This window comes from Aegilops tauschii, chromosome 6 (assembly GCF_002575655.3).
Source record: "Aegilops tauschii subsp. strangulata cultivar AL8/78 chromosome 6, Aet v6.0, whole genome shotgun sequence".
Lineage (NCBI taxonomy): Eukaryota > Viridiplantae > Streptophyta > Magnoliopsida > Poales > Poaceae > Aegilops > Aegilops tauschii.
The window spans coordinates 123022548-123166726 of NC_053040.3; the positions used below are offsets into that span (position 1 = coordinate 123022548).

Below are 144179 nucleotides of genomic sequence, written 5' to 3' on the forward strand. Positions count from 1 at the left end.
AGTCCTTCCTCCCGGGGAATGCACTTCAATTTCACACCGTTTGGTCTTTTTCTGTACAGAATGTCGTCGACGAACTGATACATGGCAGACCGACGGGCTACTTTCTCCGCTTCTTCCTGCTCCTCAGGGAGTTCCCCTGTTTGGAGGAATCGGACAGTATGCCGTGCCCATGTCGGAGCCTGAGGCTGGACGGCAAGGACCAAAGGCATTTCCTCTGCCATGGGAGAGGCTGTCTCTACGGCCAGGGCTTGACGCCCTGCCGGAGTCTGTTGCCCCATGGCAGGCTCGGTGTCCACGGCAACATCCTTGCCGGCGGCTCCTGGGAGCTCGGCGGGAAAGTACTTGTCGGGGCCTGATTTCCTCCTCTTGTTCTGCTCTGTCGATGGTTCATGCTACCTCTTGAGCACTGCGTTGGTTTTCCCTTGAAGAGGAAAGGGTGATGTAGCAAAGTAGCGTAAGTATTTCCCTCAGTTTTTGAGAACCAAGGTATCAATCCAGTAGGAGGCTACGCGCGAGTCCCTCGTACCTACACAAAACAAATAAATCCTCGCAACCAACGCGATAAGGGGTTGTCAATCCCTACACGGTCACTTAGGAGAGTGAGATCTGATAGATATGATAGGATAATATTTTTGGTATTTTTATGATAAAGATGCAAAGTAAAATAAAAGCAAAGTAAAAAGCAACGGAAATAACTAAGTGTTGGAAGATTAATATGATGAAGATAGGCTGTGACAGCCTGGTTTTTGCCCTCTCTCATTTGCTTGATTTTTATTTGGATTAAATTTTAAACTTGGAGTTTTTGAATCTTTTCATATGGACTTAAACACTTGGGTACTCTTGGCTTTCACCCAAGTGCTCCATTTCCCTCTCTAATCATCATTCCCCTTCTGATCCACTCCAAAATAATCTTTGGAATATTTTTCTTAAATGAAAAATATTCATTTTCTCTCAAAAACCCTAGCCAGATTAGTATGCTCCAAAGCAACCCTAATTTTTATGGCCCAGAAAAATCTGAGATAATTCACAAATATTCTTGGAACCCTAGGGCACCTTCCTGAGCAAAAAATTTCGTTATTAAGTGATGCATGTGTAGTTTTGCATTTCATGGCATGCTATGACACCGGTCATTTTCATTTTAAGTTGAACCTGAATATAACTCAACTTGAATATACCGTTGACTGGGTCATGGTGCCGCTGAATCGAGTTTTTCCCAGTGCAACCACATTTGCCTTTGTGGGAAGGCCTTGATTCGGTCCATTGACATTGCCTCTGGTCGGTGCCTCCAACTAGGGAAGGTTATGTCATGCTTACCCTGGCCCGTTAAGCAGGCATAACCTTGTGTGCCCGTTGTTGAGATTATGGTACCGGGTCCCCGAGTAGGATCGTTTGGGCCACGACGGTGGTCGGTGTGTCTTTGGTAGACATGGGGCCACCCAGGACTAGCCCGTTGGGGATTGGGTCGGAGTGGCCGGGAGAGTGTCATGACAATGGAAGGGTTTCGTCGGAATGCCGTTGGTCCACCCAAATGGGAGTGCGAGGCCATGGGTTCCGTGGTGTGGGTACAATGTGCTACCTCTACAGAGTGTATAATCTATCGATAGCCGAGTCCACGGTCACGGACACCTCGTAGTAGGTCCAACCATGAGTCAACGTTTAATAAAATTTGCACACTAAGGTATGAACTTTGCATTGTTGAGGATGGCAGAAAGGCCATCGAGATATTCGGGACCAGATATTGGTCGTGGTTGTGATCGCCGTAAGGATCACGAGTTACTCTTGTTAAGACCATGTTGGTGGCTTGTTTGTGATCCGAGAATGATCGCGGTTGGTAAGTTGTCCCGAGGGACGTTCGAGCATGATCACAACATGTTTGACATATAGTGTTGCATTATTGTTAATTGGTTAAGTATCATGATATTGTTTGCCATTATGATTATGCTTGTTGTGAGCTTGCAAGTACATTCAATGTAGTGACCTGGCGTGTCATGCCAGATTTCAGGAAAGTCTCGTTGGAGAGGAGCGCTGCTCGAGTCTAGATCGTGTCCACATCGGTGTCCCTGTGATATGGAGCTTCCGCTACGACATTATTCCGCTGCCACGTAGTTGATCGAGGCCCCTTTATGTTCACTAAATAATGTACATAATGTTCAGCCGCACCGGGTGTGCCGCTTGGCCTCGACAGCTATTGTAATATAAACTCTGTTCTGCTAGCATCAATAAAGTGGTTGTTTTCTGTACCAAGATGTTGTGTGTTGCCAGAAGACATGGTCTCTGGGCTGGCAACGCATGGTAAACTGGTCGCTCTGAGCTGGGGTGCCACAACGCTTAGTATCAGAGCCGCGCTGACTGTAGGCCACGCTAGACTACGACGTGTTAACTGGACGTTAGATACGAGTTTAAGTTGAGTGCCGGTAGTAATTTTTTTTGCTGGTTGTTGCATTGCATGCATTTGGTTTATAAATTTTTATGCTAACCTCCTAATGGTTGTGGGTGTAGATGGCTCCGGTGCCATATCCGTGCCAGTTGCAGCTGATGCCGTACACGTCACCGCACCTCCTTCACAACGTGTGGCATCGGATGTACCCTCTCGGAGACGACCCAGTCTATCGTGTGTACCGGGAGCATCTAGCTGATTCAGTGTATGAGTATCACGCAGTGGTCACTCTGCGCACTAGTTCCGATTCCAGCTCTTACACTCGTACTTCTCGGAGCGGTTACGCCTCCACCGCTTCTCAGGCTGTCCAGTTTGCTGCATTCGAGGTCCTTGTCGAGCTTCGCTACAACGAGGTCCGAATGCAGAACCACCCAGGTTTCTATTACTACCCATCTCTGCACGACAATGGTCGTGTCCATTTCCCTATCATTGATCCGAAGTCTGATAGTGTTGCTAGCCACCTTGCTCGTTATGTCACTGCTAGCTATCTTATGATCCACGAGCTGGCTCGAGAGCTGACTCATGCCTGTACTGCTTTAGCCGCTGCTTTAGTCACTACTAGATCTACCACTACTCCATCTTCTCTGGGGTTTACCCCCTTATATTCCAGTCAGTTCTAGTTCCCCTATTTCACCGGTTACTCCTCCGAGTAGCACGGGCGTCTCGGCCGTGAATCCTCTCAGTACTCCTGCCGAGTGGGTTTCACTTCTCGCTACTCCTATAGCCCCGATGCTTCATCCTACCCCTGCCCCTGAGGGAGAGCCCTCGAGGCAGCACCGTCGTGTTACCTTTAACCCGGTCGTTTCTGTTAACCACGTCAGTTCAGGATCCGAGACCGCTTCAGGGGAGGACACCACAGCACCAGCAGAGCAGTAGTATCTTTGAGTATTCGCAGTCGTACGGATGATGTACGGATGTAGTCGTACGAGTCATGATGTTTCGTTGCATGTATGAGAGTAGTTGAACCTGGCATGTTATTTATCTTTCATGTATAAGTCTATGTATAATTATGTTGGGTCTTTATTCGCCGTATTTTCTTCGCTCTTTTGTTTTCTTCCGGGATTTGTTGCTGGCTTTTCCCCAAATTTTATTCTTGGATGTTTCTCATCTCGATTGCGTTGTCTTGGGAAAAATCCACAATAGGATGACGCGGGGAGGCAGCAGTAGCAACGTTCGTGAGGCAACTCCTGTTCGTCGTTCCGCACGACAGGCAGGACATTCTCCCGAGCCGTACGTTCCGCCACCAACTCCACCGCCTAATCCGCCCGCCATCGAGAAAATTCTGCGTATGTTTGAGGAAAGAAGGAACAATGATCTGATCAAAATATTAAGGAGTGTGCAAGCTATGGTTGGACAGAATGGAAATCAGAACGGTCATCACTCAAAGCTGTCGGATTTTCAAAGGACCAAGCCACCCAGCTTCAGTCAGATTGTTGACCCATTGGATGCAAACGATTTGTTGCGCACCATTGAGAAAAAGCTTGAGATTGCTCGTACTGAAGAAAATGATAAAGTTCCATTTGCAACTCATTACCTTGAAGGCGCAGCTGCCATATGGTGGGAAAATACAAAAGCCATGTGGCCGGTTGATGAGGAAATCACCTGGGAAAAGTTTAAGGATCAGTTCCGAAAATATCATATCCCTACTGGAGTTATGAAGACCAAGCAGCGTGAATTTCTCGCACTCGTCCAAGGAAATCAGTCTGTGGCTGAATATTTGCAAAAATTCAATCATCTGGCCCGTTACTCTCTTTATGACGTGGCCACCGAAGAAAGGAAGATTGACAGATTTATTGGAGGCCTAAATCCGCAACTCCGGTGTACTCTCAGTATGCTTGATTTCCTAGATTTCCAAACCCTGGTGAACAAGGCTTTCATTGCTGAACGGGAGCACAAGCTTATAGCAGATAATAGGCCTGTTAACAACGACAACAAGCGTAAGTTTGAGCCAAAGAAGGATGGGCAACCAGTGCAAAAGGCTCGTACCTGGCAGCAGACTCAGGTGGAATACAAGCCAAATTGGCAGCAGAATGTTAACAAGACCACCACTCAAGTCAAGAATGTCGTGACCAACCCAATACATGAGGAGCGTCAGCGCAATAATTCTTGCTTCAATTGTGGGCAGAACGGACATTATGCCAGACAGTGCCCCAAGAACAGCAAGGCGAATGCCGTAATCAGGCCACAAGTCAACTTTATGGAGTCATGTCCAAACCCAGCAAAACTTCACTGGGCACGTGCATCATATCTCCGCCGATGAAGCCCAAGAGAAGCCAGAAGTCGTCATTGGTATGTTTTCTGTTAATGACATACCTGCCGTAATTTTATTTGACTCTGGGGCTTCCCATTCTTTTATTTCTCGGAGTTTTGCTGCCCAAAACAACTTTCCTTGCACGCTTTTGGGCAAAAATATGCTGGTACAAACCCCGGGATCTATAATCAAGAGCAATCTGGTCTGCCGTGATCTGGAAATCAATATCAACGGAGTCTACTTTCCAACCTCTCTGATCATCATTGAGTCTGAAAAGTTGGATATTATATTGGGTATGAATTGGTTGACCAAATATCAAGTTTGCATAAACTGCGCAACCCGAGAAGTCACTTTGACTAGTCTGAATGGTCAGCCTACCAAATTCTACGCTCGCAAGAATATACCCAAGCAAGAATTGGTTTGCACCGCTGTGGCTGAATTGGAATTTATTCCTGTGGTCAGCGAGTACCCTGATGTATTTCCGGAAGAACTGCCAGGCATGCCACCAGATCGGGAACTGGAATTTGCAATAGATCTTGGGCCCAGAACTGCACCGTTATACAAGAAGTATTACCGGATGCCCTCATCAGAATTAGTGGAGCTAAAGAAACAGCTTGATGAATTGCTCCAGAAAGGATATATTCGTCCCAGCTCTTCACCATGGGGATCACCTGCTATTTTCGTGGATAAAAAGGATGGCAGTCTCCGTATGTGCGTAGATTACCGCCAGCTGAATGAGGTCACTATCAAAAATAAATATCCGCTGCCAAGGATTGATGATCTGTTTGACCAGCTCAGTGGGGCTAAAGTATTCTCTAAGATCGATTTACGGACCGGATATCATCAGCTCAAGATTAAAAAGGAGGATATTCCTAAGACCGCATTCACTACTCGGTACGGTCTTTACGAATATATCGTGATGTCCTTTGGTCTCACCAATGCCCCTGCTTTCTTCGTGCATATGATGAACAAAGTATTCATGGACTTCCTCGACAAATTCGTGGTAGTCTTCATCGATGACATCCTCATTTACTCCAAGGGTGAAGAAGAGCACAAGGATCACCTCCGAGCAGTGCTACAACGACTCCGCGACCATCAGCTATATGCCAAATTCAGTAAATGAGAATTTTGGCTCAAGCAAGTTGTGTTTCTCGGACATGTACTATCCGCCGACGGAATAGTCGTGGACCCGTGAAAAGTAAAGGATGTGCTCGATTGGGTGCCGCCCATGACTGTGACGCAGATCTGTAGTTTTCTCGGATTGGCTGGATATTACCGTCGTTTTATTGAAGGGTTTTCCAAGATTGCTAAACCCATGACGGAGCTACTAAAAAAGGATAAGAAGTTTGAATGGACGGAGGACTGTGAGAAAAGTTTTAATGAGTTAAAGATACGTCTGACAACCGCACCTGTATTGACTCTTCCAGACATTTATCGCAGTTTTGATGTGTATTGTGACGCTTCCAGGCAAGGTATTGGTTGCCTACTTATGCAAGACAGCAAGGTAGTAGCATATGCATCGCGACATCTATGACCCCATGAGGGAAATTATCCTACTCATGATTTGGAATTGGCTATGGTGGTTCATGCATTAAAAATTTGGAGACACTGCCTCATTGGAAAACGGTGCCAAATTTTTACCGACCACAAAAGTCTCAAATACATCTTCACTCAGCCAGATTTAAACCTCCGTCAGCGAAGATGGCTAGAGTTGGTCAAGGATTATGAGCTTGGAATAAATTACCACCCGGGCAAGGCCAACGTAGTTGCCGATGCACTCAGTCAAAAGCCCGTCAGCTTAAATGTCATATTGAGATCCTTGCCGCCCGAACTCCAAGAGGAGATCGCTCAGCTCAACTTGGTCGTAGTGGATGCTGGCCTCGCTAATATTTTAGAAGTTACACCCACACTTGAGATAGATATCCGCAAGGCCCAGCCAGCTAACGCCGAGCTGCAAAGACGTGCCGAGGGCCAGATGGAAGAACAGACCCCAGATTTCTTCAAGGACAAATTCGGTACCCTCCGATTCCGTGGACAGATTTGTGTACCCAATCAACCGGATTTAAGGAAGAAAATTCTATCAGAAGCACACGAATCCTCATATTCCATTCACCCGGGAGGTATGAAAATGTATGAGGACCTTAGACAAATATTCTGGTGGGATGGAATGAAGAAAGACATTGCCTATTGTGTAGCCTGTTGCGACATATGCAACAAGGTGAAGGCAGAGCATCAGAAGCCAGCCGGACTCCTCCAACCGCTGCCGGTTTCACAATGGAAATGGGATGAGGTTTGCATGGATTTCATTACAGGATTGCCTAAGACTCAGCGAGGCAATGATGCAATCTGGGTCATAGTGGACACCCTAACCAAGGTCGCTCACTCCATTCCAATCAGCACCAGATACAGGGCAGATCAACTTGCACAGCTGTATGTATCCAGAATAGTCAGTCTGCATGGAGTACCCTGAACTATCACTTCTGACCGAGGTTCCCTGTTTACCTCCGCTTTTTGGTCACGCCTCCATCAAGCATTGGGGACAGCACTGAAATATAGTACTGCTTATCATCCTCAGACGGACGGACAGACAGAAAGGGTAAATCAAATACTCGAAGATATGTTGCGAGCCTATGCTTTAGCCCAAGGACCCAAATGGGAAGACTGTTTGCCATATGCCGAGTTTTCCTATAACAACAGCTTCCAGACCAGTCTGAAAATGTCACCATATGAAGCTCTGTATGGCCGTAAGTGTCGCACTTCTTTAAATTGGTCTCAAACTGGAGATAGCCGTATCTTCGGAACAGATCTCATGATGGAAGCTGAGAAACAAGTTAAGGAAATCAGAGACAGATTGCAATTGGCCAAATCTCGACAGAAAAGTTATTATGATGCAAAGCACCGACAGATAAGTTTTGAACCCGGAGAGCACGTATACCTCCGAGTCACTCCTATGAAAGGAGTCAAGAGATTTCAGACTCGTGGAAAGTTGGCCCCCAGATTTATTGGTCCATTCCCGGTTATGTCTCGAGTAGGTACTGTTGCATATCAATTAGAACTACCCGTTGAGTTGGCAGACGTGCACAACGTGTTTCATGTTTCACAATTGAGACGATGCATATCCCCGCCTGAGAAAAGGACTGCTATGGCTGAGGTAGAATTGGCAAATGATTTAACTTATGAAGAGAGACCGTTTAGAATTTTGGATCAGATGGAAAGGGTCACTCGCAGTAAAGTAAGGAAATTTTACAAAGTTCAGTGGGAGCATCACACAGAGTCAGAATCAACTTGGGAGCGGGAAGAATTTCTACAGTCACATTATCCATAGTGGTTTTCCCAAGCAACCAAATCTCGAGGACGAGATTCATTCTAAGTGGGGGAGGTTTGTGACAGCCTAGTTTTTGCCCTCTCTCATTTGCTTGATTTTTATTTGGATTAAATTTGAAACTTGGAGTTTTTGAATCTTTTCATATGGACTTAAACACTTGGGTACTCTTGGCTTTCACCCAAGTGCTCCATTTCCCTCTCTAATCATCATTCCCCTTCTGATCCGCTCCAAAATAATCTTTGGAATATTTTTCTTAAATGAAAAATATTCATTTTCTCTCAAAAACCCTATCTAGATCAGTATGCTCCAAAGCAACCCTAATTTTTATGGCCCAGAAAAATCTGAGATAATTCACAAATATTCTTTGAACCCTAGGGCACCTTCCTGAGCAAAAATATTTCATCACTTTTTGGAATATTTTTGCTACAGAAAATATTTTCTGTTCTGGACAGAAATTGTGGTTTCTACAGCAACTACCATTTTACTTGCTCCATTGTGCCTGGGTTTTCTTGTGCATTTTCACCTTAGTAACTCTTGGCTAACCTCCAAAGCACAGCCTCTAACTCCCAGCCATTTGACCTCAGTAACCTCTCAAAGTTACTGACCAGCAACTTACCTGGCGTGTAAAAACTTCTCTACTGCACCTAGATCCAAACCAAAGCGTGGTAACATCTCAAACTACCACGAACAACACGCCAGACATGCAGTTTAGGCTTAGCTCGGCCTGATGTCATAGTCCACGCGGTGACCGCGTTTGTCCAGGGGTGCTGGCATGCGTGTCGACGCGCTCTGAGTGCCGCCGAGCGCTCTGTTTCGCGCGTGCTCGCTTCCTCGACTGCCGTAGCGCGCCAAACTTCGCCACCATCTTCGTCTCAACTCCCTTAACTCCCCTCTACGCCGGAGCTCGCCGCAGTGAGCACGGGCACGGTCCGGCCAACCCAACAGTGCAGTGCGCACTGTGCTCGTCACCTTCTCCTCGTTCTTGTGCTCGTCTCCGTCCGCCAACAGTTGCCGCGTGAGCTGCGTCGCCTTCTTCCCCTCTCACTGACGACGCTCGTCGCCGGGCGTCGTGGACAGGTGTCCACTGGCGGAGCCCGAAACCCCCTCGCCGCTCACCTATAAATGGAGCCGTCCCCAGCCTCCTCGAGCACCATCCAACACTCCCACACACCCCACAAGCGAGTAGGAAGCCGTAGCCCGGCCGGGCAGGCCTCGGGCCGCCGTCCCTGAGCTCGAGCTCGCCGGTGATCCCCTCTGGTCGCCGCGGTAGCTCCAGCTCCTCCCAGGCCAGGGCGACCCTTCCAGGGCCTCCGCCCCTCTGGAGCCCCTGGAGTTGCCTCTGCTCGCCGTCTTCTTCATCTCCGGCGACCACCGTGTTCTGCCTCCGCTTGCGAGGTTGATTCCGACGCCGTCCGACCGCCCCTAGCTATGCTATGGGTACGGGCAGGTGCGCCTCAACCCCCTCTTGCCATCCCTCCCTCTCAATTTGGCCAAGGAGTCCTCGTCGCCGGCGAGAGCTCCGGCGGAGCTGCGACTCCCTCTATTTCCTTCTCCCCCTCCTCCTAACCTGACTAGTGGGGCCCGCCAGTCAGCCACTCTGTACGGGCGCGAAGCAGTACGAGTGGTGGTGCCCCTGGGCTTTACGCCTTCGACGTCACCCCCCAGCCTGTTTATTTTTATTCAAATTCATTTGAATTTACAGAACACTTCAAACAACCATAACTCCTCAACCATAAGTCCAAATGAATTGATTCTTTTTGCATTTTGTTCTTTGCAAAGAAATCTAGCAGCTAACCAAAGATGAGATTTTTCTGAGCTGTTTAGAATTTCTGGTGATTTTCAGAAGTATTCTTGATATTTTCTTTTTGTGTTTAAAATTATTTTCAGAGGGTCAGGCTTGTCTTGAGGATCACCAGAAGGCTTGTGAACCTCATCTGCACTAAGGCAAGCCACATCAACATTTTCATGGTGTCATTTCAATATTTATGATTTTTCTACTTGAATGAAATGATTAATCCATGCATTTAAATAACTATTGTGTTATTTATATTCTGTTAAGTGTTTGTTAGTTAATATGCTTGATGTACAGAATGTGGAAACTAGCTTAGTTGGTGAAGCAAAGCTAGGATCTATTTGTGGTGATGATAGAAATACTTTTTGTTATGCATGTTAGTAATTATTTAAAGTTATGTTCTTGCATAAATAAAATGATAAAAATTTGCTAGAAAGTATTCTGTTAAGTACTTGTTTAGTCATTTTACTTGACTTACAGAATGTTTGAACCTCACTTGGTTGGTAAAGAAATTAGGATTTGTTTGTGGTAAAATCTTTGTTATTCATGTGAGAAATTAATCGGAGTTACGTTCTTGCATGAGAAAATAATAAAACTTGCTGCAAAATATTTTCGTTAATATGTGAGTTATCTTGATCAGCAAAGTAATATGAGTTGTTGATGTTTATGCTTAGGGTGAATATGGATGACATCGGTCATTTTCGTTATTAAGTGATGCATGTGTAGTTTTGCATTTCATGGCATGCTATGACACCGGTCATTTTCATTTTAAGTTGAACCTGAATATAACTCAACTTGAATATACCGTTGACTGGGTCATGGTGCCGCTGAATCGAGTTTTTCCCAGTGCAACCACATTTGCCTTTGTGGGAAGGCCTTGATTCGGTCCATTGACATTGCCTCTGGTCGGTGCCTCCAACTAGGGAAGGTTATGTCGTGCTTACCCTGGCCCGGTAAGCAGGCATAACCTTGTGTGCCCGTTGTTGAGATTATGGTACCGGGTCCCCGAGTAGGATCGTTTTGGCCACGACGGTGGTCGGTGTGTCTTTGGTAGACATGGGGCCACCCAGGACTAGCCCGTTGGGGATTGGGTCGGAGTGGCTGGGAGAGTGTCATGACAATGGAAGGGTTTCGTCGGAATGCCGTTGGTCCACCCGAATGGGAGTGCGAGGCCATGGGTTCCGGGGTGTGGGTACAGTGTGCTACCTCTACAGAGTGTATATCTATCGATAGCCGACTCCATGGTCATGGACACCTCGTAGTAGGTCCCACCATGAGTCAACGTTTAATAAAATTTGCACACTAAGCTATGAACTTTGCATTGTTGAGGATGGCAGAAAGGCCATCGAGATATTCGGGACCAGATATTGGTCGTGGTTGTGATCGCCGTAAGGATCACGAGTTACTCTTGTTAAGACCACGTTGGTGGCTTGTTTGTGATTCGAGAATGATCGTGGTTGGTAAGTTGTCTCGAGGGACATTCGAGCATGATCACAGCATGTTTGACATATAGTGTTGCATTATTGTTAATTGGTTAGGTATCATGATATTGTTTGCCATTATGATTATGCCTGTTGTGAGCTTGCAAGTACATTCAATGTACTGACCTGGCGTGTCATGCCAGATTTCAGGAAAGTCTCGTTGGAGAGGAGCGCCGCTCGAGTCTAGATCGTGTCCACATCGGTGTCCCTGTGATATGGAGCTTCCGCTACGACGTTATTCCGCTGCCAGGTAGTTGTTCTGATCGAGGCCCCTTTATGTTCACTAAATAATGTACATATTGTTCAGCCGCACCGGGTGTGCCGCTTGGCCTCGACAGCTGTTGTAATATAAGCTCTGTTCCGCTAGCATCAATAAAGCGGTTCTTTTCTGTACCAAGATGTTGTGTGTTGCCAGAAGACATGGTCTCTGGGCTAGCAACGCATGGTAAACCGGTCGCTCTGAGCCGGGGTGCCACATAGGCCCGGGGGACATAGGTTTCACTTGTGGCTTCTCTCGAGAGCATAAGTATTCTACGGTGGGTGAACAAATTACGGTTGAGCAATTGACAGAATTGAGCATAGTTATGAGAATATCTAGGTATGATCATGTATATAGGCATCACGTCCGAGACAAGTAGACCGACTCCTGCCTGCATCTACTACTATTACTCCACACATCGACCGCTATCCAGCATGCATCTAGAGTATTAAGTTCATAAGAACAGAGTAACGCCTTAAGCAAGATGACATGATGTAGAGGGATAAATTCATGCAATATGATAAAAAAACCCATCTTGTTATCCTCGATGGCAACAATACTATACGTGCCTTGTTGCCCCTACTGTCACTGGGAAAGGACACCGCAAGATTGAACCCAAAGCTAAGCACTTTTCCCATTGCTAGAAAGATCAATCTAGTAGGCCAAACCAAACTGATAATTCGAAGAGACTTGCAAAGATAATCAATCATACATAAAAGAATTCAGAAGATTCAAATATTGTTCATAGATAAACTTGATCATAAACCCACAATTCATCGGTCTCAACAAACACGCCGCAAAAGAAGATTACATCGAATAGATCTCCACGAGAGAGGGGGAGAACATTGTATTGAGATCCAAAAAGAGAGAGAAAGCCAGCTAGCTACTAACTATGGACCCGAAGGTCTAAGGTAAACTACTCACACTTCATCGGAGAGGCCATGGTGTTGATGTAGAAGCCCTCCGTGATGGATGCCTCCTCCGGAGGAGCTCCGGAACAGGCCCCAAGATGGGATCTCATGGGTACAGAAGGTTGCGGCGGTGGAATTAGGGTTTTGGCTCCGTATCTGATCGTTTGGGGGTACGTAGGTATATATAGGAGGAAGAAGTACGTCGATGGAGCAACAGGGGGCCCACGAGGGTGGAGGGCGCGCCCTGGGGGGTAGGCGCGCCCCCCTACCTCGTGGCTTCCCTGTTGGTTGCTTGACGTAGGATCCAAGTCTCCTGGATCATGTTCGTTCCGAAAATCACATTCCCGAAGGTTTCATTCTGTTTGGACTCCGTTTGATATTCTTTTGCTGCGAAACTCTGAAATAGGCAAAAAACAACAATTATGGGCTGGGCCTCTAGTTAATAGGTTAGTCCCAAAAATAATATAAAAGTGAATAATAAAGCCCAATAATGTCCAAAACAGAAGATAATATAGCATGGAGCAATCAAAAATTATAGATACGTTGGAGACATATCAGTTCAACGGATGGTTGAGTTAACCGAAGCACAAAAGTACCTGGTTCCATAGGTAGTTTGAGGGCAGCGCGTCTCGACAGGTAGTCGGCGATGTCGTTCTCCACTTGGGGAACATGCTCCGCTTGTATACCGTCAAAACGGTCCTCTAGCTTCCTCACCTCATCTACGTAGGCCTCCATCAACGGGCTTTGATAATCTTTGTTATCTTGCTTGACGACAAGCTGTGAATCACCCCTGACGATGAGCTTCTTGATTCCGAGGTCTGCCGCGATCCTGAGTCCGGCAAGCAACCCCTCGTATTCAGTAGTGTTGTTCATTGACATCTCCCTGGGAAAGTGCATCTGGACTACATACTTGAGGTGCTCTCCGGTGGGTGCAACGAGTAGCACACCAGCACCGGCGCCTTGCAGCGAGAAAGCCTCGTCAAAGTACATAATCCAGTTGCGACTTGTTTCCTTGCCGGGAAGAGTGGTGTCCTGGATCTCTTCGTCGGGCGTTGAGGTCCATTCTCCAATGAACTCTCCCAAGACTCTACTCTGGATTGTCGAAGTACTTTCAAACTTCAAACCAAAGCTCGACAGTTCCAAGGCCCATTCCACAATCCTCCTGGCTGTGTCTGCGTTATGCAATATCCGTTGCAACGGGAGGCGGGTGACGACGGTGATTTTGTGTGCTTGGAAGTAATGGCGCGGCTTCCTTGAGGCCATAAGGAGGCCGAAGAGCAATTTCTGCACGCCGGAGTACCTTGATCTAGCCCCCTGCAAGAGGGAGCTGACATAGTAAACCAGGTGCTGCATCATCTTCTTCTTCTGCACCACTCCATTTGGTTGCACAGGCCCTGTCCCGCCGGCGTCAGACTCTGCCGAGGGCCTTGCCTTGCCGGCACCAGGCCCTGCCGGGGGGAGCTCTGGCTCGTCATCCGCCAGTCCTGCCGTTGCCACTGCCTCTTCGTCGACCTCCCTCTGCGCCACTAGCGCGGCGCTGACCACTTGGTTTGTTGCCGCTAGATACAGCAGCAACGGCTCTTGTGGTTTAGGCGCAACCAGTATCGGTGTAGAGGAGAGGTATTTCTTCAAATTCTGCAGTGCTGCTTCGGCCTCTGGGATCCATTCCATTGGGCCCGCTTTCTACAAGATTTTGAAAAAGGGAAGGGCACGCTCGGCGGACTTGGAGATGAACCTGCTCATGGCGGCAACGCAGCCAGTGAGCCGGCGCACATCCTTGATCCGCCTAGGCGCCTCAATTTGCTCAATGGCCTTGATCTTATCTGGATTCGCCTCGATCCCGCGCTATGACACAACGAACCCGAGAAGTTTGCCGGACGGAACACCGAAGACACACTTCTCAGGGTTCATCTTGAGGTTGATCTTGCGCAAATTTGCAAACGTCTCTTCTAAATCTTGTACGAGTGTCGCCTTGTCCTTGGTTTTGACCACTATGTCATCCATATAAGCTTCCATATTTCTATGTAGCCGGGGCTCAAAACCAATTTGGACTGCTCTTGCAAACGTTGAGCCAGCACTCTTCAACCCGAAAGGCATTCGTGAGAAACAATATGTACCACATGGGGTGATGAATGTTGTTCTCTTCATCTTCTCTCGTCATGAAGATCTGGTGGTATCCTGAGTAGGCGTCAAGGAACGATAACAAGTCTCACCCGGCCGTGGAGTCAACAATTTGGTCAATGCGCGACAACGGGAAAGGGTCCTTTGGACAAGCCCTATTGATATTTGTGTAATCAATACACAGCCTCCACTTCCCATTTGCCTTGCGCACCACCACCGGATTGGCCAACCACGTCGGATGAAGTACTCCCCTCACCAAGCCTGCCGCTTCTAACTTCCTGATCTCCTCCGTGATGAACTCCTGCCGTTCCAAAGCTTGCTTCCTGACCTTCTGCTTGACGGGTCGCGCATGAGGACAGACAGCAAGATGGTGCTCAATCACCTCCCTGGAACGCCGGGGATGTCGGATGCTTGCCATGCAAACACATCGACATTCGCCCGCAGGAAGGTGACGAGCGCGCCTTCCTATTTGCTGTCAAGGGAGGAGCTTATGGTGAAAGCCCCTCCCGTGCCATCCTCCTTGACAGACACCTTTTTGGTCTCTGGTGGTGCAGCTCTAGATTTCTTGCTCTTGTCGGTGGAGCTCTCTGGCACGTCCTCGATGGGAGCACAGCACTCCGAAGAGGCACGCTTGCCGGAGTGGGTGCGAGAGGTCTTGCCGGTCTTCTTCCCTCCCGGGGCTTCGGCCGCAGGAGCAAGTGCCTCGGCGGCAGGAGCAAGTGCCTCGGCGGCAGTTGCTACAACTGCCTCCCGATAGAGTTGGTCAGCGCAGATTAGCGCATCCTTCTTGTCGGAGGGGACGGTGATGATGGTCATCGGCCCAGTCATCTTCAGCGTGTTGTAGGCGTAATGGGACGCCGCCATGAACTTGGCTAGTGTCGGGCGGCCGAGGATCCCGTTGTAGGGCAAGGGGATCTCAGCTACATCGAAAACAATCCTCTCTGTCATGTAGTTCAACTCGCCTCCAAACGTCGCGGGCTGCGTGACCTTACCCTTTGGCTGACTCCTTCCCAGGTTGACCCCTCGAAATGTGCCCGTCTCTTCGAGGTCTCGATCAGGAATCTGCAGCCTTTTGATCACAACAGGCGAGATCAAGTTCAGACAGACCCCGCCATCAACTAGCATTTTTGTCACCTTGAGGTTGCGTAGGCGAAACCAACAATGGCAAACACCCGACCGGAGTTGTGCGATCAGGGTGGTCCTCGGTGTAAAAAATGATAGGCGTGCTGGACCACTTCAATGGCTTTTGAGCATCGAATGATGGTTCCGTTGCTGTGATCTCACGCGCCCACTGCTTGAGCTGGCAGTGAGAAGTGTGCAGCGAGGCGCCACCGTCGACGCACATGGCCTCCGTAGCTTTCTGGAACTCATGCTCGCCGGACTCGTCGTCCTCATCATGACCGTCATCTTCCTGCTTCTTGTCGCGGCCCCGAGCGGGCCCCGCGGCGACCTCCTTGGCTGCCACGCTTCTTGCCGGATCCTTCGGCACCATCCTGACCCTTCTCCTGTCCCGCCTCTCATACTCAGCTTTTTGCTTCTCAGCAAACAGCTCAACTTGTCGGCAGTTCTGGAGGTCGTGGCCCTTGGTGCGGTGGATCTTGCAATACTGCTTGTCGGAGCCTCCTGGCTTGTCGGTAGCCGCCAAGGCCCGGCAAGCGGCGGACCCAGCAATTTCCGTGCCGGGGTCGTCTGCCTTGGCCTTCTTGGCAGCGCCGGTGTCCTCGGATCCCTCGACGGCAAGCACGGTGTTGCCCTTGCGCTTCCTGTTGCAGCGTCGGCCCTTCTTCGTCGGGGCGGCTGTGTCTTCATCTATGGAGTCGGTTTCTGCACCGGCGTCCTCGCCGGGGTACTTCCTCCCCTCTTCAGCCTGAGCGCACCTACCGGCCAGAACATAAAGTTCGGCCACATCTTTGACCTTGTTCATCACCAGCTCTTCATGCATCTTGCGGTTGCGCACATTCTGATGGAATGCGCTGATCATGGTGGCGAGATGAACATCTGGTATGTTGTACTGCACTCGGCTGAACCTCTGTATGTACTTGCGCAGGTTTTCACCTTCCTTCTGGGGGATGATATGCAAATCGCTCGCCTGGCCATGAGCTTGGTGGCCTCCAGTGAAGGCGCCAACGAAATCATGACACAAATCCGACCAAGAAGAAATGGAATCCGCCGGCAAGTGCATCAACCATGACATGACATTGGGTTTAAGTGCCAACGGGAAGTAATTGGCAAGCACCTTGTCGTCGCGAGCTCCAGCAGCTTGCATGGCGATGGTGTAGATGCTGAGGAACTCCGACGGGTGGGTCTTGCCGTTGTACTTCTCGCCGACGTCGGGCTTGAACGTGCGGTGGGAGAGCCACTAGAACTACCACAGCTCATGGGTAAAGGCTGGGCAACCCACCTCGCAGGGTAGGCCGCCAGAGCCTCCTGGTGCTGGGTGGTCCATAGTGGGCCCCGCCCGCCTATCTGACTGGTGACGTGCTTCGCGCCGGTGCTCGATGGTGGTTCGAGCGTCTTCATGGGCTCGCTCCCGAAGAACTTGGCACTGATCGCGGTGGGTCCGTGGGTCGGACGACGCTACGGAAATGTTATCACAAGCGTCATCATGATGGACCGACACCTGCGGTGGCTGGCATGGGGGAGGAGAGTGCACCGTGCCCGCAGCACCTCCGGTCCTTCCACCACTGGCATGCAGTGGCTCGATGGAGCGTCGGCCTGAGGGCCCCGCTAGTCGTGGCTCATCTTTGTTGGCAACACCGACGAGGCTCCGGATGGTGGCTCTCCATTCGTCGAGCTTTCCCGCAGCAGGAGGAAAGTCGAGGAGCAACTGCGCGCGCGCCAAAACTTCTGCTGGCGTGGGTGGCGGCGAAAGCTGCGTGGACCGTGACGCGCTCCGACTTCTAACCACGTTAGAAGGAGCCCTATCACGGCCTTGCGGCTGTGCGTCATTTTCGCCAGCGCCTCGGCGTGCATGCTGGCCTTCTACGTCCTGCGAATGATCCACATGACTCTTCCCACGGCGGCGCCCAGGGTCACCAGCGTGGTGACGCTGCTCGTCGCGCACAACCTGGGAAGAGCGCGTCGTGGGCGCCGGCGTAGGCGTCTTGGAAGTCGCCGCGCCGCCCATGGGTGGCACGACACCGCCCCTGGGTGGCACGACACCGCCCCTGGAGGGCCCCGCGCCGCCTGCGGGGGGCCCGGCTCCGTCTTTGGATTTGGCGGCGTGCAGCCCGTCGTCTCACGCACGAATGACGCCGCTCGCCAGGCTTTGACTGCCAGAGCGATGTGGGTGTTTGCGGGCCGCGCCTCGGCTTCTGTCCGCGACCGCCCCGCCACTCGCCCGCACTGGTACGGGCCGTTCGGCTCCCGATGAACCGATCGCCGTGATCGTCTTCTTCTTGGGAGCCATGACGATGAAGAACTGCTAAACTAACTGGTAGACCGGATTTTCACAACTGCGCCCCCTGCCTGGCGCGCCAAAGATGTCAGTGGAAAATGACACCTATGGGATCACTGGAATACCTTCTGCGGTTGGCGGGCGCGAGGTTGTGCAAAGAGCGGGTCTAGGAGTCAGCACAAAGGTCGTTTACCCAGGTTCGGGCCACGAGGATGCGTAATACCCTAGTCCTGCTTTGGTGTATATTTGAGTGTTCTTGAGGTCTTGAACTAGCTACGGCGTGTGTTTTGTTCAAAAGATCCGAATCCCCCTCCCGTACGCCTCGGGCCTCCTTTTATAGACAAAAGGGGTTGCCATAGTGGCACACGGGAGGTGGAAAGGTACACAGTGGTTAAGTCTATCCTCTGGCACCGTTGGACAAACGCATTTAATGCACTGCCAACGTGCCCTTCTTGTTTTATCGGGGAAGGCAAGGAAGCTCGTCTCAGCTGTCGCCGCCTCGCCTGGCTCCGACGCGCGTCCGAGCTGATGAGGCGTTGTAGTGCCACGCTGGCTGGCTGCTGGGCTGGCGCGGTGGCAGAGTCTTCACGAAGATCTGCATGCCACCACGTAGGTGTTTGCTGAGTTGGCCTGGAGGCCGCACGTCGCCACGCAGGTGCCTACCCAGCTAGTTGGGCTGGCAGCTGTATGGGAACGGCGGTGGAGTCTTGGCAGACGTGGGCCTGGCTGTGACCCCGCAGGTGTCCTCGGCAAGGGTCTTGCCGTGGCATCGCGGTCGTCCCCGGCAAGGATCTTTGCCGAGGGTCTCGTGGATTTCCTCGGCAAGGATCTTGCCGAGGATCGTCGTCTTCTGGTCCTCATCTGATCTTGTGTGTTTATGATCTTCACAAAGATCTGCATGCCACCATGGAGGTGCCTCCCGAGCCTTGGTTCCAATGTGGTTGATGGTGTTGGAACCCTTGGGCTCAAGGGTGGCGCGCCCTGTTGGTGTTGGGCAAGTTGCCCTGGCAAGGCTCTTGACAGGGCTGCGGAGGCCGCCCCGGCAAGGGTCTTGCCGGGGGAGTTCACCTCGCCCTCTTGCCCTTTGTGTCTCTGGTCTTGGCGTTGCTTTGTCCGTCTTGTGCCTTCCTCTGCCTTACTTAGTGCGGCCGCGGGCGCGGCTCTGACTGCGCGTGCACAAGTAAAGGGGTACAAAAAAAGGCCCCCACTTTTGTACACCGACAGCGGTAAATCAATAGGTGCAGTAAAAAAATCTTTGTATCTTGTCTTGAGTGTATGTGTTGTGTGTGGTGGTGCCATCTGTTTGTATCGGTCAGCTCGGATGTAATGCGGTGATGGTTACTTTATAATATAAAGCAGGGAAAATTCTTTTTATGAGCAGTAAAAAGTTAAAAATAAAAGAAAAGTACAGAGAAACACATGTCAGCACACGGAGAGCCGTCGCCTAGAATGGCAAACGCAGAGGAGCAAGCCTGACTTAGCCAGTTTAATATAGTAGTATATATTGCTCTTGTGAAGCCTAACAACCGGATAAGAAGAGCCTGTGAGTGGGATGCAACGTTTCTGCACCCAAGCTCAGTGAAACAAAATAAAAAATAATTTAGAAAATTCTAATTTTTTAGAGAAACATTGACAAAAGTTTTAAGTGTTCGTAAAAATTCGTCTTGAAATCACATTCCTATAAGGCGTGGCAAAAAAAAGTCGGTACTCTGAAAATGCTATTTTCAAAAGCATTTTGGAGCACTGAATTTGTTATTTTTTGCCACGTCTCGCAGGAATGTGATTTCATGACGAATTTTGCAACCACTTGGAACTTTCGTCAATGTTTCTTCAAAAAAAATGTTTTTTACTGTTCACCGAGCTCATTTGAGCTCGGGAGTAGAAATGTACTTTCGCTGTGAATGGCCCAGTTCCTTTGAGTTATTTCCCCAAAGTAAAGTTTATTTTGCTGGTGTAATTAGCAGATGGATGGTGGAAGCAGTGGGATAGGAAGTGCTGTGATGGTAGAATTAACCAGCTTGCTAGTCTGGGTGCCATCTGTTTCTTTTAATCCTGGCCTGTCACTGTCAGCAAGATGCATTTCAGTTACTGTCTTCCTGATGCAGTGTACTAGTAGTGCTTTGCGACATAGAAAGACCTGGCACCTCTCGAGTACTTGGACGTGACAAAAGTTTCTGGGCACGAGGAAGCTACTTTGAGGCAGCACAGTAGCACTGCCGTCTGAGGAGAAAACTCAAGCGGACACCTCCAAAAATTCGGGCAGGTCGACATGATCGCATGAGCTTTCGGCACCGACTTGCAGCTAAAATGGCGGATACTTTTGACATTGCGAAAGATATAAAGCCCCTTGCACTTGCACCCAGGTCAGGTCAGCAGGGAGGAGACGTTTCCATTGCAGCGGGCAGGGAATCTCATCTTGCTTTTGTTGCATCACGAGAACAAAATCCTGTGGTCGTGTGATGCACGGATGCAACCGTCCAAGGTCAAAAGGGATGATGACACGACAGGCAACCAAACCAATTCCACTGGGAAAGAAGACGCCAGCCTTCTCATCCCACCAATAAAATGGGAAATGCATAAGCAACATCTAATCTAGTTTCCCACACAAAAAAACATCTAATCTAGTTAAGTGCAAAAAAAACCATCTAATATATTTCGGGACAAAAGGAAGTAGTTTTCTTTCATTTTTTTTTCGGTTCCACCCAGATCCGGCCAGATTGAGCGCATCCCCGTCCCGGTCTTGAGCGTGGCGGTGCGGGACTGCTATCTTGGTGCGTTCCTGCCCAGTTCCGACAAGCGGTGGCGTGGGCCGGTCAGATTTCGGTGCGGTCCCGGCTAGATCCAGCGTGCGGCGGTGTAGACGTTTTTTGCCCGGCGCCTGCATGTGGCGTAGCAGGTCGATCGGATCCGACAAGGTCCGAGCTAGTTCTTGCGCGCGGTGGTGCGGGCGACCAATTACAGAGCATCTGCCCGGCTCCTGCATTCAGATTGGTCTCTGTGATCCATGTTCGACCTCCTTTTGGCTCGGTGACGTTTCGGTGACGTCGGAGGTTGAGATGGTTTGGTGGAAGACTCGGCTCCGATGAAAGACTTGCATTCAATATTGTCGATGCCAGCGGCAACGGCATCTATGGATGTCATTATCCTTCTTGAAGGGCTGTTGTGGATGTTGATGTACCTCGACATGTCATGTCTAGTAGTCTTCAGGTGAAAACCTAAGATTTGGCTATGCCGGATCGGATGACGGTAGTGTCTGCGACATTGTTTCCTCCTTGGAGGCGTCACTTTGGAGATCTCGACGACGGCCTTCGAGGGTCTGCGTGGATGTAGGTGGAGCTTGAGTTTGTGTGTTTGTCAGGGGAGTTGCTTGTAGCTGGCCGTTGGCCGGTGGCTGCGACTTGCGGTGCTGTTAACCTAGTTTAGCTAGTGTTTTGCCCTTTTGTTAGGGTTTTAGCCTGGTTTCCCTTCAATAATCTGAGCGGTCTCTTGTACCCTTTTCTTTTGATCAATGAATATAACAGCTCTCCTTCTATCGTTTGAAAAGGTCTAAAAGAAAACTAGACCGAAAGCCATAACAATAAGCAAAAGAAGAAAAGAGAAAACCATCTACCGACAACAACCAAAACAGCGTGCCTGCACTTAACATGACCTCTTTCCGGAGTGATTAAAGCAAGATCTTCAAAAACGCCTTCAAAAAGGGAATCGTCCATCGACCACAAGCTCGCGCCCAGACCTGCACAGAACCACTCCACGGAACCATGGGAATGGTCCAGCCTAGCCAACAGCCTCTAACACAACTCCCAACACCGAATAACCACAACCAAGTGGTGAGAAAGAGATCTTTGACAATGCCTCCGAGAAGGAGAAGGGCACCCACAAACGCCGGCATTGATCCCCGTCAAAGAATCAAGCTTTTGCCCCTCACCATCTCTACAAACGTGGGGAGGGTGCCAAGCCACAACGAACCCGCGAAAACAAGCTGCGACTAATCTCGTATTCATAAGAGGCGGAACTGAACCAAATGGATCAAGAGCAGGGGCGGATCCACAGTTGGTCATGGGTATGCATATGTGCATCCAAATTTTTTGGCTAGAATTTTTATATATCGTGTATACTTTGTTACTTTTGGTTCCCAAATAACCTTTCTCGCCGGTGCCTTCTTTCACAACAAAAAAAGGCTCGCCAAAGCGGACAACAGCAATGTCACCGTCGCCCGAAAGGAAGCATAGCATCACGGCCGTTACCTACAACACGAGTTGCACATCAATCTACACCTACGCTGTCACCTGCACCACGTATTTAGCATTCTTCGTGACCATTGTTTTGGAAATATGCCCTAGAGGCAATAATATTGTATTATTTATTTCAACATTTATAATTAAGAGTTTATATTCTATGATATAACTAGTATAATTCTGGAAAATGCGATTTAGTGGAATACTCATAAGCCCGTGTGGAATGATAAACGGTCCTGATTCCTAGTCTCGCCTCTAGGACTAGCTCAAGTGTTGTATGTGATCATGTTTTCCGGATCTTGGGATATCGTTAAGTATAACGATAATCCCAAAACAACATTGAAAATATGATGTTAGAAGAACGATCATATTAAATTCATAGAACTTTTTTGTTATACTTTGAGAAATTATCATCACAAATCAATCGATATAACGCAAAGAGTTAATGTATGTTTTAGTTCCTTATAGCATGAGAGTATCGTAGTCACTTCTTACTGTATGATGGAATTTGGGGTTTCTCAAACGTGATTTATAACACGGTGATCATAATGACAACCTACAGGTTCATCGAAAAGTTTGACAAGGGGCTAGATAGCTCAAGATTGGGATTTGCTCCTCCGACGATGGAGAGCTATTCGTAGGGGCCTCTCGGTGTGACGACATCCATCATCGTCTGGCTAGACACAGGTGACTAGTTTACAGGGATGCCAGAACATGTCTACGAGAGAGAAGTACAAAACTGGTAATGAGGAGACCGGTATAGTGAGTATGAGAATGACTCAAGAGGATACCGATATATGTCACCTTAGGTTTTGTTAAGTATCGCGAAGTAAAGGGAATAGCACATGAGAACCGAAGGTTCACTCGAATATCATTCGTGTATTCATAGGCATCAATGTGGATGTCCACAGTTCCTCTATTGGTCATTGAACGAAAGGGGTTTTGTTCATGTCTATGTTTTACCGAACCTACATGGTCACAAGTTTAAGGGAATCATGATCTATTGAGTGTTAGTAGAGTAAGAATTATGAGCAAATATTCTCGATTGTTCCGGGAACACGAGAAATAGTTTCGAGAAAAATAGGAAGCGTTTCGGGGTTACCAGAAGAGTTTCAGGGTTTACCAGGTAATACCAAGAAATGATATATAGGGGGAAATGTTTCCATAGACTTTAAATAAATGACAAAAGATTCTAATATTTATTAGGAGGCTTTTAGAATTTATTTAATATCAATGGGCTAAAGAAAAATACTAAAAGGCCGATTAGGGGAGAGCTAATGGGCCCCAAGGCCCATTAGTGGAGGCACCCCAAGGGGAGGCCGAATTGGGAGGTGGAGTTGGACTCTACCACCCGCTAGGTCGACGCAAGGGGAGGGGAAACCCTTCCACAGGTCGGACACCCCTCCCTCTCCCCTCAACCTATATATACTAGAGGATTTTGTGCTTGATATGAAAGTGGTAAACAATTGTTCGATATGAAATGTGAATTTGCTTAATACTGGGAGTATTAAGAGTAAACTAATAAACCTGCTAAATGGGTCATGGCACTTTACAAACTTTTCTAGCAGTAAAAGCGTGTGTGATGGATAGCCCAATGTCATACGGTTTTCTTCACCAAATTGTGTGTCTGATGTACTTGAATAACACAAACGCTTAACTGAGGCAGAGCATGTGTGATCGCTCCACCTATTACTGACGAGGCTATACAGAAAGATGTGTGTGATGATGTCTGCCAACACGAACGTTTGTTTCATAATTACTGCGTGGGATGCAAGGCGATCTCACACGGCTTGTCCAACGAAATCGTTTGTGTTAGCTCCCCCAATTGCACACGAGCATACTCGCTAAAGCGTGTGTAACCGGAGGAGCTATCGCAGGCGTTTTCAGGTCGTGTGGGGTGGATCCCCCCTATCGCACATATAGACAAGACAATAGTTTAAAACTCCGACGTGGGTTTTTTGACTTTTCTGGATGTATTAGAATGGTCTGTCAACTCCAAAACCAACAACTCTTACTCCATCAACTTTTCAAACCGGATAACTCTAGTCCCTCGTCCTGCTTTGGATAGTGGTTTTGGCCAATATTTATTGAGTTTGACTGTCACGGTCCTTGCGCCTCTACGCTTGCATAAAGGGGGTAAAAACCCTTTGTATAGGACGTCGCTGCACCAGTGGGGGTGATGAGGAGCATTCGACGGACATCACCATGTGAAGAGCCATTTTTAAGTGACATGTGCAACATCTACTTCAAACATATAAAGGTGAATCTTGTCCTTTAAGTGTGTTTTCTTGTCCCCTTCAAGAATGGTATACTACTTTACCCTCCATCATGCATCCATAGGTTTGAGCAGGGTTTCATACATGGCGAGGAGGAGTGCAAGCACAAGAGAACATCTGCACCATCTGCGTAGGACGCCTGGAAGCGGCGATGAAAGAAGCATCAAGTGAAGCTGTTATAGGGTTACACCCATCGGACATCCGGTACCACATGCAGGAGATCAACCATGAGTAGACAAAGTCCAAACGTGCTCCAACAAGAGGACATCTGGTGCATACTATGAAGGGAATATGCCCTAGAGGCAATAATAAAGTTGTTATTTATATTTCCTTATATCATGGTAAATGTTTATTATTCATGCTAGAATTGTATTAACCGGAAACTTAGTACATGTGTGAATACATAGACAAACAGAGTGTCACTAGTATGCCTCTACTTGACTAGCTTCAACCTGATAAGCTCGAACTGTTGGGTACACCTTCTATCACAGATCCGAAGGCAAGACATTCGTTGCTAAGAATGGATCCTTTCTAGAGAAGGAGTTTCTCTCGAAAGAAGTGAGTGGGAGGAAAGTAGAACTTGATGAGGTAACGATACCTGCTCCCTTATTGGAAAGTAGTTCATCACAGAAATCAGTTCCAGTGATAACTACACCAGTAAGTGAGGAAGCTAATGATGATGATCATGAAACTTCTGATCAAGTTACTGCCGAACCTCGAAGGTCAACCAGATTAAGATCCGCACCAGAGTGGTACGGTAATCCTGTTCTGGAAGTCATGTTACTTGACCATGACGAACCTACGAACTATGAGGAAACGATGATGAGCCCAGATTCCGCAAAATGGCTTGAGGCCATGAAATCTGAGATGGGATCCATGTATGAGAACAAAGTGTGGACTTTGGTTGACTTGCCTGATGATCGGCAAGCCATTGAGAATAAATGGATCTTCAAGAAGAAGACTGACGCTGACGGTAATGTTACTGTCTACAAAGCTCGACTTGTTGCGAAAGGTTTTCGACAAGTTCAAGGAGTTGACTACGATGAGACCTTCTCACCCGTAGCGATGCTTAAGTCTGTCCGAATCATGTTAGCAATTGCCGCATTTTATGATTATGAAATTTGGCAAATGGATGTCAAAACTGCATTCCTTAATGGATATCTTAAATAAGAGTTGTATATGATGCAACCAGAAGGTTTTGTCGGTCCAAAAGGTCCTAACAAAGTGTGCAAGCTCCAGCGATCCATTTATGGACTGGTGCAAGCCTCTCGGAGTTGGAATATATACTTTGATAGTGTGATCAAAGCATATGGATTTATACAGACTTTTGGAGAAGCCTGTATTTACAAGAAAGTGAGTGGGAGCTCTGTAGCATTTCTGATATTATATGTGGATGACATATTGTTGATCGGAAATGATACTGAATTTCTGAATAGCATAAAAGGATACTTGAATAAGAATTTTTCAATGAAAGACCTAGGTGAAGCTGCTTATATATTAGGCATTAAGATCTATAGAGATAGATCAAGACGCTTAATTGGACTTTCACAGAGCTCATACCTTGACAAAGTTTTGAAGAAGTTCAAAATGGATCAAGCAAAGAAAGGGTTCTTGCCTGTGTTACAAGGTGTGAAGTTGAGTCAGACTCAATGCCCGACCACTGCAGAAGATAGAGAGAAAATGAAAGATGTTTCCTATGCTCCAGCCATAGGCTCTATCATGTATGCAATGCTGTGTACCAGACCTGATGTGTGCCTTGCTATCAGTTTAGCAGGGATGTACCAAAGTAATCCAGGAGTGGATCACTGGACAACGGTCAAGAGCATCCTGAATTACCTGAAAAGGACTAAGGATATGTTTCTCGTTTATGGAGGTGACAAAGAGCTCGTTGTAAATGGTTACATCGATGCAAGCTTTGACACTGATCCGGATGACTCTGAGTCACAAACCGGATACATATTTATATTGAACGGTGGAGCTGTCAGTTGGTGTAGTTCTAAGCAAAGCGTTGTGGCGGGATCTACGTGTGAAGCGGAGTACATAGCTGCTTCGGAAGCAACAAATGAAGGAGTCTGGATGAAGGAGTTCATATCCGATCTAGGTGTCATACCTAGTGCATCGGGTCCAGTAAAAATCTTTTGTGACAATACTGGTGCAATTGCCTTGGCAAAGGAATCTAGATTCCACAAGAGAACCAAGCACATCAAGAGACGCTTCAATTCCATCCGTGATCAAGTCAAGGAGGGAGACATAGAGATTTACAAGATACATACGGATCTGAATGTTGCAGATCCGTTGACTAAGCCTCCCTCACGAGCAAAACATGATCAACACCAAGACTCCATTTGTCACTCCGATTGTCGGAGAGGTATCTCTGGGCCCTCTTGGTAATGCACATCACTATAAGACTTACAAGCAATGTGACTAACGAGTTAGTTGCGGGATGATGCATTATGGAACGAGTAAAGAGACTTGCCGGTAACGAGATTGAACTAGGTATTGAGATATTGACGATCGAATCTCGGGCAAGTAACATACCGATGACAAAGGGAACAATGTATGTTGTTATGCGGTTTGACCGATAAAGATCTTTGTAGAATATGTAGGAGACAATATGAGCATCTAGGTTCCGCTAATGGTTATTGACCGGAGATGAGTCTCGGTCATGTCTACATAGTTCTCGAACCCGTAGGGTCCGCACGCTTAACGTTCGGTGACGATCGATATTATGAATTTATTTGTTTTGATGTACCGAAGGTTGTTCGGAGTCCCGGATATGATCACGGATATGACGAGGAGTCTCGAAATGGTCGAGACATAAAGATAAATATATTGGATGACTATGTTTGGACATCGGAAGTGTTTCGAGTGAGTTCGGGCACATACCGGAGTACCGGGGGGTTACCGGAACCCCCCGGGGAGTTTAATGGGCCATATGGGCCTTAGTGGAGAGAGAGAGGGGCGGCCAGGGCTGTTGGAAATATGCCCTAGAGGAAATAATAAATAGGTTATTATTATATTTCCTTGTTCATGATAATCGTTTATTATCCATGCTAGAATTGTATTGATAGGAAACTCAGATACATGTGTGGATACATAGACAACACCATGTCCCTAGTAAGCCTCTAGTTGACTAGCTCGTTGATCAATAGATGGTTACGGTTTCCTAACCATGGACATTGGATGTCGTTGATAACGGGATCACATCATTAGGAGAATGATGTGATGGACAAGACCCAATCCTAAGCCTAGCACAAGATCGTGTAGTTCGTTTGCTCAGAGCTTTTCTAATGTCAAGTATCATTTCCTTAGACCATGAGATTTTGCAACTCCCGGATACCGTAGGAATGCTTTGGGTGTACCAAACGTCACAACGTAACTGGGTGGCTATAAAGGTGCACTACAGGTATCTCCGAAAGTGTCTGTTGGGTTGGCACGAATCGAGACTGGGATTTGTCACTCCGCGTAAACGGAGAGGTATCTCTGGGCCCACTCGGTAGGACATCATCATAATGTGCACAATGTGACCAAGGAGTTGATCACGGGATGAAGTGAGTTACGGAACGAGTAAAGAGACTTGCCGGTAACGAGATTGAACAAGGTATTGGGATACCGACGATCGAATCTCGGGCAAGTAACATACCGCTAGACAAAGGGAATTGTATACGGGATTGATTGAATCCTCGACATCGTGGTTCATCCGATGAGATCATCGTGGAACATGTGGGAGCCAACATGGGTATCCAGATCCCGCTGTTGGTTATTGACCGGAGAGTCGTCTCGGTCATGTCTGCGTGTCTCCCGAACCCGTAGGGTCTACACACTTAAGGTTCGGTGACGCTAGGGTTGTAGAGATATTAGTATGCGGTAACCCGAAAGTTGTTCGGAGTCCCGGATGAGATCCCGAATGTCACGAGGAGTTCCGGAATGGTCCGGAGGTAAAGATTTATATATGGGAAGTCTTATTTTGGTCACCGGAAAAGTTTCGCACTTTATCGGTATTGTACCGGGAGTGCCGAAAGGGGTCCGGGGGTCCACCAGCCCCGGTGGGCCACATGGGCTGTAGGGGGTGCGCTTGGCCTATATGGGCCAAGGGAACCAGCCCCAAGAGGCCCATGCGCCAAGAGATAAGATAAACGGAGAGTCCTAAAGGGGGAAGGCACCTCCGAGGTGCCTTGGGGAGGAAGGACTCCTCCCTGGCCGCACCCTTCCTTGGAGGAAGGGCCAAGGCTGCGCCCCCCCTCTCCCTTGGCCCTATATATAGTGGGGGAAGGGAGGGCAGCAGCAATCCAAGCCCCTGGCGCCTCCCTTTCCCTCCCGTGACACCTCTCCCTCCCGTTAGTGCTTGGCGAAGCCCTACCGGGATCCCCGCTACTTCCACCACCACGCCGTCGTGCTGCTGGATCTCCATCAACCTCTCCTCCCCCCTTGCTGGATCAAGAAGGAGGAGACGTCGCTGCTCCGTACGTGTGTTGAACGCGGAGGTGCCGTCCGTTCGGCGCTAGGATCATCGGTGATTTGGATCACGACGAGTACGTCTCCATCAACCCCTTTCTCTTGAACGCTTCCGCTCGCGATCTACAAGGGTATGTAGATGCACTCCCCTTCCCCTCGTTGCTAGATTACTCCATAGATTGATCTTGGTGATGCGTAGAAAATTTTGAATTTCTGCTACGTTCCCCAACAAGGGCAGGCCGCGCGCCCCCTCCCCCTTTGGTCCGAATTGGACTAGGAAGGGGGGGCGCCCCCCTTTCCTTCTTCCTCTCTCCTCCGTCCTTCTCTCCTACTCTACTACATGGAAAGGGGGGAATCCTACTCCCGATGGGAGTAGGACTCCCCACGGCGCGCCATAGTAGAGGGCCGGCCCTCCCCCTCCTCTACTCCTTTATATACGGGGGAGGGGGCACCCCATAGACACACAAGTTGATCATTGATCTCTTAGCCTTGTGCGGTGGCCCCCTCCACCATAATCCACCTCGGTCATATCGTCGTAGTGCTTAGACGAAGCCCTGCGCCGGTAGCTTCATCATCACCGTCATCACGCCGTCGTGCTGACGAAGCTCTCCCTCGACACTCTACTAGATCGTGAGTTCGCGGGACGTCACCGAGCTGAACGTGTGCAGATCGCGGAGGTGCCGTATGTGAAGGAAATATGCCCTAGAGGCAATAATAAAGTTATTATTTATTTCCTTATATCATGATAAATGTTTATTATTCATGCTAGAATTGTATTAACTCGAAACATAATACATGTGTGAATACATACACAAACAGAGTGTCACTAGTATGCCTCTACCTGACTAGCTCGTTGATCAAAGATGGTTAAGTTTCCTAGCCATTGACATGGGTTGTCATTTGATTAACGGGATCACATCATTAGGAGAATGATGTGATTGACTTGACCCATTCCGTTAGCTTAGCACTCGATCGTTTAGTATATTGCTATTGCTTTCTTCATGACTTATACATGTTCCTATGACTATGAGATTATGCAACTCCCGTTTACCGGAGGAACACTTTGTGTGCTACCAAACGTCACAACGTAACTGGGTGATTATAAAGGTGCTCTACAGGTGTCTCCGAAGGTACTTGTTGGGTTGGTGTATTTCGATATTAGGATTTGTCACTCCGATTGTCGGAGAGGTATCTCTGGGCCCACTCGGTAATGCACATCACTTAAGCCTTGCAAGCATTGCAACTAATGAGTTAGTTGCAGGATGATGTATTACGGAACGAGTAAAGAGACTTGCCGGTAACGAGATTGAACTAGGTATTGAGATACCGACGATCGGATCTCGGGCAAGTAACATACCGATGACAAAGGGAACAACGTATGTTGTTATGCGGTCTGACCGATAAACATCTTCGTAGAATATGTGGGAGCCAATATGAGCATCCAGATTCCGCTATTGGTTATTGACCGGAGACGTGTCTCGGTCATGTCTACATTGACCGGAGAACTTTTGGAACCACTTGATAATGAATCACTTGGTACTTGCGAACCGTGCCTCATGGGCAAGATGACTAAAACGCCGTTCTCCGGTACTATGGAGAGAGCAACAGATTTGTTGGAAATCATACATACAGATGTATGTGGTCCGATGAATGTTGAGGCTCGTGGCAGATATCGTTATTTTCTCACCTTCACAGATGATTTAAGCAGATATGGGTATATCTACTTAATGAAACATAAGTCTGAAACGTTTGAAAAGTTCAAAGAATTTCAGAGTGAAGTTGAAAATCATCGTAACAAGAAAATAAAGTTTCTACGATCTGATCGTGGAGGAGAATATTTGAGTTACGAGTTTGGTCTACATTTGAAACAATGCGGAATAGTTTCGCAACTCACGCCACCCGGAACACCACAGCGTAATGGTGTGCCCGAACGTCGTAATCGTACTTTACTAGATATGGTGCGATCTATGATGTCTCTTACTGATTTACCGCTATCGTTTTGGGGTTATGCTTTAGAGACGGCTGCATTCACGTTAAATAGGGCACCATCGAAATCCGTTGAGACGACGCCTTATGAACTGTGGTTTGACAAGAAACCAAAGTTGTCGTTTCTTAAAGTTTGGGGCTGTGATGCTTATGTGAAAAAGCTTCAACCCGATAAGCTCGAACCCAAATCGGAGAAATGTGTCTTCATAGGATACCCAAAGGAGACTGTTGGGTACACCTTCTATCACAGATCCGAAGGCAAGACATTCGTTGCTAAGAATGGATCCTTTCTAGAGAAGGAGTTTCTCTCGAAAGAAGTGAGTGGGAGGAAAGTAGAACTTGATGAGGTAACTGTACCTGCTCCCTTATTGGAAAGTAGCTCATCACAGAAATCTGTTCCTGTGACGCCTACACCAATTAGTGAGGAAGTTAATGATGATGATCATGGAACTTTAGATCAAGTTTTTACTGAACCTCGTAGGTCAACCAGGGTAAGACCGCACCAGAGTGGTATGGTAATCCTGTTCTGGAGGTTATGTTACTAGACCATGACGAACCTACGAACTATGAAGAAGCGATGGTGAGCCCAGATTCCGCAAAATGGCTTGAGGCCATGAAATCTGAGATGGGATCCATGTATGAGAACAAAGTGTGGACTTTGGTTGACTTGCCCAATGATCGGCAAGCCATTGAAAATAAATGGATCTTCAAGAAGAAGACTGACGCTGACGGTAATGTTACTGTCTATAAAGCTCGACTTGTTGCGAAAGGTTTTCGACAAGTTCAAGGGATTGACTACGACGAGACCTTCTCACCCGTAGCGATGCTTAAGTCTGTCCAAATCATGTTAGCAATTGCCGCATTTTATGATTATGAAATTTGGCAAATGGATGTCAAAACTGCATTCCTGAATGGATTTCTGGAAGAAGAGTTGTATATGATGCAACCGGAAGGTTTTGTCGATCCAAAGGGAGCTAACAAAGTGTGCAAGCTCCAGCGATCCATTTATGGGCTGGTGCAAGCCTCTCGGAGTTGGAATAAATGCTTTGATAGTGTGATCAAAGCATTTGGTTTTATACAGACTTTTGGAGAAGCCTGTATTTACAAGAAAGTGAGTGGGAGCTCAGTAGCATTTCTGATATTATATGTGGATGACATATTACTGATTGGAAATGATATAGAATTTCTGGATAGCATAAAGGGATACTTGAATAAGAGTTTTTCAATGAAAGACCTCGGTGAAGCTGCATATATATTAGGCATTAAGATCTATAGAGATAGATCAAGACGCTTAATAGGACTTTCACAAAGCACATACCTTGACAAAGTTTTGAAGAAGTTCAAAATGGATCAAGCAAAGAAGGGGTTCTTGCCTGTGTTACAAGGTGTGAAGTTGAGTAAGACTCAATGCCCGACCACTGCAGAAGATAGAGAGAAAATGAAAGATGTTTCCTATGCTTCAGCCATAGGCTCTATCATGTATGCAATGCTGTGTACCAGACCTGATGTGTGCCTTGCTATAAGTCTAGCAGGGAGGTACCAAAGTAATCCAGGAGTGGATCACTGGACAGCGATCAAGAACATCCTGAAATACCTGAAAAGGACTAAGGATATGTTTCTCGTTTATGGAAGTGACAAAGAGCTCATCGTAAATGGTTACGTTGATGCAAGCTTTGACACTGATCCGGACGATTCTAAATCGCAAACCGGATACGTGTTTACATTGAACGGTGGAGCTGTCAGTTGGTGCAGTTCTAAACAAAGCGTCGTGGCGGGATCTACGTGTGAAGCGGAGTACATAGCTGCTTCGGAAGCAGCAAATGAAGGAGTCTGGATGAAGGAGTTCATATCCGACCTAGGTGTCATACCTAGTGCATCGGGTCCAATTAAAATCTTTTGTGACAATACTGGTACAATTGCCTTGGCGAAGGAATCCAGATTTCACAAGAGAACCAAGCACATCAACAGACGCTTCAATTCCATCCGGGATTTAGTCCAGGTGGGAGACATAGAAATTTGCAAGATACATACGGATGTGAATGTTGCAGACCCGTTGACTAAGCCTCTTCCACGAGCAAAACATGATCAGCACCAATGCTCCATGGCTGTTAGAATCATTACTGTGTAATCTAGATTATTGACTCTAGTGCAAGTGGGAGACTGAAGGAGATATGCCCTAGAGGCAATAATAAAGTTATTATTTATTTCCTTATATCATGATAAATGTTTATTATTCATGCTAGAATTGTATTAACCAGAAACATAATACATGTGTGAATACATAGACAAACAGAGTGTCACTAGTATGCCTCTACCTGACTAGCTCGTTGATCAAAGATGGTTAGTTTCCTAGCCATTGACATGGGTTGTCATTTGTTAACGGGATCACATCATTAGGAGAATGATGTGATTGACTTGACCCATTCCGTTAGCTTAGCACTCGATCGTTTAGTATATTGCTATTGCTTTCTTCATGACTTATACATGTTCCTATGACTATGAGATTATGCAACTCCCGTTTACCGGAGGAACACTTTGTGTGCTACCAAACGTCACAACGTAACTGGGTGATTATAAAGGTGCTCTACAGGTGTCTCCGAAGGTACTTGTTGGGTTGGCGTATTTCGAGATTAGGATTTGTCACTCCGATTGTTGGAGAGGTATCTCTGGGCCCACTCGGTAATGCACATCACTTAAGCCTTGCAAGCATTGCAACTAATGAGTTAGTTGCAGGATGATGTATTACGGAACGAGTAAAGAGACTTGCCGGTAACGAAATTGAACTAGGTATTGAGATACCGACGATCGGATCTCGGGCAAGTAACATACCGATGACAAAGGGAACAACGTATGTTTTTATGCGGTCTGACCGATAAACATCTTCGTAGAATATGTGGGAGCCAATATGAGCATCCAGGTTCCGCTATTGGTTATTGACCGGAGACGTTTCTCGGTCATGTCTACATAGTTCTCGAACCCGTAGGGTCCGCACGCTTAACGTTTCGATGACAGTTATATTATGAGTTTATATGTTTTGATGTACCGAAGATTGTTCGGAGTCCCGGATGTGATCACGGACATGACGAGGAGTCTCGAATGGTCGAGGCATGAAGATTGATATATTGGAAGCCTATATTTGGATATCGGAAGTGTTCCGGGTGAAATCGGGATTTTACCGGAGTACCGAGGGGTTACCGGAACCCCCCGGGGGCTTAATGGGCCATAGTGGGCCTTAGTGGAGAAGAGGAGAGGCGGCCAGGGCAAGGGCCGCGTGCCCCTCCCCCCTAGTCCGAATAGGACAAGGAGAGGGGGGCGGTGCCCCCCTTTCCTTCTTCTCCTCCACCTCTTTCCCCCTCTTCTCCTAATCCAACAAGGAAAAGGGAGGGAGTCCTACTCCCGGTGGGAGTAGGACTCCTCCTGGCGCCCCCCCTCCTGGCCGGCCACACCTCCCCCTTGCTCCTTTATATACGGGGGCAGGGGGGCACCCTAGAGACACAACAATTGATCTTGTGATCTTTTAGCCGTGTGCGGTGCCCCCCCTCCACCATAGTCCACCTCGATAATACTGTAGCGGTGCTTACGCGAAGCCCTCCATCGGTAGAACATCATCATCGTCACCACGCCGTCGTGCTGACGAAACTCTCCCTCAACACTCGGCTGGATCGGAGTTCGAGGGACGTCATCGGGCTGAACGTGTGCTGAACTCGGAGGTGCCGTGCGTTCGGTACTTGATCGGTCGGATCGTGAAGACGTACGACTACATCAACCGCGTTGTGCTAACGCTTCCGCTTTCGGTCTACGAGGGTACGTGGACAACACTCTCCCCTCTCGTTGCTATGCATCACCATGATCTTGCGTGTGCGTAGGAATTTTTTTGAAATTACTACGTTCCCCAACAGTATGTTCGGTACTAGGATCGGTCGATCATGAAGACGTACGACTACATCAACCACGTTGTCATAACGCTTCCGCTTTCGTTCTACGAGGGTACGTGGACAACACTCTCCCCTCTCGTTGCTATGCATCACCATGATCTTGCGTGTGCTTAGGATTTTTTTTTGAAATTACTACGTTCCCCAACATACTAGACATCCGGTGCACACCGAAATTCCCTCAAAAGGATACCTGAAGGTCATCCCAGATGGATCGGACATCCAATGCCCACCGGACATCCGGTGTCTGCTTGCATGCAGTTTTGGGCCTCAAGCCCATGTATCCCTCTCCCACCTACCCTTTCGCCCTAGCACTATAAATAGACGCGCCTCCTCATTTCTAGGGTTAGCTAAGATTATAACTAAACTAAAGAGCTTAGCTCATGTATCCCCCGTTTGTGGGACCTATCACCTCTCCTTTGGAGATAAGACCTCCATTGGAAAATATTTCCAAGGCCTCCACTTATGGAGAGGAAAGACTTCCCACAAGCATCAAGCCCAATCTCTCCTAGAGATTTGGATGAACTACCTTTGTATCTTGTCCCTTGTTGTTTTTGAATGCTTGAGATCTATCATTTTTCTTGTGATTTTAGTGTCTTGTGTGTGGACATTGTCCAATAGAGTGTTCCTCTTGTGATTTTCCCCTTGTGTTCTTAGTGTTTTTCCCAAATCCACCTCCAATTCATGATGATTAGGTAGAAAAGGGCTTGACCCTATATCAAGAAGCCATTTAGTTTTACTCATTGTTAGATGAAATTGAATGGCCAACCAACATGTATACAACTTGTAGATAACCACAAGACCGATGACAACAGGTTGAAGAAAATGATGGCTCAAGCACCCAACAATCCATTTGATTGGATGACGAAAAGAAAGAAGTTGTAGGGGAGAATCAATGAGTCACCGTGCCGATGAATAACCGACAAGTAATGGAAAACAAGTGGGAGAAAGGAAGGCCGCCCGTAATGTCGCGCCAACTAAAATGTCCACCACATGGACGAACATTTTTTCCAACTGGGGCGGGAGAGGAGAGGTTTTTCGACAAAGGATGGATTTTATTAGCTCAAAATGGAGCATCAAGAAGATACATAGCATAATGAGCATATACCCGGCCTTTGCGTAGCTAGGATGCACACAGTCAACAGCAACTCACACACACAAAAAATGATACAAGCTTACGTTGGATGTGCAAAAAAAGATGATAGATTGGGACTGGGAGAGGGTGAACAACAAGTTAAAAATTGAGCGGGAGAAGATTGACTTGGAGAAGCAAGAGGCGTCTGTCAAATGGGAGCTTGAGAAGGAATGGACTTTCGGATGCATATAGCTTGAGAAGGAGAGGTTGCAACTTGCTCGAGACATGAAAGACTTGAGGATAACGTTAACGGCCGCAAGCTGGATGCAGAAGGAAAAACGTGGCTTCAGGGGAAGAAGGAGATCAACCTGCACAGGGAGTACGACAGGGCAAGAGCGGCGGTGGCAGCAGGGAATGCTGCATGGATGGCATACGGCGAGTGATTCATCACATTACCTAGCCATGGCCATTAAATTTTATTTTGGCATGTCCGAATTGTTGAATTGTGATCTATTTTGTTTTGTTGCATTGTTAAATTGTGGTGAATTTATTCTATATGATTGCTATGCATGATTTGCATGGATTTGAGAATTTGATAAGAAGAATAGACTGATAGGACTTTTGAGAGGTCATCATGTGCAGTCCATGGTCACATCTGAACGCGCCCACATACGTTTAGGGATTAGGGTGGCCGAACTTGCTAAGTCCCACTGTGGATGCTATTATACCCTCGAAAGGCTAAGGAAGAACATTTTAGCTACTCTAGTTAGGATCTAGGGTTCATCCTATTCGCCAAATGCAACCAATTCGGGGCATCTATGTCAATAATTTCGCGGCATCTGCTTGTTGCTCGGTGCCTAACTTCCCTTCACACTCATACATGAGAAATTCATCTCAACGACCCGGGCCACACACGCGGCTGACTGGAAGCGGCCGGCTAGAGGGGAGCGGCGACGGCTGCTGGAGGCGCGCACCGCGGCAGCCGGAGGGGAGCCGTTGTCTTCTCCGTCGTCGAGCCCCCTTCCCCCGTCTGCTGCTGATCAGCAGGTCATCTAATTACAGCAGAGCATTGTACTAATTGTAAAGCTGAGATCGTAATAGTGTGCAGCTTGCGTATGAGGAGAGGAGATCGTAATAGCTCCCTTCTCCGTTGTAGCCAAATTATTGTTGAATCCCATTCCTTTTCCTCTTTCAAAACCATGCTAGGACTGTGACAGCGGAGGTCGGCGGCGAGCCGGCGATGGAGACCGTGTCCTCGGAGACGGCGGAGGACTGGCGCCGCGCGCTCTCCCGCGTGGTGCCCGCCGTCGTCGTCCTCCACGCCACCGCGCCGCGCGCCTTCGACACCGGGGTCGCGGGAACCAGCCATGCCACGGGCTTCGTCGTCGACAAGTCCCGCGGCATCATCCTCACCAACCGCCACGTCGTCGGGCCTGGGCCTGTGGTCGCGGAGGCGATCTTTGTGAACAGGGAGGAGATACCCGTGTACGCCATCTACAGAGATCCTGTGAGTGCTTTTGTTCTACTACTATTTGATTCCATTCGTTTCTGCTTATTCCGTTGCTCATGGCGTATTTTAATCCAAGCTCCCCCACTCTTCTCTAAGCAGGTACATGATTTCGGTTTTTTTCGCTATGACCCACCTGCCATAAAGTACCTTAAGTACGAGGAGATCCCTCTAGCACCTGAAGCAGCATCTATGGGGCTGGAAATTCGGGTTGTCGGTAATGACAGCGGCGAAAAGGTCCTACCCCCCCCCCCCCCCCCCCCCCCCCCCCCCCCAGTTTTAATTTTCGGTTTGCGTTTTTTTTCTCCCAGAATTTCGGTCATTTCAAAAAAGTTGGCAATATCTTGTGCAAAACCGAAATTTGAATTTTTTGACCGAAATCTGACCAAATTTTGACCGGGCCGAAATTATTTGGCTCAAAGGGATTTATTTCTCCCCACGCCGAGCTGGCCGAAATTTGTTTTTTTGGCCAAAAATCACTTCAAACTGTTGCTGAGTTTCTGCTCTGAAATAGCCCATATAGTTACATGCGTACACCTTGATATCGGAGATTTCATCCCTTACAAGAGAGTTATCCAATAGAATGGGTTGCATGTTGATTCATGTTGACTGGATACAGGTTTCAATCTTGCCGGGAACATTGGCTCGATTTGATAGAGAAGCACCAAACTACCAAAAGTATGCCCTGCTTTACATGACCGAAGCTTGCATATTCAATCCATGGATCATTATGTATTGCTGCATAAATTCGAAGTCCTAACCTTCTTTTACTTTTCTAAAAGGGATGGCTACAACGATTTCAATACATTTTACATACAGGTAATTCTTTTCAGCTATCCAATATTCTGTATTTTTTGTTCCAATCGGTGATGCCAATGCATCTAAAATAATGTTAGGTGATTTGCTCCGCTGCCAGTGCTCATAAGTTAAAATATTTTTTGTTCTTTAGGCTGCATCTGGTACTAAAGGTGGCTCTAGTGGTTCCCCTGTTGTTGATTGCCAAGGAAGAGCTGTTGCACTGAATGCAGGAAGCACCAGTTCCAGTGCTTCGGCCTTCTACCTTCCATTAGACCGTGTAAGTTGTTTATGTATCAACACTAATATAGTACTTCCTCATGCTCTAAGCACAGGAAGAACATAAATGTTCTGGGATCATAGAAACCAGATCATCATCTGCTACTTAATCCATTAATTGTTTGTGGCTCTCTTAGCTTTGCTAACATTATCTGCCAAAATTGTTCCAGGTAGTTAGAGCACTCAATCTGATACGTGGCTGTCGGGACCCATTTGGCAGCAAGCCAGAATCTGCGTATATTCCTCGTGGTACACTTCAGGTGTGCATTCTGTCTGATGATCCTTTTGTTCTATTACTCCCTCCGTTCGGAATTACTTGTCGCAGAAATGGATGTATCTAGATGTATTTTAGTTCTACATACATTCATATCCGAGACAAGTAATTCCGAACGGAGGGAGTAGATGCTACCGTTTTAGTTTTCTGTTTTGGAGAGCTAATTACTGAAGGTTAATGGCACGCATCCCATGGCAACCTACATTTTTGGATGGGGGGAGTAATTGTTTTATCTATTATTCGGGAACTCAGATCATCCATGATCCATTTTTTATTCTGTCCTTTTCAAAGATGACTTTTCAACACAAAGGTTTCGAAGAAACTCGACGTCTTGGACTCAGGAATGAAACCGAGCAGGTATGATCCTCCTGTGCTCCCTTTTCTAGTTTGGAGAAAGATGTATACTTTGTCTTTTCACGCCTCTGTGCTACATGATTAATTGCACCTTGAAATTCTGCTAGTACAGGTGGTACGACTTGTTTCTCCAGCAGGTGAGACTGGAATGCTGGTTGTTGATTCTTTGGTAATGTTTGCTTCTTAGTTTGGTTGCTGTTGTATATGGACTGTTCTCTAGGTTATCGAATGCCAAAAGACTTTCCTTCGGAAAGTTATGAAGATTTAGTATACTAGTTTATTAGTGTGTATTCTTCAAATTGTTCTCGCTCCATTAGCAGTGACTTGAATTGGAACACCCGTCCATTGCGGACGATTGTTTCCGAATATCCCTGATTCCCTCTGTTTTGCTGTATCACCAAACGTAAGATCAGGAAACTTATTAAACAATGCACACACCCAATTGACCATGGTTTTTAAGGCAGTAAAGAAGAGGCGAGGCACCCTACCCCTGCCCCAACTATTAAGCGTTAAGGCATGAGGTGAGGCTATGCCTTGGACAATCCTAACCTACCCCGTCTGGCGCACACCGAAATAGTAGGTGATCCTACCCCTGCCCCTACTATTAAGCAGCTTTTCGTTGAAATAGTAGGGGTAGAAATACAAGAGCAGAGCAGTCGGATACAGCTACAACCAGGGCTTTGCCCAAGTGCCGAGATGGCGCACACCGAAAAACTAAACCATGCCTGAAAAGCCTAATCAGGTTCTAATGGCCTGTGGATCAAGCAGGTGATCCTATTACTCCCAGCTAACGTCCTTGAGAGAGCCTGGGCTGGTGTTGTTTGTTTATTTTTGATGATCCTCACATTTCTTTCCTTCCAAGTCGTCCACCATGCATAGCAGTGTTTTCCCTAAGCATTTTTAGATTGTGTATTTACCAGGCCATCAGTATTTGTAATTCTGTGTGTTGGTTCTCTGAAAGTTATTTCATGTTTCTTGTACCTAACTATAAAACTCGGCTGCTTGTTGTTCACTATATTTCTTTTCGCTGATGCATTTTTCATGTTATGTTAATTTGTCATACCACATTAATTTCTTAGTGAACGATGTTCTTAACTATTTACAGATCGTAACACAATTTCTCACTATGGAGTCCTTACTTGATGAGAGCGTTGGCAGGGAGATAAATTTGCAGGTCGAAAGAGGTGGAACTCCTTTAACAGTAAAGCTGAAGGTAGTTTGCGAGCTTGACACATCTTATCTAATCTGTATACGCGAGAGCAGTATATATGATGTATTACTCCTGTAATACAACGTGCCCGCCTTCATTTTTCTATTGTAACCTCAGTTTGCCACATCATACTTATTTGACTCTTCAGGTAGGGGATTTGCACTCCATAACTCCAAATCATTTCCTGGAAGTTAGTGGTGCTGTCATCCATCCACTTTCATACCAGCAGGTAAGCTACCCTGCTTTCATTATTCTTTTCTGAGCCGAATAGCCTATGCTCTCAGAGTCTCAGTGTCGTTCTCAAGGAAACCATATGTATTTGTTTCTGTAGTATTCTGCCTTGAAGAACATTTTAATGCAAATAAAATTTGGACAGTGCGTCAGTTTGTAACACTATTCGACGGGGTTTCCTTGGCGGTTGATTTTGGCCAGTGATGGCCCAGGTTTCTGACCTTGACAATGGGGAGCTGACACTCCCATTCATGCCAGAAGAGGGGGGGGGGGGGGGGGGGGGGGGGGGTTGGCACCTGGCTCCGGTAGCCTTCTTTCAAAAGTTTTGGCCGCAACTTCAGCCGATGTTCATGTCGATGTTCCATGAATTTTATATTGGGACGCTGGACATGGCACGCCTGAACTTTGGTGTCATTACCCTGATCCCCAAAATAGTTGGGCGACGGATATCCGACACTTTAGGTCGATTACGGTAATTAATGTCCTCAAGAGGATTTTTGCAAAGGTTTGTGCGACACGACTATCTCCTATTGCAGAGCACCCCGCACACCCATTCCAGTCTGTGTTCCTGAAGGGTCGCCCGCATCCACGATGGGATCTTGGCCCTTCATGATTGTCCATGAGGTTAGGAGATGACGCCATAGGGCCTTCTTCCTTAAGCTTGATTTCCAAAAAGCTTATGACTACCTCGACTAGTCCTTCTTGCGCTTGGTGCTTGAGTGTAGGGGGTTCAATGACAGGTGGTGCTCTTGGATCATGCAGTTAGTACGGAGTGGTAGCACGGCGATTAATATCATTGGGGAGGTAGGTCCCTTCTTTAGGTCGTCCCGAGGGTGAGGCTGGGAGATCCCATTTCTCCGCTCTTCTTTCGATGCCCTTGCGGCCATCATGGACAAAGCTACGATGGCCGGCCACCTAGTTAGGGTGGTTGTGCACCTGATCCCTGGGGTGGTGTCATGTATCTGCAGTAATCAAATGACACCATGATTATGCTCAAAGGCTCGGATCTTGACATTGTTAACCTTAAGTTCCTCTTCTTTGCTTTGAGGCCATGTCTGGTCCTAAGATCAACTTCGACAAGAGTGAGGTGGTGATATTAGGATACTCTAAGGTTGAACAACAATGGATTGGCGACAACCTGAATTGCAGGTTGTCCTCCTTTCCCATATCTTATTTGGGGATGCCCCTAGCTATGAGACTCAAGGGTTATGCTGGTCAAGTTTGACCCACTCATGGGGTGGGTCGCGTCTCAGACAGAACCCTGTCGCAGACGTGTTGCTTCCAAAGGTAGTAAGACGGCCCTGATTGACACCAATCTCTCTAGCCTTCCTGTTGAGGATATAACCGTTGGAGTCACCCGCCCAGGAGGGGCCGGGTTACCCATGATGGTTACTACGCGAAGCCCAGTACCAAAGATGAGGACGGCGGGTCAATAACGGGCCCAAGACCCGGAGATGGCTTAAGGCCCGTAGCATTAGCCGCTGTTAGGGTAAAACTTGTAGTGTAAGGCAGGAATAGATAAGAGTCCGAGCCGGACACTGTTATGAGCCGGCCGGGACTCTGAGAGCCGCTGGGCGTCAACCTCTCTGTATAAAGGGACGACCCGGCGGCGGTTCAGGACAAGTAAGATCTCGTCGAGAGCCAGGCATAGCAGTTAAGCTCCCTGGTCATCGAAACCCTAATCAATACCACCTCAACTGGACGTAGGCTTTTACCTTCACCGTAAGGGGCCGAACCAGTATAACCCTCGTGTTCCTTGTCCCGTTTAACCCCTTCAAGCTTCCTAGCTGCGATGGCTCCACGACTAAGTCCTAGCTCGAGGACATCTGCCGTGACAATTCCACGACAGTTGGCGCCCACCGTGGGGCGAGCACACGGTGGATTTGAGTTCTTGAAGGGTAGCTTCGAAGGGCTCAAGGGATACGCTATGGGCCGGATGACCAAGAGTCGTCGCGACAAGCTCTACATCGACGATGCAAACTGGGCCCCGACGCCGGCTCAATTGAGTACGGGTACCGGGTCCCCTTCGGCGGAATTCATGTCTTCATCGGCAAGATTGGTGAGCCGGGCCCTGAGCCGGATCTCTGCGCCGATCTCATCGAGACGGCTCAGCGCGCATGACCTGCCCGGGCCCTACCTGCCTTGAAGCATGCTTTTGTGGGATGTATCCATGGAGGGCTCTCTGATGGATCTGGATCTGGTGATGAGACGGCCGCCGGCTCTGACGGCGAGTCGTCCACAGATGAGTCAAACTCGTTGTATCAACTTCAAGATGGCAGGCTCAGGGGTTGTTCCGATGGTGACAGTATTTCGGACCCGTTTGAGCCGCCGAGCCGGGTTGGAATCTTCATGGCCGGTGCACAGCCTGTTCAGAACCCTGCCGCTGGGTCGGGAAACCCGGTGCCCTCGCCGGCTCAGGTGCTGATGGATCTCACCGATAAGATGACGGCCCTGTTGACCGCCACGGTTGACCCGGCGGATCAAGCTCAGCATGACGCGGAGGTGGCACAGTTAAAGTTAGATCTAGTGAAAGCCAAGGAGGATCTGGCGGCGGAAGGGATCAGGATGGCTGCGGAGAGGGCGGCTCTCGATGCCCAGACTCAGTTGATTCAGGCGCAGTCCTTCCGGCTCACGATGGATCAGAACGCGTCCAATGAGGTCATGAGAAGGAGGCATCAAAAGGCCCAATCTCGACTCCCTCCGGTCTACGATCCTCGAAACCTCTTCAACACGCCAGGTGCAGGGTCTAGTAACCCGCCGGGGGTCATAGTGCCCGGGGCTGGGACACCTATTCAGCCACAAGTGATGGGGCCTCCCCGGGTGAACCCTGCCCTGCCTCAGTATGTGCCAATACCACCGGGTCATTATGCTAACCCGCTGGAAAACATGGTCGCCGCAGCAGCACGGCTGGCGGCTCTCCCAATTGACGGCGACTCTCCAACGGCTGTTGAAACCCGCCGGGTCAGAGAACTCCTTCAGACAGCGCTGGCGCAGCAAGAGGCATACTCTTACAGCCGGGACATGATACATTCAACCCCTCGTCCGGGCCGGAGCCCGATTTATAGCAGACACATGGTTTCAGCGACCGGCTCAAGTAATGTCCGACGGCATGACTTGCCCCCTGGCCCTGGCCCGGCTCATAACGGGGCCTTTCACGCAACAGACCAAGACAGAGCGCGGCAAGAGGCGGAGCAGGTGCCTCAGTTGACGGCTTACCAGACTCCCCCGGCTTATCCGACGACTTCTGTCAATGTGGGTATCCCTACGAGGACTGGAGGTGTCCCTTGTTTAGTGCCGGCTCTCCGCAATGAGCATCTACCCAAGGATTTCAAAGGGCCTAGGAAGGTGCCTAATTACACGGCTGATTTACAACCCGGAGCCTGGATCGAGAGTTACGAGATGGCCATGGAATTGTTGGAGGTCAGTGAAGCGGCGATGTCCAAGTACATCACCATGATGTTAGATGGGACTGCCCGCACTTGGTTGAAAGGGTTACCACCGAATTCCATCGGGTCTTGGGCTGAGCTGAAAGCCTGGTTCATCCAAAACTTCAAGGATACCTGTAGGCAGTCTATGTCAATTGTGGATTTGACTAACTGTAAACAGCAGGAGGGTGAGTCTACGACACATTGGGTTCGCCGGGTCAAAGAGATCATACATTCATCTGATAAGATGGATGCTGGCTCTGCAGTCTTAATGTTGGAGCAGAATTGTCGTTTCCTGCCCCTGAAGATGAAACTCGGGCGGCTTAAGCGCGACTGCAATGATATGGGTACGCTGATGGCGGCTCTCGTCAAGTACGCCGACTCTGATTGTACCAAGGACCCCGCTTCAGATGATGAAAGGACAGGGAAGGGAAAGAAGAACGGCAATGGCAAGGGTCCTCAGCATAACCCGGGGAACCAAGGAGGTGGCAAGCGTAAGGCCGACGGCAGCCTAGAGTTCGTGGCCAACGCCAGCTCACAGGGTAATAACCAGCGACGCAAGGGGAGGCCACCTCCCCGAGCCGGCGGGTCAGGCCCGACGCTGGAGCAGCTGTTGAATGAGCCTTGTCCAAGGCATGGCTCTAGGGAGAATCCAGCTACTCATCTATGGAAGGATTGCGCAATCATGAAGGCCTTTAAGAATTCCAATGCCTTTAATGGCAACAATGGCCCGGGCGGCGGCTCAGGCGCTGGCGGTTTTCATGGCCCGGGCGGCGGCTCAAATTCTAATCCACAGAACGGTCAAGGGGGCTTTAATCAGCAGTCTGGCCAGGGTCATCAACAGCAGCAGGGGGGTTATCAGACCAATCCAAAGCAGCTTAACGGTGGACAGTATCATGTATTTACCACCAGTCTGTGTAAGCGAGATCAGAAGCTTCATAAGAGGGCTGTGAATGCTGTTGAGCCGGCGGTTCCACGCTATTTAAGATGGTCTGAGCAGCCTATCGTGTGGAGTAGGGAGGATCACCCTCCCCGGGTTGATAATCCGGGTCACTTGGCCTTGGTGGTGGCTCCTCAGGTGGGAGGATATAAGTTCAGTAAGGTGCTCATGGATGGAGGCAGCAGCATCAACATCCTCTATTATGAGACTTTCCGTCGTATGGGGTTGATTGATAGGAACCTCAGCCAGTCAAACACTATTTTCCATGGTGTGGTGCCTGGTAAGTCGGCTTATCCAGTTGGCAAGATCGAGTTGGAAGTGGCCTTTGGAGACGAGTACAACTACAGGGTGGAAAAATTGACCTTTGAGGTGGTCAAGATAAGAAGTCCGTATCATGCCATATTTGGGCGGCCGGCTTACGCCAAGTTCATGGCGCGGCCGTGTTACGTATATTTACAGCTCAAGATACCGGGTCACAATGGGACCATTACGGTTCATGGCAGCCAGAAGGTGGCCTTGGAGTGTGAGGAAGGCGATGCAGCTTATGCAGAATCTGTTTGTGCAACAGAGGAGTTGAAATTTTACAAGGACAATGTTGACCCAACAGATATGACCACTCTGAAAAAGCCGACTACGGAGCATGAGCCGGCAATGAAATTTAAGTCGGCTGATGAGACTAAGCTTGTTGATTTCGTTCCAGGTGATTCATCTCAGCAGTTTAGCATCAGTGCCAATTTGGATCCGAAATAGGAAAGCGCGCTCATCGAGTTCATCCGTGAGAACAGGGACATCTTTGCATGGAAACCTTCTGACATGCCAGGTGTACCTAGAGAACTCGCTGAGCACACTCTCAATGTTGATCCGAAATTTAAGCCGGTCAGGAAATTCCTTCGACGGTTTAATGAAGAGAGGCGGAAAGCCATTGGTGAGGAGGTGGCCCGGCTCTTGGCGGCCGGGTTTATTGTTGAAGAATTTCACCCGGAGTGGTTAGCTAACCCAGTGCTCGTGCTCAAGAAGAATGGCACCTGGCGGATGTGTGTGGACTACACGGACTTAAACAAGGCATGTCCGGCTGATCCTTTTGTCCTTCCCCGTATTGATCAAATCATTGATGCTACGGCGGGTTGCGAGCGCTTAAGTTTCTTGGATGCTTATTCTGGATACCATCAGATTAAAATGGCAGTTAAGGACCAGGAGAAGACGATGTTCATCACTCCCTTTGGAGCCTTCTGATATGTGTCTATGCCTTTTGGACTCAAGAGTGCACAGGCGACTTATCAGCGTTGCGTGCAGAACTGTCTTCATAACCAGATTGGGCGTAATGTTCATGCCTATGTGGATGATATTGTGGTAAAGTCCAGGGAGAAAGAAACTTTGATAGATGATCTGAGGGAAACCTTTGATAATCTCCGGGTCTACAAGATGATGCTTAACCCGGCCAAGTGTGTTATTGGTGTTCCTGCTGGCAAGCTCTTGGGTTTCTTGGTTTCTAACAGAGGCATTGAAGCTAACCCGGAGAAGATCAAGGCAATCACCTCTCTGGCTAAGCCGGCGTGTATAAACGACGTCCAGCGCCTGGCGGGTCGTATTGCTGCTTTAAGCCGGTTTATAAGCCGTTTGGGTGAGAAGGCCATGCCATTGTACCAGTTGATGAAGAAAACTGATGACTTTGTCTGGAATGATGCTGCTAATACTGCTTTTGAGGATTTGAAGAGACAGCTGGCAGAGCCCCCAGTCCTTGCTGCTCCGGTTGACAAGGAGCCTTTATTGCTGTATGTAGCTGCTAACACACGGGCCGTCAGTGTGGCTATGGTGGTGGAGCGCAAGGAAGAGGGTAAGGAGCATCCGGTTCAGCGGCCGGTTTATTACATCAGTGAAGTGCTCATCGAGTCCAAACAGCGGTATCCACATTGGCAGAAGCTTGTTTATGGTGTATTCATGGCAAGCCGGAAGCTTAAGCATTATTTCCAGGGTCACCCTATCACTGTGGTTAGTTCTGCTCCCCTTGGAGATATCATCCAAAACAGAGAAGCCACAGGGAGAGTAGCTAAGTGGGCTATAGAGCTCGGGCCTCATGGTCTGAAATATGTACCACACACTGCTGTTAAATCTCAAGCCTTGGTGGATTTCATCAACGATTGGACAGAGCTACAAGTGCCTGAAGAAAAGCCAGATAACACATATTGGATTATTCACTTCGATGGGTCAAGGCAATTGGAGGGCTCGGGGGCTGGAGTTGTATTGGCTTCCCCTAAAGGTGACAAGTTTCATTATGTGCTACGGTTGATGTTTCCTTGCACTAACAATGCGGCTGAGTACGAGGCTTTGCTCCATGGTCTTCGGATGGCTAAGGAGATGAGCTTGAGCCGGGTAAGATGTTTCGGCGACTCAGACTTAGTGGCTCAACAAGTATCAGGCAAGTGGGACTCCAAGGACCCTCTCATGGCGGCTTATCACCGTGAAGTTGATGCCATTACTGGACACTTTCAGGGTTACCAAGTAGAGCACATCGATTGCAGGAAGAACGAGGCAGCTGATGCATTAAGCCGGCTGGGCTCTCAGAGAAAACCGGTGCCGCCTAATACTTTCCTGGACGTCTTGCATAACCCTTCTGTTAAGGTACCTACAGAGGAAGATTTGGCTGTCCCTGACCCGGAGGCACAGTTGGTGGCGGCTCTCCACATCACCCCGGACTGGACGGTGCCATACTTGGCTTACATGACCCGGGGAGATTTGCCCGAGGATGAAACTTTGGCCAGACAAATAACCCGGCGGTCTAAGTCAATGGTTGTTATCAATGGTGAGCTGCATCGCCGCAGTGTTACGGGAGCGTTCCAGCGTTGTGTCTCCCCTGAGGAAGGTCAAGAAATCTTGCGCGAGATTCACGAAGGAGATTGTGGTCATCACGCCGGCTCAAAATCCCTTGTGGCCAAGGCTTTTCGTCATGGTTTTTATTGGCTGACGGCTCATGCTGATGCGGAGGACTTAGTCAGTAAATGTGATGGTTGCCAGAGGTTCTCGCGACGGGCTCATGTGCCGGCTCAGGAGCTGAGGATGATACCAATCACTTGGCCATTTGCGGACTGGGGGCTTGATATGGTTGGGCCTTTTAAAAGGTCCAAGGACAAGAAGACCCACCTCTTGGTGGCAGTTGACAAATTCACAAAGTGGGTTGAAGCAGAGCCAGTTAGCAAGTGTGATGCAGCCACGGCGGTTCAGTTCATGAAAAGGGTGATATTTCGTTTTGGCTTTCCACACAGCATTATAACTGACAATGGTACCAATCTGTCCAAGGGCGCCATGGAGGAGTTTTGTCAATGAGAGCATATTCGACTTGATGTTTCATCAGTGGCTCACCCTCAATCCAATGGTCAAGCTGAGAGGGCTAATCAGGAGATTCTGAAAGGCATCAAGCCCCGGCTTTTGGTCCCTTTGCAACGGACGCCGGGTTGTTGGGTGGAGGAGTTACCCTCCGTGTTATGGAGCATCAATACTACTCCTAACAGGTCTACGGGTTTCACGCCTTTCTTCATGGTTTATGGAGCGGAAGCATTCCTCCCCAGCGACATCCGTCATGACTCGCCTCGAGTGGCGGCTTATGTTGAGGCGGATAATGAACAGGCGCGCCAAGATGCTCTTGACTTGTTGGACGAACAACGTGATGTGGCAGCAGCTCGATCAGCGATTTACCAACAAGACCTGTGCCGTTATCACAGTCGCTGGGTTAAGTCCCGGGTCTTCCAGGAAGGTGATCTGGTGCTCCGGCTCATCCAAGATCAAACAGATGCGCACAAGCTATCCCCGCCTTGGGAAGGACCCTTTGTGGTCAGCAAGAACTTGCACAACGGGTCATATTACCTCATTGACATTCGGGAGCACAAAGATTCACGCAAGTCGGAGGAGGAGACCCGTCGGCCGTGGAACATAGCTCAGCTTCGGCCTTATTACACTTGAGCCACCGGCTCTCATAATGTACATATTTCTATAAGCCATGTATATATTATGATAAGCAATAAAGCATGACCTCTGTCCTTTTTCTCCTCCAAAGGTAAATGTGTTGTTTCCATTACAAGATCACATGGTAACTTGGAGGTGGATCCGGCTTATGATCGTATTCGAATCTAGTCGTACGCAATATAATCACTTGGGGGCTTCCTGTTCAAACATAGGTCGTATTCGAACCAAAGAGAACATAGCTGTCGATACCCACTTGATTGGCAAAGTGCCGAGCTCATTGGGGAGTTTTCTTTGATCATATTTGAATCATAGCTCAACCCCCTTTGGGAACTGACGTGGATCGTATTCGAATCAGCGTCGTTAAACAACTCTTAAGATCATTTGGGGGCTTCCTGTTCAAACATGGGTCGTATTCGAACCAAAGAGAACATAGCTGTCGGTACCCTCTTGATCGGCATCGCCAAACCCACTGGGGGCTATATGATCGCATTCGAATCTTAGCTTAACCCCTTTGGGACGGGTCTCTGGTCGTATCTGAACCGGAAGCCCCTAAGTTTTGATTTTCTGATTTACAACAAGTTCTTCTGGTTGTATCAACAGTGTACACGGCGGTTCTTATTCCGCCGACTTAACTTTGATTCACAAGGTTAGTCACACACAATTAGCATTATCAAGACAGGTAAACCGGAGTTGAGGTACCAACCTTATTATCCGGGTTATATAAACCGGAAGCGGAAGGCCTGTAAGTATGTTATTACGGTTATATCAAGGACATAATTGAGGACCAGTCTTTGGTGACTTAGATTCATATTCCGGGTTATATGTATGAGACTATGATTCTCAGTGCGGTAAGCCGCCTAGAGACTTGTGACTTGTTTTTCTATGCAGGATAGTTAAGGGACGGCTATTTGAGCTTAAGGAAAATAAATGATCAATTATGACCCGGAAGAATATAAGGAGGCAACTTCAATGGAGTTAAGCATTCAACACGTGCACGATGGCACGACAAAGTTAAAATGTTGGCCCTACTCTATTACAAGACTCCCCGAGTCCAAAAGGGTGAAGCATTGTTTAACAAGCCGCCTAAAGAGTCAAGATGCTTGCCGGGTTGAAGCTTCCGGCTCATCCCTCTCCGCTCCTCCGGCTGTTCCCAAGACCTGGAAGGTCGACGATTTCCAGTCAATGCCTGTCAATGCTTCAAATTGAGCTTCCTCGTCAATTAACCCAGCCGGGTCAATTTCCGGGGCAAAGGTGTGCTTACGAGTCGGCGGGACCAAGCTGACGGCTTCATAACGCGGAGTGGGGATCCTCTGATTCTCTACGTCGTAACCCGGCTGGTACTTGGTCAGATCGGTGTCGTTCCCAATCAGGGTGGCCACCGGGCGCATGATCTTCACACAGGCAGCAAAGTCCTTTTGGTCGAAGGGGGTGCCGTCTTCCTTCAGGCTGGGGTAACCAAGTGCAATGTCCGCCGGGTCTAGCTCTGGAAGGAAAGCCTTGGCCCGGCTCAGAGCAGCTATGGCTCCGGCTCTTGCAGAAGCTCGCCGCAGCTCTTGGAAACGCTGAGGAAGAACGCCAAGCCGGCGAAGCACGTCTGCCAGGTGAGTCGGAACCTCATTGGATAAGGCCACCATGGCCAAGGCGCACTGTGACCCGGTGTAGAGTTGCTCCACCAGAGTGTACACGGCCTTCAACTTGGTCAGCACATTTTGATTGAGGTTGGCGCTTCTGGGACCTGTTTAACAAAGTAAGATAAGCCGCTGGTAATGATGGGAGTTATGAGACATAAAGACTATAAACTTGTCAAGAGCCGGCGGAATGACTTACCGAAGATTGCGGCGACCATCTGTGACACGTGGCGCTTTAAGCCGGAGAGTTCGGCGGTTCTCTCCGTCAGAGTCTTCTCCGCCTGTTCGGCCCGGCTTACCAGAGCAGCTTTCTCTTCAACCCAAGTTTTCCTTTCAGCCTCAAACTTCTTCTTCAGCTTCTCTTGAGCAGCAATACTGGACTCAAATTTGGCGTTGGCCTTCCGGGTCTCAGTTTCCTGAGTCTTCAGGCGGTTCTTTAGCTCAGAGATATCAGCCTCAAATTTTTTGCAAGCAGCCTGCATAATTTCCGGGTTATAGTATGAACAATTATTATGCAATTTTAAAGTCCCAAGCACTTCCATGCAAAGACACTTGGCACTTGGGGGCTAATGCATGTCGAAAGTTTCTATCTACAAATTACCAGTTCATGGAAGTAAGCCGGAAATTAAGTCTACAACATATTCTATCATAAGTCGTAGACTTGGGGGCTAGTATGGTAAAGATGATTATGCAGTAAGCAGTAGGGTGGTACCTCAGACTTCTGCTGTATCTGCTTCACCATGTCAATCTCCAAATCCCGGCTGCTGTGCACTTGATTGACATAGCCGGAGATGATCTCTCCAATGCTCAGGTTGGCGTAGTTGGTGATGTCCAGCTTGGCCCAGCGGCGCTCTAGCAACTCTTCCTTCGCAGAGCACTTAGCCAGCGCAGTGGGTCTCCCCGGCTTGACAAACTCCGTCCGGGTGATTACCACGTCCGGGTCATCGGCCGGCTGAGCCGGGCTGGAGATGTCCGGGTTGGTGGAAGTCTCCATGGCTGGCTCGTCGGTTGGAGTGGTGGCTTCAGGAGCAGAGGCAGCTGGCGGCTCTTGGGCTGAAACCTCCGGCTCAGGCAAGACCGGCTCTTCGACCATCTTATTCTTCTTCGCTCTTTTACTGAGCTTTGCCTGGGCACTGAAAGAACAAAAGGTTAGTACAAAAGCATGAGTAAAGATAAGCACAACAAGAGATGATCATCATTACCCGGGTACGGTCTTGAAAGCCGGCAGGTTCGATTGCATCGAGTCACCAGAGGAAGGTGAAGTTTCCTGATAGTTTGAATCAGAAGAATTGAGCGGTTGACGTGTAACACCCGCCAAAGGATGAAAAGGATATAAGTTGGAGATAACCTCGGTCCGGCGCTTCCTCGACGCTTCAGGTAAGCCGGAGGAGAGGTCTGCATCTTTGTTGGTCCGGGTGTGCCGCCGGCTCTCATGAATCTGTTGCTTCAAAAGAAATTGAGGATCTTGATAAGCTAAAGGATGTGAAAATCTTACTTTCCGGGTTACTCTTCGGACTTTCAGCCTTGGCAAGGGCTCCGAGTCGGAGGAAAGTGTCATTACCTCTTCAGTCACCGGGTTACTTGCTCCGGTGTCATCCTGTGGATAGTCAAGTTAATAAGGTGGCCAAAAGACAGCAGAAAAGCGGAAACAAAGACAAGAGCTTACAGATTCAGGGGTTACCTCTGACTCGGAGCTGACACTTAGTTGAAGCAGCTCTGAGGCAGTAGGCCTGCTTCCTTTCTTGCGGGGAGCGGCTCTCCTGGCGGCTTTCTTAGCCTTTCTGGCTTTTTTAGCCGCCTCATGGTCGTACTTGACCTTCTAGAATTTATCATCAGCCTGAAAAATACAATGAAGACTTCTTAAGGTTCAGATGAAGACTATCTAAGGAGAAAATAAGATGTTCAGATCAGTGGCTTACCGCTGGGGCCGGGTTAGTCTTGCAGAAGGGGCTTAAGCCGGTCCTCCCGCAGTCTCTCAAGCTCTCATTTGAGAGGGCCTTGGTCATGTCGTCAACAACGTCTTCAGGTAGATCGTTGCGGCTGTGTCGCAGAGGGTCATCTTTCCGGCCCGTGTAATCACACATTAAACTGGGGCGGCGGCTTAAGGGGATCACCCGCCAGGAGATCCAGACCCGGACCAGATCAATGCCGTTGAGGCCGTTGCCCAGGAGAGCCTTGATCTTGTTGATGGTGGGGATCAGAGGTTGACGCTCTGCCTGAGATAGTTTGTCTGGCAGAGGGTGGTTTGGTTCCAGACGCACGGCACGAAAGCCGGGCAGAGGGCTCTCGTCAGCCGGAGATGTGTCCTGGCAATAAAACCACGTCTGGTTCCAGTCCTTTGGATGGCTGGGCGGCTCAGCGTAAGGAAAGAGGCAGTCTCTTCGGCGTTGAATGGAGATTCCACCAAGTTCCAGGTTCGGTCCGTTGGCGCACTCATTCTAGCGGTTCAAATAGAATAGCTCTCTAAAGAGCAGAAGGCTGGGCTCTTCTCCAAGGTAGACTTCGCAGAATACTTGGAAGTTGCATATATTTGACACGGAATTGGGTCCTATGTCTTGTGGCCGCAGATCAAAGAAATTCAGCACATCTCTAAAGAACTTTGAGCCGGGCGGTGCGAAGCCCCGGCTCATGTGATCAACAAAAATCACTACCTCACCCTCCCTTGGTTGCGGTCTCTCCTCCAATGGGTCAGGGGCCCGGTAAGACATGACATCCTTCTTGGGCAAGTGACCCGTCTTCACAAAGTCCGCTAAGGTTTCGTCAGTTACATTGGATCTCATCCAGTTGCACGTGATGGGTGCCTTGGGAGCTTTGGGAGGCATTATGAAAGACGGAAGCCTATGATAAAAGGAAATGTCCGGTTCAATTATAAGCCGGAGGAAGTTTACAGTTCAATGTTTAAAGTGGCGGCTTATGAAGGGGCCTAATGACATATGGCTAAATGCATCGGGTTATCTAAGCCACTGAGGGCATCGTCAGTAAATGTGATGGTCTAAAGCCCTATTATGAATAAGCCAGAAATTTCTATGGCGTGTGACCTCTTTAAGCCGGAGATATGAGCCGCCATAACTAAACAGACGCATTTTTTGACTAAGTGTGGCGCAAACAAGTTTCACACATCACAGTAATTATTCTGGATCAAACGATCGACTGGAAAGGGAAAGTCTCTAGACCTAAAACAGACGCAGAAGAAGTTCATAAGTTCGAATGGAGCCTTTATGCAATGAGAAGGGATCTATGTACATTGGAAACGGGCGTGAAACAACTACCGCAACTGTTCTATACAGTCTAAAGATCAAGAAAGGTGGTAAAAATGAAATCTACCGAGAACTCGCGAGGAACGGCGAAGAACACGGGAAGAACAGCAAAGAACCTAATGTGGATCTACTCTGGAGTGGCGAGGGCTTACGGGTGCTGGTGAGTCGCGGAGGTCGCCGCCGTTTTCTCTGGACACGACAGGTTGATGCAGCGGCCGGAGTTGGTGAGGACGAGGAGATCCGCGGCGGCGGCGGCGGAGCTCGGGCGACAGCACAGTAGGCGAGAGGAGGAAGAAGATAGAGGCGACGAGTGACCAGAGGCTCATGGGCCGGGCTATTTATAAGGTGAGGCTCATAAGTGGGCGCGAGAAACGAGGAGGCCACGGCGTGGTTATCTCTCCATATAAACGCCTCGATTTTCGGGACGGCAATTAAAGATAAGATCCGTTGCGGATATGGTGGAGTAAAAAATGGACTTAATGGAAGATGACGTCACGGCGGGTTACCCGGAATCCAGAAGATGACGTCACGACAGGTTATGGCCTTCACGCAATTGTAAGCCGGAGATTTTCTGTCGAAAGGATTGAAGATTGACATGAGCCGACTCAAATCAATCTGGGGCCTAATGTTGAGGATATAACCGTTGGAGTCACCCGCCCAGGAGGGGCCGAGTTACCCATGATGGTTACTACGCGAAGCCCAGTACCAAAGATGAGGACGGCGGGTCAATAACAGGCCCAAGACCCGGAGATGGCTTAAGGCCCGTAGCATTAGCCGCTGTTAGGGTAAAACTTGTAGTGTAAGGCAAGAATAGATAAGAGTCCGAGCCGGACACTGTTATGAGCCGGCCGGGACTTTGAGAGCCGCTAGACGTCAACCTCTCTGTATAAAGGGACGACCCGGCGGCGGTTCAGGACAAGTAAGATCTCGTCGAGAGCCAGGCATAGCATTTAAGCTCCCTGGTCATCGAAACCCTAATCAATACCACCTCAACTGGACGTAGGCTTTTACCTTCACCGTAAGGGGCCGAACCAGTATAACCCTCGTGTTCCTTGTCCCGTTTAACCCCTTCAAGCTTCCTAGCTACGATGGCTCCACGACTAAGTCCTAGCTCGAGGACATCTGCCGTGACAATTCCACGACACTTCCCATATATATGATGGGATTGTATATCTTGCCGGAGCGGGTTCGCAACTCGTTTGATAAAGATCTTTCTTGTTTCTTCTGGCCGGCGAGAAAGATCGTCAGAAATACCATATGATAAAGTGGGTTGACATCTGTTTGCCGAAGGACCTGGAGGGGATAGGCATCCTAGCTTCCCGTCGCATGAACATGGCCCTCATGCTCCGTTGGGTCTAACGGATTATGCGAGGGAAGGGGGGTTTGTCGTTGCAGCTTCTTCAGACTAAATATTTGCGGGGTGAGCCTCTCCCTACTTGATCCATCTAACGGATCAAGCAGGAGATTTACCTAAGGGTTACCTTCTCCATCGGCAATGGAGAGGGGACCCTATTTTGGCTCCACCCTTGGCTCGGTGGAACTCCGTAACGTATGGGGTTCCCTAACCTGTTTGCCATTTGCGCGGATCTGATGATGTTGGTGTCTTCAGCTGCCCTAAATGGTCAATGGAACATCTTGCTCCGGTGGTCATTGGGGCAGCTGGAGTCAGTAGAGTGAGCTAATTTGCGGACTGCCCTCCTCGCCGGTGCTCGCAGAATATTCGGACACTATTTCTTGGCGTCTCGCCATTTCGGGTGTTTTCTCTATCGGCTCGGCATATCATGCATGCTTGGTGTCGTAGGCTGACTATTGCTTGGGCATCGCCACTTGGAAAGCGCCCTTGCCCTTGAAGATCAAAAAAATTCTTTGGCAATTGTTGAGGGATCGCCTCCCATCCGAGACGGAGATGATCAAGAGACACGGCCCGGGGAATGACCTCTGCCCTCTGTGTGGGGTCCCTGTCTCGGGGATCCACATCCTCTTTTGTTGCACCGCGGTGAGGCTTCTTTGAGGTCTTTTTTTTTGTGAGGCTCTAGGGCATGATTGGGAGGCCCTGGACTTGGCTGGAATCATTCAAACCAATGTCAACCAGACCGGTAGGAGGAGATGCCTCTTCTGGTTTGTGTTCGCAGTGTTAGCTTGCACTCCGTGGACGACGCGTAGTAAGATGGTACTGAGAGCATCTTTCTTCAACGGCCTTTGACTTGACCTTCAAATTCCTGGCGTTTTTGCAGCACTGGTACCCGTTGTCTAAGTAGCGTGACCGAAAGAGGTTTGGACTGATGATGAACGCAATGCATGATGACGCTAGCCTCCTTGCCCCGCAACAAGTCCCCTCACTCTGCGGCCACTTGGTGGTCTTTTCTCCCTATTGCTTTTATGCTTTTCTTAGGCATGTTTGTGCCGATGCCCCAGTAGGATCTTCTATTTCGTTGAACTTGACACTCTTGTATGGACGTGGTGTTGGCTTTATTTATATAGTGGGGTGAAAGCCTATTTTGAGAGTACACATCCTATCATTCTCTACCACCGGGAGCTCTGGCCTTTGTTGTGTGTATAGTAGGGTTACTGATTCTCCTTTTGTTGGAGGCGCGTGGATCTAGTCTGGGCTTGGTGTCGATGATCCTTTCTCGGATGTGGATCGTTGCCTCAGCCCAAGCTCATGCCAGGACCCTCTCTCCTGACGAGGAGGCGCTTTGTTATGACCGGCCTGGCTTATAGCCGTAGAAGGCCCACCGGGCAATCTTAGCCCACAAGTTATCTTAGGTTAATTCGTATGCAAGTTATCTAGGTTACAAATATATGCTGTAAGACTGTTTTTCAGGTTAAGCAATAAGAATATTATTATCCCTATTGCCCGGCTCCTAGAGGAGCCGGAACCCTAGCCGCCGCCATCTCCCTCCTACGCGACGGCGCCCAGCCGCCGGCGTGCCCGCTCGTCACCTCACCCCGCTCCATCCTTCCCCTACAACCTCCGGAGCAGGTCCGGTAGGACCCCTGGTTCTACCAATTTGGTATCCAGAGACTCAGGTTCGATCATGTCGTCATCCCTGTTGGAGATTGTTGCAGAAATTAAAAAAATTTCTACGCATCACCAAGAACAATCTATGGAGTCTTCTAGCAACGAGAGGGAAAAGATTGCATCTACATACCCTTGTAGATCGCGAGCGGAAGCGTTCAAGTGAACGGGGTTGATGGAGTCGTACTCGTCGTGATCCAAATCACCGATGACCGAGCGCCGAACGGACGGCACCTCCGCGTTCAACACACGTATGGTTGGGGAAGACGTCTCCTCTTTCTTGATCCAGCAAGGGGGAGGGAGAGGTTGATGGAGATCCAGCAGCACGACGGCGTGGTGGTGGAAGCAGCGGGGATCTCGGCAGGGCTTCGCCAAGCTCAACGAGAGGGAGAGGTGTCACGGGAGGGAGAGGGAGGCGCCAGGGCTTGGGTGCGGCTGCCCTCCCTCCCCCCTCTTTATATAGGGCCCCTGGGGGGCGCCGGCCCTAGGAGATCCAATCTCCAAGGTGGGGGGGGGCGGCCAAGGGGGTGGCTTGCCCCCCAAGCCAAGTGGGGCGCCCCCCACCCCTAGGGTTTCCAACCCTAGGCGCAGGGGGAGGCCCAAGGGGGGCGCACAAGCCCAACAGGGGCTGGTTCCCCTCCCACTTCAGCCCATGGGGCCCTCCGGGATAGGTGGCCCCACCCGGTGGACCCCCCGGGACCCTTCCGGTGGTCCCGGTACAATACCGGTGACCCCTGAATTTTCCCGGTGGCCGAAACTGGACTTCCTATATACAATTCTTCACCTCCAGACCATTCCGGAACTCCTCGTGACGTCCAGGATCTCATCCGGGACTCCGAACGACTTTCGGATTTCCGCATACTAATATCTCTACAACCCTAGCGTCACCGAACCTTAAGTGTGTAGACCCTACGGGTTCGGGAGACATGCAGACATGACCGAGACGACTCTCCGGTCAATAACCAATAGCGGGATCTTGATACCCATGTTGGCTCCCACATGTTCCACGATGATCTCATCGGATGAACCACGATGTTGAGGATTCAATCAATCCCGTATACAATTCCCTTTGTCAATCGGTACGTTACTTGCCCGAGATTCGATCGTCGGTATCCCAATACCTTGTTCAATCTCGTTACCGGCAAGTCACTTTACTCGTACCGTAATGCATGATCCCGTGACCAAACACTAGGTCACATTGAGCTCATTATGATGATGCATTACCGAGTGGGCCCAGAGATACCTCTCCATCATATGGAGTGACAAATCCCAGTCTCGATTCATGCCAACCCAACAGACACTTTCGGAGATACCCGTAGTGCACCTTTATAGCCACCCAGTTACGTTGTGACGTTTGGCACACCCAAAGCACTCCTATGGTATCCGGGAGTTGCACAATCTCATGGTCTAAGGAAATGATACTTGACATTTGGAAAAGCTCTAGCAAACGAACTACACGATCTTGTGCTATGCTTAGGATTGGGTCTTGTCCATCACATCATTCTCCTAATGATGTGATCCCGTTATCAATGACATCCAATGTCCATAGTCCGGAAACCATGACTATCTGTTGATCAACGAGCTAGTCAACTAGAGGCTCACTAGGGACATGTTGTGGTCTATGTATTCACACATGTATTACGATTTCCGGATAACACAATTATAGCATGAACAATAGACAATTATCATGAACAAGGAAATATAATAATAACCATTTTATTATTGCCTCTAGGGCATATTTCAAACAGTCTCCCACTTGCACTAGAGTCAATAATCTAGTTACATTATGATGAATCAAACACCCATAGAGTTCTGGTGTTGATCATGTTTTGCTCTAGGGAGAGGTTTAGTCAACGGATCTGCTACATTCAGGTCCGTATGTACTTTACAAATATCTATGTCTCCATTTTGAACATTTTCACGAATGGAGTTGAAGCGACGCTTGATATGCCTGGTCTTCCTGTGAAACCTGGGCTCCTTGGCAAGGGCAATAGCTCCAGTGTTGTCACAGAAGAGAGTCATCGGGCCCGACGCATTGGGAATAACTCCTAGGTCGGTAATGAACTCCTTCACCCAGATTGCTTCTTGTGCTGCCTCTGAGGCCGCCATGTATTCCGCTTCACATGTAGATCCCGCCACAACGCTTTGCTTGCAACTGCACCAGCTTACTGCCCCACCATTCAAAATATACACGTATCCGGTTTGTGACTTAGAGTCATCCAGATCTGTGTCGAAGCTAGCATCGACGTAACCCTTTACGACGAGCTCTTCGTCACCTCCATAAACGAGAAACATATCCTTAGTCCTCTTCAGGTACTTCAGGATATTCTTGACCGCTGTCCAGTGTTCCATGTCGGGATTACTTTGGTACCTTCCTACCAAACTTACGGCAAGGTTTACATCAGGTCTGGTACACAGCATGGCATACATAATAGACCCTATGGCCGAGGCATAGGGGACGACACTCATCTTTTCTCTATCTTCTGCCGTGGTCGGGCATGGAGCCGTGCTCAATTGCACACCTTGCAATACAGGCAAGAACCCCTTCTTGGACTGATCCATATTGAACTTCTTCAATATCTTGTCAAGGTACGTACTTTGTGAAAGACCAATGAGGCGTCTTGATCTATCTCTATAGATCTTGATGCCTAATATATAAGCAGCTTCTCCAAGGTCCTTCATTGAAAAACACTTGTTCAAGTAGGCCTTTATGCTTCCCAAGAATTCTATATCATTTTCCATCAACAGTATGTCATCCACATATAATATGAGAAATGCTACAGAGCTCCCACTCACTTTCTTGTAAACACAGGCTTCTCCATAAGTCTGTGTAAACCCAAACGCTTTGATCATCTCATCAAATCGAATGTTCCAACTCCGAGATGCTTGCACCAGCCCATAGATGGAGCGCTGGAGCTTGCATACCTTGTTAGCATTCTTAGGATCGACAAAACCTTCCGGCTGCATCATATACAATTCTTCCTTAAGAAAGCCGTTAAGGAATGCCGTTTTGACGTCCATTTGCCATATCTCATAATCATAGTATGCGGCAATTGCTAACATTATTCGGACGGACTTCAGCTTCGCTACGGGTGAGAAAGTCTCATCGTAGTCAACCCCTTGAACTTGTCGATAACCCTTAGCGACAAGTCGAGCTTTATAGATGGTAACATTACCATCCGCGTCCGTCTTCTTCTTAAAGATCCATTTGTTTTCTATCGCTCGCCGATCATCGGGCAAGTCTGTCAAAGTCCACACTTTGTTTTCATACATGGATCCTATCTCGGATTGCATGGCTTCAAGCCATTTGTTGGAATCTGGGCCTGCCATTGCTTCTTCATAGTTCGAAGGTTCACCGTTGTCTAACAACATGATTTCCAGGACAGGGTTGCCATACCACTCTGGTGTGGAACGTGTCCTCGTGGACCTACGAAGTTCAGTAGTAACTTGATCCGAAGTACCTAGATCATCATCATTAGCTTCCTCTCTAGTCAGTGCAGGCACCACAGGAACATCTTCCTGAGCTGCGCTACTTTCCGGTTCAAGAGGTAGTACTTCATCAAGTTCCACTTTCCTCCCACTTACTTCTTTCGAGAGAAACTCTTTCTCCAGAAAGGACCCGTTCTTGGCAACAAAGATCTTGCCTTCGGATCTGAGGTAGAAGGTATACCCAATGGTTTCCTTAGGGTATCCTATGAAGACGCATTTTTCCGACTTGGGTTCGAGCTTTTCAGGTTGAAGTTTCTTGACATAAGCATCGCATCCCCAAACTTTTAGAAACGACAGCTTAGGTTTCTTCCCAAACCATAATTCATACGGTGTCGTCTCAACGGATTTCGACGGAGCCCTATTTAAAGTGAATGCGGCAGTCTCTAAAGCATAGCCCCAAAATGAGAGCGGTAGATCGGTAAGAGACATCATAGATCGCACCATATCCAATAGAGTGCGATTACGACGTTCGGACACACCATTTCGCTGAGGTGTTCCAGGCGGCGTGAGTTGTGAAACTATTCCACATTTCCTTAAGTGTGTGCCAAATTCGTGACTCAAATATTCCCCTCCACGATCTGATCGTAAGAACTTTATTTTCCTGTCACATTGATTCTCAACCTCACTCTAAAATTCCTTGAACTTTTCAAAGGTCTCAGACGTGTGTTTCATTAGGTAGACATACCCATATCTACTCAAGTCATCAGTGAGAGTGAGAACATAACGATAGCCACCGCGAGCCTCAACACTCATTGGACCGCACACATCAGTATGTATGATTTCCAATAAGTTGGTTGCTCGCTCCATTGTTCCGGAGAACGGAGTCTTGGTCATCTTACCCATGAGGCATGGTTCGCACGTGTCAAATGATTCGTAATCAAGAGACTCTAAAAGTCCATCAGCATGGAGCTTCTTCATGCGCTTGACACCAATGTGACCAAGACGGCAGTGCCACAAGTATGTGGGACTATCATTATCAACCTTACATCTTTTGGTATTCACACTATGAATATGTGTAACACTACGTTCGAGATTCATTAAGAATAAACCATTAACCAGCGGGGCATGACCATAAAACATATCTCTCATATAAATAGAACAACCATTATTCTCGGATTTAAATGAGTAGCCATCTCGAATTAAACGAGATCCTGATACAATGTTCATGCTCAAAGCTGGCACTAAATAACAATTATTGAGGTTTAAAACTAATCCCGTAGGTAAATGTAGAGGTAGCGTGCCGACGGCGATCACATCAACCTTGGAACCATTCCCGACGCGCATCGTCACCTCGTCCTTTGCCAGTCTCCGTTTATTCCGCAGCTCCTGCTTTGAGTTACAAATATGAGCAACCGCACCGGTATCAAATACCCAGGAGCTACTACGAGTGCTGGTAAGGTACACATCAATAACATGTATATCACATATACCTTTGGTGTTGCCGGCCTTCTTGTCCGCTAAGTACTTGGGGCAGTTCCGCTTCCAGTGACCACTTCCCTTGCAATAAAAGCACTCAGTCTCAGGCTTGGGTCCATTCTTTGGCTTCTTCCCGGCAACTGGCTTACCGGGTGCGGCAACTCCCTTGCTGTCGTGGAATTGTCACGGCAGATGTCCTTGAGCTAGGACTTAGTTGTGGAGCCATCGCAACTAGGAAGCTTGAAGGGGTTATGCGGGACAAGGAACACGAGGGTTTATACTGGTTCGGCCCCTTACGGTGAAGGTAAAAGCCTACGTCCAGTTTGAGGTGATATTGATTAGGGTTACGATCGCCAGGAGCTAAACAGCTATCCCCGGCTCTCGATGATATCGTTCTCGCCCTTAAACCGCTGTCGGGTCGTCCCTTTATATAGGGAGGCTGACGCCCAGCAGCCCTTAGAGTCCCGGCCGGCTCATAAGAGTGTCCGGCTCGGACTCTAAACAATACTTGCCTTACACTACAAGTTCTATTATAGTAATGATTGTAACTACGGGCCTTAAGCCATATCCGGGTCTCAGCCCATCTCTGGCCCATCATCTTGAAACTTAGCTCCGGGCTTCTGGCAACGACTGTACGAGTAACCCGGCCCCTCCTAGCGGGTGACTCTAAGGTCTATATCCTCAACATTAGGCCCCAGATTGATTTGAGCCGGCTCATGTCAATCTTCAACTCTTCTGACAGAAAAAATCTCCGGCTTACCATTCATGTGAAGGCCATAACCCGGAGTGACGTCATCCTCTGGACTCCGGATAATCCGCCATGACGTCATCCTCCATTAAGTCCGTTTTTTACTCCGCCAGATCCGCAACGGATCTTTGCTTTACTGTCATTCCGAAAATCGAGGCGTCGTGGGGGGGAGATAATCACGCTGTGGTCTCCTTGAATCTCGCGCCCACTTATGACCTTGCCTTATAAATAGGCCGGCCCAACGGGTTCTTCTCATGCTCTCTTCTTCCTCCTCGCGCCGTCGCTCCTCTGCCAGAGCTCTGCCACTGCCGCCGCCGTCGCGCCCCTGGTCTTCATCAACCCGGCCGCTGCATCACCCTGACTCGGACCAGATAAACGGCGGCGACCTCCGCTCTTCTCCAACCCCGGTGAGTCTCCTTTGCCGTGTCAGATAGATCTACCGTAGGGTTCGTCTGTGTTCTTCGTGTTCATCGCCATTGCCACAAACCTCAGTAGTTCTCATAGTCACTGTACTTGGTTGATCTTTAACCTTGCATAGGACTAGTGCGGTAGTTGTCTAAGCCTCATTTCAAGTACCAGTAGATCTCCTTCCACTGTATAGATGCTTCGTTCGAGCTCAAGAATATCCGCTCGTCTGTTTCTAGGTCTAGAAAGTTTTCATTTCACCCGACCATTTTGATCCAAAAAAGTTACTGCCATATGTGAAACCTGTTTTACCACACTTAGTAAAAACTGCAACCATTGAATCTTGACGGCTTACGATTCTGGGTTAAAGAACCCACACGTTGTAGAATCCTCCGGTTTAAAGAGAACCATGCTTTGTAGAGTCCTCCGGCTTAACTGTGGTAAAGCCGTAAATAATCAATCTTATTCTGAATGCCCCTGCGGCTTAAATAACCCACTGTACCTGAGTATATATCATTAGTCCCCTTCATAAGCTGCCATCTTAGTTTGAACTGTAGATCTCCGGCTTATAATTAACCCGGACATTTTTCCCTTTTATCATAGACCACCAACTTTCACCATGCCTCCCAAGGCTCCCATCACTTGCAACTGGATGAGGTCCAACGTCACGAACGAGACCCTGGCCAGTTTTGTTAAGTCCGGATATTTGCCTAAGAAGGAAATCATGTCCTATCGTGCCCCTGACCCGTCGGAAGAGAGACCACAACCAAGGGACGGGGAGGTAGTGATCTTCGCAGATCATATGAGCCGGGGCTTCGCACCGCCCGGCTCAAAGTTTTTTAGGGACGTGCTCAACTTCTTTGACCTATGGCCTCAAGATATAGGACCCAACTCCGTATCCAACATCTGCAACTTCCAAGTCTTTTGCGAAGTGTATCTTGGAGAAGAGCCGAGTCTGCTGCTCTTCAGAGAGCTGTTTTACTTAAACCGCCAAAATGAGTGCGCCAACGGGCCAAGTCTAGAGTTAGGTGGCATCTCCATCCAGCGGCGTACGGACTGTCTTTTCCCTTACGCAGAGCTGCCGAGCCACCCCAAGGACTGGAATATGACTTGGTTCTACTGCCAAGATACGTCCCCGGCTGACGAGAACCCGCTGCCCGGCTTTCGCCCAACACGTCTAGAGCCGACTCATCCACTGTCGGACAAACTGACTGCAGCGGAACGCCAGCCTCTGCTTCCAACTATCAATAAGATCAAGGCCCTGCTAGGCAACGGTCTGAACGGAATCGACCTGGTCCGGGTCTGGATCTCATGGCGGGTGATCCCATTGAGCCGCCGCCCCGGCTTAATGTGTGAGTACACCGGGCGAAAGGATGACCCTCAGAGGCACAGTCGCAATGATCTTCCAGAAGACATTGCTGAGGAAGAGACCAAGGCTCTATTAAACGAGAGTCTGGTAGACTGTGGAAGAATCGGGCTAGCCCCCTTCTGTAAGACCAATCCAGCCCCAGCGGTAAGCCGCTGACTTTAACCTTTCAACTTCTTCTGCATGTAACCTTGATCTGAACTGTTTTAAGAATTCATTACTATATTTCTCAGGCTGATGATAAATTCTGGCGGGTCAAATATGACCATGAGGCGGCCAAGAAGGCCAGGAAGGCGAAGAAATTCTTGCTATATTTGTAAACCAAGAAATTCTTGCTATATTTATAAACCTTGCTTCGGAGCTAATGCAATTAAGCGACAGCTCCGAGTCAGAGGTAACCCGTAAACCTTGAAATTCTTGCTATATTTGTTATTTGTTGCTGTCCGCCTTATCAACACTTGCTCATTGACAGGATGACACCAGCGCCAGTAACCCGGTGGTTGAAGAGGTAATGTCACTTTCCTCCGACTCGGAGCCCTTGCCACAGTTGAAAGTCCGAAGGGTAACCCGGAAAGTAAGCTTTTCACATCCTTCAGCTTATCAAGACCCTCAATTTCTTTTGAAGCGACAGGTTCACGAAAGCCGGCGTCACACCCGGACCAACAAGGACACCGATCTCTCCGCCGGGTTACCCGACGCAACAAGGAAGCATCACACTGAGGTTTTTTCTCACTTGTACCCTTTTCATCCGTTGGCGGGTGTTATCCGTCAGCCACTCAACTCTTCTGACTCCAATTATCAGGAGACCTCCCCATCTTCGGGTGACTCCATGCAGTCAAATCTGCCGACCTTCAAGACTGCGCCCGGGTAACAACAATCTTTTTATATTATCTTTATCTGTACTTACTCTTTGTGTGCCTAATACTTCTGTCTTTTCAGTGCCCAGGCAAAGCTCACCAAAAGAGCAAAGAAAACCAGGTCAGCCGGAGTGCCGGACTTACCTGAACTAGAAGTGACGGCTCAAGAGCCGCCAGCTGCCTCCGCTCCCGAAGCCACCACTCCAATGGACACGGCACCTGAGGCCTCTGCCCCGACTACCAAGACAACGACCGAAGCTGCGGTTAACCCGGAGGCCTCCGGCTCAGCTCCACCAGCAGACGACCCGGACGTGGTAATCACCCGGACGGAGTTCGTTGAGCCCGGGAGACCGACCGTGTTGGCCAAATGCTCCGCGAAGGGGGAGTTGCTGCAGCCCCACCGGGTGAACCTGGACCTCTCCGGCTACACCGACTTGAGTATTGGAGAGCTCGTCTCTGGCTACATCAGCCAAGTACACAAGAGCCGGGACGCCGAGGTCGCCATGGTCAACCAGATCCAACAAAAATCTGAGGTATCCTTCTGCTGTCTTCTTACTTACTGCATAGTTACCTTTGCCATGCTAGACCCCAAGTCAACGACTTATGCTTGAATATGTTGTAGACTTAGGTTCCGGCTTACTCAACTGAGCCGACAATATGTAGAGAAATACGTTCAATATGCATTAGCCCCCAAGTGCCAAGTGTCTTGCTTGGAAAACGCTTGGGACTTATATAATGACTGTTAATAACCAGGAAATATATGCAGGCTGTTGGCAAGAAACTAGAGGCGGACCTTGCGGATCTCTAGAGCCGGCTGAAAATGCAGGAGATGGAGACCCGGAAGGCAAACGCCAAGTTTGTATCCAGCATCGCCACCCAAGAAAAATTGAAGACCGAGTTTGATGCTGAGAGAAAGGCCTGGGTCGAAGAGAAGGCCGCACTGGTGACCCGGGCGGAACAGGCGGAGAAGGCTCTCGCTGAGAAGACCGCCGAGCTCTCCGGCCTAAAGCGCCAGGTTTCCCAAATGGTGGCCGCTATCTTTGGTAAGTCGCCTCACCGGCTTTCATCAAGTTTGTATATGTCATGATTCCTCCTTGTCACCGGCTTATCTGATTCTGTTAAACAGGTCCCAGGAGTGCCAACCTCAACCAGAGCATGGTCACCAAGTTAAAGGCCGTGTACACCCTGGTGGAACAGCTCTACACCGGGTCATAGCGTGCCTTAGCTGTGGTGGCCCTATCCAACGAGGTGCCAACTCATCTGGCCGAAGTCCTGCGCCGGCTCGCTGTTCTGCCGCAGCGGATCCAGGAGCTACGACGGGCCTCCGCGAGAGCCGGAGCAATCGCCGCGCTGAGCCGGGCCAAAGCATTCCTGCCGGAGCTAGACCCGGCCGACATCGCCCTGGGTTACCCAAGCCTGAAGGAAGACGGCTCAGCCTTCGACCAGAAGGACTTCGCGGCGTGTGTGAAGGCTGTACGCCCGGTGGCCACCCTCATCGGGAACGACACCGACTTAACCAAGTACCAGCCGGGTTATGATGCGGAGAATCAGAGGATTCCAACCCCTCGCTATGAAGCTCGCAATCTGATTCCTCCGGCTCGTGAGCACACCTTCGCCCCGGAGATTGACCCGGCCGTGTTAATTGACGAAGAAGCCCAGTTCGAAGCTCTCAGAGGCATCAACTGGAAATCATCAACCTTCGAGGTCTTGGGATCAGCCGGAGGAGAAGACAGGAATGAGCCGGGGACTTCAACCCAGCGGGCATCATAATTTAGCTGGCGGGTTATCAAACATTGTTCCACCTTGTAGACTTGAAGAGTTATTGTAATAGAGTAGGTGCAACAGTTTATCTCTGCCGTGCCATCGTGCGCGTTTTGAATGCGAAAGCCCTTTGAATTTGTCACTTTGATGTTTCTCCGGGTCATAATCATTCCTTTGTTTTTCTTAACCTCAAAAGGTGCCTTTAAGTATCTGCATAGAAAGGCAAATCACAAGTCTCGAGGCGGCTTACCGCCCTGAAAATCAGGTGTATAAGATAAATATCCCGGAATATGAATCAAAAAGACTGGTCCTTAATTATACTCTGAACATAGCCGTAATAACACACTTAACGGCCTGTAAGAATACCCCCGGTTTAAATAACTCGGGTAGCACGGTTGGTACCTTAACTCCAATTTACTTGCCTTGATGACACCCATGATGTTCAACTAACACTGTAAACCAAAGTTAAGCCGGCAAGTGAGACCCGGCCATGCACACCTTTTCATAATCAGAGTAAACTTGTGATAAAGCAGAAGAACTTAGGGGCTTCCAGTTCGAATACGACCAGAGACCCGGCCCAAAGGGGTTAAGCCAAGATTCGGATACGATCATATAGCCCCCAGTGGGTGTGGCAATGCCAATCAAGAGGGTACCGACAGCTATGTTCTCTTTGGTTCGAATACGACCCATGTTTGAACAGGAAGCCCCCAGGTGATTCTTAAAATTGTTTAACGACGCTGATTCGAATACGATCCACGTCGGTTCTCAGAGGGGTGAAACTATGATTCAAATATGACCAAAGGTAACCTCCCAATGAGCTCGGCACTTTGCCAATCAAATGGGTATCGATAGCTATGTTCTCTTTGGTTCGAATACGACCCATGTTTGAACAGGAAGCCCCCAAGTGACTTTACTGCTTTACGGCTAGATCCGAATACAATCATAAGCCGGATCCTCCTTTAAATCATCATGTAATCTTGTAATAAAAGCAACACGCGCATATTTGGAGGAGGAAAAAGGACAGAGGTCCTGCTTTATTGCTTATCATAATATATACATGGCTGAGACAAATATGTACACCACGAGAGCCGGTAGCTCAAGTGTAGTAAGGCCGAAGCTGAGCTATGTTCCACGGCCGACGGGTCTCTTCCTCTGACTTACGTGAATCTTTGTGCTCCCGAATGTCAATGAGGTAATATGACCCGTTGTGCAAGTTCTTGCTGACCACAAAGGGCCCTTCCCAAGGTGGGGATAACTTGTGTGCATCTGTTTGATCCTGGATGAGCCGGAGCACAAGGTTGCCTTCCTGGAAGACCCGGGATTTGACCCGGCGGCTATGATAACGGCGCAAGTCTTGTTGGTAAATCGCTGACCGGGCTGCTGCCACATCACGGTGTTCATCCAACAAGTCAAGAGCATCTTGGCGCGCCTGTTCATTATCCGTCTCAACATAAGCCGCCACGCGAGGTGAGTCGTGACGGATGTCACTGGGGAGGACTGCTTCCGCTCCATAAACCATGAAGAAAGGCGTGAAGCCTGTAGATCTGTTAGGAGTAGTATTGATGCTCCATAAGACGGAGGGCAACTCCTCCACCCAACAACCCGGCGTCTGTTGCAAAGGGACCAAAAGCCGGGGCTTGATGCCCTTCAGAATCTCCTGATTAGCTCTCTCAGCTTGACCATTGGATTGAGGATGAGCCACTGAAGAAACATCAAGTCGGATATGCTCTCGTTGAAAAAACTCCTCCATGGCGCCTTTGGAAAGATTGGTGCCATTGTCAGTTATAATGCTGTGCGGAAAACCAAAACAGAAAATCACCTTTTTCATAAATTGAACCGCCGTGGCTGCATCGCACTTGCTAACTGGCTCAGCTTCCACCCACTTTGTGAATTTGTCAACTGCCACCAAGAGGTGGGTCTTCTTATCCTTGGACCGTTTAAAAGGCCCAACCATGTCAAGCCCCCAGACCGCAAAGGGCCAAGTGATTGGGATCATCCTCAACTCCTGAGCCGGCACATGAGCCCGTCGTGAGAACCTTTGGCAACCATCACATTTACTGACCAAGTCCTCTGCATCAGCATGAGCCGTCAGCCAATAAAAACCATGACGGAAAGCCTTGGCCACAAGGGATTTTGAGCCGGCATGATGGCCACAATCCCCTTCATGGATCTCACGCAAGATCTCTTGGCCTTCCTCAGGGGAGATACAACGTTGAAATGCCCCTGAAACACTGCGATGATGTAACTCGCCACCGATGACGATCATTGACTTAGCCCGCCGGGTTATTTGCCTGGCCAAAGTTTCATCCTCAGGCAACTCTCCCCGGGTTATATAAACCAGATATGGCATTGTCCAATCTGGTATGACATGAAGAGCCGCCACCAGTCGTGCCTCCGGGTCAGGGATAGCCAAGTCTTCCTCTGTAGGCAACTTAACCGAAGGGTTATACAGGACATCCAGGAAAGTGTTAGGCGGCACCGGCTTTCGCTGAGAGCCTAGCCGGCTCAGAGCATCAGCCGCCTCGTTCTTCCTGCGATCAATGTGCTCCACTTGGTATCCCTAAAAGTGCCCAGCAATGGCATCAACCTCGCGGCGATAAGCCGCCATGAGAGGATCCTTAGAATCCCACGTGCCTGATACTTGTTGAGCCACTAGGTCGGAGTCACCAAAGCACCTTACCCGGCTTAAACTCATCTCCTTAGCCACCCGAAGACCATGGAGCAAAGCCTCGTATTCAGCCGCATTGTTAGTGCAAGGAAACATCAACTGTAGCACATAATGGAATTTGTCACCTTTAGGGGAAGCCAATATAACGCCAGCCCCCGAGCCCTCCAGCTGCCTGGACCCATCAAAGTGAATAGTCCAATAAGTGTTATCCGGCTTTTGCTCGGGCACTTGTGACTCTGTCCAATCATTGATGAAATCCACCAAAGCCTGAGATTTAACAGCAGTGCGTGGCACATATTTGAGGCCATGAGGTCCAAGTTCTATAGCCCACTTAGCAATTCTCCCTGTGGCCTCTCTGTTTTGAATAATATCACCAAGAGGGGCAGAACCATAATAGTCCCGTTGTGACCCGGCATTTTGAGCTGTAAGTACACATAACACGACCGTGCCATGAACTTGGCGTAAGCCGGCCGTCCAAATATAGCATGGTATGGACTTCTTATCTTGACCACCTCAAAGGTCAACTTCTCCACCCTGTAGTTGTTCTCATCACCAAAAGCCACTTCCAATTCGATCTTGCCGACTGGATAAGCCGACTTACCAGGTACCACACCATGGAAGATAGTGTTTGACTGGCTGAGGTTCTTATCAACCAACCCCATACGGCGAAAAGTCTCATAATAGAGGATATTGATGCTGCTGCCCCCATCCATGAGTACCTTTGTGAACTTATAGCCTCCCACCTGAGGAGCCACCACTAAGGCCAAGTGGCCCGGGTTATCCACCCGGGGAGGGTGATCCTCCCTACTCCACACTATAGGCTGCTCAGACCACCGCAAGTATCGTGGAACTGCCGGCTCCACAGCATTCACAGCCCTCTTGTGAAGCTTCTGATCTCGTTTGCACAAACTAGTGGTAAACACATGATACTGTCCACCACCAAGCTGCTTTGGATTGGTCTGATAACCCCCTGCTGCTGTTGATGACCCTGGCCAGACTGTTTATTAAAGCCCCCTTGACCGCCCTGAGGGCCAGAATTTGAGCCGCCCCCCGGGCCATGAAAGCCGCCGGCACCTGAGCCGCCGCCCGGGCCATTGTAGTTTTTAAAGGCCTTCATGATTGCACAATCCTTCCACAGATGAGTTGCTGGCTTCTCTCTAGAGCCGTGCCTCGGACAAGGTTCATTCAACAGCTGCTCCAGAGAAGGTCCTGACCCGCCGCCTCGGGGAGGGGGCCTCCCCTTGCGTCGCTGGTTATTACCTTGGGAGTTGGCGTTGGCTACGAACTCTAGGCTGCCATCGGCCTTGCGCTTGCCTCCTCCTTGGTTCCCCGGGTTAAACTGAGGACCCTTGCCATTGCCGTTCTTCTTTCCCTTCCCTGTCCTTTCATCATCTGAAGGGGGATCCTTGGTACCATCGGAATCGGCGTACTTGACAAGAGCCGCCATTAGTGTACCCATATCAGTGCAGTCACGTTTAAGCCGCCCGAGTTTCATCTTTAGGGGCACAAAGCGACAGTTCTGTTCCAACATTAAGACTGCAGAGCCGGCATCCATCTTATCCGATGAATGTATGATCTCCTTGACCCGGCGAACCCAATGGGTCGTGGATTCACCCTCCTGCTGCCTACAGTTAGTCAGATCCACAATTGACATAGACTGCCTACAGGTATCTTTGAAGTTTTGGATGAACCGGGCTTTCAGCTCAGCACAAGACCCAATGGAATTCGGTGGTAGCCCTTTCAACCACGTGCGGGCAGTTCCATCTAACATCATGGTGAAATACTTGGCCATGGCCGCCTCACTGACCTCCAGTAGCTCCATAGCCATCTCATAACTCTCAATCCAGGCCGCGGGTTGTAAGTCAGCTGTATAGTTAGGCACCTTCCTAGGGCCCTTGAAGTCCTTAGGTAGACGTTCATTACGGATAGCTGGCACTAAACAAGGAACACCCCCGGTCCTGGTAGGGATGCCCACATCAACGGAAGTCGTCTGGTAAGCCGGGGGGGTCTGGTAAGCCGTCAATTGAGGCGCTTGCTCCGCCTCTTGCCGTGCTTGGTCCGCTGCGTAAAAGGCTCCATTATGAGCCGGGCCATGGCCAGGGGGCGGGCCATGGCGTCGGACGTTACTTGAGCCGATTGCCGAGACCATGTGCCGGCTGTAACTCGGGCTCTGGCCTGGACGAGGAGTCGAGTGGATCCTGTCCCGGCTGTAGGAGTACGCCTCTTGCTGCGCCAGTGCTGTTTGAAGGAGTTCCCTGACCCGGCGGGTCTCGATAGCCGTCGGAGAGTCACCGTCAACTGGTAGGGCCGACAGCCGTGCTGCCGCAGCGACCATGTTCTCCAGCGGGTTATTATAATGACCCGGGGGTATTGGCACATACTGAGGCGGGGCAGGGGGCACCTGGGGAGGCCCCATCACTCGCGGCTGAATAAGAGGTCCAGACCCGGGTGCTGTGACCCCTGGCGGGTTACTAGACCCTGCACCTGGCGTGTTGAAGAGGTTGCGTGGATCGTAAACCGGCGGGAGTCGGGACTGGGCCTTTTGATGCCTCCTTCTCATGACCTCATTGGCCGCGTTCTGATCCATCGTGAGTTGGAAGGACTGCGCCTGAATCAGCTGAGTCTGGGCATCGAGAGCCGCCCGCTCCGCAGCCAGCCTGATTCCTTCTGCTGCAAGATCCTCTTTAGCTTTTATCAGATCCAATTTCAACTGTGCCACCTCCGCATCATGCTGGGCTTGATCCGCCGGGTCAACCGTGGCGGTTAACAGGGCCGTCATCTTGTCCGTGAGATCCATCAGCACCTGAGCCGGAGAGGGCACCGGGTTTCCCGATCCAGCAGCGGGGTTCTGAACAGGCTGTGCACCAGCCATAAAGACTCCAACCTGGCTAGGCGGCTCAAAAAGGTCCGGAATACTGTCGCCATCGGAACAACCCATGAGCCTGCCATCCTAAAGTTGGTACAACGAGTTTGACTCATCAGTGGCCGACTCGCCGTCAGAGCCGGCGGTCGCCTCATCCCCGGACCCAGATGGGTCAGAGGGCCCTCCATGGATGCATCCCACAAAAGCGTGCTTTAAGGCAGGCCTGGCCCGGGCGGGTCGTGCGCGTTGAGCCATTTCGATGAGATCGACGGAGAGATCCGGCTCAGGGCCCGGCTCACCAATCTTGCCAATGAAGACATGAATTCCGCCGAGGGGGACCCGGTACCCGTACTCAATTGAGCCGGCGTCGGGGCCCCAGTCTGCATCGTCGATGTAGAGCTTGCCGCGACGACTCTTGGTCATCCGGCCCACAGCGTATCCCTTGAGCCCTTCGAAGCCGCCCTTCAAGAACTCAAATCCACCGTGCGCTAGCCCCACGGTGGGCGCCAACTATCGTGGAATTGTCACGGCAGATGTCCTTGAGCTAGGACTTAGTTGTGGAGCCATCGCAACTAGGAAGCTTGAAGGGGTTATGCGGGACAAGGAACACGAGGGTTTATACTGGTTCGGCCCCTTACGGTGAAGGTAAAAGCCTACGTCCAGTTTGAGGTGATATTGATTAGGGTTACGATCGCCAGGAGCTAAACAGCTATCCCCGGCTCTCGATGATATCGTTCTCGCCCTTAAACCGCTGCCGGGTCGTCCCTTTATATAGGGAGGCTGACGCCCAACAGCCCTTAGAGTCCCGGCCAGCTCATAAGAGTGTCCGGCTCGGACTCTAAACAATACTTGCCTTACACTACAAGTTCTATTATAGTAATGATTGTAACTACGGGCCTTAAGCCATATCCGGGTCTCAGCCCATCTCTGGCCCATCATCTTGAAACTTAGCTCCGGGCTTCTGGCAACGACCGTACGAGTAACCCGGCCCCTCCTAGCGGGTGACTCTAAGGTCTATATCCTCAACACTTGCCGTCCTTCTTGAAGTTCTTCTTACCCTTGCCTTTCTTGAACTTAGTGGTTTTATTCACCATCAACACTTGATGTTCCTTTTTGATCTCCACCTCCGCTGATTTCAGCATTGAATATACCTCAGGAATGGTCTTTTCCATCCCCTGCATATTGAAGTTCATCACAAAGCTCTTGTAGCTCGGTGGAAGCGACTGAAGGATTCTGTCAATGACCGCGTCATCCGGGAGATTAACTCCCAGCTGAGTCAAGCGGTTGTGTAACCCAGACATTTTGAGTATGTGCTCACTGACAGAACTATTTTGCTCCATCTTACAACTGAAGAACTTGTCGGAGACTTCATATCTCTCGACCCGGGCATGAGCTTGGAAAACCATTTTCAGCTCTTTGAACATCTCATATGCTCCGTGTTGCTCAAAACGCTTTTGGAGCCCCGGTTCTAAGCTGTAAAGCATGCCGCACTGAACGAGGGAGTAATCATCAGCACGCTGCTGCCAAGCGTTCATAACGTCTTGGTTCTCTGGGATGGGTGCGTCACCTAGCGGTGCTTCTAGGACATAATCTTTCTTGGCAGCTATGAGGATGATCCTCAGGTTCCGGACCCAGTCCGTATAGTTGCTGCCATCATCTTTCAGCTTGGTTTTCTCTAGGAACGCGTTGAAGTTGAGGGCAACATTAGCGTGGGCCATTTGATCTACAAGACATATTGTAAATATTTTAGACTAAGTTCATGATAATTAAGTTCATCTAATCAAATTATTCAATGAACTCCCACTCAGATAGACATCCCTCTAGTCATCTAAGTGAAACATGATCCGAGTCAACTAGGCCGTGTCCGATCATCACGTGAGACGGACTAGTCAACATCGGTGAACATCTTCATGTTGATCGTATCTTCTATACGACTCATGCTTGACCTTTCGGTCTTCCGTGTTCCGAGGCCATGTCTGTACATGCTAGGCTCGTCAAGTCAACCTAAGTGTATTGCGTGTGTAAATCTGGCTTACACCTGTTGTATTCGAACGTTAGAATCTATCACACCCGATCATCACGTGGTGCTTCGAAACAACGAACCTTCGCAACGGTGCACAGTTAGGGGGAACACTTTCTTGAAATTATTGCGAGGGATCATCTTATTTAAGCTACCGTCGTTCTAAGCAAATAAGATGTAAAACATGACAAACATCACATGCAATCAAATAGTGACATGATATGGCCAATATCATTTTGCTCCTTTTGATCTCCATCTTCGGGGCGCCATGATCATCGTCGTCACCGGCATGACACCATGATCTCCATCATCATGATCTCCATCATCGTGTCTTCATGAAGTTGTCTCATCATTTATTACTTCTACTACTATGGCTAACGGTTTAGCAATAAAGTAAAGTAATTTACATGACGTTATATGTTGACACGCAGGTCATAAATAAATTAAGACAACTCCTATGGCTCCTGCCGGTTGTCATGCTCATCGACATGCAAGTCGTGATTCCTATTACAAGAACATGATCAATCTCATACATCACATATATCATTCATCACATCCTTTTGGCCATATCACATCACACGGCATATGCTGCAAAAACAAGTTAGACGTCCTCTAATTGTTGTTGCAAGTTTTTTACGTGGCTGCTATAGGTTTCTTAGCAAGAACGTTTCTTACCTACGCCAAAACCACAACGTGATATGCCAATTTCTATCTACCCTTCATAAGGACCCTTTTCATCGAATCCGATCCGACTAAAGTGGGAGAGACAGACACCCGCTAGCCACCTTATGCAACTAGTGCATGTCAGTCGGTGGAACCTGTCTCACGTAAGCGTACGTGTAAGGTCGGTCCGGGCCGCTTCATCCCACGATGCCGCCGAAACAAGATAAGACTAGTAGTGGCAAGAAAATTGACAACATCTACGCCCACAACAAGTTTGTGTTCAACTCGTGCATAGAAACTACGCATAAACCTGGCTCATGATGCCACTGTTGGAGATCGTTGCAGAAATTAAAATTTTCTACGCATCACCAAGAACAATCTATGGAGTCTTCTAGCAATGAGAGGAAAAAGAGTGCATCTACATACCCTTGTAGATCGCGAGCGGAAGCGTTCAAGTGAACGGGGTTGATGGAGTCGTACTCGTCGTGATCCAAATCACCGATGACCGAGCGCCGAACGGACGGCACCTCCGCGTTCAACACACGTATGGTTGGGGAAGACGTCTCCTCTTTCTTGATCTAGCAAGGGGGAGGGAGAGGTTGATGGAGATCTAGCAGCACGACGGCGTGGTGGTGGAAGCAACGGGGATCTCGGCAGGGCTTCGCCAAGCTCAGCGAGAGGGAGAGGTGTCACGGGAGGGAGAGGGAGGCGCCAGGGGCTTGGGTGCGGCTGCCCTCCCTCCCCCCTCTTTATATAGGGCCCCTGGGGGGGCGCCGGCCCTAGGAGATCCAATCTCCAAGGGGGGGCGGCGGCCAAGGGGGTGGCTTGCCCCCCAAGCCAAGTGGGGCGGCCCCACCCCTAGGGTTTCCAACCCTAGGCGCAGGGGGAGGCCCAAGGGGGGCGCACCAGCCCAACAGGGGCTGGTTCCCCTCCCACTTCAGCCCATGGGGCCCTCCGGGATAGGTGGCCCCACCCGATGGACCCCCCGGGACCCTTCCGGTGGTCCCGGGTACAATACCGGTGACCCCCGAAACTTTCCCGGTGGCCGAAACTGGACTTCCTATATACAATTCTTCACCTCTGGACCATTCCGGAACTCCTCGTGACGTCCGGGATCTCATCCGGGACTCCGAACGACTTTCGGATTTCCGCATACTAATATCTCTACAACCCTAGCGTCACCGAACCTTAAGTGTGTAGACCCTACGGGTTCGGGAGACATGCAGACATGACCGAGACGACTCTCCGGTCAATAACCAACATCGGGATCTGGATACCCATGTTGGCTCCCACATGTTCCACGATGATCTCATCGGATGAACCACGATGTCGAGGATTCAATCAATCCCGTATACAATTCCCTTTGTCAATCGGTACGTTACTTGCCCGAGATTCGATCGTCGGTATCCCAATACCTTGTTCAATCTCGTTACCGGCAAGTCACTTTATTCGTACCGTAATGCATGATCCCGTGACCGAACACTTGGTCACATTGAGCTCATTATGATGATGCATTATTGAGTGGGCCCAGAGATACCTCTCCGTCATACGGAGTGACAAATCCCAGTTTCGATTCATGCCAACCCAACAGACACTTTCGGAGATACCCGTAGTGCACCTTTATAGCCACCCAGTTACGTTGTGGCGTTTGGCACACCCAAAGCACTCCTATGGTATCCGGGAGTTGCACAATCTCATGGTCTAAGGAAATGATACTTTACATTTGGAAAAGCTCTAGCAAACGAACTACACGATCTTGTGCTATGCTTAGGATTGGGTCTTGTCCATCACATCATTCTCCTAATGATGTGATCCCGTTATCAATGACATCCAATGTCCATAGTCAGGAAACCATGACTATCCGTTGATCAACGAGCTAGTCAACTAGAGGCTCACTAGGGACATGTTGTGGTCTATGTATTCACACATGTATTACGATTTCCGGATAACACAATTATAGCATGAACAATAGACAATTATCATGAACAAGGAAATATAATAATAACCATTTTATTATTGTCGCTAGGGCATATTTCCATCAACCCCCACCCATGCCGCCGCTGCCCATCATCACCACCGCCCCGATGACCACGGCCGGGTCCCCAACGCCGCCGGCCCCGATCACCACCGCGCCGCCGGCCCTAGTCACCTCCGCGCCGTCGACGATCCCCGTCTTCACGCCGGAGGAGATGTCCAGCACCTTGCGGGACCTCGTGACGGCCGTCCAAGGCATTACCCTGTACCTGGCCAGCCCGCACGCCACCCCGCTGGCTGCGCCCCCGCCTACAGCCATCCGACGCTGCACTGGCCGATCTAGAACGCGTCTGGCCCGAGTGGGACGCCCCTCCTGCAGTTCCAGGCGGCACACACCAGCGGGCCCCCGACGCTGCCGCACCTACAGCCGTCCCCAGCCGCGGCCTAGCTTTGGCTGTCGTGGCCATCGCAGGGCGTGCCTGCAATTGGCGGGCCACCGCTGATGCCGTTCCAGGCGGGGCACCACAGCGGGTTGCCACCGCCGCTGCTGCACCTGCAGCCGCCCCCAGCCGCGGCTCCCCTTTGGCCGCAGTGGCCACCTACTGCCACCGCGGCTAACGCCGCGTCCGCCCACTCTCCACAGCAGCCGCTACAACTCCAGGCGCCACCTCTGCCTAGCTCCGGCCTGCCGTCACCAGCCGGCCTGCCGATACACCAGTTCCGGTTCCCGCCCTCCCCGTCGCCACTACTAGTGGGCGGCCGGGTCTTCGCCACCACCGGTCTACACGGCTCCGGAACAGCCGACTCCGTCCCTGCAGTTCGGCGGGCCATCCGGCTCCGCGGGCCCCTACCCGGGGTACTCCGACCAGGCGCCGCCCGCCTCGCTGCTCCGCACCTCCGAGCCAGTCCGACACGGCGCTCCGACCCAGACACCGCCGCGGTTCGCCAAAATTGACTTCGCCACTTGTGACTGCACGAAGGACCCCCTCAACTGGCTCAACCAGTGCGACCAGTTCTTTCGCGGGCAGTGCACCCTCGCATCGGAGCGTTCCTGGCTCGCCTCCTATCACCTCCGCGGCGCGACACAGACATGCCCCCTTGGGAGCGCTTCCGCGAGCTCTGCCTCCTTCGTTTTGGGCCACCGATCCGCGGGAGCCGCCTGGCAGAGCTAGGCCGCCTTCCCTTCACCTCCACGGTTCAGGACTTCGACGACCGTTTCCAGGCCCTGGCATGCCACGCGTCGGGCGTGATGGCGCAGCAACTGGCCGAGCTCTTCATCGGTGGACTTCCGGATCACATCCGCGTGGACGTGGAGCTTCGGGGACCCCAGGATCTCCAGACGGCCATGTACTACGCCCGCGCGTTCGAGCGCCGCGTGGTGGCCATCCAACAGGAATCACCGTCCCGGGCCGCTGGGTCGCTACCCTGGCCGGATGTTTCCGCGCAGGGTGGGCCTGCTCAGGCTTCCACGGCACCCCTCACCGCGACCGCAGCGCGCCCGTTCCGCCTGCTCACCTCGGCCGAGCTACTCGAGCGTCGCCGCCAAGGGTTGTGCTTCAACTGCAACGAGCCTTACACGCTCGGCCACGTCTGTCCGCGACTCTTCTACCTGGAGGTTGCAGACTACATTCCAGAGGACACCGTCGCCGCCGACCTGGCCGCCCCAGCTGACGCACAGGTGTTTGACGCTGGTTGATCACCTCGAGGAGTTCAGCAAGCGCTTCCCCACCTTACAGCTCGAGGACGAGCTGTTTGTGAAGGCGGGGAGAAATGTTATGACCGGCCTGGCTTATGGCCGTAGAAGGCCAACCGGGCAATCTTAGCCCACAAGTTATCTTAGGTTAATTCGTATGCAAGTTATCTAGGTTATAAATATATGCTGTAAGACTCTTTTTCAGATTAAGCAATAAGAATATTATTATCCCTATTGCCCGGCTCCCAGAGGAGCCGGAACCCTAGCCGCCTCAAACCCTAGCCGTCGCCGCCATCTCCCTCCTACGCGACGGCGCCCAGCCGCCGGCGCGCCCGCTCGTCACCTCGCCCCGCTCCATCCTTCCCCTACAACCTCCAGAGCAGGTCCGATAGAACCCCTAGTTCTACCACGCTTGGATCTGGATCCTTCTCCGATCTACTCCATATCTGGAGGTTGTTTGGCTAAACAAGATAACCATGGTCTTTGATGCCATATGTTTGAAGAATGCCTTGAAGGTACTCTACCAAGGATGTTAGAGTTTCTTTGTTTCGGACGTTCCACGACGGCAGGTGAGAGAGATGTTTGTCCCCAGATTTAGTGGACAAGGCATTTGAAGTCTGAGCTCCGTGAAGCTTATCTGTTATGTACACGTCAGAACATTCAAGCCTTAGGTCACTGCCAATTAGACCACCTGCAGAGGCGAGCATAGTACTTAGACTACTTAGGGCCCTCGAAGACTCCAGTCATGGTTGTGCGATGGTATTCTTGCCTGATCTGCCATCAGACTCCTTCTGTAGCCTTCCTCATCTTTGTTATGTAGTATCTTTAGATTTCTTCATATATGTGCATTGTACCAGTGGCGGATCTAGTGGGGGTGCCGTGGGTGCCCCGGCACCCCCTCCAAAGTTGTAAAATAAATTTTACTATATAGTTAACATTAAATATCAATTAAGTTGTTGTTATTTTCGGACTATTTATTGAGATTAATTATGATGATGTTTAGTGTAAGCTTTGAAGTGTGGCACCCCCAAGCTTGCAATTCTAGGTCGGCCACTGCATTGCACCATGTTTCAAAACTGTCCTATGTCAAACTACTTTAAGTTTGAACAAATCTATGAACAATATATTAGCATTTATAGCACCAAATTAATTTCATTGGACTCATCATAGAATATATTTTTCATAACCTGTGTATTTGATGTTGTAGGTATTAGCATGTTTTTCTATATACACTAGTACAAAACAGGGCTTTCGTCACAGGGCAATATTCACATTAGTCCCGGTTCAGTCACGAACCGGGACTAATGTGAGCACTGGTCCCGGTTCGTGCGGCTAAGGCATTAGTCCCGGTTCACCTGGGCCCTTTAGTCCCGGTTGGTGCCACGAACCGGGACTAAAGGGTGCGATGCCCTGGTCTAACCTTTAGTACCGGTTGGTGCCACCAACCGGTACTAATGGGCTTTGAGGCATTAGTACCGGTTCATGGCACGAACCGGTACTAAAGGGCCCATTTTCAAACTCTACCCCCCCGACCGCCTTTTTAGTTTTAGAAAAAACAAAAGAAAATGATGGAAATGTCAAAAAAATAAAATAAAATAAGTTTCCCATGTGATATGTGGTCTAGTTGTTGGGAAAATTAACAAATATGAATTTTGACTTTATTTGCAAAATCTCTCTGGAATTTCTTAAAATGGGCATAACTTTTGCATACGAACTCGGATGAAAAAGTTTTTTATATGAAAAATCATCTACTCGAAAAGTTACATCCGAATTTAACTGGGGGAACCCCGTTAAACATTTTCAAAATCCTCAAAAACCTAACAGAAAAAAGTTACGGGGCTTTTAAGATCTGGAGAGGCAAAAAATTTCAAAAAAATTCAAATTATGGTCAAACTGTGGTCAAACAATGGCCAAACTAATTATTCTAGAATATTAGTGTTACTAAATAATTATTTCAGTTTTTTTGAATTTTGGTCAAATCTGGTCAAACAGTGGTCAAACAATGGTCAAACTAATTATTCCAGAAATATTAGTGTTACTAAATAATTATTGTTTTTTAAAACAATAGTTTCAAACTCAAACAGTGAAATGTGTCACTTCATGCTCAAGCTAAATTCCTGAGGGTTAATAGAATTGACATCTTACTATTGTTAGGAAAACAACAAGTGCAGACTTGGAAATGAGGGAGAATAGAACCCGGAAGTTAAGCGTGCTCAGGTTGGAGTAGTGAGAGGATGGGTGACCGTCCGGGAAGTTAGATGATTTGGAATGATTAGAGATTAGAGGATAAATTGAGCAGTGATGAGGGGTGGTGATTAGAGATTAGAGGTTAAAATAATTCAAAAATTTGAAAATAAAAAAAAATTTAAAAAAAATTCGCAATTTTTTTTTTAAAAAATATCATAAAATTTCCTTTAGTCCCGGATGGTAACAGGTGGAGCTCCAGGTTGCGTCCACGTGGATGGCCTTTAGTCCCGGTTCGTGTAAGAACCGGGACTAAAGGGGGGAGGCATTAGTAACGATCCTTTAGTCTCGGTTCAAAAACCGGGACTAAAGGCCCTTACCAACCGGGACAAAAGCCCCCTTTTCTACTAGTGATACTTGGTCAAACTTAAAGTAGTTTGACCTAGGACAACACTAAAACTTCAACTAATTTGGGACGGTGGGAGTATGTACTATATATAAGCTTTAATGAAATACTCCCCTCCGTAAAGAAATATAACAGCGCTTAGATCACTGAGTACCTTTTAGTTGTAAAAAGGGAGACTATTTATGTTTAAGTAGTCTATGAAAGCATCTCCCTTTGTAAAGAAATATAATAGCGTTTAGGTCACAAAAGTAGTGATCTAAACGCTTTTATATTTATTTACAGAGTGAGTACCTTTTAGTTGTAAAAAGAGAGACTATATTTATGTTTATGTAGTCTATGAAAGCATCATTATACATAACTTAAACTCATCTTGTATTTTCCGTCGAAAAAACTAATCTTGTATGTAATGATGTTTCAGGCTAGAAACTTGGGGTTCAAATGTGGTCTTGTATATGTTGCTGAACCTGGGTAAGACATCTGACAATTCATGTTCCATTTCCTGAGATTTCTGTCTTATTCAACATGGTGCGACGCAGGTACATGCTCTCCCGGGCATTGGTTCCACGATATTCCATTATCAAAAAGTTTGCAAGAAAGGATATTGCAGATTTAGGTGACTTTATTGCGGTTATTTCAGAACTGTCTAGGGGAGAACGAGTGCCTCTTGAATATGTAACATACACTGCCCGACATCGGAACAAGGTAGGAAAATATTCCCTGGCGGCTTTATCATGAAAAATCTTCTTTATCTATTTGTTAGAATACAACTGAAATTTTGTCTTATTGGTGTGTCCAGTGTACAATAGTTACAATTGATCAGCATGGATGGTATGCAACTCCTCAGTTATATACTCGAAATGATGCAACTGGATTGTGGATTGCAAAATCAGCTATGCTACTGGAATCTCCATATGTAGTTTCCATTCATCAACGAGGTCATAGGGATGTGAACTCAAATGTCGATGAGAATATAGCTGTTGAAGGAACCGTGTCATCTTCTAGAGATTTAGATGACATAAAAGGTGTTTCACGGCATTCTTCTAGCATGGAAGGCTCTGACCTTGCTAGAACAATATCTGGTAACACTTCATTGGCAGAACAAGTAATTAAACCAGCCCTTGTGAAGTTTGAGGTGAGAAACATCTATACTTTGATTTTGGAAGGAATCATGTAGTCATGGTGCATCAGATTAATATTTTTAGATCTTGTCATGACACTATACCTGTTCCGCAGCCTACCCTAACTAAAATGGTTAATGTGGTAGAAGCTTACCCACAACTCCACACAAATAATGTTGTAAAAACAGTTCTGCCAATGATAAAACAAAATTCACACATTGGACCTTTGGTGAATACAGTAATACGGTCCTCTAAATTTTTTTCATGACTAAATTAATAATAATCTGCGTCCGCCAGCAACAGGCTAAATTTTTCTAACATTCTGAGGAAAGAAGTTCGACTTCCAGAATGGCACAATACATTAGACAAGCACTGGTAGTTGTCTACACTTTTTCTTTGAGAAAAACACAAAAGCTTGTCTTCATGCATTGTTAGAAAGAACAAGTTTTCTTACTTTTGTGGAAGCCTGTTGAGAGAAAGGAAACTTGTGAATTCCCATGGACTCAAGGCCAATATAAAGGTGGTGGGATATATGGAATTCCCATGGACTCAAGGCCAATATAAAGGCCAATAAATTTGAACTAAAACCTCGACACTTACTTTGGAACTGAGGGAGTAACACAATCATGTTAGAGAGACTCCCGGGTGAGAGCTAGAGCTAGTGTTCTGACAAAACTGACTCACTTGTAGGGTATGACAACTGCATCTGTTTGCTAAGTTTAGAACCCAGACAATCTAGAGACACATCACCAGACACAGAGTCTCCCCCAATGACAAAGGGGATTACGGTGGCAGCAACTCTAATTGGTGCCATGATACCATGTTATGAGGGAAATCAACTTATGTCCTATCCTCTCGGCTCAAGGCCAATATATAGTTACCCAATCAGATTAGAATCAGATTCTATCTTTAACTACACCCAGACTTAACACGACTACAGACTATTGGTTTCTTGCGGCATCAGTCCTTTTTGCAATTTTGTTTCATGAGAAAATAAAGAACTAGTGTCATCAAATAGGGTACTAAAGTTATGGTTATTTTCGTGAGACATGTGAGATCTACATTTGGTAGTTCATTTATCATCTTTGAGGTTACTTATGGTTTCATTCCCTTGATCCTTGTGGCATCTAATGGCGTCAATAGTCAGAAAAATGGGCTTCATCTCTTTAGAAATTCAGCAAAGATGGCGATTGATAGTGAATGACTGGCACTCCTATATGTCAATTGTGTCCAATAAATGCCATGTTTTTTCCTTAGTGTTGTCCAGTGGCGGAGCTTAGTGAGGGCCAAAGGGGGCCACGCCCCCCCTCCCCCCAACCAATTATTGTCAATGATCGTACGCCTACATGGCAAAACGTGCACGTGTGTGGTTACAGAATCAATCAACCTGTTTGTGTGCTAGCTTGCATGCACGTATAGTCCTGCTGGGTGATTTAATTTAGTGCTTTAAAGCCAACAGTTGTGTGTATTATAGCACAATGTACCATGCACTTGTTAGTTTTGAGCTGTAGCTTTTGTGTTTCTTGTTGAAAACCACCTCACTCGTATATCTCTAATTTTCTACTTTTCTGTATATAGGTGCACGTGCCACCAATATGCATGATTGATGGAGTGCATGCTAAACATTTCACTGGAGCTGGTGTGGTAATACATCATTCTGACTCTCTTGGTCTGATTGCTGTTGATAGGAATACAGTTGCTATATCTATCTCTGATATAATGGTTTCTTTTGCTGCATATCCCATTGAAATACCTGGACAGGTATGAGCTTATCCCCCCTTTCCTAATTGTAATTTGAAGCTATACATAATTTCCATTAAATAGTAGCTTCCACTGTTTGGCTTTCAGGTTATTTTTCTGCATCCTTTTCACTACTTTGCATTGGTTGCATATGATCCTTTGACACTAGGAGTTGGAGCATCCGTTATCCGGGCTTCTAAACTTCTTACTGGTTTGTTTTCTGTAGAGTGCTTTCATGCATTACTCAAACTAAATTGGACAGTCAAAGAAAGAATAAATTGCAGAACTGTCAAGTAATGTGGCTAGTCTCTGGTTTACTTTCCTTAAGATTTTTTTCATATATTTCTCATAACTAAACTAGTTGGTGAAAAGAAAGTGAACTGTCCAAATAATAAAGCTACTAGTTAATATTTTTTAATGGGTTAGCACTGGACACATTCATTTGTTCTCTTCTGATTCTTTTCCAGTTTTTATTTGTCATTCGGCGGGGGCAGTGCCCCCCCCCCCCCCCCCCAGCCTTGATACAATCACTGAAGGAAAAATATATATTTTAGGGTCTTAAATAGAAGAAAGTGTAGTCATTAGCCTCCCCAAACATTAATATTTTCTCTTTATCCCCCCTGACATCTTTGTCTAGCTCCACCACTGCTTACCCTTAATGTATATTGAAATCCTGAGATGAATTACACAAAAGTTATTGGATATACTTTTTTTATATTTCATTTTTTATTAATAATCGCAATCGTGCTATCACTAAAATGACCTACCTGGTAGTGAAATTTCTATTTCCTTCTGGCAGAAACTAATTTGGACCACGCGATCTGTTTTCATGTTTTAAGAAATTCCTTAATTTTTTATATGTGTAGAACCTGCCTTGCGCCGAGGAGATTCTGTGTACCTAGTTCGTCTAATTGATAGTTTACATGCTAAATCAAGGAAATCAATCGTAACCAATTGGCAAGCTATTAATATTTGCTCAAGTGACTTCCCACGGTATCATGCAATGAATACGGAGGTCATTGAGCTCGATACTGGTACGTTCTACAAACATTTCAACAAAACTGAGTTCTTGTGTCTCAATTTTTCATATTAACTATGTAGGGAAATGTTTATTACAGATTCTGATATCGAACTTTCGGGTGTATTGACCGACGAGCAAGGGAGAGTTCAAGCACTATGGGCAAGTATTTCCAGCCAGGTTAGCTTTCATTGGAGTGTTCACATTAGTCTGTTGTCCAAGAATTGATGCATTAGCCGCATGATGTCTCCAACATAAAGTAAATGGGGAATAGAAGAGAAACCTATTCACCGCATGTAAAGACCTTAAATTGCTGAAATATGTTATGAGTACTTGAACTAAAGAGGATGAATTGTTTTGTTTTTTACATGTCATAATGAGTCATAACCTCTACATCTGATGTTGTGATTCCAGCGTACTAATTGAGGTATAACTCAATCAATTATTTTGTACAGCTCTTCGGTTGTGGCAAAGAAGGGGACCATCAGTTTGTTGTAGGTATACCAATACACCTGATAAGTCAAGTCCTTGAGAAGATAATCTCTGGTGCTCCTGGACCATTTCGTCTTATCAATGGAATTAGGAGACCAATGCCATTTGTCAGACTTCTGGAGGTGGAGATTTATCCAACTTTGCTAACAGAGGCAAGTAATTATGGATTGAGCGATAGATGGGTGCAGGTAATTAGATCTGTTTATGTTTTAATCTTGTCTGAAATTGCTATCTAATCTGACAAACATCATAGGTAGTACTGTCACCTTTTTCTGCGGCTAGGTAATACTGTTGCTTAGTGGCTTCTGAGCCTGAATCTTGATGTGCTTATCAGTGCAACAATTTTTTAATGCAGTCAAGTATTAATGACATTCATCTGAGGCATTCAATAATAGATAACTGCAGGGGTGTTCGTGAGGAGAACACCTCGCATGATTGCCATTTTGTCCCTTTTTTGACTAGTTAATTTCTCCTCTGTGTGTGTTGCGTGCGTGCATTAAATATTTACTATTCTATCTGATTAATGTTGCAGGCTCTAGCTGAGAAGGACCCTGAGCGAAGACAAGTATTGCAAATTATAGGTTGCTTTGCTGGATCAAAAGCGGAAACTCTTTGTGAAGGGGATATGATTCTTGCTATCGATAAGAAGCCTATTACATGCTTCCTTGACATTGAGAATGCTTGCCAAAAGCTGGACCATTCGGTTGGTTCAGATGGAATGCTTAACATGACAATATTTCGCCAGGTGAGGATGGTCTATAAGGAAAAAAATAACTTTTTCTTTGACAAAGTACGGTTGAATTAGGTATTTATCAGTAGTATAATTGCTTCAACATTCGAGCAGGGAAAAGAAATAGACCTTATGGTTGGAACAGATGTAAGAGACGGTAATGGTCACTGAAAAAATAGCGCGCTATAACGTCGTTAATAGCACGCTATAGCGTATTGAGAATTGTCTCGCTAAATATATCGGTGTACAACGTCTCGCTAATAGCATGCTATAGCGCGATATAGCACGTTAATAGCATATTTTGAGGTCGCCGCTATGTTGCTGTAGCGCGCTATTTTTTCATTGGTAATGGTACAACACGTATGGTGAACTGGTGTGGATGCATAGTTCAGAATCCTCATTCGGCTGTACGTGCACTTGGCTTCTTGCCAAAGGAAGGCCATGGAGTTTATGTTTCTAGGTGTGTATCATATTCCTTCACTAATTTGTATGCTCAAATATTAGAAACTGTTGATACAATACAATAGCCAAAACCTTAACTAGGGGATGTCCACAGGGACACAGTAATCAACTAAAGTCAACTGCAGTCAACATGGTCAGCCCCTGGTCCAACTTGGTGAAAGGAGGCCTAGGTGCCAAGCCTTGGTCCAAGGAAGTCAAGGTAGCAAGCCATGGTCAAGGGAAGTCAAGAGAAATCAAGAGGAAGCCTTAGACCAAAAAGTCAAAAGGGTAGTCAAACAACAACAACCAAGCCTTTTGTCCTAAACAAGTTGGTGTGAGCGACATATAAAGTCCAATAGAAAACACGTGGAATCCAAAGAGTCAAGAGAGAAAAGAAAAGTAACAAAACTATAAAAAAGTAAAATTAATGTCCCGGCACATGGATTGTTGATTTCCATGCTGTCCAATCAAGAGCCATATCTCTAAATGCAGTCCATTCCTTCATGTCCCTTTTTACGGCCTTCTCCCATTGTCGGAGTAAATGGCCACGGGTAGCCTAACCGACTCCCTCTGGCTCTTCGAAAAATTATCAGGCCATTCAAGCCTTCAAGCATACAAAACATAGGGCCGCCTTCCCCCGGCCGGCTATCCCCAGGGCCGACTCCCAGAAGGCGACCCAGCCTCAGAAACCTCCCCCAAGAAAGATACGAGATAGCTGACTCCAGGGAGCCGGCCCCAAGAGGACCGCCTCCCAGAAGCCGGCCATGAAGAAAGCCGGCTCCCAGAAGCCGGCCAAGACTGCACCCACTAAGACTGTACCCACATAACGGCGATAGGATGGGGCGTGGCCGCAGTGTTGGAAATATGCCCTAGAGGCAATAATAAATGGTTATTATTATATTTCTTTGTTCATGGTAATTGTCTATGGTTCATGCTATAATTGTATTGTCCGGAAATCGTAATACATGTGTGAATACATAGACCACAACGTGTCCCTAGTAAGCCTCTAGTTGACTAGCTCGTTGATCAACAGATAGTCATGGTTTCCTGACTATGGACATTGGATGTCATTGATAACGGGATCACATCATTAGGAGAATGATGTGATGGACAAGACCCAATCCTAAGCATAGCATAAAAGATCGTGTAGTTTCGTTTGCTAGAGCTTTTCCAATGTCAAGTATCTTTTCCTTAGACCATGAGATCGTGCAACTCCCGGATACCGTAGGAGTGCTTTGGGTGTGCCAAACGTCACAACGTAACTGGGTGACTATAAAGGTGCACTACGGGTATCTCCGAAAGTGTCTGTTGGGTTGGCACGGATCGAGACTGGGATTTGTCACTCCGTGTGACGGAGAGGTATCTCTGGGCCCACTCGGTAATGCATCATCATAATGAGCTCAATGTGACTAAGGCGTTAGTCACGGGATCAAGCATTGCGGTACGAGTAAAGAGACTTGCCGGTAACGAGATTGAACAAGGTATTGGGATACCGACGATCGAATCTCGGGCAAGTAACATACCGATGGACAAAGGGAATTGTATACGGGATTGATTGAATCCTCGACATCGTGGTTCATCCAATGAGATCATCGTGGAACATGTGGGAGCCAACATGGGTATCCAGATCCCGCTGTTGGTTATTGACCGGAGAGGCGTCTCGGTCATGTCTGCATGTCTCCCGAACCCGTAGGGTCTACACACTTAAGGTTCGGTGACGCTAGGGTTGTAGAGATATGTGTATGCGGAAACCCGAAAGTTGTTCGGAGTCCCGGATAAGATCCCGGACGTCACGAGGAGTTCTGGAATGGTCCGGAGGTGAAGAATTATATATAGGAAGTCAAGTTTCGGCCACCGGGAAAGTTTCGGGGGTTACCGGTATTGTACCGGGACCACCGGAAGGGTCCCGGGGGTCCACCGGGTGGGGCCACCTATCCCGGAGGGCCCCGTGGGCTGAAGTGGGAAGGGAACCAGCCCCTAGTGGGCTGGGCGCCCCCCCATGGGCCTCCCCCCATGCGCCTAGGGTTGGGATCCCTAGGGTGGGGGGCTTCCCACTTGCCTTGGGGGGCAAGGCACCCCCTGGCCGCCGCCCCCCACCCTAGATGGGTTCTGGCCGGCGCCCCCCTCCCAGGGGGCCTATATAAAGGGGGGGAGGGAGGGCAGCAAGATTACAGCTTTGGGCGCCTCCCTCCTCCCCTGCTACACCTCTCTCTCTCGTAGAAGCTCGGCGAAGCCCTGCCGGCATCCCGCTACATCCACCACCACGCCGTCGTGCTGCTGGATCTCCATCAACCTCTCCTTCCCCCTTGCTGGATCAAGAAGGAGGAGACGTCGCTGCACCGTACGTTTGTTGAACACGGAGGTGTCGTCCGTTCGGCACTCGGTCATCGGTGATTTGGATCACGGCGAGTACGACTCCGTCATCCACGTTCATTGGAACGCTTCCGCTCGCGATCTACAAGGGTATGTAGATGCACTCCTTTCCTCTCGTTGCTAGTATACTCCATAGATGCATCTTGGTGAGCGTAGGAAAATTTTAAAATTATGCTACGATTCCCAACACGCAGTACAACCCACTACCCCCTAATCCCGGAACAGGCATGGCCACATGGCGCCGTACGGGCCAGCCATCCCCCGTCCAGCGCGGCACTGTAGCCGTGTTGGCCTCGATGTCACCCACGACAAGCGCCAGTACGGCCCGTAGGCGGCGGGCCCCTTTGCCAGAGAGACACCCGAAGGCGACCTGGCCTCCTCTAGTCGGCCAGGGGTGTGGCCGGCTCCCAATAGCCGGCTACCTCCCTCCCTCGAAACATGTGCCTCATTAAGGAGACAAGACGAGGTAAGGCTACAGTGAGAGCCCGCAAGGCGGCGACACTGTAGCCACGCTTACCTCAACAAAGCTCTCGTCATCAGAGGCGAGGCAACAGTAACCAGCCGCCGCGAAGCCCCCAAGCGGTGGGGCCGGCCTGTCGGCCGAGAGGCCGGCCTGTCGGCCGAGAGGCCGGCAGCCGGCGGGACCCACCAGTCGGCGGGCCCCAATGACCGGCGGAGAAGCCGGCGTGCATAGACGCTGACGGCTGGGACCCGCGCCCAGCCGGATTACCATTGTACCCCTGGGGGGTAGGCCTATATAAACCCCCCGGGACACCCATGCAAAGGGTTGATCTCATAGAATTACACACACCACATAGAGAGAAAGGGAGAGCTAGCCTTGCCCTTCTTCTTCCTCTAGCCAAACAGCTCAAGGAGCGCTTGTAGCTACTTGTATTGATCTAGTGATCATGCGGAGACCCCGCAGAGCAGGAATAGGGTTGTTATCTCCACGGAGAGCCCCGAACCTGGGTAAGATCCGCCGGCGTGCATGTATTCACCTCATCCCGTTTCCAGGCACCGGCGATGTTTTACTGGCTCCCACAATGATAAGCCACCCGTTGGCATATGTCGCACCTACCACCCGACATTTGGCGCCCATCGTGGGGCCAGGTGCACCGTCGTCCGGAGACCTGTTCTGGACGGGAACCCTTTTCCTCCCCCGCGAGCGCAGCCAGCCTGCTGCGCCCGATGGAGCTTGCCCCGATGCGCTGCTAGGCGTTGACGACGCCTGCGCAGCGAGCTGCCTCGCCGATCTTCTTGGTGAGACTCGCATCTCCGACGAGCCCGCGTCCGATGCGGGCACGGACTACCCCAAGAACCGCCTCGTCAGCCTCCTCGACCAGCTTCACGTCTCCAGCGAGCTTGCTGTGGACTTGGAGTCGGTCGGCTCCACCGACCCGATGCTTGTCGACTTCGACACGGCATCGCTCGACGCCTACCCCTCCGACATGGTAGTCTTCGACGACCCTCTCCCTCGAGCTGACAGCGGCAGCAATGCTGTCACTGAGGTGCTGGTCATCAGCCACGTCGCCGACTCGGGCGAGAACACCCACGACGCCCTACAAGCGGCGATGCATGACTTGTCCGTCCCCATCCCGGCCGACGCCAATGCCGAGACCCTGGAGGCATGCCGCCTCGCCCTCATCGCGGAGGGCCAGAAGATAGCCTTCATGAGACGCCTCACCGAGGCTCACGAGCGCGAAGTCGACCGCGCCGCCTTTGGTACGCCGCCTCATGGCGGGCCGAGCCGAGCCGGCCTTGTCAAGAAGCGCGGCGCGGCCATCGCCAGCATGCTGGGGGCAGACCGCCCCGTCTACGCCACACCGCTCGAGAATCTGCGAGCCGCTCAGGCGGCCGCAGAAGAGCTGAATGGGCTGGGGGCTGATGAGCTCCCCTACATGACAAGGCGCATCCAGCAGCTGATCGATGCGGCCGCAGAACGGCATGAAGCCGGCGCCCGCGCTGAGAGTCCTCCCCCACGCCGAGAGCACGCCGCGACATCCCGGTCGCCGACTGCGAGCGGCGCCCGTGCAAGGAAAGACAAGGAGCCGGCTGCTAGCCGCAGCCGAACTCGAATCACCATCGAGCGCGACGCGGAAGGCCGCCCTCGAGAAGTGGAGCGCCAAGGCAATCCGCCTCCTCCCCCGCCTCGTGGGGAGAGATATCCCACCCCGCCGCCTGTTACACATCCGACTCTCGGTGGCCGACTAGGCCACCGCGAAGGAGTCGGCGAGAACGACGCCCGCCACCGGATGGACCGCCTAGCTCGATCCCTGGCGCTAGAAGAAGAAGACGATGTCGGCCCGCCATGCTTTGGCCCCCGCATCCGCGACGAGCCCTTCCCCAAAGGGTTCTCGCTCCCCAGAGACACGCCCAAGTACAACGGCTCTGTGAAGCCGGAAGATTGGCTCATCGACTACTCTACCGCTGTCAGCATAGCGAACGGCAACAGGCGCGTAGCCGTGAAGTACGTCCCTCTCATGCTGCAAGGCATGGCACGCACCTGGCTCAACAGCCTCAAGCCCTACAGCGTCAACAGCTGGCTGGACTTCACGGAAGTCTTCGTCCGCAACTTCACCAGCACGAACAAGCGGCCCGGGGACTGCCGTAGTCGCACCCGGCTCGGGGACTTCAGAACCCGGCCCGGGGACTGCAGCAGTCGGCCCGGGGACTGCAGCGACACAAGAAGCGGTGGCCGACTCCAACTCTCCACCACCCAACCCACCCACCCGAGTCACAGTGGCCGTACTAACAGTAGAAGAAGTCACAACTCCATCATGGGCCCAGCCCATCCTCAACTTCCTAGTCAATAGAGAGCTGCCGACTGATGAGATCTCGGCAAGACTAGTGCAACGCCGAGCCGAAGCATATGCAATAATAAACAGAGAACTTGTCAAGCGCAGCGTCACTGGAGTCTTCCAGCGCTGCGTCGAGCCAGAGAAGGGTGTAGCAATCCTCAAGGATATCCACCAAGGCGAATGCGGCCACCACGCAGCCTCAAGATCACTTGTGGCCAAAGCTTTCCGCCATGGTTTCTTCTGGCCGACTGCTTTGGAAGATGCCAAAGAGATAGTCAAATGCTGCAAAGGATGCCAAGTCTTCAGTTCCAAGCAACACCTGCCGGCTTCTGCACTCAAGACCATCCCCCTCACCTGGCCCTTTGCCGTCTGGGGGCTGGACATGGTGGGCCCATTCAAGACAGCCCGCGGCGGCTTGACACATCTGCTTGTCGCCGTGGACAAATTTACCAAGTGGATCAAAGCGAAGCCGATCAAGAAGCTGAACGGGCCGACTGCCGTGACATTCAGTGCCGACATCACTACTCGGTATGGCATGCCACACAGCATCATCACCGACAACGGCACAAACTTTGCCAAGGGAGCACTGGCACGTTTCTGCGCGACACAGGGCATCCGACTGGACTTAGCGTCCGTTGCCCACCCGCAGTCAAACGGCCAGGTCGAGCGAGCAAACGGCCTCATCCTCTCCGGCATCAAGCCCGACTGGTCGTACCACTGGAGCGCTCGGCCGGCTGCTGGTTCTACGAGCTGCCGGCTGTCCTCTGGAGTCTGCGTACTACCCCAAACAAGTCATCCGGCTTCACTCTGTTCTTCCTTGTATATGGTGCCGAGGCTGTCATCCCAACTGACATCGAGTTCGACTCGCCTCGGGTCACCATGTACACGGAGGCGGAGGCCAAGGAAGTGCGAGAAGACGGCGTCGACCTGCTGGAAGAAGGCCGGCTGTTAGCACTCAGCCGGTCCGCCATCTACCAGCAGGGTTTGCGCCGTTACCACAACCGAAAGGTCAAGCCAAGATCCTTCCAAGAGGGCGACCTTGTGCTCCGGCTGATCCAGCGAACAGCCGGCCAGCACAAGCTCTCGGCCCCTTGGGAAGGCCCTTTCGTCGTCAGCAAAGCACTAGGCAACGACTCCTACTACCTGATCGACGCACAGAAGCCAAGAGCACGCAAGAGGGATGATTCTGGCAAGGAGTCGGAACGACCATGGAACGCAAACCTCTTGAGAAGATTTTACAGTTGAAAGCAGTATGTATCATGCTACCGTTTTTGTATTAAATATGAGACAAATGGGCCCCCCGAGGCGCACTCGGGGATTGCCCTCCTTTATCTATGAATGACGAGTGTCATACTCATGAATGTATTATTACATTTGATTTTTTATCTGGCACCGGGTTCGACTAGTCGGCCCGGGGACTGGCCGCCTTAAGTTATATTAGAAGTTCTACCTGAAGTCAGACAAGTAGTGTGCCGGCACCCGAGCCCTCTCTTGTTGAAAGTCGCAGCTCGAAGAACCGACTGTCCGACTGGCAAGAGCCAAAGGCAGAAAGGATGCCCACACGAAAAACGGCTAAGGACTAACGAACTTATATAATGCAAAGACGGCCTCCAACCACGCCTACCGGCTGTCAAAACAGCCGGCTGGCCGGCCTCCCAGTCACTTTGCTATAATCCAACAAAGCTAGAGTACTTGCCCTCCTAACTGGCCAAGCACTTCTCCAGCCACAGATTGCAAAGCAGCTGTCTGGCTGGGAAGGCGGCAACCAAGGGAGGGCGGCAAAGGAAACAACCGAAGGATGAAAAGCAAAGAACAAGGGAAAGCCAAACGCATGCATAATTATATTTACACATAAGGCCCCCAACAGGCCGACAGTCAATATAGTTCGAATACACCCCCAGTGGGTGGAATTGTGCAAACTTAACAAAATACTGTTCCAAGAGTGGTAACACAGGAAAGTAGAGGCAGCAGACTAGACTAAGGGCGCAGCAGGGGAGCCGGGCTGGTCGGTGGAGACGGCGCCGCCGGCTAGAGGAGTGGCCGGCTGGCGGGTCTCGGCTTGATCATCGCCAGCTGCAGGCGGTGCACCCGCGCGTGCCTTGTTGCTGGAGGCACGGTCAAGCTGAGGCTGACCGGCCGCTCCACCATCTGGCGCGGCATCTTCACCCTCCTCCTCCTCCTCCTCGCCCTCGTCGCTGGAGTCGATCTCCTCCGCCGAGTCCTCGCCATCTGCCGGGTTCAGCCCGAACCACTCCTCCGGCTGGGCAACGACGTTGTCGTCCACCTCAGGAGCGAAGGCGCTGGTGTCGGTGTAGTCGGCAATCGCCAAAGCCCGCTGGATGATAGCCGGCCGCGCCGGTTCCAGCTCTGTGTCGGCCTCCTGCCGCCAGGTGGCCAGCTGGTCCAGACTCAGCTCGGGATACCAGGCCTTGACGAACTCCAGCGCCCGCCTGGCACCGGACCGAGCCGCAGAAGCCTTCCAGGCCTCGAAGCGGCCGACCGCCACCTCCAGCCAGTCGGCAGTCCAACTGGGGGTGCGGGGAATCACCTCACCAGGCCAGAGAGCGGCCAACACCTGCGCCCCAACACGCTGAAGCCGGCGGAGCATGCGGTGAACCGGCTAGAGGCGGGCTTGAATCGCCAAGAGCTGCTCCTCCAGCGACCGGCGAGCGTTCGACGCAATCTCAGCGCCAGCCTGCCTTTGTGCCTCGCGGTGGGCCTCGACGACCTGGTTGGCGGCAGTAGAGTAGCTAGGGAAGTACTCTGCGCAAGAAAAAAAGAGAAAGAAGAGAAAAACACCAAGTCAGAAAATGAGCCAAACGGCAAGCGGCAAGCAAGGGACGAAGAAGAGGGCGGCCTACCGTCAACCAAGTCTTTGATCTGGCCGTAGCCGTTGATCAGCGACTGCCTCCCTCGACCCAGCTTGCCGCCTCTGTCTCATATTCGGCTTGGAGGGTGGCCTCACTGTCCTGCACCGCCTTCAGGGCCGCCTTGTGGCTCTTCTCCTGGTCGGCCAGCCTCTTGGCCAGGCGGTCACGCTCCTGGGCCAAGGCGTCAAACTCGGCCTCCTTAACGCGGAGGGCGGCCTGAGTCCCACCCAGTTGCTCCCTCAGTTTGGCGTTGGCCGCTGCAGGCATGGCAGAAAAGACAGAAGCAATAAGGAAAAAGTCGTCAAGGAAGATCCGACCCGACTGCTTAGCAGTCGGCCCGAATCTCGCGGACTACACCCAGTGGGTGCGCTGACACGCCCCCACGTGAGATAAAAGACGAAGCACTTACCCCGGCTCTCAGATAGATCAGCATTCTTCTGGGTCAGCTCCCGAGCCTGGGAGTTGAAGGCAGCCGCGCGGAGGTTGTGGTAGTCCTGCAAGTCAGGCAGAGAAGCGAATGAGAACAAGATAGCAAAACAAAGCCCGCAAAGAAGTTCCAAGCCGCCTGCTCAGCAGCCGACTCGGAACTCGGGGACTACACCCAGTGGGTGCGCTGATGCGCCCCCACGGAAGAAACCAAGATAAAAAAAGCAAAAATAAGAAGACTAACCTGAATGGCCGCTCGCGTCGCAAGGAACTCGTCATTATATTACCTCAGCGCCGCAGCCTGGGACTGAAGCCGGTTCCGGACATCCTGCGCCGCCACATTCACCACGGCTGTCCCTCCACCTGGCGTCCACCCCGAGCTGGCGCTGGCCGCCTCCACGTCCCGGGCCGACGAGCCGGACCTCGCGGCCTTCTACGGGTCCGATGTGGCCTTCCCCGCGCGCTGGCGCGATGGCGATTGGACCACCAGGTCCGTCCTCGCGGCCGGCTCGCCCCCGGCCGATTGCGCAGGCGGCACGTTAGGCCGGCTGCCTTGAGCCGCCCCAGTCGGCGGGGCCGGTGCCGCCTCCCTCTCCAACCCCGGCTGGTCGCCGCCGGCTTCCTCCGGCGGGGGCTCCGGGACCTCGGGTGCCGCGACACGCAGAGGGGTGACGAGCAAGGCCCCCTCCGCTGTTGCCTCGGCCGCAGCCTCCGCTTGGGCCTTGGCCGCTGCATCGGCACGCGCCTTCGCCGCCTCCTCCTCCTCCTGTGCCGCCTTGGCGGCAGCCGCCCTCAACTCCTCCGCCTCCCGCTCCTCCCGCGCGTTTCGCTCCGTCGCCGCATGAAGCTCGGCGCGAGGGTCCACGCGGCGGGTGCTCCCGGATCCTCCCGGCGATCCAACGACGGAGGCGGCAGCAACCCGCTCAAGCGAAAGCGGAGCCCTAATTTTTGAGAAAAGGACAAGGATTCAGACATCACCAAGAAAAGAGGAAAGAATGTACAAAGGAATATACACTTACGCCGACACCATCTGCGGCTGCTTCACCGCCTTGCGGAAGCGGGCCGCCTTCGCGGCCGCCTCATCCCGCCTGGTCGCCGCCGCCCCGCCCTTGGGCTTCTTCGGCCGACTGCCGAACAAGCCCGATGCGGCACGGCGCTTCTGGCCGCCGCCCCGAGCAGGCGGCGCGACGGAGGAACCCGCGCCGTGGCCGGACGCCGGCTGGCGGCGTGGGACGATTTCCGCCTCGTCGTCATCCGACCAGTCGTCGAAGCTGGCTCCAAGCCCGGAGCCGCCTGCCTCGCCGCCACCCGCCTCGGTGTTTTCATCCATGGCGGCCACCCCCAAGTCGTGGTCCTCCAGGTCATGCTCCACCCGGTCGGGGAGGAATCGGCGCTCCGCCTCCGACCCGGCTGCAGGTCGAAGGAGAGGGCTCTGCCAAGGCGTGCCGACTGGTCAGAGTCGGCCAAAAGGAACTCGGCGACAAAACTAAGAGAAGAAAGGGAAAAAGAGAGCGTACCGTGGGCGGAGGATGTGCACGAGAATATGGCTCCTTGCCAAACCGCCACTCTGCGGAGAGCTTGCAGTTCGCAAGATAATTCACCATATGGGCCACCTCATCGTGCGGCATGTCCTTGGTGCACATCCGACTCGGATCGAGTTGGCCACTCATCTGACAGATCAGGTGAGGGCGGCTCTGAAGCGGAAGCACCCGGCGCGCGACGAAGGCGGCCAGCAAGTCGGACCCAGTCAGGCCCTCCGACTGGATCATCACCCGCAATCGGGCGACGTCCGCGGCTCCAGCCTGCGACAGCGTCACGGCCCGATAGGACCACCGGGGCCGCCTCCTAGCCGGCGGGCCGGCTACGTAAGCTGGCAAGTTGATGTAGTCGCCTTGTGGGGCGACGTTCTTCACATAGGAATATGACTTCTGCCAGAGCTTCACCGACTGGATTAACGTGATGACGGGGAAGGGGTTGTCGGCCGCCGGCCTCCGCATCACGATGAAGGCGCCGCTCTGGGCCGGCACGCCCTGCATGCGGGTGCCCAGCTTAGATTGGAAGAACTCCCCCCAGAGCTCGAGGGTGGGGAGAACGCCAAGAAAGCCTTTGCACAAGGTGACGAAGGCGGACAGTAGCACCACCGTGTTCGGAGTGAGGTGGTGCGGCTGGAGTTGATAGAAGTCGAGGAAGGAGCGGAAGAAAGCGCTCGCCGGCAAGCCGATGCCGCGCAGGAAGTGCGAGCGGAAGACTACCCGCTCGCCTTCCTCCGGCGCCGGCGTGATCTCCTTCGCAGGCGCGAGACGGACCCGCACCTAGTCCGCGCCGGGCAAACGCCGCGTCTTGCGGAGGAACTCGATGTGGTCCATATGGACGTTGGAGCCGTCCCAGTCCCCGTCGTACTGCATGGTGGTGAGAAGCTAACGAGGAAGAGTGCGGCGGCAGAGAAAGCACGGCCTTGCGGCGGCAAAGCTGCGGGGCGGAGTGAAGATTGGTGGGACGGCGCGGCGGCGAGGCGCTGCTGCGAGGGAAAGCAGGAGGAAGAAGATGGCGGAGAGGAGAGGAGCGTGCGAGCGTCTGCCGCTTCCCCTCCTCCCCCTGCTTATAGCCTCGTGCGGCGAAGCCGAGGAGGCGAGGCGTGGGGAGGAACGTGGGATTAACTGCGCCCACTCCCCCACGTCCCGCAATTATTGCGCCCTAACGGCGTGCGGAAACCGCCGCCGGAGGACGTGCGGACAGCTTTGGGCCACAAAGAATCCGCGCCTGGGCCTAGGCGTAGGAGTGGTGGGCCCTCGGCCTGCGGCGACATCTTGTCGCGCGCGTGGGTTGGCAGGCTCTTTCCAGCCAAGGGACGCCACGTGGTTCGTAGGCTGCGAGCGGCTGGCCCGCAGCCCGGCGCACGCGCCAACAGACTCCCGCCTTCCGACTTTAAAAATTTCGCCAAGACGGCGCGCCCAACTGAAGCCGGCTCCCAGCTGCTGGCTCGTCAAGATAAGAAGTTGACCGAGCTTTTCGACCTCCTCTCAGCCTCGAAGCCCAACCAGCTTCGGGGACTACTGTCGGAGTAAATGGCCACGAGTAGCCTAACCGACCCCCCCTGGCTCTTCGAAAAATTATCAGGCCATTCAAGCCTTCAAGTATACAAAACATAGGGCCGCCTTCCCCCGGCCGGCTATCCCCAGGGCCGACTCCCAGAAGGCAACCCAGCCTCAGAAACCTCCCCCAAGAAAGATACGAGATAGCCGACTCCAGGGAGCCGGCCCCAAGAGGACCGACTCCCAGAAGCCGACCATGAAGAAGCCGACTCCCAGAAGCCGGCCATGAAGAAAGCCGGCTCCCAGAAGCCGGCCAAGACTGCACCCACTAAGACTGTACCCACATAACGGCGATAGGATGGGGCGTGGCCGCAGTACAGCCCACTACCCCCTAATCCCGGAACAGGCATGGCCACAGGGCGCCGTACGGGCCAGCCATCCCCCGTCCAGCGCGGCACTGTAGCCGTGTTGGCCTCGATGTCACCCACGACAGGCACCAGTACGGCCCGTAGGCGGCGGGCCCCTTTGCCAGAGAGACACCCGAAGGCGGCCTGGCGTCCTCTAGTCAGCCAGGGGTGTGGCCGGCTCCCAATAGCCGGCTACCTCCCTCCCTCGAAACATGTGCCTCATTAAGTAGACAAGACGAGGTAAGGCTACAGTGAGAGCCCGCAAGGCGACGACACTGTAGCCACGCTTACCTCAACAAAGCTCTCGTCATCAGAGGCGAGGCAACAGTAACCAGCCGCCTACAAAGCCCCCAAGCGGTGGGGCCGGCCTGTCGGCCGAGAGGCCGGCAGCCGGCGGGACCCACCAGTCGGCGGGCCCCAATGACCGGCGGAGAAGCCAGCGTGCATAGACGCTGACGGCTGGGACCCGTGCCGAGCCAGATTACCATTGTACCCCTGGGGGATAGGCCTATATAAACCCCCCGTAACACCCATGCAAAGGTTTGATCTCACAGAATTACACACACCACATAGAGAGAAAAGGAGAGCTAGCCTTGCCCTTCTTCTTCCTCTGGCCAAATAGCTCAAGGAGCGCTTGTAGCTACTTGTATTGATCTAGTGATCATGCGGAGACCCCGCAGAGCAGGACTAGGGGTGTTATCTCCACGGAGAGCCCCGGACCTGGGTAAGATCCGCGGGCGTGGATGTCTTTGCCTCATCCCGTTTCCAGGCACCGGCGATGTTTTACTGGCTCCCACAATGATAAGCTACCCGTTGGCATATGTCGCACCTACCACCCGACACCCATGTCACCTTTGTCATCCCTACCCATCTTATTATTTTTGCCACCCTTTAAAATCCCAGTATTAACTGGTGCTTTTGGAATCCTTCGTTGGATATGCTGAAACCACCTTTGTCAGGGTTGGAGGACAAGCTTCTCTTTAATTGGTATCACCCCTACCTTATCACTTATCATCTTGTCCTTTCTTGTTTGGTCACACATCCAAGCGCATCTCTGTGACACTCATTTGTTGGATGCGTTGTCTTTTAGTGGGCCGATATTTTGCTTCATAAAGCATCACATGTCTTATTGTCGTCCTATATAGGACTTACCTTTTAGATTTTGTGGGACCTTGCGTAGTGGATGCCAGATGCTTGCCGCCACTTCAGCCACCCTCTTATTATCGTGTGGCTAACATCCTCATCTATACCATGTCTTTGCAAGAATTGATCCTAAATAATGGAAGATGCCCTTCGTAGGCCCTATTTGTCCTTCTATGCTAACCTCTCCCTCTCGTAAATGGCACAAATGAATTCGCACCTCATATACTCGATCTTGGTCCTACTAAGTCTAAACACTTTGGATTCCAAAGTATGTCTCCAAAGCTCTATTTTCCTGTTGACACCCACCCTAGTTTCAAAAGGGTATTGCAAAGGAGAAAATGATTGGTGTCTCTCATATGAAGGCCCTTGGGAAAGAAGCCCATCCATCCTTGTGAGAGTACAAACCATGTTCCACCATAGCCCATGGACTAAGACAAATGCAAGTAGCGCACCTAGTCCACACTATTCATATAGATCCTAGGACAAGAGGAAGGTCATTAACCACCTCCTAGCCACTATAAAATGAGGGGAATCCCCTCCTCTCAAACTGAACCTCTTCTCACTCCCTCATTCTTGAGGCTTGGATGAACCCTCTCCTCCCCTTTCAAGCTCCCCCTCTCCACCGAGAGTCAAATGGCGCGCCACCCCCTAGCATCATACCAAAGTTCTTCTCTCTTGTGGATATAGGGATCTTGTTCATCTCTCATCCATCTGATGCCCAACATGGAGCATTAGCCAATCTCTGCATTTCATACCTTGGTATTGACCCCTCTCGTGTCGCTCCCATGGGAGGCCCGAGAGGAACCCTAGCCGCCGCCGACACCTTCCCTTCCCTTCCTCTTCCTCCCACAGCCGCTGAAGGGCGTCATTGGGCAAAGCCCACGTGGGTCCACTGGTGATGGGGATTTTCCTCATCACGCCTGGGTGGCACGTTGCAGGGTGCTCCACTAGTGGCGGGGACTCATGAGCCACAACAGGTGCATCGGTGGGGGTGGCGCAGTGCCGTGGAGCGAGTGGCAACGAGGCGTGGTGGCCTTGGAGAGCCATCGTCGCTTGGTCTAGGGGAGCTCCTCGCCTAGATCTGGCTCCCCTGGGGCGGTAGCTCGCTCGAGTGGTGGTCCTCATGGCCGAGACGGAGGAGGGTGGAACGGGTCGATGGTGCTAGGCGGCGTGATGTGGTGGCACAAGCGTCGACTTGGTGCCTGTGAGCAATGGTGCCTGGTCTGTGGTGCGCACTGGCTCCCAGATCTAGCTTCCTCTTTGATGGTGGCTCGCCCGGCCAGCGGTTCTGCGGCCATGGCCAGGGCGTGGTGGTGGATGTTGTCGACGGGGTCCGATTGTGCTGATGGTAGGTTGTGGCTCGCGGCCGGGCCTTGGGTGCGGGTGGCACTCGAGATCGATTTGACTTCGTCTGTGCGGGTGCTCAAGGTAAGCGTTTATGTCATCGGATCCTCTTGCTAGACTTAGCGGGGACACTCGCCGCAGACTGACGGAGGGTGGTGAGGTCTCGCACAGATGGAGCTCAGCTACCAGCGTCCATGGGATGACCAGGATGGGATGCTTCAGGCGAAAGCCTTGTGCCGACCTCATCGATAGTGATGACGGTGACATCTTCGGGCACCACTTCCCTTTATGAAGGCTTCATTGCGGAGCTACCATTTCCCTCTCATTCATGTGCCTTCTTTCGACTGATTGAACAAAGTTAGCTCCCGCTCTACTCAGTCTGCCTAGTGGTGATCAGTGCTAAGTTCTTGGTGTTATTGTAGCTCGCTTATGGTTCTTCTTCTGTTTTTCCCCGTTCCTTTTTGTGTGTGGCTGATGTAGCCGTTGTATTGTATGTCACTCTTTTATGAAAATGAAAATGGTTCAGGCTGGCTTTTGCCGGTCATAGCAGCTTAAAAAAATCTCTCAGCCATATTTTGCTCTTAGATCTAAGATCTAGAGAAGAACATGGTTAGCCCTTCAAGCTAGCATATCCCATTTGTATACCAAGGGGATAATCTCCCTTTAAGCTTGTCTCCTGTGAGGAACACTTGAGATCTAGGGTAATGGGGATGTTGTTCCTTGCAAAGGAGATTCTTGAAACAGGAGGGGCTAGGATATAGGTACCTCACAGTGCCGAAAACATCCTCGTGTCCACCTCTTTGTGTGTCTTGTGGCGTGGCGGTTTGGGCAGCTTGCTTCTCACGATGAGCAGCACACACGGCATCATCGTCACATTTTGGGGGCCTACGGCAACGAAACTTTGGGCAAGTCCCCCAAACCCGAAGATGATCCTTATCCCCATCGGGCAGGCACTCCCTATCTTGTGTTGGTCAAAAACCATCAACAAAAAATCACCAGTTTTTTCCCTTTTTCGAAAAGGAGGATGTCCCCTGCCTCTGCATCAGGACAATGCGTGCAACCATTTTATTAATTATTCATGAAGACCTTAAAAAGTAATACATCACTAAGTCTGAAGCCACCAACTTGGCAAAATATGTCGCTACTCCTATCCCCTTAATGAACGGGTGTAGATTGTCGAGGACGCATACCTAGACCACGCACCAAATCCCAACACTAAAGCCGGCGGCCCCAACCCAGCTGAATTGCCGGGTCTGGGTCACACACCGGTCTGGCTCACTCCGACGTGCACCGCATGCGCATGCTGTAGAGGTCGTCGCCACCGTTTTCCACTGATCCATCTTTAGAGTAGGTACTGACGCATCGACCATGCCAGGCCTGCCGTCGATGCCACCACGACACTAGACAACACTTCCACCCTGCGCGAGTCTATGTATCCACGTCCAACGCCGGGACCCCGCTACACCATCCCGCCAAGACTCGTCATCGTGGACGAGGTAGATGAACACCGCTCCACCACTTGCCTGTTCCATCCAGCAGCTGCTCCAAAAATGATGCCCCCATGAGGGAGAGTGACAACTAAAGCGCCGCCATCGTCCGATCAAGAAAACTCGGGTCTAGGATCTCACCCGGAGCAGCACAAGTTAGTCGACGGTAGCTGCAGTGGCGATGTCTTCAACAAGATAACGATGCGACACACCGCCATCGCCCGCCATGACTAGAGCCATAGCATGGTTTTCACCGGCAGCATTGCCTCCCCACTCGCCGTCGGGACTGGATGTGTGATGCCACAACCAGCCGGTAAACCACCTCCGGCGAAGGAGGTGGCCACCACCGCCAAGCCCAGGGCCGGAGCCCCCAGCGTCCTCGTATGGCGGGTCTAGCCTAGAAACCGCTTTCGTTGACGGATCAAAGGAAATGCAGGACAACAGCAGGTCGCGGCCCGTTGAAGCCCATCTAGGCCCAAATCGAGCGCCCTAGCCAGCGCCAAAAATCTTGTCGTTCGCCACCGCCGCCCTGTGCCACTGCCTTTGATCCGGCCGGAGCGAATCGCCGCCACCTTGACCTGAACGACGGCCGAGGAGAAACGCCGTTGCGGCACACAGGCTTTGCATGCGACGGCCACGATGCAGCGGCGGGAGGGGGATCTTGTGCCGGGGAGGGCTAGAGGGTGGCCGGCGGGGGGGGGGGGGGGGGGGGAGGGGGAGGGAGAGTGGAGAGGATCAAGAGTGGTAAAAAAATCACCAGTTAACTTTAATCTTTTAACTGGAACACTATTTACAGTCTAACAAAGGTTTAGATTTGTCAGATTTGAACGGGCAATGAGAATTCGCTAAAGACATAATGTTGCTTTTAGTTGATCTGATATGCTAGCTCTGTTTACAAGTTTTGTGCACTGGCTGCCGTGAAGCAGCAATGAATTCAAGAGTGCACCATGTAAGAACTAGAATTTTGTTAGGAAAATATGTAAACAAAGTAATAAGTATCCTGGAGAAGGAGAGAGAAAGAAATGTGGCCATTTGACACCATTTTGTACTTGCTGCGTACTCAAACAGTTTAATGAAAAAAACCGATTTAATGAAGAAGGCAAGTTTATGTGTATATTGGATTCGCGGACCTAAAGTACATTTTAAATAGCCCTTTTAAATACCAGTTTTGAATGGGGAATGAGCAGCAAGGACTTTATGCAGAGGTTATGCTGGAAGTCCCATCCATAGATATGGTCTCTACCCTCTCCAGTGGATAGTTGAGGTTAACGGGCAACCAACTCCAGATCTGGAATCCTTCATAGACACAGTGAAGGTATGCATTGCCAATAGTGAACAGTGTTCTTCTTTCGTCATGTTCCAGCATCTCGTTTTTAAACTATATAGCGAAGTGCACATGCCATTTGTCTGAATTGACCTTTTTATCAGGGATTGGAAGATGGTGAATTTTGTAGGGTGAGGACCGTGAAGTTGACTGGAAAATCTTGCGTCCTTGCTCTCAAACAGGACCTTCACTACTGGCCAACTTGGGAGCTCAACTTTGAGCCGGAGACTGCAACATGGCAGAGGAGGACAATAAAAACGTCGCGACGTGTGATCCATTCTACTGGTAACTACATGGACTAGATTATCCGTTGCGGCGTAAGGTCCCATTTCAAATCAAGAATTATTTGAAAATAAGTGCTTGCCAATTTGGCAACCCTTTTAATAATGAAAATTGAAGGAAACGTTGCCTCAAACTATGTATTTGGTGGAAAATTATATGTTCAGAAAATTATACTATTTAATACCCCTCTGATCATGAACATGTTTATCATTTATGGATAGTTACTTTTGTTCTTAAGGTCACGGAAGAAATCATGTTGCAAGTAATCATGTGAACTTGATATGTGTTCGATATTTTAATAGTATGTATGTTGTTATTCCATTAGTACTATACACTTCACCATATTTGTCCTCAAAACATCTTTACCAAATTTCGGCAAAGAGGATGACTAAGAATTTAGTAGTGATCCTCTCTTAATGTTTGCCGTAGCTCGTCCGGCGTACTTTCCATATTGCAATCTCGTCCTCACACTGTTTTAGACAAACACAACCGTGTTGTTATCTTCCCTTAGGACAAGGAATATGCTTCTTTTTTATCGTCGTATGTGTCATCAACTGTTATTGGCCAGTAATTGTTTCCTTTCTACCCTTTTTTTACAAACAGAGCTATCCATTTCACCTCGTTGCTATTGCGACCTTTTGGTGAACTGCACAAATCATTTTTTCTTAAGAGTATTTTCTGCAGTTGTACTAAAATATCACACGGGCAACGTCTCTATATTTCAGTGCGACTGCACAAAGGGAGATTGGTTTTGCTCTATCCTCCTCATCCAACTCCGAGCCTAATCTTCTCCAACTATTTGCTTAATCTTCTCCAACTAGTTAGTCTTAAGAGAGACTACAAAGGTGACCGACTTCTATTTGTGTGCTTATTGTTTCATCAATAGTCTTCTATTATTGTAATCACACTTAATATCTTTGAAACAAGGACGGTCAGCTCTATTTTAGTGGAACTGCACAAAATGATCGGAATGTTGCATGCTCCAGACAGCTACTTTTTTTTGTAACATGCCTTGTTGATTTAGACAGAGCTGGGGGGACGTTGCTGCCAATGAAAGCATGAATCAATTTTAATTTAACACCTTCTCACAACTTTGTCTTTAGTTGTGATGTAAATATTAGCTCTGATCTGCTAATCATTGAGATGCATTAGCAAGGAAGTTAGTTTTTTATTGTTTCTGGAAGAGCATGGATGGCAAGACACACGAAACAAAAGCTGAAAGCTCAGAGCATTGTACAATTTCATGTCGTCGGAAAATTATTTGTATAGTACATAAATTATGTAAACAAATGCTGGAAGCTTGATAGCATTGCCAGAAGCCTCTTCAGCATCCGGGTCCATGTGCCATGCACAAAATGATACTTCCTCCGTTCCTAAATATTTATCTTTTTACAAATTTCAAATGGATATATTTTAGAGTGTAGATTCACTCATTTTGCTTTGTATGTAGTCACTCGTTGAAATCTCTAGAAAGGCAAATACTCCGTAGTATATCTAAGAACGGAGGGAGTAGTGCACAGGCGCATGGGAGACTCAGCCAGGTCGTTGCGCCGCACTAATAGTGAGTAATGAATAGTCAAATCATAAGCCCCACCTTTCCCACTGTAAGTTGCTCGGAAGAAGCAACCATCAATACACTCTTCTTTGAATCCGCTCATACTACTCCCTCCGTCACTATTTATAGAGCGCGCTTAAAAATACAATCTCTGGGACCAAGGTGGCTAGCGATCGGCCTGAAAAATAGCATTGGTAGTTATAGCACGACGTCTATTACTAGAGAAAATAATGCGTACACACATGCATGCAGTGCTTCCACCCGGGTACACACATGCATGCACTTACTCCACTCCGCGTACACACGTAGTACATCGAGAGAAAATTGTGGACTTGATTGCGGTTACCATGCCCTAATTAATTGAGCATTAAACCAAACGCGTCTAAAGTCTCACTGGTGGTGGAAATGCATCAGAATGAAGCGCGCCCTGTAGACTGTGACAGAGGGAGGAGTAGTATGAAGGTGCAAAACCAAGTAGGCGTGTGGCTAGTCGGTCAACGCACTTCCTCTTGGCATACCACTGACATGTGGGACCGGAGTGTGAGCAAACCGATCTCAATTGATAGCAAAATGGCCAACCCACCGTTCCTTGAGAGAGACGAGGAGCGAGAACACACAGATGGGCTCGCACGAAGGCCAAGATATATTCAAGCATGGTTGATCGATATCATTGTTACATGTTCGATGTTTTTTAATACTACTATTGGGCTGCCGTTTTCCGCACTTCTCCTGAATAAATGTGTACTTTATCAGAGATTAAAATAAAATAAGAGTACAGACGCTCCACCATGCGGTTCTAGTAGTAGTACTACTCGTACTACTAAACCTTGCGCTTGGCTCTTCGCCTCTTCGTGAAGTCAAACAATGATGGTACTCCGCATGCTGGGTACTACAGTGTATGCCTCTGGCAATCTGACACCAAATGAACTGTTGCATGTCCACCGCCTGGGCGAGGGTAGGTTGCATTAGTCAAAGCTTGTCCTCGTCCTGCGAGCCACCAGGCTTGAGGTAGACGGAGTGGGCGTAAGCGAGCTTCACCTTGTCCTACAAGTTTCTGCTCGTTCTGCGAGTTGATGGGACACATCAAAAAGTAGTGCTAGTCCATACTCCCTCCTTTCCGGTTAATATGGCTTAATCTTTTTTGCAGGTAAATAAGAGAGCTTTATTCATATATAAGCATTCTTAGGACGATCAGCCAAGAGACTGGTCACTAGGAAGCGAGGTACCCCGCAAAAAAAGAAGAAGGAAGCGAGGTGTTTCATCAAGCCAGCTCTCGGTCACATTCAAAGTGCAGCAAGCACGGATCGCACAAAGATACGCCGCAAGGTTTGCTAACCTGTTTACATGCTGAATAACAAAAAAAGAGAAAATATTAACGAGTGCTCCTATTTGTAACAGGATATGAGCCAGAATTAAGCGAGAATTATGGCGAGTGTTCCATGCAATCAACTTCCATTATCACATGTGAGAACCCTCGAAGAGAACCAAATGTGTTGAAGATTACTTTATCACATTTTAAAATAAAATAAGAGTGCAGACGCTCCTCCATCCGGTTCCTAGTAGTAGTACATACCTCTATAGTAGTAGTATTAGTACTAGTACTAGTAAGCTTTGCGCTTGGCTGTTCGCCTCTTTGGGAAGTCGAACAATAATGGTACTAGTACAGTGTATGCTTCTGGCAATCCGTCAGTGAATTAACTATTGCACGTCCACCGCCTGAGCGAGGGAGAGCTTGCATTAGTCAAAAGTTTCTCCTTGTCCTGCGAGCCACCGCGCGCAGGTTTCTCCTGTCCTGCAAGCTTCTCCTCGTTCTGCAAGTTCATGGGACACAACAAAGTAATGCTAGTCCATACTGCCTCCTTTCCAGTTAATATGGCTTAATTTCAAATGAGATAAATACACTGTTTGCCACTGTATATTTATAAAAATACAGTCACTGGACTTCATAATACGCTCATTGCGCTCAATATATACATTTTCCGGTGTTTATACGGTCACTAGCTCACCCTGGCTGAGTATGTGTGTGCATGCACGTGTAGGTTGAGCACTTGAGCATGACTGTGTGTGTTCCGTCGTGTGCTCGGACATGCATGCATTAGAGCGTCGCGCGCATTTTTGCGTCCATGTGAGACTCAGGAATGGTCATACACGTAGGGGGAGTACATGTAGGGGCCACGAAGGAGCAGTCAAATCACACAGTAAGTTAGTTAAAAGAAGCAACCATCTTTTCACTCTTGAATGACACATACGCAATATAAAATGGTTGATATGGAGAGAAAAAGAAAACCACTATATATACACTAGCAGGAGCCTAAGCTACAAGCCTGCTTGCTTGGGTTGCTCTCTTCACAAGCATAGAACGACAGTGGCCACACCGCTGGTCACAAATCCGCCCTGATCCCGCCGCTGGTGGAAGGGAACGATGTTCTGCGTAGACGCGGTCGACATCGGCAAGGGAGAAAACCCACAGTCGGTGCGTCCCAATCGGGGGTCCCTGCGGTATGGGCTGATGCCACCTCCCAACCGCCCTTCTAGCTACAGCCCAACGTCCCAGGTACATCTTCCTTTTGGAGCCGGCTTGCTCCACTACCGCAGCTCCCCACGTAGCTCCATCTCCATTTCGATCTTTCTCTACTTCTACCGGTTTCTATTTGTGATGAGTTTATGTCTCATGAACTAGTGCTAGTACTATTATTCTAATCACACTTCTTTAATATCTTTGCCATCAGGGATGCTCAGCTCGATTTTAGTGGAACTGCACAAAAGCATCGTATGATCCAAGGGTGCCAGCCGTCTTTCCTTTGATAGGTTCCACCTAGCCAGGAAATTAAATCATGTTTAGGGTTTAGGGTTTAAGTGTAGTGACCCCATCAGTAGTTTTTCTTTTGTACACACTCACAACTTTTTCTTTAGTTGTGAAGTAAATATTGGCTATGATCTGTGAATTATTGAGATGCATCAGCATACGTGTTAGTTTTCCTTTGTATTTGATGAAATGTTGTAACGGGGCAACCTTGGAGTAGGAATAAAAATGGAGTGGAAAGTTCTGTTTTTCTGGAGAAAAATGGAAACGGAGAGAAACCAACGTTTCGTTTCGTTGGATCGCACCGCCGAGCAAAACCAACGTTTAAATCACGTCTGTCGCATTCGTGTCTCACCCTCCTCCACGGCTCCACCCCACACGGCCGCTCGACATGCCACTCACCGCAAACCGAGTATACGATAACTTTCCTGCCTGCATGTCGATGGATCGCGCCATGGAGTACTAGCACTACTGAAAGAGATTGACGAGTTGGGGGAGGACAGCTAGCTGTAGCACGGACTCCCAAAAACTTTTTACAGTCGGCTATTGCGACCTTTGAACGCGGAGCAGTCGCCTGCATCGTGAAGAGGCGCGGGCGACGCTCTCTCGGCCGCCGCGCTGCTTCAATGCCGTGCCAGTGAGAGGTCGCGTCCGCTCTGGCCGGGCATGAATGTGGCACTGGCTGTTCGGGCGGGAAGCACGCGCGGGTGATGAAGAGGGTTCGGGTTGGTCAGGAGCGGGCGTGGCAGCGGTCCAGACGCCCGCAAACAAGAGATGATGTACGTTAATATTGCTGCATATATAATTAACAACGTAAATAATGTGCCAGTTGGACCAATATGATTGGAGATGGAGATGGAATTTTATGTAAACACGGATATGCATGTCTATGTCTATGTGTGTGCGCGCGACGACTCTCGCGACCTGGAAGCGGGGGCGTGTTTTTGATCGAGTTTTCTTTCTTGGTACGTTAAAAAAGATTGTCCGCCAGTTTTCGTTTCTTTTTTCCGGGAACGCGCGTATTCTATTTAAAACCACTGCTATGGAGATATTCTTTTACTTCATTGTATATATAGTGTCGGGGATATCCAGCGATATATGCCAGGGGTGGCTTTTCATGGATGGGGACAAGAGTACGTCGTCGGGCTCTAGAAGCGGGAGTGAGCGAGACCGCATACGCCTGCAAATCTTACCCAGGTTCGGGGCTCTCTGTGGAGATAGCACCCCTAGTCCTGCTTTGTGGGGTCTCCACATGATCGTCAATAGAGTAGCTACAAGATGGCTCCTTGAGCTGTTTCGGCTAGAGGAGGAAGAAGAGCAAGGCTAGCCCTAACTTCTCCTTCTATGGGTGTGTGTGTGTGATGGCCAAGGTTTTGAACCCCTTGCATGGGGAAGCCTGGGGGGTTTATATAGGCCTACCCCCAGGGGTACAATGGTAATCCGGCCGGGTGTAGGACCCGGCCATCAGTATCTCTGGGTGCCGGCTTCTGGGGCCCGCCGCTTGGTGGGTCCTGCCGACTGCCGGGGACTCGGCCGACAGGTAGGGCCCGCTGCCTGCGGGCCATGTCGACTACTTTATACAGTTGCCTTGCTCCTAATGATGGAGGCTTTGTTGGTGGGAGCGTGGCTACAGTCCCGCCGCCTGGCGAGCGTTCACTATAGCCACACCCCGTCTCATTTGGTTAATGGCACACAAACTTTGAGGGGAGGGAGGCCGCCTGCTAAGAGTCTGCCCGCCCTTGTTGTCGTCTGCTTGGGGTTCACCGCCTTCTGGAGGCTCACGGACAGGTAGGGCCTGCCTGCTGTGGGCCATACCGACCGCCCATCATGGGAGCATGGCTCCCTCTGACGTAGGTGATGTCATGGGTCGAGTGGCTACAGTGCCGCGCCGGGCGAGGGGTGTCCGCTTGGTACACCCACACTGTGGCCATGTTTCGCCCTGGATTCGGGGGTGACAAGCCGCACTGTAGCCATGCCCCGTCTCGTCGGGGTTAAGTGGGTGCAAACTTTGAGGGGACAAGGGGCCGCCCGCTAGGAGTCGGCTCCCTCGTGGCCGCCTTCTGACGTCTTGCCGTCTTCCAACTGCCGGCCTCTTAGACCAACCAGCCCAAGAAGCCAGCCGCTCATCCGGGAGGTGTGAGGGGTGCAGCTAGCCCCAATGTCTTGAAATACCATGGGGGGCTGATGAGGCTACCCTTGGTCATTTACTCTGACATTAGTCCCCGAAGCTGGTGGGGCGCCACGGCCGAAATCGAGGAGCCTCAGCAGCTTCCTACTCCGAGTGGTCTGGTAATCTTGCTCTGTCCGTCTTCTAGAGACGTCGATTGCTAGGAGCCGGCCATGGCACGGCCGGCCGACTGGTGAATTCGAAACGTCGAGGCAGAGGTCGAGTGGCGCGCCAGCCGGATGATAGCCTTGCCGTCCGTTGCTCATTTGCCACGCGGCACCAACAGACCAGGCCGGCCTGCCAGCCCACACGCGCGACGGGCATCGCCGTAGGCCCGGGCCCACCACTATAGGGCCTCGGCGTGCGCGCGGATCCGCTGCGGCCGCGGCAGACGGTTGCCCTTCCGAGGCTCATTAACCACGCACCGTAAAGGCGCAGGATACACGGGGTCGTGCGGGGCGTGGGTGCAGTTAATCCCACGTCCCCCCATGCTTGCCCCCTCGGCTCCGCTGCCGCGGTCTATAAGTAGGGGGAGGAGGGGGCGGCAGAACGCATGCGCGTCCTCCTCGCCCTTCATCCTTTTCTTCTTCTTCTTCTCTCTTGCTGCCGCCGTGCCCTCTCTCGCCGCCGCAGCCCGCCGTCGCCAGACTTCTCCGCATTGCCGCGGCTTCGTCCTCATGCAGCCACCTCGCGCCACCACCGAGCAACCAAGCCCATGGTGCGCGGTGGCCGCTCAGGCGACTGGGACGGCTCCAACATCCACGACGACCATCTGGAGTTCCTCCGTCAGACGCGACGGCTTCCCTGCGCGTCGCACGTGAAGGTGCGTGTTCCTCTCGAGGCGGAGATCTTGTCGGTGCCAGCGGACGGCGAGCACGTCGTCTTATGGTCGCACTTCCTCCGCGGCTTTAGCTTGCCGGCGAGCGGGTTCCTCCGCTCATTCCTCAACTTCTACGGAGTGTAGCCCCACCATCTCACACCGAACACGGTGGTGCTTCTCTCCGCCTACGTCACCCTCTGCGAGGGGTATCTTGGCGTGCTCCCCTAGCTCGAGCTGTGGGGGAGTTTTTCTACCTCAAGCTTGGCACCGCCGCCAAGGACTAGGTGGCCCAGTGCGGAGCTTGCGTCGCGGTGCGGTGTTTGGGCTCCGGGGTCCGCTTCCCGGCTCTCGCCCTGCTGCAGTCGGCCAAGCTGTGGCAAAAATCATATTTCTACATCGAGAACATCAACTTGACGCGGGACTATGTCAACCTGCCAGCTTATGTAGCCGGCCCGCTGCTAAGCCCCGCACCAACTGGAAGTTCGGGCCGAAGATTCGTTTGGCCGCCTCCTCCACCGCTCTCACCCGGCTCCAGGAGATGATGGAGTCGGAGGGCCTCAGGGCCTCAGATCTGTTGGCCAGCTTCGTGGAGTGCCGAGTGCTACCTCTTCAAGCCTGACCCCACATAATAAGCAACATGAGGTGGCGCCGGGACCCGTGCCGGATGTGCACCAAGGTGCTGCCGGACGTGGAGGTGGTCCAGCTGGTGAACTTCTTCTTCGACTGCAAGCTCTCGGAGATGGACTAGCGGTTCGGCAAGGAGTCGTACAGCCGCGCTAACCCGCCACCTGCAGCAAGCCTTCTACTTCTCTTTTTCTTTGTTTGCCCGGATTTCTTCTTGTCGCCTGACCAACCGGCCGTGATGCAATGCTTCCCGGGCCAGACGGCAACTAACGCACTGGCCCCAGGTCATCAGTACCTGGCGACCGGGGCGAAGAGCGACGTGGACGACCCCGAGCTGGGGGCGGCCGCCATGGAGGAGGACGACACTGCAGGAGGCGGCAGCAAGGGAGCAGGCAGCTCCGTGGCAGGCGGCCTCGGGGATTGGCCGGACGACGACGAGGAGGATGACGAGCCGTGCCGCACCCTTGGCACCGACAGGGCGGGCACCGGCTCCTCAGCCGCGCCGACTGCAGCAGCCGGTGCGACGAAGCGTCGGGCCGACGCCGGGTTGTTCGGCAGTCGGCCCCAGAAGAACAAGACCTCGGCCGCCGCGACCAAGCGGTAGGAGGCCGCGAAAGTGGCCCTCTTCCAGAAGGGACCAAAGCAGCGCCGACTGGTGTCCTGGTAAGCGTCCTGATCTTTCTCGCACTTTGTTTTGCGTTTGCTTTTCTTCTTTGTTTCAATCTTCTTATTGGCTTCTTCCTGCCGTGTCTTCATAGGGCCCCGCTTTCTCTGTCACGGGCCTGATTTGGCTCGGTGATTGGGGCGGCAGACGGCTTTGCCAACACCCACCGCGTGGACCCTATCACCGGCCTTCAGGAGTCGACGGAGAGGAATGCGCGGGTGGCGCGGGAGGAGCAAGACGCCGCGGCCCGAGCGGAGGCGGAGGCCGACGCGGCGGCCCAGGCGCAAGCCGACACGGCAGCCAGGGAGCAGGCGAACGCGGCTGCCAAGGCGCAAGAGGAGGAGGCATCCCGCAGCCGGGCTTCGGAGTCCACCGGTTCGCAATCTGCGGAGCCGATGGTGTGATACGTCTCCAACGTATCTATAATTTTTGATTGTTCCATGCTATTATATTATCTGTGTTGGATGTTTAATGGGCTTTAATGCACTATTTTATATTATTTTTGGGACTAACCTATTAACCGAAGGCCCAGTGCAAATTATTGTTTTTTTGCCTATTTCAGTGTTTCGCAGAAAAGGAATATCAAACGGAATCCAAATGGAACGAAACCTTCGCAAGGATCTTTCTTGGAACAAACGCAATCCAGGAGACTTGGAGTGGAAGTCAGAGACGCAACAAAGTGGCCACGAGGTAGGAGGGCGCGGCCAGGGGGTAGGCGCGCCCCCACCCTCGTGGGCCCCTCGTAGCTCTACCAACCTACTTCTTTCACCTATATATACTCTTATACCCTAAAAACATTGAGGGGAGCCATGAAACCACTTTTCCATCGCCGCAACCTTCTGTACCCGTGAGATCCCATCTTGGGGCCTTTTCCGACGATCTGCCGGAGGGGGATTCGATCACGGAGGGCTTCTACATCAACACCATAGCCTCTCCGATGATGTGTGAGTAGTTTACCACAGACCTTCGGGTCCATAGTTATTAGCTAGATGGCTTCTTCTCTGTCTTTGGTTCTCAATACAAAGTTCTCCTCGATGTTCTTGGAGATCTATTCGATGTAATACTCTTTTGCGGTGTGTTTGCCGAGATCCGATGAATTGTGGGTTTATGAACTTGATTATCTATGAATATTATTTGGTTCTTCTCTGAATTCTTATATGCATGATTTGATATCTTTGCAAGTCTCTTGGAATTATCGGTTTAGTGATCTTTCTTGCAATGGGAGAAGTGCTTAGCTTTGGGTTCAATCTTGCGATGCTCGATCCTAGTGACAGAAAGGGAACCGACACGTATTGTATTGTTGCCATCGAGGATAAAAAGATGGGGTTTATATCATATTGCTTGAGTTTATCCCTCTACATCATGTCATCTTGCCTAATGCGTTACTCCGTTCTTTTGAACTTAATACTCTAGATGCATGCTGGATAGCGGTCGATGTGTGGACTAATAGTAGTAGATGCAGAATCGTTTCGGTCTACCTGACATGGACGTGATGCCTATATTCATGATCATTGCCTTAGATATCATCATAACTATGCACTTTTCTATCAATTGCTCAGCTGTAATTTGTTCACCCACCGTAATGCATGCTATCATGAGAGAAGCCACTAGTGAAACCTATGGCCCCCGGGTCTACTTTACATCATATAAGTTTTCGATCTAGAATTCTAGTTTACTATTTATTTTGCAATCTCTATTTTCCAATCTATACAACAAAAATACCAGAAATATTTATCTTATTATCTTTATCATATCTCACTTTTGCAAGTGGCTGTGAAGGGATTGACAACCCCTTTATCGCGTTGGTTGCAAGGTTCTTGATTGTTTGTGCAGGTACTAGGCGACTTGCGTGCTGTCTCCTACTGGATTGATACCTTGGTTCTCAAAAACTGAGGGAAATACTTACGCTAATTTGATGTATCACCCTTTCCTCTTCAAGGGAAAACCAAGGCATGCTCAAGAGGTAGCAAGAAGGATTTCTGGCGCCGTTGCCGGGGAGATCTATGCTTAAGTCAAGACATACCAAGTACCCATCACAAACTCTTATCCCTCGCATTACATTATTTGCCATTTGCTTCTCGTTTTCCTCTCCCCCACTTTACCTTCGCCGTTTTATTCGCCCTTTTTCGTTCTCCTCTTTTCGCTTGCTTCTTGTTTGCTTGTGTGTTGGATTGATTGTTTGTCATGATGGCTCCAGATAATACTAAATTGTGTGACTTTTCCAATACCAACAATAATGATTTTATTAGCACTCTGATTGCTCCTACTACCGATGCTGAATCTTGTGAAATCAATACTGCTTTGTTGAATCTTGTTATGAAAGATCAGTTTTCTGGCCTTCCTAGTGAAGATGCCGCTACCCATCTAAACAACTTCATTGATTTGTGTGATATGCAAAAAATAAAGATGTGGATAATGATATTGTTAAATTGAAGCTATTTCCGTTTTCGCTTAGAGATCATGCTAAAACTTGGTTTTTTTCTTTGCCTAAAAATAGTATTGATTCATGGAATAAGTGAAAAGATGCTTTTATCTCTAAGTATTTTCCTCCCGCTAAGATCATCTCTCTTAGAAACGATATTATGAATTTTAAGCAACTTGAGCATGAGCATGTTGCACAAGCTTGGGAGAGGATGAAATTAATGATACGTAATTGCCCTACACATGGTTTGAATTTATGGATGATTATACAAAAAATTTATGCTGGATTGAATTTTGCTTCTAGAAATCTTTTAGATTCGGCCGTGGGAGGCACTTTTATGGAAATCACCTGAGGAGAAGCTACTAAACTCCTAGATAATATTATGGTTAATTATTCTCAATGGCACACTGAAAGATCCACTAGTAAAAAAGTTCATGCTATTGAAGAGATTAATGTTTTGAGTGGAAAGATGGATGAACTTATGAAATTGTTTGCTAATAAGAGTGTTTCTTCTGATCCTAATGATAAGCCTTTGTCCATTTTGATTGAGAATAATAATGAATCTATGGATGTGAATTTTTTGGTAGGAACAATTTTGGTAACAACGCATATAGAGGAAATTTTAATTCTAGGTCGTTTCCTAGTAATTCCTCTAATAATTATGGTAATTCCTACAACAACTCTGATGGAAATTTTAATAAGATTCCCTCTGATTTTGAGACTAGTGTTAAAGAATTTATGATTTCAATGCTTTGCTTGAAGAAAAATTGCCTAAGATTGATGATTTGGCTAGGAATGTGGATAGAATTTCTCTTGATGTTGATTCTTTGAAACTTAGATCTATTCCACCTAAGCATTATATCAATGAGTCTCTCAAAGCCATGAGAACTTCCATTGACGAGTGCAGAGAAAGAACCGCTAGGATGCGTGCTAAAAAAGATTGCTTTGTGAAAGCGTGTTCTTCTAGTTTTCATGATAATAATGACGAAGATCGAAAAGTGATTGATGTGTATCCTATTAAATCTTTGTTTTCCAATATGAATCTTGATAAAGATGGGACTGGAGATGAGTCAACTTTAGTTAAAAGGCGTCCCAATGATTCGGAGTTTTTAGATCTTGATGCAAAAATTGGTAAAAGTGGGATTGAAGAGGTCAAAACTTTACATAGCAATGAACCCACTATTTTGGATTTCAAGGAATTTAATTCTGATAATTGTTCTTTGATAGATTGTATTTCCTTGTTCAAATCCGTGTTAAAATCTCCTCATGCTTATAATCAAAATAAAGCTTTTACCAAACACATCGCTGATGCTTTAATGCAATCCTATGAAGAAAAGCTTGAATTAGAAGTTTCTAGCCCTAGAAAACTTTATGATGAGTGGGAACCTACTATTAAAATTAAGATTAAAGATCATGAATGCTATGCTTTATGTGATTTGGGTGCTAGTGTTTCCACGATTCCAAAAACTTTGTGTGATGTGCTAGGTTTCCGTGAATTTGATGATTGTTCTTTAAATTTGCATCTTGCGGATTCCACCATTAAGAAACCTATGGGAAGGATTAATGATGTTCTTATTGTTGCAAATAGGAATTATGTTCCCATAGATTTCATTGTTCTTGATATAGATTGCAATCCTACATGTCCTATTATTCTTGGTAGACCTTTCCTTAGAACGATTGGTGCAATTATTGATATGAAAGAAGGAAATATTAGAATACAATTTCCATTAAGGAAAGGCATGGAACACTTTCCTAGGAATAAAATTAAATTGCCTTATGAATCTATTATGAGAGCCACTTATGGATTGCATACCAAAGATGACAATACCTAGATCTATTCTTGCTTTTATGCCTAGCTAGGGGCGTTAAACGATAGCGCTTGTTGGGAGGCAACCCAATTTTATTTTTGTTCCTTGCTTTTTGCTATTGTTTAGTGATAAATAATTCATCTAGACTCTGTTTAGATGTGTTTTATGTTTTAATTAGTCTTTGTGCCAAGTAGAACCTTTGGGAAGACTTGGGTGAAGTCTTTGTGATCTTGCTGTAAAAAACAGAAACTTTAGCGCTCACGAGATTAGCTGCCATTTTTTACTGGAGAGTGATTTTAGGTTGATTCTTTGTGCATATGATTAATAGACAAATTCCTCACTTCGACCAATTTATTTCAGAATTGTTGGAGTTACAGAAGTATACGTTTGATACAGATTGCTACAGACTGTTCTGTTTTTGACAGATTCTCTTTTTCGTGTGTTGTTTGCTTATTTTGATGAATCTATGGCTAGTATCGGAGGGTATGAACCATAAAGAAGTTGGAATACATTAGGTTTAACACCAATATAAATAAATAATGAGTTCATTACAGTACCTTAAGGTGGTGATCTGTTTTCATATACTAACGGAGCTCATGAGATTTTCTGTTTGAGTTTTGTGTTGTGAAGTTTTGAAGTTTTTGGGTAAAGATTTGATGGATTTTGGAATAAGGAGTGGCAAGAGCCTAAGCTTGGGGATGCCCAAGGCACCCCAAGGTAGTATTAAAGGAAAACCAAAAGCCTAAGCTTGGGGATGCCCCGGAAGGCATCCGCTCTTTCGTCTTCGTCTATCGGTAACTTTACTTGAGGCTATATTTTTATTCACCACATGATATGTATTTTGCTTGGAGCGTCTTCTATGATTTGAGTATTTGATTTTTAGTTTACCACAATCATCCTTTCTGTACATACCTTTTGGGAGAGACACACATGAATCGTAATTTATTAGAATACTCTATGTGCTTCACTTATATCTTTTGAGCTAGATAATTTTGCTCTAGTGCTTCACTTATATCTTTTAGAGCACGATGGTGGTTTTATTTTATAGAAATTATTGATCTCTCATGCTTCACTTATATTACTTTGAGAGTCTTTTAGAACATTATGGTAATTTGCTTTGGCTATAAAATTAGTCCTAATATGATAGGCATCCAAGATGGGTATAATAAAAACTTCCATAGAGAGTGCATTGAATACTATGAGAAGTTTGATACTTGATGGTTGTTTTGAGATATGAAGATGGTAATATTAGAGTCGTGCTAGTTGATTAATTGTGGAATTGAGAAATACTTGTGTTGAAGTTTGCTAGTCCCATAGCATGCACGTATGGTAACCGTTGTGTGACAAATTTGAAGCATGAGGTGTTTCTTTGATTGTCCTCCTTATGAGTGGCGGTCGGGGATGAGCGATGGTCTTTTCCTACCAATCTACCCCCTAGGAGCATGCGCGTAATGCTTGGTTTTGATGACTTGTAGATTTTTGCTGTAAGAATGTGAGTTCTTTATGACTAATGTTGAGTCCATGGATTATACTCACTCTCATCCTTCCATCATTGCTAGCCTCTTCGGTACCGTGCATTGCCCTTTCTCACCTCGAGAGTTGGTGCAAACTTCGCCGGTGCATTCAAACCCCGTGATATGATACGCTCTATCACACATAAGCCTCCTTATATCTTCCTCAAAACAGCCACCATACCTACCTATTATGGCATTTCCATAGCCATTCCGAGATATATTGCCGTGCAACTTTCCACCGTTCCTTTTATTATGACATGCTTCATCATTGTCATATTGCCTTGCATGATCATGTAGTTGACATCGTATTTGTGGCAAGGCCACCATGCATAAATTTTCATACATGTCACTCTTGATTCATTGCCCATCCCGGTACACCGCCGGAGGCACTCATATAGAGTCATATTTTGTTCTAGTATCGAGTTGTAATCCTTGAGTTGTAAATAAATAGAAGTGTGATGATCATCATTATTAGAGCATTGTCCCATGTGAGGAAAAAAAAGAGAGAGGCCAAAAAAAAGAAAGGCCAAATAAAAAAATGAGAGAAAAAGAGAGGAGGGGTAATGTTACTATCCTTTTTCCACACTTGTGCTTCAAAGTAGCACCATGAAAATCATGATAGAGAGTCTCTTATTTTGTCACTTTCATATACTAGTGGGAATTTTCATTATAGAACTTGGCTTGTATATTCCAACAATGGGCTTTCTCAAATGCCCTAGGTCTTCGTGAGCAAGCAAGTTGGATGCACACCCACTTAGTTTCTTTTGTTGAACTTTCATACATTTATAGCTCTAGTGCATCCGTTGCATGGCAATCCCTACTCATCGCATTGACATCAATTGATGGGCATCTCCATAGCCCGTTGATTAGCCGCGTCAATGTGAGACTTTCTCCTTTTTTGTCTTCTCCACACAACCTCCATCATCATATTCTATTCCACCCATAGTGCTATGTCCATGGCTCGCACTCATGTATTGCATGAAAGTTGAAAAAGTTTGAGAATACTAAAGATAGAAACAATTGCTTGGCTTGTCATCGGGGTTGTGCATGATGACAACATTTTGTGTGACAAAAATGAAGCATAGCCAAACTATATGATTTTGTAGGGATGAGCTTTCTTTGGCTATATTATTTTGAGAAGACATAATTGCTTGGTTAGTATGCTTGAAGTATTATTGTTTTTATGTCAATATAAAACTTTGCCTTGAATCTTTCGGATCTGAACATTCATGCCACAATAAAGAAAATTACATTGAAAATTATGCTAGGTAGCATTCCACATCAAAAATTCTATTTTTATCATTTACCTACTCGAGGATGAGTAGGAATTAAGTTTGGGGATGCTTGATACGTCTCCAACGTATCTATAGTTTTTTATTGTTCCATTCTATTATATTATCTATTTTGGATGTTTTATGGGCTTTAATATGCTATTTTATATTATTTTTGGGACTAACTATTAACCGAAGGCCCAGTGCAAATTGATGTTTTTTTGCCTATTTCACTGTTTCGCAGAAAAGGAATATCAAACGGAATCCAAACAGAAAGAAACCTTCATGAGGATGTTTCTTGGAACAAACGCAATCCAGGAGACTTGGAGTGGAAGTTAGAGACACAACGAGGCGGCCACGAGGCAGGAGGGTGTGCCCCCACCCTCGTGGGCCCCTCGTAGCTCCACTGACCTACTTCTTTCGCCTATATATACTCTTATACCCTGAAAACATCGAGGGGAACAACGAAACCACTTTTCCACCGCCGCAACCTTCTGTACCCGTGAGATCCCATCTTGGGGCCTTTTCCGGCGATCTGCCGGAGGGGGATTCGATCATGGAGGGTTTCTGCATCAACACCATAGCCTCTCGGATGATGTGTGAGTAGTTTACCACAGACCTTCGGGTCCATAGTTATTAGCTAGATGGCTTCTTCTCTGTCTTTGGTTCTCAATACAAAGTTCTCCTCGATGTTCTTGGAGATCTATTCGATGTAATACTCTTTTGCGGTGTGTTTGCCGAGATCCGATGAATTTTGGGTTTATGAACTTGATTATCTATGAATATTATTTGGTTCTTCTCTGAATTCTAATATGCATGACTTGATATCTTTGCAAGTCTCTTCGAATTATCGGTTTAGTTTGGCCTACTAGATTGATCTTTCTTGCAATGGGAGAAGTGCTTAGCTTTGGGTTCAATCTTGCGATGCTCGATCCTAGTGACAGAAAGGGAACCGACACGTATTGTATTGTTGCCATCGAGGATAAAAAGATGGGGTTTATATCATATTGCTTGAGTTTATCCCTCTACATCATGTCATCTTGCCTAATGCGTTACCCCGTTCTTTTGAACTTAATACTCTAGATGCATGCTGGATAGCGGTCGATGTGTGGACTAATAGTAGTAGATGCAAAATCATTTCGGTCTACTTGACACGGACATGATGCCTGTATTCATGATCATTGCCTTAGATATCATCATAACTATGCACTTTTCTATCAATTGCTCGGCAGTAATTTGTTCACCCACCGTAATACATGATGTCGGTGTCAAAACCGGTGGATCTCGGGTAGGGGGGCCCGAACTGTGCGTCTAAGGTCGATGGTAACAGGAGACAGGGGACACAACGTTTACCCAGGTTCGGGCCCTCTCTAAGGAGGTAATACCCTACTTCCTGCTTGATTGATCTTGATGAATATGAGCATTACAAGAGTTGATCTACCATGAGATCGTAATGGCTAAAAGCCTAGGAGTCTAGCCTGTCTGACTATATCTGACCTTCGGACTAAGACCTCTGGTTTATATAGACACCGGAGGGGACTAGGGTTGTACAAAGTCGGTTATGGAGAAAGGAATCTTCATATTTGGACGCTAAGCTTGCCTTCCACGCCAAGGAGAGTCCCATGCGGACACGGGAGAGAGTCTTCGGTCTTGTATCTTCATGGCCCACTAGTCCGGCCCATGTCCAACCGGCCGGACGCCCGAGGACCCCTTAGTCTAGGACTCCCTCAGTATCCCCTGAACCAGGCTTCAATGACGAGGTGTCCGGCGTGCAGATTGTCTTCGGCATTGCAAGGCGGGTTCCCCTTTCCGAATACTCCAAGATAGTCTTCGGACGCAGCGAACGTGTCCAGATCTGCAACACAAGTACCACACACAACCGCAGAGAGTATAATATTTCACGAGTCAATCTTCTAACAACTTTTTGTAAGGTGACATCACGTCTGCCCGGTCATTATTTTCAACCGTTGCCTGTCCTGCCATTCCATGTTTCGAGGCGCGACTTTTATTAGCACGTCTTGTTGAAGCAGAGATCGTGTCCCCTTATTGCGGTATTCTCATCAATACGAGCATGGGTAATCCAACCGTTCCATTGGGATGATTCCTTAGGAATAGGAAGGTTTTTCGGCTTAGGAGGGGGCGTTCGATACCCGTTGTCTTTATAAAGGAGCCAAGTGCCGTCTTCTTTTTACGCCAACTCTTTCCTCAGCCCTTCCAACTTTGAGTTCTAGCACCCAAGGTTCGACTTCATTACTTCAAGCTTCCCAATCATGTCCGGACCCGCCTCACAGGGTCGATGGGTGGCTTCCTCTATTACAGAGGAGGACATTGTGGAGCTTCGCGCGGCCAGATACCTGACCGCGGAGATCCCCCACAGGCTTCCTGCTCAAGGACAGGTTATTCCCATTCCTAGATCCGGCGAGAGGGTTGTATTCATCTACCACTTTCTCCGAGGGCTAGGATTCACTCTTCATCCCTTCGTCTGGGGGCTTATGTTTTATTACGGACTAGATTTTCATGATCTAGCTCCAGATTCTTTCCTTCACATCTCGGCGTTCATTATCATGTGCGAGGCTTTTCTCCGTATTCCCCCCACACTTCGGCTTATGGCTCAAGACATTTAGTGTGAAGCCGAAGGTAGTCGACGGGGAACAAGCGGAGTGCGGCGGTGCTACTGTGAGCAAGCTTACCAATGCTCTCTGGAGAAAAGGCTCCTTCACCGAAACTCCCAACCCATGGCAACGGGAGTGGTTCTACGTCACTGAATCCCGCGGTACCAAGTGGGCAACTATACCTGCGTTCCGATCCGGCCCTCCGTTACAGCTTGCATCATGGATTAATAAGGGGCTGGACTGGGGATCAATTGACGAGGTGCAGACTTTATAGAGCCGCATCCGGAACCTCCTTGAGAAGGACATCGATCTTATCAACGTGATTCAAGTAATGCTGGTTCGACGGGCCCTGCCGTGCCAGCGACGGCCTCTCCGTATGTGGGAGTTTAATCCGGAAGGGCCACGAACCCTCCAACACTTCTTCGGAACTACGCACAAAGGAATGTGGAAGTTGTTTTTCGGGAAACGAAAATAGTGGCCGGACATTAACGAGGACATCGGCCTTGACTGCAACCATCCGGATACCTCGGTAAGCGCTCGACTCCCGAATTTTTTTAGCTATGTATGCTGTAATACGATACTGAGCAAACTATCTCCTTCCAGGGCTGGATAAAGAAAGCAGAGAGAATTAGGTGTTCGGCCCCCCTTCCCGAAGACTCAGCGGATCCCGTCCTAACAAGGATGCTGGCTCCGGCACCGTACCAGATGCCTGTGAAGGGAGATAAGGCGGAGAGCGGGAGGACCAAAGGTGGCCTCCATCCCGAAGGTATATCAGACACTGTGTCCGGGGAGATCAAAATTCCATCGCCCGAAGACAAATGTGAAGGAGAAGCCAAGATCCCTTCTCCCCATGGTAAGAAAAGGGCCACCACTGAAGGTTGGGAGGGAAAGGCTCCTAAGCGAAGCAAGATGCCCCTGTCGGGCGGTTCGGGCTTGGAGGACGACGCCATCGCACCGTCCCATAGTGAGGACAAGCCTTTAGCCAAATCGTAAGTGAACAAGGGTGTTTTAAACATATCCCGTTCCTTTCCTGTTACCGAGGTAACATCTAGAATATATGTTTTTACAGCTCGGCACACAGTCTTCTTCAACAATCCTCTTCCTCGGGGGATCTTCTCCCAGAGATGATGGAAAGCGAGACACCTCCACCGGTCTCCTCGCCCAATAGGGCGGACGACTTTGAGGTGTCTTCCCAGAGGGTCTCTCCTGATCAACAAGTGGTGCGAGGGATGATGAAGACACTACCCGAAGGTGATACTTTGGTAGCCCAGGGTCCGGGGGTCAACAATAAAGGCCCCGGACTATCCGGCTTACAGCCAGGGACGACTCTAGGGACAAATAAATGGATCCCTTCGAAGGGAGGTCGTACTCCTACAGCAGCTTCTGGAGATCTAGACGCGCCGGATATATTGACGAACATGCTGCGATAGGCATCCGTCTCAGAGGAACATCGTACCTTGCTGGGTACAGTGGTTGAAAAGGTTCTGTCCGCAAAAAGCGGATTGAATGAAGCCTTCACGAGCCTGCTAAGAGGCTTAGAGGTTTGTATTGTAATATTTTCGATTATGCTTTATTCACAAAATGCACCTGTATATAGATAGTAGCCCCTGAGACTCTGATTGGCTTCCCAAGGGAGGCGATCAGAGGGTCAAAAAGATATGCCCAGTGAATAATCGGATTAATTGGAACACAGGCTGTTACCTCCCTGGCTACTGCCCGAACTACAGAGGTTGCAGATCTGCATCGGAAGACTGATGAGGCGGATGATGACATCACGCTTATCAACAGGCGGCTTGACGAGGCGCAAGGTATGTTTTTGGTGCAGTCATTATATGCACGTGCTTATAATATAAGCATGAAGCTAAGAATTGTATACTAAGATATACATGACTGCAGATGGTGCCGCCGCAGTTGAGATCCTTTGGGCTGAGCTAGCCCGGGCCAAGGAGCAGGCCCGGATTAGTAATGCGGCTGCCGAAAAGGCGTCTGCCGAGTTAAAGGCCGAATAGGCTGCTCGGCGCCAATATGAGGAGAGAATATCCACGATGGCGTTTGAGCTAAAGGATGTCGCTAGCCGCTGCAAATTTCTCGAGAAGGATAATAAAGCCAAAACGGCTGACCTTGACAAGGCCTTACGAGAGGCGAAAGAAGCGCGGTCCGAATCTAGAGCGGCCCGCGAGGAGATCCGGCAAGCTAGGGAGATCGCGGCTGGTAAGCCCTTTTTGTTACAAACTAAGTTCGGCGATCCAAATTATGCCCCGCTTAATCAAGTGTGGAGTTCTCCAGACGCATTGTTGGACTTGTCGAAGAGTGTCTCTGATGCGACGCAGTTTTTCCAAGCGCAAGAAGGACGTGCAACAGAAAAGTTGTTTTGGTCGCAGGCTAGCATGCCGAAGCATCCGCTGTTGCTGAACGAACAGATGGCCCAGTGGGCAAAGCTCCACAGGATATCCGGATCTGCCATGAAGGATGTCGTGGTCCGGCTGTGGCCGACCGAGCCAATTCCGGATAGCTATGTCGGTTTGGTGCAGCGACTTGTTGATGTGGTGCCGCGTATCGACGCCGTTAAGCAGTCAACGTGCATTGAAGGTGCACAAATGGCCTTTGCCCGTGTTAAGATATACTGGGCGAAGATGAAGGCCGCCGACGTTGCAGTGAAGAGTCCACCCAAGGGCAAGGACCACCACACACCAGAGCATTATTTCGAGGATGTCTTAGAGGGTGCCCGCTTGATAGAGGGTCATGTAACGCCCCAAGACCGATGCTCCAGACGCCTTCCTTGTTTTTTCGTTATCGTCGTGTGTATTTATTTGTTTGTTGCAATTCATCATGGCATCATCCGCATTGCATCACATGTTTTCTAAAACTTGCACCCGTTGCTAGTTGCCGCTTCTTCCTCGTCTCTGTTGACCTTTCTCAAGACCGACCATTCTTTTGTTGCCCAACCGTGTGACCCTCTCTACACAATACTCAAACCCCTCGCATGCGTGTCCGAAACTTCTCCGAACCCGACCCGGGCAGTCATGACCGTTGGATTCGGATCATCCCCAAACGTCTATAAGACATCTCTGTTTTATTATTTCGACTTCCAACCTATTTTTTTTCCAGCCGTCCGATTATGATCGTAGGGATGAGCTAGCGCCTACCCAAAAATCAACCTACTATTTATAGTCAGCCTAAACCCTAGTCTAGCCTGTCCCGTCCACCCTTCCCTCGCGCCGCCGCCACTCCGTTTTCCTCGGGATCCCTCCCGATCCAGCTGACCCGACCATCTCCCTTGTTTTCAGCGCTGCCCAATCCATCGATCCACCCAACCAGCAGCTCCTTCTCGTCCCCGTACCTGCTGCAGCCGCTCCACGACGGCCACCCCGACAGCCCCGCCGCCGGCCGACCAAACCAGCAGGTGAGCGCCGGCTTCCTCTCCTTCCCCGTTGTTTTTCTCTCTCCCTGCCTCGTTCTATCTCTTAGCTCTCTCTCTCTCCCTCTCGTTTTGGACAGGGAACCGAAGGAGGCCGCCATGGCCTAGGAGTTTCACCACCGCCCCATCGCCTGGATCCGTTGCTCCGTCCGGCCTCCCTCGCCTCTCCCGCGTCACCGGAGGTCGCCTCCGCCCGCCGCCATCGTCTTCCCGGAGTGCCTCCCTGCCATGGCCGCCCAAACCTGAAGCTCTATCCTGCCTCGTTCCACGCCTCGGCTCCGGCCAGAATGAGCCGTCCCCGGCCTCCTCGTCAGACCGGCTCCCCCCGTCAAGTCCTTGCGTCGCCATCTAGGTCCAGGCCGCCGTTCCCCTGATCCTCCCTTCTCCTTTATTTTCTTCCTCCTGCCTCCGCTCACTCTCGATCTCTCTCTGTAACAGCAGCCATCGTCGCCGCCCTGCTCTGTTCGTCGCCGTCTCCGTCAGATCCGGCGAGGCCGTGCGTCCCAGCTTCCAGGTCATCGCGTCGCCCCACCGGAGGACACCAGCGCCATCGCAATCCTGCGCCTCTGCTTCCCCTTCGTCCCCTGCTTCAGGTCGAGCAGTGCTCGCTGCCTCGCTCGTCCACCACAGCCCCGCGTTGACCAAGCCCCAGCGCCCCTTCCAGCCTCCCTCTCCACCGAACCGGGCCGAAGCCCATGGGTGAGGCCACACCCCAGCGCCCCTCTATTTTCCCACCGATTGGGCCAACCAGATTCAGCCCGTTGTGTATTTTTTTCATGCTGCTGCGATTTAGCTATTTTTTTCCAGAGAGTGCCAGTTTTACAGAAAAACCCTCATGTTCATGCATTCAATAACTGATTAACCGTGCATCGGTTTAAAATACTTCATATATGTAAAATGCTTAGAATTCTGTCTAGTTTCATAATATCCAACTTTCATCCATGTTAAAAATGTTTAAGTTGCTGTTTACATTTAATTTGCATAAATGCCATGCTAAAATGCTTTATTTCATAACTAAATAACCGTAGCTCCATTTTAAATAAACTATATATGTAAATTGTCTAGAAAAATGCATAGATTAACTTGGTGCACTTTGTTTTACTGCTTAACAACATTAAAATATGGTTTAGGGCAGAACAGTACCAATTCCAAAATACGCATATGAGGATTTTCCGGAATTGTTGTTTGTTGTTTCCGGCCTCATTTAAACTTGCTTAAATAGATAGTTTTATTATGCTTCACCTCTTGCCATGTTAATCAACATTTAATATTGTTGGGTACATAATCGAGAGAGAACTAAATAACTTAATGTGGTGTTTCGTCAATATGCAACTCGTTGCATGTTGAGCTCCACTTAATTTGTAGTATTGTTTGTTGCACTTTGCCATGCCATGCATCTTTAAACCGGACGTGCATCATCCTTGGTTGTGCATCATGCCATGTTTATGCTTGTGTGTTGACCATGTTGTTTGCTTCTTTCCGGTTGTGCTTCTCCTTGATAGTTCCTGTTACATTGCGTTTGTGAGGATTCGTTCGACTACGCTGGTTCGTCTACTTCATGGACTCGTTCTTCTTCCTAGCGGGATTTCAGGCAAGATGACCATACCCTCGAAATCACTTCTATCTTTGCTTGCTATTTGTTCGTTCTATTGCTATGCCGCGCTACCTACCACTTGCTATATCATGCCTCCCATATTGCCATGTCAAGCCTCTAACCATCCTTTCCTAGCAAACCGTTGTTTGATCAAGCAGGGGGCTCCTAAGTTGGGGAGCCCCCTGCTTGATCGTATCGCTGGCATTGTTGAGTCTAGAAAAAAAAGTTTTGAGTCTTAGGATTATATATATCGGAGAGTAGGATTCTTTTACTCCTCAGTCCCTTCGTCGCTCTAGTGAGGCCCCCTGACGTAGAAATTTTGACTCTCCTCTCCTCAAATTTCACTAATTTTTTTTTAGGATCACGCGGGTATCTTGGAATCGTTCCGATGGTTTTGTGACGAGAACATTGTTCTTGGTGCCTCCTGACATTTAGGGGTTGTGGCAGTGTCCTGGGGAGTTGAGCTCCGAGGTGTTGTCGTCACAATTTTATCGTTGCAGTTCTGGAATACCTGAGTTTTTTTTGGCGACATCGAAAATCTCTTTTATGCAGTTGTTGGTGAGATTACCTAGACGCCACCCAGTATTGGGGCGGGAGTTCGGGAGTACTTCTATAACTCGTATAACGGATGCTTTTCGAAGGTTGAGGTACATGATTTCCGAAGGTTTCTTGGTTATGTGTTGACGGATGGATACAGCTGGATCTAGGTATTGTTAGTTTGGGTGATATATATTGCGTCCCCTGTATCCCCAACACCAGATTGCATAACCAGAAAGTTTCGGGAGTTTATAAGTGGGAATTCAAGTAGCTCCTAGAATAGCTTTTCGACGGATGTATGATTTGAGATTGGGGTCCAACGTCTAGTGATTCGCTTTTCACGGTCGATTTACAGTGGTCGCGAGACGTCTTAAAGAATCCTTGGCTATGCCGATTCGGGGATGTCTTGTTTGTCATTCGTGACGTCCGCTGTACGTCATGCCTGTGGGGCCTCTTCACGAACACTTTGGGCGAAATCTCTATCATATGTTTGTTTCTGGCTTATTCTGCGAGCCAAATCCTTTGTTTTGTTTTATTTGTGGTATTCGAGTTGCTTCGATGTCAAGTGTTGATTCCATACTTTTTCTAAGTGGTGTTCTCATATTCCTATGTGGATACTAATCCTTCTTGATCATCAAGGTTGTCTTTTCAATTCTTTTCAACCGGTGTGCTTCTCTTCAAGTGGATCTGATCATTGCAACATTCGCAAGATCATCCCTCAGTTTTTCTCAACGGTGTTTGTTTCAACCGTCCCAAGTTGCCTTTGTTTTTCCAGCCCTCCCACCTTTTTCGTCAAGGACTCATATATCCCTAACCAAGTATCCATTTTATTGAGTGAAGTTCTTCATTCTTTTCCTTTAATGTTTTTATCCGGTGATTTCTCATGAAGACGCTAAGGAAGCTTCAACCTTATCATTGTTCCATTCTAATTTTCTTCTCCGATGGATTTAATTCAAGATTTCGGTGTTGATCTTATCCCTTTTCCTCTTTTCATAATGCTTTCCCATTTCGGTGCACCAATTAATCATTCACCTCTCGCTATTCATTTGTTCCGGAGTGTTGAAGATATCTCAGAAGATTCAAGTTTCCATTCTCAATTCACTCAAGTTCTCTTGAGGATGCTATCTCATTCAAGCCATTTAAATCAACCGGTGCATTATCTCTTCCTAAGCAATCGTTCAACGGTGTTTCTTTTGAGTGGGCCCTAACCCACAGGTCTTTTCCCAGGATCCTACCTGACTCTTCTAATTTTCCCGGAGCTTCTAAAATTCTTTTCAAAGTTTGACGTAAGAATGGGTTATCATCAGTCATATGTCTTTCTCCAAGATCTTTCAAATTCTTTTCGTCGTTGGTTCAACCTTTCCAATTTTCATTCCGGAGTGCCTAAAAATTCATGGTGGTGTTTCTCGTCATCATTCTCAACATTTGAAGACCGAAGAAGAGTTTCTCTTAAATCTTGCTCCATTCTCTTCAAGATTCATGGTCCTAGCTTGATGCCATCCTCTCATAATTGTTTTCGATTGTGAGAATTCTTTTCACACATCCGGAGCATTTCAGGAGTCTTTTCAGTTTGATTCTCCGGAGCCCATCATCTCAGAATTATTCATTCAAGCTTTCAGCTCTCGTTCTCCAAATCATACCAGTGCATCATTCAAGTATTATCTAATCAGCTCGGGATCTCTGCGTTCACTTGTATCTAAATTCTCTCAAGTATCTTCGTTCAGTTTCTAATTCTTCCCGATGTTTCTTTATCTTTTCTTCGTTCTTTTTCAATTCTTACGGTGGTTCGTTCAAGAGTTCTCTTCCTTCGTTATCATATAGATTCATTCGTTCTTTCCAATCCTACCGGTGGTTCGTTAAAGACCTTCCCAAGTTTGCGCCATATCTATCTTAATCCTTTCTACGAAAATAAGTAGTATGCCAAATCCATTGCTTGTCATCAATTTAATTGGTGAAGGATGAGCATAATGTAATTCTTATTCTTGTTTCATCGAGTAAATTCAATTCCTTATTCCGGAGGTTCATCAAAATTCTTGATTTCATTTGTTCATCTTTCTTTTCCGGAGTTCAAATTTTTCTCATCATATCGTCCAGAAGCTCCATCTAAATCATTGCAAGGCTTCACCTTGTGTTGTCAACTTCTCTTTCTTTCTATCATCCTTTTGTTTACCGGAGTTCTTCATGGAGGCTCTACATGGTGCTTCGTCAAGGATTCTTTTCATTTTTCAATTGTTCTTCAAGATTTCTCTCGAAGTTATGATCCGTCAAGCTATACTCTGAAATAAACATGGTGCTCAACACATGTTTGTTTTGAGGAGTTCAAGCATTCTTCATCTTGCATTCCGAAGTGCAATTCTTTCTCTCTTATCTTTTGAGGTGGTGTTATGTCATTCTTGAAAATTTTCTTCATGTTTCATGATTCATAAGTTGTCAAGAATGAGATATTTAAACCCATCATATTTTCTTCGTCCATGGGTTGTTTCAACCCATAATAATCTCTTTGTTGGAGTTATCTTGGTATAGATTTCACTTAAAGCCTTCTCGAAGGAATGTTGCTAATTGTGGTGTCTATCAATGATCCATGTTTTCTCCTATCCTCTCGGCGAGAGAAGTTTTCATCTCTTCGTTGATCTCAAGCAAGCAATTGTTTTCGTTAGTGGCAGAATTTCACCTCAAGTTTTGAGATGTCTCCATAAGCCCACAAGATCATATCCTTTCTTTGTTGATTTTTCAACAACTCCGTTCTATCCTTCTTTTAAGGATATCCTCTCAAATTCACTTAAGGTAGAACATGTTGTTTTCTTCTCCGTTCTTTTCATTGCATTCTTTCATTTCTACCGGAGGCATTGTGATATTGCTCTCTTCGACCCATCTTCTTGTTTTGTCAAGATCATCTTCTTTCCTTGCTTATCCATTTAACCGGAGTGTTGTGTCATCTCTTCAATTTCTTTTCATCTTATCAAGTTTTCCTTCTCTTTTTCAACCGGAGTGCTATCAAAATTATGTCATTCTTGTTCCTTGGCTATCTCGTTATACCGGTGTGGTTTCATATTCTTTTGGTTCGTTAAGCCCTTGTTTCATGTCTTTCAACCCACAAGGTTCTCATAATGTTCCTTGTTCCCCTTTTCTAATGGAGTGTTTGTAATCTCGTTCATCTCCGTTGTATTCTTTTCTCAAAATTGTTTAACCTCTCAAGGTTCTTTGGTTTCACTCGTTTGTACAAGAAGCAACTTAGATTTACCTCTTCTCTTTCTTTTCTGCTTCTCTCCGGTGCCATCCTAGATCTCGGGACGAGATCCTCTTGTAGTGGTGGAGTGTTGTAACTCCTCAAGACCGATGCCCAGACGCCTTCCTTGTTTTTTCGTTATCGTCGTGTGTATTTATTTTTTTGTTGCATTTCATCATGGCATCATCCGCATTGCATCGCATGTTTTCTAAAACTTGCACCCGTTGCTAGTTGCCGCTTCTTCCTCGTCTCTGTTGACCTTTCTCAAGACCGACCATTCTTTTGTTGCCCGACCGTGTGACCCTCTCTACACAATACTCAAACCCCTCGCGTGCATGTCCGAAACTTCTCCGAACCCGACCCGGGCAGTCATGACCGTTGGATTCGGATCATCCCCAAACGTCTATAAGACATCTCTATTTTATTATTTGGACTTCCTACCTTTTTTTCCAGCCGTCCGATTATGATCGTAGGGACGAGCTAGCGCCTACCCAAAAATCAACCTACTATTTATAGTCAGCCTAAACCCTAGTCTAGCCTGTCCCATCCACCCTTCCCTCGGGCCGCCGCCACTCTGTTTTCCTCGGGATCCCTCCCGATCCAGCCGACCCGACCATCTCCCTCGTTTTCAGCGCTACCCAATCCTTCGATCCACCCAACCAGTAGCTCCTTCTCGTCCCCGTACCTGCTGCAGCCGCTCCAAGACGGCCACCCCGACAGCCCCACCGCCGGCCGACCAAACCAGCAGATGAGTGCCGGCTTCCTCTCCTTCCCCATTGTTTTTCTCTCTCCCTGCCTCGTTCTATCTCTCAACTCTCTGTCTCTCTCGTTTTGGACAGGGAACCGAAGGCGAAGGAGGCCGCCATGGCCTAGGAGTTTCACCACCGCCCCATCGCCTGGATCCGTTGCTCCGTCCGGCCACCCTTGCCTCTCCCGCGTCACCGGAGGTCGCCTCTGCCCGCCGCCATCGTCTTCCCGGAGCGCCTCCCCGCCATGGCCGCCCGAACCTGAAGCTCCATCCTGCCTCGTTCCACGCCTCGGCTCCGGCCAGAACGAGCCGTCCCCGGCCTCCTCATCAAACCGGCTCCCCCCGTCAAGTCCTCGCGTCGCCATCTAGGTCCAGGCCGTCATTCCCCCGCTCCTCCCTTCTCCTTTATTTTATTCCTCCTGCCTCTGCTCACTCTCGATCTCTCTCTGTAACAGCAGCCATCGTCGCCGCCCTGCTCTGTTCGTCGCCGTCTCCGTCAGATCCGGCGAGGCCCTGCATCCCAGGTTCCAGGTCATCGCGTCGCCCCACCGGAGGCCACCAGCGCCATCGCAATCCCGCGCCTCTGCTTCCCCTTCGTCCCCTGCTTCAGGTTGAGCAGCACTCGCTGCCTCGCTCGTCGACCACAGCCCCGCGTTGACCAAGGCCCAGTGCCCCTTCCAGCCTCCCTCTCCACCGAACCGGGCCGAAGCCCATGGGTGAGGCCACACCCCAGCGTCCCTCTGTTTTTCCGCCGATTGGGCCAACCAGATTCAGCCCGTTGTGTATTTTTTCATGCTGCTGCGATTTAGCTATTTTTTCCAGAGAGTGCCAGTTTTACAGAAAAACCCTCATGTTCATGCATTCAATAGCTAATTAACCTGCATCGGTTTAAAATACTTCATATATGTAAAATGCTTAGAATTCTGTCTAGTTTCATAATATCCAACTTTCATCCATGTTAAAAATGTTTAAGTTGCTGTTTACATTTAATTTGCATAAATGCCATGCTAAAATGCTTTATTTCATAACTAAATAACCGTAGCTCCATTTTAAATAAACTATATATGTAAATTGTCTAGAAAAATGCATAGATTAACTTGGTGCGCTTTGTTTTACTGCTTAACAACATTAAAATATGGTTTAGGGCAGAACAGTACCAATTCCAAAATACGCATATGAGGATTTTCCGGAATTGTTGTTTGTTGTTTCCGGCCTCATTTAAACTTGCTTAAATAGATAGTTTTATTATGCTTCACCTCTTGCCATGTTAATCAACATTTAATATTGTTGGGTACATAATCGAGAGAGAACTAAATAACTTAATGTGGTGTTTCGTCAATATGCAACTCGTTGCATGTTGAGCTCCACTTAATTTGTAGTATTGTTTGTTGCACTTTGCCATGCCATGCATCTTTAAACCGGACGTGCATCATCCTTGGTTGTGCATCATGCCATGTTTATGCTTGTGTGTTGACCATGTTGTTTGCTTCTTTCCGGTTGTGCTTCTCCTTGATAGTTCCTGTTACATTGCGTTTGTGAGGATTCGTTCGACTACGCTGGTTCGTCTACTTCATGGACTCGTTCTTCTTCCTAGCGGGATTTCAGGCAAGATGACCATACCCTCGAAATCACTTCTATCTTTGCTTGCTATTTGTTCGTTCTATTGCTATGCCGCGCTACCTACCACTTGTTATATCATGCCTCCCATATTGCCATGTCAAGCCTCTAACCATCCTTTCCTAGCAAACCGTTGTTTGGCTATGTTACCGCTTTTGCTCAGCCCCTCTTATAGCGTTGTTAGTTGCAGGTGAAGTTGAAGATTGCTCCATGTTGGAACATGTTTATGTTGGGATATCACAATATCTCTTATTTAATTAATGCATCTATATACTTGGTAAAGGGTGGAAGGCTCGGCCTTATGCCTGGTGTTTTGTTCCACTCTTGCCGCCCTAGTTTCGGTCATACCGGTGTTATGTTCCTTGATTTTGCGTCCCTTACGCGGTTGGGTGATTTATGGGACCCCCTTGACAGTTCGCCTTGAATAAAACTCCTCCAGCAAGGCCCAACATTGGTTTTACCATTTGCCTAACAACCTATTACCTTTCCCTTGGGAGTAATTAACCCGAGGGTCATCTTTATTTTAGCCCCCCCGGGCCAATGCTTCTCTAAGTGTTGGTCCAAACTAGAGCACCGTGCAGGACCGTCCCTTGGCAACTTGGGTTACGTTGGTACCTGTACGCTTCACTCATCCGGTGTGCCCTGAGAATGAGATATGTGCATCTCCTATCAGGATTTGTCGGCACAGTCGGGTGGTCTTGCTGGTCTTGTTTTACCATTGTCGAAATGTCTTGTAAACCGGGATTCCGAGACTGATCGGGTCTTCCCGGGAGAAGGAATATCCTTCGCTGACCGTGAGAGCTTATAATGGGCTAAGTTGGGACACCCCTGCAGGGTATTATCTTTCGAAAGCTGTGCCCGCGGTTATGTGGGAGATGGGAATTTGTTAATGTCCGGTTGTAGAGAACTTGACACTTGACTTAATTAAAATGCATCAACCGCGTGTGTAACCGTGATGGTCTCTTTTCGGCGGAGTCCGAGAAGTGAACTCGGTTCTTGTGTTATGGTTGTGCGTAAGTAGTTTCAGGATCACTTCTTGATCACTTCTAGCTTCACGACCTTTGCGTTGCTTCACTTCTCGCTCTTATTTGCGTATGTTAGCCACCATATTTGCTTAGTGCTTGCTGCAGCTCCACCTCATTACTCCATCCTACCCATAAGCTTAAATAGTCTTGATCTCGCGGGTTTGAGATTGCTGAGTCCTTGTGACTCACAGATACTATCACAACAGTTGCAGGTGCCGGTGATACTAGTGCAGGTGACGCAACCGAACTCAAGTGGGAGTTCGACGAGGACCTTGGCCGTTACTATGTTTCGTTTCCTGATGATCAGTAGTGGTGCCCAGTTGGGACGATCAGGGATCTAGCATTTGGGGTTGTCTTCTTTTCTTTTGGTTCCGTAGTCGGACCTATTTGTGTACTCTGATTGATGTATGACTTATTAATGTATTGTGTGAAGTGGCGATTGTAACCCAACTCTTTATCCCATTCTTGTTCATTACATGGGATTGTGTGAAGATGACCCTTCTTGCGACAAAACCTACAATGCGGTTATGCCTCTAAGTCGTGCCTCGACACGTGAGAGATATAGCCGCATCGTGGGCGTTATAGGTCAGTGCTCGAAAGACATGATATTCGAGTGAAATGTATTGAAATTGTAAAAGACAATATTATGATATAATAAAGCTATTTTTCATTTTAGTGTTGCCTAAAAGCTTTGGTTCCTCCCGTGCGGCCGTTTTTGTATAATCTGAAAGTTTTCCAGTCATCGGCTTCAGCCCCCTCGTAGAAAATACGGGGGTGTTCGGAAAAGCAATTGATCACTCTTAACCCAACGTCTTAGTCCATGAAGGAGTTGTCAATGCGGCGAACTAGGCAATCGGACTATAGGGTGTTAACACTTTCACTTAGCCATAGGAGTTTTATGGTGGGTCTACAATATAGACCCTGGTATGTATGCAGTTATCCCAATACGTTACGCTACATGTATGACCTGAAGAAAGGTCCTTCGTGTAATACGGAGAGAATCACGAAAGATTCCGATGAGTCATCGAGTGGTTGACCAGCTCTCGCCGCATCATGACAGTCAGTTTTTTGGCTTTCTCTACTGAGGTGTTTGACCAGATGAACCGGAAACACAATCGCAGTAGTTCTCCTTTACTACCCTAGCCGATAGAGCGGAACGTAAGGTAGTAAGCACAGGAGCCGGGCAACCCAACTATTGACCCAAGACATGATTCAGAGCTGATGCATATAAGGCCAAACTCGCGACGCCGAAGTATGCTATAAAGCTGTTCGGACTTGTTGGCAACTCATTTTGTTCCCATACCGAGCCCCTGGCAAGTTATGTCGGGGTGCGTGTGTGAAACAACCAAAGGAGAAAAATTCAGTTCTTTGAAGAAAAGTGAATACTGGATACGGATTATGTTCACTGGGACCTGAGTGATATGCCAATCGTTGTTTTATAGATAATGACGCCACAACCCCGGCTATTTGACATGCCAGGGGTCGACGGCTGAGGAAAAAGGCACTTTATAGGCTCGCAAAATAGAGAGTGCGGTCTACAAAGAGTTGTTTTGGACCTCCTATCGCACGTCTGCGCCACCTTTCCTCGGTGAAGGGGCTCCATAACAGGAGTAGCCTTTGGGTGAATGTACGAACCCGAACTCCGATAGAGTCGGTGAGATGACCAGCCTTTGAGCCACCTGTGGTAAATGAAAAAGAAAGAGTAGTTAGAAAAGTTAAGGAAGGAGGTTATGGGAGTACATGTAGGCCCGTCCGTATTGTGCTTCCGCCGATGCCCAGGGTATTTTAAGTGCATAGTTATGTATGCGCGGTATAGATTTCGCAGGTATATGAGGTGGACGGTGGAAGCCGAACTGCTAGTCCAGCTCCGAAATTGGTCGGTCCTATTGAATGGAGACCGGTGGCTTAACGGCCGACAAGGTATGTGGTTTAATAAGACCGCTTTGTACTTCGGCTGAAGTCACTGTAGTATGATCCTCTGTCCGGAGGGAGCGCTCCTTATGCTCCCCTGGAGAGGTGTGTGTCATGTATACCATGTTCACTGTTTTTACTTTGGGGGGAAATTGCTTCTGACCCCCGGTATTTGGTTGGTGAGTCTCTTCGTCATCGCTATCACCGGGCGGCCTCTTCCCCTTGTGTTCGGCATTGAATTTGCCGGCCTGTTTGAAGACCCAACAACTTCTGTTGGTGTGATTAGCTGGTTTATCAGGGCTGCCATGAATCTGGCAGGGCCGATCCAATATCTTGTCTAAATTGGATGGTCCGTCTCTGTTTGCCTTGAATGGCTTTTTCCGTTGATCGGATTTGGGGCTGCTGAATCCGGCGTTGACCGCTGTGTTGTGCGTTCCCTCATTATCATTACGACGTCTGTGTTTACTGCGTCGTGGGTTGCCATTGCCGTCTCGGACTTCGGAAGTGCCCGGATTGCTGGCGCTGTTGCTTCTACGAGCAAGCCAGATGTCTTCCCGCGCAAAAGCGGGTCATCAGAGCGGTAAGGGCTAACATGGATTTTGGTTTTTCGTGACCGAGGTGGCGGGCGAGCCACTCGTCCCGGACACTGTGTTTGAAGGCCGCTAGGGCTTCCGCGTCCGGACAGTCGATGATTTGGTTTTTTTTAACTAAGAACCTAGTCCAGAGCTTCCTGGCTGACTCTCCGGGCTGCTGGACGATGTGACTTAAGTCACCGGCATCTGGTGGCCGGACATATGTACCTTGGAAGTTGTCGCGGAAGGCGTCTTCCAGATCCTCCCAGCTGCCAATGGAGTTTTCAGGCAGACTGTTTAACCAGTGCCGAGCTGGCCCTTTGAGTTTTAGTGGGAGGTATTTGATGGCATGAAGGTCATCTCCGCGGGCCATATGGATATGGAGAAGGAAATCCTCGATCCATACTGCGGGATCAGTTGTTCCATCATATGATTCTATATTCATGGGTTTAAACCCTTCTGGGAATTCGTGCTCCATTACTTCGTCTGTGAACCAAAGAGGGTGTGTGGTGCATCTATATCGGGCCACATTGCGACGTAGCTCCGATGGAATCCGTTTGTGGTTTTCGGCCCGGGCGTGACTAGGCTTGTCCCGTCCGAGTAGATAGTCGTCGCTGCGTGTCGGGGCACGTCCTCGCGATCCATAAATCGATCTGGTATGTCTTGCTCTACTGTCCAGGTCCTGCCAAAGGTCATATGTATAACCCGGAGCTGTTTTATCTCTGCCTTTACGGTGAGGTAGGGCGGGCTAGTGTTTGGCTTGAGTTGCCGCTTTGTCCCGACCGAGTGGTGGTTAGTTAGCCGCATTGTGCGATGATGGTATGGGCTCCGGTGCCTCATCATCGAACTGAGGTAACAATTTGCCCTTCGGGTAACTTTTGGCTGGGCACTTGAGGCCGTATTCCTCGGCTGCCAGGACCTCAGTCCATCTGTCGTTGAGCAGGTCTTGATCACCTTGAAGCTGCTGCTGCTTCTTTTTCAGGCTCCTTGCAGTGGCTATTAGCTGGCGCTTAAAGCGCTCCTGCTCGAGAGGTTCCTCAGGCACGATAAAATCCTCGTTGCCGAGGCTCACCTCATCCTCGGAGAGTGGACGATAATTACTATCCTCCGAGTCATCGTGTATGGCCTGTTCGTCAGGGCTAACTTGCCCGTTTTCCCATTCCTCCTGTTCGGAAGTTATCTCCGCGGGATCTTCATTATCTTCGGCATCGTTCGGAGTATTGTTTTCTCCCGTGCCGGTATTGATGTCTTTTCCATGACGTGACTTAGAGCGGCGCCGCCGGCGCCGGCGCTTTGGCTGTGTCTCAGGAGGTTTATCCTCGACTGGATCTTCTTTGTCATCGTTGTTAGTTTTTTTAGGTGTATCCACCATGTACATGTCATAATAGGAGTTGGCCGTCCAGCGTCCGGTAAACGGCGGGTTTTGGCCCTGCTCCTCATCGGCACCGTCGTCCATACCGTCGATGTCTTCGGAGCCGTAATCGAGCATGTTGGTTGAATCTTCAACAGTGGCTATTAAGTGCGCGGTGGGTGGGAAGCGAAGTTCTCCGTCATCAGCCTCCAGTTCAATCCGGATATAATTCGGCTGTGAGCCCCCCACTAAGGATAGTTCTTTTAACGAGCTTAACACGTCACCCAAAGGCGAGTGTCGAAAAATGTCCGCGGACCTGAATTCAACGATCGATGACTGATCAAGCTCGACGCGCGCGGACGCACGCGGTTCGGAACCTGTAGCCGGAAACGAATCCGAGGCTCCGGTGACGCAGATTCCACTTGAGGTGGGATCTGTGTGCGGCTCTGACATAGCTGAGACTGCGGCATCTATGGTGGGGCTGAGCTTCCCGTCTTCGGATGGCGCAATCTGCTCTGGATCTAAGGCCAGAGCAATTACAGGTGCTATCTCCTATGTATGGTCCGATGACAGATTTAAGTCATGTTCATCGTGGTGATGGGGAGCGGCTGCCGTGGTCTCAAATCCGTCGAAGATCAAGTCTCCGAGGATGTCCGCGACGTAGTTCAAGCTCCCGAATCTGACCTGACGGCCAGGGGCATAGCTATCGATCTGCTCCAGATGGCCGAGCGAGTTGGCCCGCAGTGCGAAGCCGCCGAACACAAAGATCTGTCCTGGAAGGAAGATTTCTCCTTGGACAACATTGTTGTAGATGATTGATGGAGCCATTGAACCTTCCAGCAACGACACAGAGGGACTCTCAATGAAAGCACCAATGTTGGGGTCAAAACCCACGGATCTCGGGTAGGGGGTCCCGAACTGTGCGTCTAAGGTCGATGGTAACAGGAGACATGGGACACAATGTTTACCCAGGTTCGGGCCCTCTCTAAGGAGGTAATACCCTACTTCCTACTTGATTGATCTTGATGAATATGAGTATTACAAGAGTTGATCTACCACGAGATCGTAATGGCTAAAACCCTAGGAGTCTAGCCTGTCTGACTATATCTAACCTTCGGACTAAGCCCTCCGGTTTATATAGACACCGGAGGGGACTAGGGTTGTAAAAGTCGGTTACAGAGAAAGGAATCTTCATATTTGGACGCTAAGCTTGCCTTCCACGCCAAGGAGAGTCCCATTCGAACACTGGAGAGAGTCTTCGGTCTTGTATCTTCACAGACGACTAGTCCGGCCCATGTCCAACAGGCCGGACGCCTGAGGACCCCTTAGTCTAGGACTCCCTCACATGCTATCATGAGAGAAGCCACTAGTGAAATCTATGGCCCCCGGGTCTACATTACATCATATAAGTTTCTGATCTACAATTCTAGTTTACTATTTATTTTGCAATCTTCATTTTCCAATCTATACAACAAAAATACCAAAACTATTTATCTTATTATCATTATCTGATCTCACTTTTTGTCAGGACCCCGATCCTAAGTCACACCAATCTAGCATGTAACACATCATATCACTTTGCGGCCTCACGCACGGTATTCCCACGGGTGCCACCATACCTGGCCCAGGACCGTTTGCGCCTTTTGGCTCACGTATATCATAGTGTCGCTAGCATCCATATGACAAGGAACCCGGGGCAACATGACTAGTCGTAAATCAAAAGTGGCACTAACTTACAGGGACAGGCATACATGACCCAGCAACGAACGTGTCAGTCATCAGCGAGTGAATCTGGGCTGTAGCAGCTGGGCTAACAGGACTCCGGTAGACACCGCGTGACATTTCCCCGAAGGGACAGACACAGGAACGAAGAAGGACACATGCCGGCCAGCCTAAGTGTTACGGAGCAGTAGCAAGCTACCATGGCTCAGTGGAAGCACTAGGAGACATTTCCCGGTAAGAGAGGCTACCAAGGATAAACAACTAGGTTGTCGGATACCACAGATACCAAGCATTTCAAATCATACACACAATATGCTCGATATGTGCAAATACAACATGGCATCACAACAAAACTTTACAACTCAAAGTATTTATTCATTAGGCACTGAGGAGCCAAGTATTACAAACATGGGTCTCATGACCCAACATACAAAGCATACAAGCAACAAGCGGAAGCATAAACATGTCTGAGTACAGACAACTACAAATGAAAAAGGCTGAGAAGCCTGACTATCTACAAGACCCTCCCAAGGGTACAAGATCGTAGCTGAGCTAACAAGCTAAACGTTGAAGTCCACACGGAACTACTAGTGAGACTGAAGTCTCTCTGCAAAAACATAAATTAAGCAAACGTGAGTACAAATGTACCCAGCAAGACTTACATCAGAACTAGCTACATATGCATCAGTATCAACAAAGGGGGTGGTGGAGTTTAACTGCAGCAAGCCAGCTTTGACTCAGTGGCTATCCTGTACTACGACTGCAAGTAACTCTTTTGAGGTGGCGCACACGAGTCCACATATTCACCATATCAATACACCAGTATGGATCCACTCCCGTCTCCCTACGAGAATGCCATCCATAGCACTCACGCTTATCTTGCGCATTTTAGAGTATCCACTTTCACTTGTCTATGAACTGTACAGGCAACCCAGAAGTCCTTTACCGCGGACGCGGCTATTCGAATAGATGATGTTAACCCTGCAGGGGTGTACTTCTTCGCACATGCTCTCGCTACTTACCACCATGTACACGTCGTGTATCTCGGCAACCTTCAAGCGGAAGCCTGGCGAGGGAGTCGGCCATGACCTGACTAACCACACAAGTCTCTAGTCCAGGTTTATTGCCTATTCGGGTTCCATCCGCAAGGAGATCCGGCCGGGGTGTCGCTCACGGCCCCAAACGATGTGAGCAGGGTTCCCAAGCCCACCAAACGGGCGATGCTTGGTACAACGTGCCACTGCACCTAGTCTGTCCCAAGCCCACCTGTACCGGGTGCCACTTGGTAGACTACTAGCACTACCTACAAACACCAGAAACTAGTTGCAACTCCTGGACAGAGATCAGGTTGATTAATAAGCCGAGAGAGCTTGGAGTGCCCGGAGCCCAATGTGTGGTAGTAGCTGTTCATGGATCACAACACAGAACTCAGTTCTCGAGGACGGTTTCAATGAGACAACCCACCATGTACTCCTACATGGCCTCTCACCGCTACCTTTACCAAATCATGTTCACACACTTAGCTCTCAATAGTAGGACATGTTCACCACATTCCAATTCATCCCCGATGAATCAGACCTGACTCAACTCTAAGCAATAGCATGCATGACAAATAGACATGAATGAGTAGGCACAACATGGCTCATGCTAGTGGGTTTCAACTATTTACTGTGGCAAAGACAGGTCATGCAGAGTAAAGGGGTTCAACTACCGGAGCATGTAACAGTTGAATCATTGTTGTCCTAATGCAGTAAAAGAGATTAGAAGCGAGAGAGTGGGATTGTATTGGAATGAACAAGGGGGTTTTTCTTGCCTGGCACTTCTGAAGATAGTATAACTCTTCATCGGTGTCATCGAACTCATCGTCGGAACCACATCTACCAAGAGGGAACAAACACCGGCAAACAAGAGGAAACACAATCAATGCAATGCAACAATATGATGCATGATCGTGACATGTAGATATGATGTGGTTTGAGCTAATGCATCTAGCATTTGATTTGGATGAAGTTCATTTGAACCTAGCAACTCCAAATTAAGCATTTAAAAATGCCATTTATGTGTTTTCACATATTCAGTAGGTATAACTTCATTTGTTGTCGGGACCCCGATTCTAAGTCACACCGATCTAGCCTGTAACACCTCATATCACCTTGCGGCCTCACACACGGTATTCCCACGGGTGTCGCCTTACCATGGCCCGGGACCGGTTGCGCCTTTTGGCTCACGTATATGATAATGTCGCTAGTATCCATATGACAGAGAACCCGGGCCGACATGGCTAGTCGTGAACCCAAAGCGGCACTAACATATGGGGACAGGCATACATGAATCAACATCGAACGTGTCGGTCAGCAGCGTGCGAATCTGGGCTGTAGCGCTGGGCTAACAGGACTCCGGGAACCCGGGCTGTAGCAGGCTAGGCAGGACTCCGGATGTCACCGCGTGACATTTCCCCGAAGGGACAGACACCGGAACGATATGAAACACATGCCGGCCAGTCAAGTGTCCAGAGCAGTAGTGCTGGGCTAGCAGGACTCCGGTGAACCGGGCTGTAGCGGACTACTATGGCTCAAGGAGGCACTAGACTACATTTCCCCATAAGAGAGGCTGCTAAGGATAGACAACTAGATTGTCGGATCCCACACATACCAAGCATTTCAATCATACACACAATATGCTCGATATGTGCAAATACAACATGGCATCACAACAAGACTCTACGACTCAGAGTATTTATTCATTAGGCTCCGAAGAGCCAGATATTACAAACATGGGTCTCATGACCCAACATTCAGAGCATACAAGTCAAAGCACATGCGGAAGCTTAACATGTCTGAGTACAGACATCTACAAATGAAAAAGGCTGAGAAGCCTGACTATCTACCAGATCCTGCCGAGGGCACAAGATCGTAGCTGAGGTATCAAGCTAAACGTCGAAGTCCACACGGAACTACTAGCGAGACTGACGTCTCTCTGCAAAACATAAAATAGGCAAACGTGAGTACAAATGTACCCAGCAAGACTTACATCAGAACTAGCTACATATGCATCGGTATCAACAAAGGGGTGGTGGAGTTTAACTGCAGCAAGCGAGCTTTGACTCAGTGGCTATCCTTAACTACGACTGCAAGCAACTCTTTTGAGGTGGCGCACACGAGTCCACATATTCACCATATCAATACTCCACTATGGATCCGCTCCCGTCTCCCTACGAGAACGCCATCCATAGCACTCACGCTTATCTTGCGCATTTTAGAGTATCCACTTTCACTTGTCTATGAACTGTTATAGGCAACCAAGTAGTCCTTTACCGCGGACGCGACTATTCGAATAGTTTCATACCCTGCAGGGGTGTACTTCGTCACACACGCTCTCACCACTTATCGTCGCTACACGACGTGTACTCGGCAACCTTCAAGCGGAAGCCCAACGTGGGTGTCGGACACAGCCTACCTAAGCACTCGAGTCTCTAGTCCAGGTTTATCGCCTATTCAGGTTCCATCCGCAGGGAGTCCGGCCGAGGTTTCCACATACGGCCCCGAACGATGTGTGCGGGGTTCCGGGACACCAAACGGGCACCCGGCATGCCCGGCCACGTGCCTACCGCATCACAGCCCACCCCTCCGGTCAGCGCTGCCCACGGCCTCCAGCATACTACAAACACCAGAAACTACTTGCAACTCCTGGACAGAGGACAAGGGTGATTAAGAAGCCGAGAGGGTCCATTGGTTTCGGGCCCAATGCGTGGTAGTAACTGTATCATGGATCACAAACACAGAACTCAGTTCCTGAGGACGGCTGCAATGAGACAACCCACCATGTACTCCTACATGGCCTCTCACCGCTAC

At 49.2% G+C, this 144179-nt stretch overlaps 2 protein-coding genes across 3 annotated transcripts; both read left to right on the forward strand.

The window, feature by feature from the left end:
- The first annotated feature begins 36542 nt into the window (after nucleotides 1-36542).
- LOC109759762 (protease Do-like 7) lies at nucleotides 36543-86887 on the forward strand. Of its 2 annotated transcripts, XM_073501167.1 has the most exons (18): nucleotides 36543-36980; nucleotides 37140-37440; nucleotides 37543-37677; nucleotides 38060-38118; nucleotides 38223-38259; nucleotides 38390-38515; nucleotides 38685-38774; nucleotides 39080-39145; nucleotides 40248-40355; nucleotides 40501-40581; nucleotides 81741-81790; nucleotides 81859-82024; nucleotides 82119-82454; nucleotides 84019-84201; nucleotides 85047-85214; nucleotides 85299-85378; nucleotides 85654-85878; nucleotides 86223-86887. In XM_073501167.1, the coding sequence occupies exons 1-15, from the start codon at nucleotides 36730-36732 to the stop codon at nucleotides 85080-85082; spliced, it is 2025 nt and encodes a 674-aa protein (XP_073357268.1). In that variant the 5' UTR covers nucleotides 36543-36729; the 3' UTR covers nucleotides 85083-85214; nucleotides 85299-85378; nucleotides 85654-85878; nucleotides 86223-86887. The 2 variants fall into 2 exon arrangements, with proteins under 2 accessions (XP_073357268.1, XP_073357269.1); XM_073501168.1 differs by lacking the exons at nucleotides 81741-81790; nucleotides 81859-82024; nucleotides 82119-82454; ... (3 more) ...; nucleotides 85654-85878; nucleotides 86223-86887 and adding exons at nucleotides 39255-39311; nucleotides 64467-64627; nucleotides 64706-64743 and having other exon boundaries at nucleotides 36548-36980.
- Nucleotides 64878-67171, forward strand: LOC141025561 (uncharacterized). Its single transcript, XM_073501169.1, has 5 exons — nucleotides 64878-64954; nucleotides 65036-65100; nucleotides 65173-65623; nucleotides 65857-66133; nucleotides 66217-67171. The coding sequence occupies exons 2-4, from the start codon at nucleotides 65063-65065 to the stop codon at nucleotides 65896-65898; spliced, it is 531 nt and encodes a 176-aa protein (XP_073357270.1). The 5' UTR covers nucleotides 64878-64954; nucleotides 65036-65062; the 3' UTR covers nucleotides 65899-66133; nucleotides 66217-67171.
- Nucleotides 86888-144179: the final 57292 nt, after the last annotated feature.

Coding starts and splice junctions, on each gene's coding strand:
- LOC141025561 (XM_073501169.1), top strand. CDS start 65,063: ATGCAGTCAAATCTGCCGACCTTCAAGACTGCGCCCGG. Junction 65,101..65,172: donor ACCTTCAAGACTGCGCCCGG/GTAACAACAATC, acceptor CTGTCTTTTCAG/TGCCCAGGCAAAGCTCACCA. Junction 65,624..65,856: donor AGATCCAACAAAAATCTGAG/GTATCCTTCTGC, acceptor AAATATATGCAG/GCTGTTGGCAAGAAACTAGA.
- LOC109759762 (XM_073501167.1), top strand. CDS start 36,730: ATGCAACCAATTCGGGGCATCTATGTCAATAATTTCGCGGCATCTGCT. Junction 37,441..37,542: donor ACGCCATCTACAGAGATCCT/GTGAGTGCTTTT, acceptor TTCTCTAAGCAG/GTACATGATTTCGGTTTTTT. Junction 40,356..40,500: donor CTTTAACAGTAAAGCTGAAG/GTAGTTTGCGAG, acceptor TTGACTCTTCAG/GTAGGGGATTTGCACTCCAT.